The sequence below is a fragment of the Nicotiana tomentosiformis genome, chromosome 12, assembly GCF_000390325.3.
Source record: "Nicotiana tomentosiformis chromosome 12, ASM39032v3, whole genome shotgun sequence".
Taxonomy (NCBI): domain Eukaryota; kingdom Viridiplantae; phylum Streptophyta; class Magnoliopsida; order Solanales; family Solanaceae; genus Nicotiana; species Nicotiana tomentosiformis.
The window spans coordinates 125973884-126111073 of NC_090823.1; the positions used below are offsets into that span (position 1 = coordinate 125973884).

At 38.5% G+C, this 137190-nt stretch overlaps 3 protein-coding genes and 1 pseudogene across 3 annotated transcripts; 1 reads left to right on the forward strand and 3 right to left on the reverse strand.

The window, feature by feature from the left end:
• Positions 1-11103: 11103 nt before the first annotated feature.
• LOC138903365 (uncharacterized) lies at positions 11104-73124 on the reverse strand (annotated as a pseudogene).
• A 6615-nt stretch (positions 73125-79739) lies between these two features.
• On the reverse strand, positions 79740-85368 carry LOC138903659 (NAC domain-containing protein 101-like). Its single transcript, XM_070192099.1, has 3 exons — positions 85161-85368; positions 80509-80777; positions 79740-79998 (listed from the first exon to the last, which is right to left on the reverse strand). Exons 1-3 carry the CDS (start codon positions 85339-85341, stop codon positions 79933-79935), a joined length of 516 nt encoding a protein of 171 aa, XP_070048200.1. The 5' UTR covers positions 85342-85368; the 3' UTR covers positions 79740-79932.
• An 884-nt stretch (positions 85369-86252) lies between these two features.
• LOC104109101 (biotin carboxyl carrier protein of acetyl-CoA carboxylase 2, chloroplastic) lies at positions 86253-89339 on the reverse strand. Its single transcript, XM_009618301.4, has 7 exons — positions 88884-89339; positions 88736-88789; positions 88065-88201; positions 87672-87975; positions 86882-86953; positions 86509-86574; positions 86253-86420 (listed from the first exon to the last, which is right to left on the reverse strand). Exons 1-7 carry the CDS (start codon positions 89028-89030, stop codon positions 86397-86399), a joined length of 804 nt encoding a protein of 267 aa, XP_009616596.1. The 5' UTR covers positions 89031-89339; the 3' UTR covers positions 86253-86396.
• A 34032-nt stretch (positions 89340-123371) lies between these two features.
• On the forward strand, positions 123372-125884 carry LOC104109102 (small ribosomal subunit protein eS19x). Its single transcript, XM_009618302.4, has 4 exons — positions 123372-123573; positions 124708-124798; positions 124880-125063; positions 125540-125884. Exons 1-4 carry the CDS (start codon positions 123490-123492, stop codon positions 125610-125612), a joined length of 432 nt encoding a protein of 143 aa, XP_009616597.1. The 5' UTR covers positions 123372-123489; the 3' UTR covers positions 125613-125884.
• The last annotated feature ends 11306 nt before the right edge of the window (positions 125885-137190 follow it).

Consider the following 137190-nt stretch of genomic DNA (forward strand, 5'->3'; position numbering starts at 1 on the left):
TTTTTGAGTATGTTTGGCACTCTAGCTCAGGAAGGGTTAATTCCACTTGCTCTTGCCATATCTCAGGCCGGGGGAGGAGCACAGACTCCCGCCGCCCGTACTCCAGAACTACGGGCCCAAGTTGACCATGCACCAGAGGTTATACCAGTGCAACCAGTTGTCCCAGTTCAGCCTGAGATTAGGACAACAATTTCAGATTGGGGAGGGGGGGAGGGGGCAGCTCAAGCTCGAGAGGTGCAAGAAGTATCACCCTCCCACTTTCAGCGGTTTAGCTTCAGATGATGCTCATGATTTTCAGGAGGAATATCACCGTATCCTTCGTACTATGGGTATCCTGGATTCCAATGGGGTTTCTTTCACGGCATTCCAGTTTAGAGGAGCAGCCTACCAGTGGTGGCGGGCATATGAGTTGGATAGTCCGGCTAAGGCAACTTCACTCACTTGGACTCAATTTTCAGATATGTTCTTAAGGGAGTATGTTCCTTAGAGTCTTAGAGATGCATGGCACGCAAAGTTTGAGCAGCTGCGCCAGGGTTCTATGACCGTGTCAGAGTATGCAGTCTGATTCAGTGATTTGGTTAGGCATGCACCAGCCTTGGTTGCTACTGTTCGAGAGTGGGTTCACAGATTTATTGAGGGTCTCCACCCTAATATCAGATACAGTATGGCCCGAGAGCTAGAGATGGACATCACATACCAACAGGTGGTGTCAATTTCTAGGAGATTGGAAGGTATGCGGATCCGGGAGAGGGAAGAGAGGGAAGCTAAGAGACCTTAAGATTCTGCTACATATAATAATTCTCGTGCCCCAGTTGTAGCCTGTCATGGTAGAGGCTATGTGAGCCGTCCTATTCATTCAGCACTTCTAGCTTCCAGTGGTATTCCGGCTACTCCCAGACCTCAGGTTCTATATTATGCACCGCCAGTGTCTACTGTACCTCCTGTACGGGGTGCTTTCAGCGGGCAGTCTAGTCGATCAGGCCCGAGCCAGTCCCAGCAGCCACGTCCTCCGAGGGCTTATTTTGAGTGTGGTGAAACTCGTCATATTATGAGAGATTGCCAAGATTTAGGAGGGGTGCACCTCCACAGATTTCTCAGGCCCCACATATTCCACAGGGCCCTCGAGCTTCTCAGGCCATGATTATTAAACCAGTTGCCACTCCACCTGCACAGCTAGCTAGATGTGGAGGTCGGATAGGTAGAGGTCGCTCTAGAGGGGGAGGCCATGCCAGATATTATGCCCTACCTGCTAGGACATAGGCCGTTGCATCCGATTCTGTTATCACAGGTATTATTCCGGTATGTCATAGAGATGCATCAGTCGTGTTTAGTTGTTATCAGTGGTTTTGAGACCAGGGCCAATTTATTATTGCTCAGTATAGTGGATTTCGATATTATTTTGGGCATGGACTGGTTGTCTCCCTATCATGCTATTCTTGATTATTACGCCAAGACGGTGACATTGGCTATGCCAGGTCTACTACAGCTAGAGTGGAGAGGTACCTCAGATCATGTTCCTAGTAGGGTTGTTTCATTTCTTAAAGCTCAACGAATGGTTGAAAAGGGGTGTGATGCATATCTGGCCTATGTGAGAGATGTTAGTGTTGATACTCCTACCATGGAGTCAGTTCCTATAGTAAGGGATTTTCTTGATGTATTTCCAGCGGATCTTCCGGGTATGCCACCCGACATGGATATTGATTTGTTACTAGGCACTCAGCCCATTTCTATTCCACCATACTGTATGGCCCCATCAGAGTTGAAAGAATTAAAAGAACAGTTACAGGAATTGCTTGATAAGGGTTTCATTCAACCTAGTGTATCGGCTTGGGGTGCTCCTGTCTTATTTGTAAAGAAGAAGGATAGTTCTATGCGGATGTGTATTGATTACCGCCAGCTGAACAAGGTTACAGTAAAGAACAGGTATCCGTTTCCACATATTGATGACCTATTTGATCAGCTTCAGGGTGCAGGGTGTTTTCTAAGATCGACTTGCGTTCAGGCTATCATCAGTTGATGATTCGGGAGCCAGATATCCCGAAGACTGCTTTTAGGACTCGGTACGGTCATTACGAGTTCCTTGTGATGTCTTTTGGGCTGACCAACGCCCCAATAACATTTATGCACTTAATGAATAGTGTATTTTAGCCCTATCTTGATTCTTTCATCATTGTATTTATTGACGACATTCTAGAGTATTCCCAGAGTCGGGAAGATCATGAGCAACACCTGACGATTGTGCTTCAGACTTTGAGAGAAAAGAAGTTATATGCAAAATTTTTAAAGTGTGAATTCTGGCTTGATTCAATGGGATTTTTGGGCCATATAATTTCGTGCGAGGGAATCAAGGTAGATCCGAAGAAGATTGAAGCAGTGCAGAGTTGGTCCAGACCATTCTCAGTTACGGTAATCCGGATTTTTCTTGGTTTGGCAGGGTATTATTGCCGATTTGTAAAGGGTTTCTCTTCTATTGTTGCATCTATGACCAAATTGACCCAGAAGGGTGCTCCATTCAGTTGGACCGAGGAATGTGAGGAGAGCTTCCAAAAGCTCAAGACAGCTTTGACTACAAACCCAGTATTGGTATTACTTACAGGTATAGGGTCTTATACTATGTATTGTGACGCATCGCGTATTGGTCTCGGTGCAGTATTGATGCAAGATGGTAGGGTGATTGCCTACGCGTCTAGACAGTTAAAGGTGCATGAGAAGAATTATCCTTTACATGACCTTGAGTTAGTAGCTATTGGTCATGCCTTAAAGATTTGGCGGCATTACTTATACGGTGTTCATTGTGAGGTCTACACCGATCACTGGAGTCTACAATATCTGTTTAAATAGAAGGATCTTAATTTGCGGCAGCGGAGATGGTTGGAGTTGCTTAAGGATTATGATATCACCATTCTCTATCATTCCAGGAAGGCCAATGTAGTGGCCGATGCCTTGAGTCGTAAGGCGGAGAGTTTGGGCAGCTTAGCATATTTACCGGTAGTAGAGAGGCTTTTAGCCTTGGATGTTCAGGCCTTGGCTAACCAGCTTGTCAGGTTGGATATTTCCGAGCCGAGCTGAGTTTTGGCTTGTGTGGTTTCTTAGTCTTCTCTTTATGATTGGATCAGAGAGCGTCAGTATGATGACCCCTATCTGCTTGTCCTTAAGGACACAGTTCAGCACGGTGATGCCAAGGAAGTCATTATTGGAGATGACAGTGTATTACAGACGCAGGGTAGGCTATGTGTGCCTAATGTAGATGGTTTGCGTGAGTTAATTCTCCAGGAGGCTCACAGTCCGCGGTACTCCATTCATCCGGGTGATGCAAAGATGTATCAGGACTTGAAATAGCACTATTGGTGGAGGTAGATGAAGAAAGACATAGTGGAATATGTAGCTCAGTGCCTAAATTGCCAGCAGGTGAAGTATGAGCATTAACGACCGGGTGGATTACTTCAGAAGTTGGAAATTACAGAATGGAAATGGGAAGGAATCACTATGGATTTCGTTTTTGGACTCCCATGGACTCAGAAGAAATTCGATGCAATAAGGGTGATTATGGATAGATTGACCAAGTCAGCTCATTTCATTCCTGTGATTACTACTTACTCTTCAGAGCAGCTGGCTGAGGTATATATTCACGAGATTGTCAGACTTTACGGTGTATCGGTATCTATTATCTCTGAGCAGGGTACACAGTTTACCTCACAGTTTTGGAGGGCTGTATAGTGAGAGTTGGGTACTCGTGTGGAGTTGAGTATCGCATTTCACCCTCAGACGGACGGACAGTCCGAATACACCATTCAGATACTGGAGGATATGCTCCGTGCGTGTGTGATAGATTTTGGGGGTGCTTGGGACCAGTTCTTACCACTTGTTGAGTTTGCTTACAATAACAGTTACTAGTCGAGCATTCATATGGCTCCGTATGAGGCCTTGTATGGTAGGCGGTACCGGTCTCCAGTGGCTTGGTTCAAACCGGATGAGGCTAGACTATTGGGTACAGACTTGGTTCAGGATGCCCTGAAAAAAGTTAAATTAATTAAGGATCGACTTCGTACAGCCCAATCTAGACAGAAGAGTTATGCGGATCGGAAGGTTCGTGATGTTGCATTCATGGTTGGTGAGCGGGTCCTGCTCCAGGTTTCGCCTATGAAGGGGGTGATGAGGTTCAGGAAGAAGGGCAAGCTGAGCCCTAGTTATATTGGACCTTTTGAGATTCTTGAAAAAGTTGGAGAGGTGGCTTACAGACTTGCATTACCACCTAGTTTCTCTGTAGTTCATCCGGTATTCCATGTTTCTATGCTTCGAAAATATCACGGCGATCCGTCTCATGTGTTAGACTTCAATTCGGTTCAGTTGGACAAGGATCTATCTTATGTTGAGGAACCAATGGCTATTTTAGATAGGCAGGTTCAAAATCTGAGGTCAAAGAACATTGCTTCCGTGAAGGTTCGGTGGATGGGTCATCCGGTCGAGGAGGCAACTTAGGAGACCGAGCATGATATGCGTAGCTGTTATCCACACTTATTCACCAGCTCAAGTACTTTTTCTAACTCCGTTCGAGGACGAATGTTTGTTTTAGAGGTGGAGAATGCGATGACCCAAAATATCATCTAAAGTTAATAATTAATTCTATGTTCTAAGATCTCGAAAAGTACTATTTATCATTCCTCGACTTGCGTGCGAAGTCCGTAAAATTTTTCGAAAAGATTTTATGTGAAAAATGTATTAAAATGTGAATTAGAGCTTTAAAACTCAATTGAGTTGAACTTGTTCAACATTTTGAGCAAACAGACTCGGATCAGTATTTTGACAGTTCCGATAGGTGCGTATCGTGATTTGGGACTTGGACATATGCCCGGAATAAAATTCCGAGGTCCCTAGCCCGAGATATGGAATTTTGATAAAAAATTAAAAGTTTAAGTTCAAATAGTGACCGGATGTCAAATTATGTGCAAACGACTCCGGAATAGAATTTTGATGATTCCAACAGCTCCGTATTGCAATTTTGGACTTAGGAGCGTGATCGGAATCCAGTTCTAAAATTTTTTACAGCTCCGTTAAGTCATTTATGACTTGTGTGTAAAATTTGAGGTCAATCGAACTTGATTTAATAGATTTCGACATTGAATGTAGAAGTTGGAAATTCTAAGTTTTATTAAGCTTGAATTGGAGCATGATTCATGATTTTAGCGCTGTTTGATGTGAATTGAGGTTTCAAATAAGTTCGTATAATATTTTAGGACTTGTTGATGTATTTGGTTGAGGTCCCGAGGGCCTCGAGTGAATTTCAGATGGTTAACAGAACAAAATGGGACTTAAACAGCTGCTGCAAAAGCTGCTGCAAATTTTCTTCTGTTGTGCAATCGAGCCCAAAAAATCGAAGGCCAGAAATCGAGCCCAAGAATCGAGCCGAGGATCAAAGGTAGACTCGAGAGCCATGATCGAAGGCAGGCTTGAAAGCCATGATCGAAGGCAAGGCTCGAGGGCCATGATCGATGGCAGGCTCGAAGGCCAGTGATCGAAGGCCACTAATCGAAGACCAAGGATCGAGGCCCAGGATCGAGGGCTATGACCAAGGCCAGTGATCGAAGGCCATAAAGATCGAAGCCATGATCGATAGCCAGGATCGATGGCTGTGATCGAGCCCCAGGTTTGAGGGCCATGATCGAATCCATGATCGAAGGCCATGACCGAGGGCTATGATCGAGCCCCAGGATCGAAGGTCCATGATCGAGGTCCAGCCCAGACAGATCTGTAAGTTTATAAAACTGGGGATTTCGTCCCATTTGCCATTTTTGATGAACTTGAGCTTGAGGAGAAGCGATTTTGACAGATTTTCAAGGAAAACTATTTGGGTAAGTGATTCTAACTCGTATTTGGTCAATATACACGAATATATATCATTGTTTTCACCATTTAATTAGTGTATTGAGATGGAAATTTGAAAAATTCTTGAAATCTCATAGAAACGAATTTTCAAGATTTCGGTATTGATTCGGAGTCAGATTTGAGTGGAACTGGTATGGTTAGACTCGTAATTGAATGGGTTGTCGGATTTTGTGAGTTTTCTCGGATTCCGAAATATGGTCCCCACGGGCGATTTTTGAGCTAGTTTCGGATTTTATTGAAAAATATAGAATTTTCTCATGAAATTAATTCCTATAATTTTTGTTGACCGTATCGAATTAATTATGTCTAGATTCGAGTCGATCGGAGTCGGAAAATCGAGGAAAAGACATACTACTTGATTAAATTGGAGCAAGTCGAGGTTAGTGACTTGTCTAACCTTGTGCCTAGGATTGGTATTAATTGTAATGTGATGAAAGTCGTGTACACGAGGTGACAAGTGTGTACACGGGCTAAATGTGAAGGATTATGTTTTTAAATTGTGAAGATCGTTGTTGCATATTAATTAAATTATTAAATCTTGTTATATTCTCCATCATTGATTTGATTTAAATACTTTAAATTTGCTTGACCTTTTCCTGCTATTTGTTTTACCTGCTTAGTTGAAACTTAGTTTCTTTTATCCTGTGTATTATTTGAAGTTAATTTTCTTTAATTTAAATATTATTAATATGAAGTATTTGACATTTTAAATTTGGTATTGAAGTAACGTATTAAAGATTTTGAAATATTATTTTGCTGAATTATTTATTCCTGAATATTTTTGTAAGATTTTCGTATTCATTGTGATGGAGCTGTGAGCTCTTTATTGTGGAAAAATATTATTGATGATTTATTTTGGCATGAGCCGTGAGCTCTTTATTGTGGAAAACCTTGTTGTTGAATTATTTTGGCAAGTTAAATTATTTGAGTACTTGAGGTGCAAATTGTAATATATTGTGATGTTGATACGCATGCGGTGGTATAAGGTCTGGGTATTGACACGCATGCGGTGAGATAAGGGTGGCTTGATACGCGTGGCTAGTAGGGGAAACTACTAGAAGTCATGCGATGTGATAAGGATGGCTAAAACGCGGGATGCTATTTCGGGAAAAATATTTTCTTTAAAATAAATTGTGAAGGCTCCCGCGGTGAGATAAGGAAATGAGATATTGTGAATTTATTTTAAATTTAGGACTACGAGGCGGTACCTCGGGAGTGCCCTTGATGATATTGATTCATGGCCGTAGTTGCCTTTGATTATTTGTTGTGATTTTCTTAAAGTTGAAAGGAATTCTGTTTTGATTCCACGAGATATTTTGAGTCTTTTGACTGACTATTTTTCTAAATGGGTTGAAGCTCACAGGAGTTCGAGAAAATAAGAGAGAAAGAAGTTATAGACTTTATTTGGGATCATATCGTATGCCGATTCGGGATACCCGCCGAAATAGTATATGACAATGGGACACAATTCGTTGGCAGCAAAGTAACAAAATTCTTCGAAGATCACAAAATAAGAAGGATACTATCAACGCCATACCACCCCAGTGGGAACGGACATGCCGAATCAACGAACAAAACTATCGTTCAAAACCTAAAGAAGAGGTTGAACGACGCTAAAGAAAAATAGTGAGAAATCCTGCCCGAAGTCCTTTGGGAATATCGGATGACGTCCAAATCCAGTACGGGGGCGACCTCATTCTCCTTAGTATATGGGTCCGAAGCATTGATACCAGCCAAAGTTGGTGAACCCAGTATCAGATTTCGATTCACGATGGAAGAATCAAATAATGAGGCTATGAATACCAGCCTCGAATTATCGGATGAAAGACGAGAAGCTGCTCTCGTCCAATCGGCAGCCCAAAAGAAACGAATCGAAAGATATTACAATCGAAGAACCAAGCTCCATCATTTCAAACCCGGGGACTTAGTGTTAAGAAAAGTCACCATCAATACCCGAAATCCAAACGTAGGAAAACTAGGACCAAATTGGGAAGGACTATATCAGGTGCTCGAGAACGTTGGAAAGGGATTGTACAGGCTCGGCATTATAAACGGCAAACAACTATCAAGCAGCTGGAATGTATCACATCTAAAACGGTACTACTACTAAGGTACGACCTTTCCATATTGATTTACATTTCAAAACTGACCCCTGCAGAAGTCCGAACAAGAGCTAAGATGGATCTTTCGCTTGAAAGCATGCGTTGCACTCTTTTTCCCTTAGACCTGTTTTATCTCAAGTGGGTTTTTCGGCAAGGTTTTTAATGAGGCAACCGCTGATCGTGCTGCACTTACAACAATATCCGAGGCCTCTTTATAACCGACCTCGAATACTGAGGGGGCATTAGGCCCTCAAATACATCGAGTTTAGATGCAAGAGAGTTATTCCACAACAACAGTGTTCCAATAGGAAAAATTATTAGAGCCAAATGGTCGAAACGAACCATGCTCATGTAGATTGGCCCGAACCCAGGCGCGAAACATGAACACATGTGTAATGACTTGCGAAGAAAGTTCTCTTCTTTACCGACATCTTATATCCAAGGAAAATTCCTCTATTTTGAGATTTATTATGCCAACGGAATTAAGTTAAATTCAACTATTAAGCCTACAAGCTATATTATTTCGAGTTCGAATAACTTCACTCGACTATTAAGCCTACGGGCTACATTATTTCGAGTTCGAATCACTCCACTAGACTATTAAGCCTACGGGCTACATTATTCCGAGTTTGAATAATTTCACTCGACTATTAAGCCTACGGGCTACATTATTTCGAGTTCGAATCATTTCACTCGACTATTAAGCCTATGGGCTACATTATTTCGAGTTCGAATCATTTCACTCGACTATTAAGCCTACAGACTACATTATTTCGAGTTTGAATCATTTCACTTGACTATTAAGCCTACGTGCTACATTATTTCGAGTTCGAATCATTTTACTCGACTATTAAGCCTACAGGCTACATTACTTCGAGTTCGAATCATTTCACTCGACTAATAAGCCTACAAGCTACTTTCATTTTGAGTTCGAGCAAGCACTCACTCAACCATTACGCCTACAGGCTATATTTCTTCTAGTTCGGATCATCCACTCGACGACTAAGCCTACTGGCTACTTTTATTTCGAGTTCGAGCAAGCACTCACTCAACTATTACTCCTACATGCTATATTTCATCGAGTTCGGATCATCCACTCGACGACTAAGCCTACGGGCTACTTTTATTTAGAGTTCGAGCAAGCACTCACTCAACTGTTATGCCTACGGGCTATATTTCTTCGAGTTCGGATCATCCACTCGACGACTAAGCCCATGGACTACTTTTATTTCGGGTTCGAACTCGACCAATTAAGCCTGCGGTCTACATCACTTCGAGTTCGAATCATTTTCGAATAATAAGTCTACGGGATACTTTCATTTTGATTTCGAGCAAGCACTCACTCAACCATCATGCCTACGGGCTATATTTCTTCGAGTTCGAATCATTGACTCATCTAGTAAGCCTAAAGGCCACATCATAGAGACTACGAAGTCCAAATTTGATTAAAGTTATTTAGACCCTTGTGAAAATATTCATAAAGGCATGAATAAAAGTCTTCACGAAACAGAAGCAAGTCGGCAGAGTTACCAATATACAAAATGGCCCTCGACCCTGTGCTAGATCGTGGCTTCGATCCTGGGCTAGATTTTTGGCTCGATTCTGGGCTCGAATCTGGCAGAAGAAATTTCCAGGAGAAGGAAATTGCAGCAGCTGTTGTAGTTCAATTTTTGATTTGTTAACCATCCGAAACTCACCCGAGGCCCTCGGGACCTCAACCAAATATACCAAAAAGTCCTAAAACATCATACAAACTTAGTCGAATCCTCAAATCACCTCAAACAACGCTAAAACCATGGATTACGCCCCAATTCAAGCCTATTAAACTTTGAAACTTTCCATTTTTACAAACAACGCCGAAACCTATCAAATCACGTCCGATTGACCTCAAATTTTTCACACAAGTCATAAATGATATAACAGACCTATTAAAAGTTTCAGAATCGGATTTCGACCCCGATATCAAAAAGTCAACCCCCCGGTCAAACTTTCCAAAACATCAACTCTCGGTATTTCAATCCTAATTCCTCTACGGACCTCCAAAAAATTTTCCGGACACGCTCCTAAGTCCAAAATAACCATAAGGAGCTATTGGAATCATCAAAATTCAAATCTGAGGTCATTTACACATAGGTCCATATCCGATCCACTTTTCTAGCTTAATTTTTCAATTATGAGATTAAGTGTCTCATTTCACTCCGAATTCCTTCCGGACCCGAACCAACTAACCCGATAAGTCATAAATCAATTGCAAGGCATAAATTGAGTAGTAAATGGGGAAACGGGGTTATAATATTCAAAACGGCCGGCCGGGTCGTTACATTCTCCCCCTCTTAAACAAACGTTCATCCTCGGACGGGTTTAGAATAATACCTGGAGTCTCAAATAAGTGTGGATATTTGCTCTGCATCTCCTGCTCAATCTCCCAAGTAGCTTCTCCAGCTGGCTGGCCTCTCCACTGCACCATCACTGATGTTATGCTCTTTGACCTCAACTTTCGAACCTGCCGGTCTAAAATAGCCACCGACTCTACGTCATAAGTCAAATTACTGCCCAGCTGTACTGTACTGAAATCCGGAATATGAGACGGATCCCCGACATACTTTCAGAGCATGGATACATGGAAGACTGGATGAACACTTGATAGACTAGGTGGAAAAGTAAGTTCATAAGCCACTTCTCTAATTTTCTTAAGTAACTCTAAAGTCTCAATATACCGAGGGCTCAATTTGCCCTTCTTCCCGAACCTCAACACACCCTTCATGGGTGAAATCTTGAGCAGAACCTTCTCCCAAACCATGTAATTAACATCGCGGACCTTTCTGTCGGCATAACTCTTCTGTCTAGACTGTGCCGTACGAAGCCGTTCCTAAATCACCTTGACCTTCTCTAAAGCATCCTGCACCAAGTCAGTACCCAATATTCTAACCTCACCAGGCTCAAACCAACCCACCGGAGACCGACACCGACTCTCATATAAAGCTTCATACGGAGCCATTTGAATGCTTGACTAGTAGCTATTATTGTAAGCAAACTCCACGAGTGGCAGAAATTGATCCCAAGAACCCCCAAAATCAATGACACAAGCACGTAGCATATCCTCCAATATCTGAATAGTGCGCTCGGACTGTCCGTCCGTCTGAGGGTGAAATGTTGTACTCAACTGAACCTGTGTGCCCAATTCTCGCTGCATTGCCCTCCAAAACTGTGAGGTAAACTGCGTACCCCGATATGAAATAATGGGCACCGACACACCGTGTAGGCGAACAATCTCGCGAATATAAATCCCAGCCAACTGCTCCGAAGAATAATTAGTACCGACTGGAATAAAATGCGCAGATTTGGTCAACCGATCTACTATCACTCAAACAGCATCAAACTTTCTCAAAGTCCGTGGGAGTCCAACTACGAAGTCCATGGTAATACGCTCCCACTTCCACTCCGGAATTTCAAGTCTCTGTAGCAATCCGCTCGGTCTCTGATGCTTGTACTTTACCTGTTGGCAATTTCAACACCGAAATACAAACCCAACTATATCTTTCTTCATTCTCCTCCACCAATAATGTTGCCTCAAATCCTGATACATCTTCGCGGTGCCTGGATGAATAGAGTACCGCGAACTATGAGCTTCCTGGAGAATCAGCTCACGCAAACCATCTACATTAGGCACACATAGCCTCCCCTGCATCCTTAATACACCGTCATCTCCAATAGTGACTTCCTTGGCATCACCGTGCTGAACCGTGTCCTTAAGGACAAGCAGATGTGGATCATCATACTGGCGCTCTCTGATGCGATCATATAAAGAAGACCGAGCTACCACATAGACCAAACCTCGATTCGGCTCGGAAACATCCAATCTAACAAACTGATTAGCCAATGCCTGAACCTCCAAGGCTAAAGGCCTCTTTGCTACCAGTAAGTATGCTAAGCTTCACAAACTCTCCGCCTTATGACTCAAGGCATCGGCCACCACATTGGCCTTTCCGGGATGATAGAGAATGGTGATATCATAGTCCTTAAGCAACTCCAACCACCTTCGCTGCCGCAAGTTAAAGATCCTTCTGTTTAAACAAATGTTGTAGACTCCGATGATCGGTATATACCTCGCACTGGACACCGTATAAGTAATGCCGCCAAATTTTCAAGGCATGAACAATAGCTGCTAACTCGAAATCGTGGACTGGATAATTCTTCTTATGTACCTTTAACTGTCTGGATGTATAGGCAATCACTCTACCTTCTTGCATCAGCACTGCGCCGAGACCAATACGCGACGCGTCACAATACACAGTATAAGACTCTGAACCTGTAGGCAACACCAATACTGGAGCTATAGTCAAAGCTATTTTGAGCTTCTGAAAGCTCTCTTCACACTCATCCGACCACCTGAACGGAGCACCTTTCTAGGTCAATTTAGTCATAGGTGATGCAATAGACGAGAATCCCTCCACGAAGCGACGATAATAACCAGCCAAGCCGAGAAAACTTTGAATCTCAGTAACTGAAGATGGTCTGGGCCAATTCTGAACTGCCTCTATTTTCTTCGAATCCACCTTAATTCCTTCACTGGACAATATATGTCCCAAGAATGCCACCGAACTAAGCCAGAACTCACACTTAGAGAATTTGGCATAAAGTTTCTCCTTCCTCAGCCTCTGTAATACAATACCCAAGTGTTGTGCATGCTCCTCCTGGCTACGTGAGTACACCAGAATATCATCAATAAATACCACTACAAATAAATGAAGATATGGCTGGAATACATTATTCATCAAATGCATAAATGCTGCTCGGGCATTGGTTAGCCCAAAAGACATCACAAGAAATCCATAGTGGCCAAAACAAGTTCTGAATGCCGTCTTCAGAATATCCGAATCCCAAATCTTCAACTGGTGATACCCAGATCTCAAATCAATTTTGGAGAACACCCTCGCTCCCTGAAGCTGGTCAAATAAATCATCAATACGTGGCAAGGGATATTTATTTTTGATTATAACTTTGTTCAACTGCTTATAATCGATGCACATCCGCATAGTACCATCTTTCTTTTTCACAAACAAAACCATTACACCCCAAGGTGACACACTAGGCCTAATAAACCCCTTTTCAAGGAGTTCCTAAAGTTGCTCTTTCAATTCTTTTAACTCAGCTGATGCCATACGATACAGAGGAATAAAAATGGGTTGAGTGCCCTGCACCAAGTCAATACCGAAATCAATATCCCTGTCGGGTGGTATACCCGGCAGGTCTGAAGGAAATACATCCGAAAAGTCTCGCACGACCGGTACTAAATCAATAATAGGAGTATCAGCATCAACATCTCTCACAAAGGCCAAATATGACAGACATCCCTTTTTAACCATACGTTGGGCCTTCAAATATGAAATTACCCTGCTAGGAACAAAATCTAGAGAACCTCTCCATTCAACCTTTGGCAACCCCGGCATCGTCAACGTCACGATTTTTGCGTGACAGTCCAAAATAGCATGACATGGAGACAACCAATCCATACGTAGGATTACATCAAAATCAACCATACCAAGTAATAAGAGATCAACTCTAGTCTCCAGTTCCCCAATAGTTACCACACACGACCGATACACACGATCCACAGTAATAATATCGCCCACTGATGTAGATACATAAATAAGTGAAACTAAAGACTCACGGGCATATCCAGATAATGAGCAAAATATGATAATACATATGAATAAGTGGAACCAGGGTCAAATAATATAGAAGCCTCCCTGTGGCACACTGAAACAATACCTGTGATCACTACATCTGAAGCAACAACATCTGGCCTGGCAGGAAAAGCATAGAATCGAGCATGCCCGCCACCTGATCGGCCTCCCCCTCTTGGGTGACCCCTAGCTGCCTGACCCCAACCTCGAGCTGGCTAGGCGGGTGGTGTAACTGTTGGTGCTAGTGCCGATGGTCGATAACTCTGCTGTGGAGCCCTACTCAACAGCCTAGGACAATCTCTCTTGAAATGACCTAATTCTCCGCACTCGAAACAACCCCTCCTCTGATGGAACTGCTGCTCCTGATAACCCGAAGAATTATCTGTAGAAACCTGAGCAGACGAGGCATGATGAGAACTCTACGCTGGTAGTGCACTGAATGAAGACTGGCCTGAGTGACCACTGTAAGAACCGTGGCTAGCTGATGCACCACGATGAGCTGGACGACCCGCCTGAGCGTGTCTGTAAGAACGGCCCATACCGCGGTAAAACTGACCCCCTGAAGGAACACTGCTGAAATCACCGGAACTACGAGGCCTCTTAGCCTCCCTCTCAACCCGCTCCTGGCTGCGAACTATCTCAATCTGACAAGCAATGTCAACAACCTCGTCGAAAGTAGCACCAGACACTCTTTCTCTAGTCATGAGTAATCGCAGCTGAAAAGTGAGGCCATCTATGAATCTCTTGATCCTTTCCCTGTCTGTGGGAATCAACCAGATAGCATGACGGGCCAATTCTGAAAATATCATCTCATACTGTGTCACGGACATATAGCCCTGATGAAGCTACTCGAACTGCCTGCGTAGTTCCTCTCTGCGGGACTGAGGCACGAACTTTTCCAGGAATAGACCGGAGAACTGCTGCCAGGTAAGGGGTGCTGCACCGACCGGCCTACACCTCTCGTAAGACTCCCACCATTTAAAGGTAGCCCCAAAAAACTAAAAAGTAGTGAATGAGACCCCACTGGTCTCTAGAATACCCGTTGTCCGAAGCATCCGTTGACACTTATCCAGAAAACCCTGGGCATCCTCTGACTCAGCACCGCTAAAAGGTGGAGGTTGAAGCCTCTCAAATCTATCAAGTCTCCTCTGCTCATCATCTGCCATAACAGGAATTACCGGGGCTTGAGCGGTTGCAGCCGGCTGGGCTGGTAGTGCTCCCGGTATATGAAGTTCATGTGCTACCTGATCTGGAGTACGGGCAATAGGGGTATGAGTACCTCCCCCGGCCTGAGAAGTGGCAGGTGCGGCCTAAGCCGAAACCACTTGAGCATGGCCAGTGCAGGCTGCCAATATCTGGGCCAAAGTCTCCTGAAGGCCTGGAATCTAAATAGGCACAACTGGTGCCCGAGCTGATCCTGTCGGCTCAACTATATCCGGAATCTGCTCCTGAGCTGGAGCCACTAGTGGTACTACAGGTGCTGGCTCAACTGTGGTATGAGCTACACCTCGACCTCTACCTCGACCCCGGCCTCTACCACGGCACCGGCCTCTCGCGGTCCTAACTGGTGGCACTGGTGGCTGACCGTCTGATCTGGTAGTACGTGTCCTCACTATCTGTGAGAGAATAGAATAGCAAAAATTTAGTTTCCAGAATCAAAAAATTTGCACGACAGAATACAAGAAAGTGAAATTTTTCTAAGGGTTCTGCAGCCTCTCGAAGATAAGTATAGACATCTCCGTACCGATCCGCAAGACTCTACTAAACCTGCTCATGACTCGTGAGACCTATGTAACCTAGGCTCTGATACCAACTTGTCACGATCCAAAATCCCAACCTGTTGTGATGGCGCCTATCTCGATACTAGGCAAGCCGATAATCTTGATAAAACACAATTTTTCTTAAGTTTGAAAATACAATAATTTAATACAATACAAAATCTCACAACTACTGACATGAACACTCCCCAAAATCTAGTGTCACTGAGTACATGAGCATCTAATATGAATACAAGTCTGAAAAATACGGTCTATAATAGGTTGAGACCAAATACAGTAAATAAGGAGATAGAGAAGGAGAGACAAGGTCTGCGGAACAAGGCAGCTACCTCAAAATCTTCTGAAAATCAATTGTGTGAAATGATCAACACCCGCTATGTCCGGGAATACCTGAATCTGCATACGAAGTGCAGGGTATAGTATGAGTACAACCAACTCAGCAAGTAACAATAATAACTAAGGAACTGAAGATAATGACGAGCTACACAGTTATAGTTCACTTTCAGTAATTCCAGCAAAGAATGGGCGTGCTTTCAAATCTGGCAGTTTAAGTCAAATCAATTTTTATACAGTTCAAGTTCATGTAATCCGGATATAAAATCTTTCTGAGATTTCACAACAATGACAGACAGCAACCAAGTGTAACAACAAATGCAAAGCAAGTACAACCTCTCAGACAACAATCACTCAACTCATCACCACAACTCAACCACTCGGCTCTCAGCCCTCAGCACTCACACTCAATGGGTACCCGCGCTCACTGGGGTGTACAGACTCCGGATGAGCTCCTACAGCCCAAGTGCCATAATCTGTACGGACAACTCACGTGCTGCACGGACAACTCATGTTCTATAATATCCTGCACGGACAACTCACGTGCCATAATATCCTTACCTCACCGACAGGCCCTTGACCTTTCTCAGTCCTTAACCTCTCTAGTCTCTCGGCTCTTAGAAATCACAAAGATCAGCCCAAACAAAGATAACATAATGCATCAACAAATATCAAGAAAAACTGAGGTATGATACGCAAGTAAAATCATGACTGAGTATAAGATAAAAATTAGCAAATAATTCAATAAGTATGTGACCTCTGTGGTTCCCAACAGTACTATGACATAGCCTAAGCAGGATTTCTAACATGATTTACAGTCAAATTTATTCAACACATAGAGAGCATATATCTAACAATAAATTATTCAACTATACAGTTTTTACGGAACGGACCAAGTCCCAATCCCCTCAGTGCACACCCACACGCCCGTCACCTAGCATGTGCGTCACCTCCAAAATAATCACATGACACAAAATTCGGGGTTTCATACCCTCAGGACCAGATTTATAATTGTTACTTACCTCAAAATATAAAATTCTTTACTCTACTATGCCTTTGCCTCGTAAATCGGCCTCCGAATGCCTCGAATCTAGTCACAAATAATTTGTTTAAGTCAATAAAATTTATTGAAATTAATTCCATAAGCAAATACTAATTTTTCATAAAAACCCGAAATTTAGCTCAAAAATCGCCCGTGAGGCCCACGTCTCGGAATCGACAAAAGTTACAAAATACAAAAGCCCATCCAACCACGAGTCTACCCATACCAATTTTACCAAAATCCGACCTCAACTTGACCCTCAAATCTACAAATTTTATTTTCAAATTTTTAAGTTCCAATCTCTGATTTATACCTCAAAATCATGTAATCTAGTCGGAGTATTCGATGATAATTCAACATTATGGAGTAGAAATGATCACAAGGGACTTACCTCAAGTTTTTCTTGAAAATCTATCAAAAATCGTCTCTCCTCAAGCTTCAATTTGTCAAAAATGTCGAATGGGACGAAGTCCCTATTTTTATAATTTGGCCTTCGATCTTGGCCTTCGATCGAGGTCCTCGATCCTGGGTCTCGACCCTGGGCCTCGATTCTGACCCTTGATCATGGTCCTCGATCATGGCCCTCGATCATGGCCCTCGACCCTGGTCTTCGATCATGTCTTTGACCCTGGTCTTCGACCCTGCCTTCGATCGTGGCCCTCGACCCTGTGCTCGATCGTGGATTTGATCCTGGTCCTCGACTATGCCTTCGATCGTGGCCCTCGACCCTGTGCTAGATCGTGGCTTCGATCCTGGGCTCGAATCTGGCAGAAGAAATTTCCAGCAGAAGGAAATTGCATCTGCTGTTGTAGTTCAAATTTTGATCCGTTAACCATCCGAAACTCACCCGAGGCCCTCGGGACCTCAACCAAATATACCAACAAGTCCTAAAACATTATAAGAACTTAGTCAAATCCTCAAATCACCTCAAACAACGCTAAAACCATGAATTTCGTCCCAATTCAAGCCTATTGAACTTTGAAACTTTCCATTTCTACGAACAACGCCAAAACCTATCAAATCACGTCTGATTGACCTCAAATTTTGCACACAAGTCATAAATGATATAACAGACCTATTAAAATTTTCAGAATCGGATTTCGACCCCGATATCAAAATGTCAACCCCCCCGGTCAAACTTTTCAAAAATTTAATTTTCGGCATTTCAAGTCTAATTCCTCTACGGACCTCCAAAAAATTTTATGGACACGCTCCTAAGTCCAAAATTACCATACGGTGCTATTGAAAATATCAAAATTCAAATGCAAGATCGTTTACACATAGGTCCATATCCGGTCTACTTTTCTAGCTTAATTTTTTAATTATGAGACTAAGTATCTCATTTCACTCTGAATTCCTTCCGGACCCGAACCAACTAACCCGATAAATCATAAATCAATTGCAATGCATAAATCGAGCAGTAAATGAAGAAACATGGTTATAATATTCAAAACGACCGGTCGGGTCATTACAATTTGTGATATTTTTGCAGGTTGTCCTTTGTTTGATCTCAGAGGAAAATGGAGTTATCTCGAAGTATGAAATCATAAGTAAGATTGAATTTTTGGTTTCTAATATTAGAGCCAGGGGTGTACAAACCAAACTGAAAAATCACATCAAATCAAAAAGTCAAATCAAATCGATTAAAAAACCCGACTAGATTTTTGATTTGGTTTGGTATTGAGTAAAAATAAATCGAACCAAATTGACATATAAATAGTATAATTTTTATATATACTTTTAAGACTTTATATCGAATTTTCTTTATAAAAATTCTAAAAATATTTGAGATTCGCTTATGGGATGTAATATTTAATAGAATATGAAGTACTCCATTTTTATTAACCTTAAGTAATAGGTTATATAGTTACTTTCTTATCAAGTGTAACTGAAATGCGTCAATCTCTTTGTTCTTCCATGTTCATATGTTAGGATTTATTAAATTCTTATATCTTTTTCGAATTTGAAGTGGTATTTCGACAATCTAAAATTAAATTGAACATATAATTAATTAGGTATCATATTGATTTTTATGTTTATTAGTAAATTCGTTTAATCTTAAAAGTATACATCAACGAAAAATTATTGTTAGGCGACTAAAAAAGTAACTATCATGTGTTATTAACAAAATTCTCATATAAAAATTATTTTAATAGATCATATGTTTGTCAATTTTTTTAATTTTTACTAAACATATATTTATTTATAAAAAATCTAATAAAGTAAGATTGAAATAATATTTATGTAACGAAAAATCCGAAAAACCCGACAAAATCGAACCAATCCAAACCGATATAGTTGATTTGGTTTTAATAAAAACCGAACCAACTCCGTCCATGTACATATTTAAAGATGTGTTTATATAACCTTTCGTTGAAAGTGAATTCATGAATCTGGAAAGGTTCATAAACGAACTTAAACGTTGAATATCTCGTGCTTACCTGTTATTTCTTGATTTCTCTACAATGATAATGCATACTATATAATGTGGGAGAACAAAGTCTAATAACTTAGAGGACAACTCAATGTATTCAACATTCTGTAAAGAGTTTAAGTTTTATATACTTAGGGCGAATATCAAACGCTACAAATTCGATCGGATCCGATAATTTCAGGCAGCATGTGTTAAAAAAACTGGTAAATACGTACAAATATTATATTTCAAATCTAGTAACTCAAACGGTCAGCATATCAAACGCATAATATTTAAATTATGAATCCGCCTTTGTGTACACCGATGATATAAATTACAGAATCAATTGACGTATATACATTCCATAATAAGTACTATTAATTGGTTACATGTTAACATGGTAATAATAGCCAAAGTTACATAAGCTTGGGTCAGTCAATTAGATCGGTATTTAGGGTGTGTTTGGTACGAAGGAAAACATTATCAACCTTCCTCACCCCTCACCCACTCACCCCATTCTCTCACACCCATCCACCTAACCCCACCCCCTCTTTCCAAAAAGATTTTTTTTTCAAATTTTAGTTTTTTTTTTCTTTCACCACGCACCCCACTGCCCACCCCGCATAATTTTTTTTTTTTTTATTTTATTTTAAATTTCTATTTTTTCGTTTTTCTGCATCCCCTTGGGGAAAAGAATATTTTTTTTATATATATTTTCAGTTTTAATTTTTTCATCTTTCGGTTTACAGGTTCGAAATTTTACAAGTTCTAAAATTATGAGTTCGGAGGTTTATGTGTTTGGAAGTTTACGGGTTTAGAAATTATAAAGTTTACGGATTCGAAGTTTTACGGTTTCGAAAGTTTAGCGGTTCGGAAATTTATGAAATTTGTGGGTTCGAAAGGTTGTTGGTTCGAAAGTTTATGACTTCATGTTTATTGTATCTAAATTATTTATGAATACTCTTGAGAAGTTATTTTCCTTAATTTGCGTATCAAACACCGAAAAATGAATAAGATTACTACTTATTTTCCAAGAAAACATTTTCTTGAAAAATATTTTTCACGAAAAATATTTTCCATTATACCAAACACACTCTTAATTTGAACTAAAACCACACTCAAAGGTGACTTGGAAGTCCAATTAATCACTGGCAAGGAGTTGTTTAAGTCCAATTCACCATGGCAAGAGGATAATATTATTGTATTTACCTTAACGAACAGAAGAAGAGTCAGCTACAAACTCTTCAAATCAATGTATTGATAAAAATTTTTTGAACAAAGATAATGTTACTGAACCGATACAGTCCCTCAAAAACCAAAAAATAGCAGAATAAATTGCCAACTACTTTCATAACTTCTCATTACAAACATGCAAGATAGTCGGAAATCACTAATTACCTACACCCGGTGTTTATACCAAGTCATGCTAATATCTAGTGACTAGTTTGATATCTAAAAATGGTATAAATTGTGATAGTAGAGAGATACAACATTTGAATTCTATTTACTAGCGTTTTAAGTTCCTTAATTGCTTTTCATATTACTTAATGCGTTATAATTTCTTTACTTTACATAAATCTTTTAACATTTCTCTTTGGCATTAAAATAAAATAATGACTTTTTTTTTTTCAAATAGGTTTTTTCCCCCCATTAAACTAGGATCTTCACTAGTGGTTGTAGGAACTAATTCTTGAGATATAGAGTCCATCTCTTGGCTAATGACAACTTACACAACGTTTAGTCAAAATATACGAATGATGAATTTATATTCGAATATATTAAGCAAAGAGAGTAGCCTAAGAGAGTAGGATCACTAACTTAGTTTGTGTGAGCTTATTTTGCGAATATACAACTTAAGGAAGAACAATAAGTTGGTCTGCATATTAGCCTAAGAGAGTAGGAAGCTAAATTTATTGAGCAAAACCAGAATTACTACTGCAACGCCTCAGCCTTGGATAAGTTAGGATCACTAACTTAGTTTGTGTGAGCTTATTTACATTGCCGTCCCAAATATCGAATAAAGGAGAAGAGCTACAATAGCTTGACAGCCAGCGTAAAATTAGTTTATCTTATGAAATATGGAATCCTCACAATGCAGGATAAGTAAATATATGAGTAATTCTAGGGAAGCAACTACAAGAGAAGAAATTGAAGAAACTACATTTAACACGAGCCATCTAAGCTTCAATATTAGACATTTTATATGGACTGCAATTCTTCAAACGCAGGGTTATTCAATTTCCAGTCAAGGTATCTAAGAGACAATGTAGATTAAGGGTGTGTTTGGTATGACGGAAAACGTTTTCCATGGAAAATGTTTTCCTAGAAAATATTTTCTTTATCACTTATTTTCCCTTGTTTGGTTGGTGAGTGAAAAATATTTTCCGGAAATTATTTTCTAGTGTATGGTTAGAGAGTAGAAATATTTTTTTTAGAAAAGTATTTTCTTATGCTACTCTTCCTCCCCCCTCCCCCCCTCCAAGTTTCTAAAATTCACACAAACCCAAAGGAACTAATGCTTTACTTTTTTACGCAAAAATAACGTTGAAATTTATGTTCAATAACTAAAAAGAAAATACTATTTTTTTGGTTGAAAAGGAAAGTATTCTTTCTACAACATGAAAATAAAGTACTCATTCTATTGAAATAAAACAAAATATTTTTTCTACATCATAAAAAGAAAATACTCAGTTTGTTGAAATGAAAAAAAAATATTTTTTTACATCATGAAAAGAAAATATTTTTTTTGTTGAAATGAAAAAAATACTTTTTCTACATGAAAAAAAAGTATTTTTTTTTTTGTTAAAATGAAAATAATACTTTTTTATATCATGAAAAAAAATACTCATTTGTTGAAATGAAAAACAAAATCTATCTAGAACAAGAAAAGAAAGTACTGTTAATAATATTTTTATTTAGGGTGGGGTGGGTAGGTGGGGGTGAGGCAGGGTTTGGGGTTGGGGTGTGTGGGGTTGGGTGGGGGTGGGGAATAGGTTGAGAAGGAGTTTTGGAAAATGTTTTCCTTATCTCTTAATAGGGAAAATATTTTCCTCCAATTGGAGGAAAAGGAGTTCATGTGGAAAATGTTTTCCAAAACATTAGGCCAACCAAACATGAAAAAATTGAAAAATATTTTTCGAAAAATGTTTTCCTTCATACCAAACACACCCTAAGAATTGTTTTCATCAGCATCATAGATTGTTAGGTTTCGTGAATGGGGGTGAATGCGAAATGAAAGAGGCACCTTTTGAATTGAACTTCTTCCTCTCACACTTTCATTGTCTATAAATTTAGTGGCTTAGCCTCATTTTTTATACATGTAAAATATGAAAACTTGTCCCATCTTTTCTACATTGTTGCATAATTTTTCCAAATAAATAAAGTATCAAGTGTGATTTGCTCCGTTTATTGAGTTCGTTGAAGTTCTATAATTTCGATTGCCAGTATTACAGAATAATTTTTTCGTTCTATCCTGGGAGGAAGTAATCCATAACCTTAGGCAACAGTGAGGGAATTAAATTCTTTAAGTACACACAAGCAACTTGTGGGCTCGGAATTATTTTACGATTGTTTATTGAATTAACGTTGAGAAATAAACCCATGATTTCCATCGTGCAATTTCTGTGGAAAATATTTCACTCAAAGAAGGGAATTCATCCAGGAAAACCAGTTTAAGATAAGTTTCAGATTTTTTAAATCTTGAATTTTATAAAGTTAAATGGCATGTTGTATACCATGTCTTCCTCACAGGTCACTTCTCTGACATTGCTTGGCATGAAACCTATTGTGACTTGTGTGCATAAAGATATACATTTAGTTTGTTTCTTCTCTTTCTTGTGGTGTATAATAGGTGTATCAATGCACCATCCCATTACTGCTTTCGCAAATAATGGCTTCACAAAGAAAATAGATGTAAATTGTGTGGAGTCTTTATGGTGTTGTGGTGTCCATGAAATTGGTTGTCTAGAGATGGAAAGAAACCACTTGCAGTTAACTATGTATTTGTATGACTGCTACCATAAATAAGAAGGGAGTAGTATTAAATCCCGGTTCTACTTTTTCTACTATACTTATTGTTTATTTATTTATGAATTTCTAACCTTTGTGAACTGGTAATATTTCAATTGATGATATTCATTTGAAATAAATGTTAGTAGATGACTAACTTTGTGATGATCTTGAAAGATTATTTAGGCTAACATTGACGCTTGAAAATTATTTTGAGATCATGAAGATGGAAATTTTATATTTATCAATAAAAATATAAATATGTTAGTTTGATAAGAATAATATATGTCACACCTCCTTTTTTTCGAAGGGACAGGGGATAGGGGAGTTTTTCCAATTAAAGTGACAATATTCGAAATGGGATTATTTATTAAAATCAGAGTCGCCACTTGGAATAAGTTATGGTGTCCCAAGTCACCGATTTATTTTAAATCCAAAATCGAGGAAATTTGACTCTATTTAGGGTCTGCGAACACAGAAGACCGGGTAAGGAATTCTGTTAACCAGCGAGAAGGTGTGAGGCACTCCCGAATTCCGTGGTTTTAGCACGGTCGCTCAACTATTAATAATTGGCCTAATTATCTGATTAATACATATTTATAACCTATTGTGCATTTTAGCTTTTTAACTGCTTTTAATTATTTATGAAATTATTTCTGAAACAAGTCACGATGTCGTACACTTGTCGTTTTGGCACACATCGCAAACCGCACCACATGAAATGCACCCGCGATTGACGACATGCTTATTTTTATTATTGTTTGAAGTTGTGGTCGAGTCATGTGAAACGCACACTCGAATTGAGGTTACGTATCATAACTATGCCATGGGAACCGTACCCATAGTCATGATAATTTATTAATCGTACCTAAAGCAAACTACGATGTTTATAAGAATTAATTTATTCTTAAAGTTTGAGATAAAAATGGCCTAATAGTCATAGAAGTCATTCATGGAAGAAACAAATGGTTCTAACTTTATAAGCTGCCAACAAGATCAATAACTAAATGTTCATGACTTAACAGATTATTCATCGTTCAAGGCTTTGGTACTGTTCTAAGATTTAACAAAAAAAAAGACTGATCTCTTTCATTGTCGCTGATAGCATCCCTTTTGATTAGCAAGTCTTAACTATACACCATTTTTTTTTGTAGAAATCCTCAAAAGTGAACTCATTTTTAGTCAACAATTATGATGCCTTTTCCATTAAAGCCAACCTTGAGTTAAAGTGGAAACTACCTATTTTGAAAGAAAGACAGTGCAAAATAGGCACTTGATAAAACAGCCGCCTTCGAGCCAACACAAGAAATCTATTCAAATACTTTTTAACTTAAGCAAACTTACGAGGCTAGGGGGATAACGACCTTTGACCAACAAATATACACATAGGTGTGTAGATACAAAATTAAGGAACTATGGAATATTCTAAATTGAATGGGAAAATAGTATAGAAGGAGACAAAAGCAAATTCATCATATTTATAACACAAAGAAAAATCAGTATTTAAATCATGCTTCTAATCTATGAATTTTAAAACAGAATAAGAAACTAGCGATACAAAATGCTAAAGCATTGATAGAACATAGAAATTTAGAGCCGAACAAGACTAATTTCATTAACTTCACAATCCACATGTATCTTCCATCATAGACATGTTTCCTATCCAATTAGAAATTCAAGGTTCGAAAGAAGTACCTTGAAAGCAGCTAAGCAAACTTTAAACAAGAGCCGAGTACAACCAGAGAATGGTGAACAACAGAATAGGAGCAATGAAACAACATCAAACAACACTTCTTACAGCTCGGATACCAATCGAACCCCCCAGAAATCCAAATTTCAGTGACAAACAAATCCAAACAGCAACTTCAGAGTGGTTGGGGTCCTTTTATCTCTTTTTTTTTTTTTTGTTTTTCCTTTGTTTTTGGTCTTCGGATTTATCAAGTCTGAGATTCAAATGTTTGAATCAGAAATTTGTTTTGAACTTTTGGCCAACTTTCGTGAAGGGGATAAGAGGGAGTATTTGTGTGTGTGTGTGTGTCTATGTCGATGAGTGAGAGGAGAGTGTGAGGGATCAGATGTGATGAGAGAGCGAGGAAGGAGAAGAAAGGGAGGGGTCGCCGCTAGCTAGGGTTCTCTGTTCTCAAATCTATATCCATCCCTTTTCCTCTTTCAGATCCCCCCTTGTGTGTTGAGTGAGTGGAAAATATATAGGTCTAGGTATAGGGATTAATTGGTGGCCAAGAAAAAGAGTGTGTATGGGCATGTGCATTTTTTGAGAGAGCATGTGAGTTTGTTACAAAAGATAAGGAAGAATCTTGCCACATGGAAATGACTCATTGACTCTTGCTTTAATTAATATATATTTTTTAAGAGTGTAAAATAAAGATACTAGCTAAATATTTTAAAATCAAGAACATATAATTTTTGTGATTTTTAATTTTCTTAAATAAAACCTACTAAAAATGAAGTTTAAGGTTTAAATATGTTGATTAAACTTAAAATTATTTACATACTAAAAAGTGTTGAAAAATCACAAGTATGGTAAAAAAATTAGGTGCTCACAGCTACCCCTCTTTGCTTGGGAACATAAAGAGTTTTCAGGCAAAGACAAAAGTGATCCGTGTGACTAATTTTTTACCAAATCTTTATTCAAAAGGAAAAATAAACAAAGGAAAGGGTGCAACCGAGTCCTGGTTCTGGACAGCCTACATATCCCGGGTCATAAGAGAATCAGATTACGTGTAGTTCAAGGAGAGTGATGGAATGATGGGTTGAGGAGTCGAGTGAGGTTCCGTCGAGGCTCCGGTCCGTGGTCCTGTTATTACATAAAAATCAAAATCTAAAGGAACTAAACAACCCTATCAGCTATGAGTTACAAGATTCCTATCTATAAGTCTTCTAAAGCTTGATCTTGAGTCTTGAATGATTCTTCATGCAGACTTTTGATTTGAACCTTGATGCTTGCTAGCTGCAGGTGCTAGTTCATTCTTCTATGGTTTCTTTGGATCAAGACGTGACATGCAAAGCTTGTGACTTCAGCCATGTCTTGAGCAATCCACATCCTTTCATCCACTTCTGCATTTCGGATTCACTTCTTTTCCTTTTCTTTTCTTTATTTTGGATTAAGATTTCTTTTTTGGTCATCTTGAACCCTGTGCCTCGAGGTAAAAACCTTATTCCTCAAGCAACTTGTGCTACTTCTGATTTGAATTGAAAACAAAAACTGGAGATTGCCCTTATTCTTCAGGCGGGATCGTGTCGTCTCTGACATGAACTTGAAAACTGAAACTTGACCTTGTTCTTCAGGCGGGCTCCTGATGCTGACTTTAAACTTGGAATGAAAATGAATTCCTTCGTTCTCCAGGTGGGCGCCTGCTACTAACTTGAAATTTGAAGTAACTCTGAAATGAATTCCCTCGTTCTCCAGATTGGCGCCTGATGCTGACTTAAAACTTGAAATAAATTTCCTCGTTCTCCAGGTGGGTGCCTGCTGACTTAAAAACTTGAAATGAATTCCCTCATTTTTCAGGTGGGTGCCTGATGTTGACTTAACACTTGAAATAAATTTCCTCATTCTCTAGGTGGGCGCCTGCTACTAACTTGAAATTTGAAGTAACTCTGAAATGAATTCCCTCGTTCTCCAGGTGGGCGCCTGATGCTGACTTAAAACTTGAAATAATTTCCCTCGTTCTCCAGGTGGGCGCCTGCTGACTTAAAAACTTGAAATGAATTCCCTCATTTTTCAGGTGGGTGCCTGATGTTGACTTAACACTTGAAATAAATTCCCTCGTTCTCCAGGTGGGCGCCTGTGCTGACTTAAAACAGAAATGAATTCCCTCATTCTCCAGGTGGGAGCCTGATGTTGACTTAAAACTTGAAATGGATTCACTCATTTTCCAGGTGGGCACCTGCTGACTTAAAAGTGAAATAAATTCCCTCGTTCTCCAGGTGGGTGCCTGCGACTTAAAACTGAAATAAATTCCCTCATTTTTCAGGTGGGTGCCTGATGACTTAAAACTGAAATAAATTTCCTCATTCTCCAGGTGGGCGCCTGCTGACTTAAAACTCGAAAAATTCCCTCATTCTCCAGATGGGCGCCTGTGCTGACTTAAAATAGAAATTAATTCCCTCGTTCTCCAGGTGGGTGCCTGATTTTGACTTAAAGCTAAAATGAATTCCCTCGTTCTCCAGGTGGGCGCCTGTGACTGACTTGAACTTAAAATAAATTCCCTCATTCTCCAGATGGGCGCCTGATGACTTACAACTTGAAATGAATTCCCTCGTTTTCCAAGTGAGCGCCTGATAAATAAGTTCCCTCATTCTCCAGGTGGGCGCCTGATGACTTAAAACTTGAAATAAATTCCCTCGTTCTCCAGGTGGGCGCCTGATGACTTAAAACTTGAAATAAATTCTCTCGTTCTCCAGGTGGGCGCCTGATGATTTAAAACTGAAATGAATTCCCTCGTTCTTCAGGTGGGCGCCTGATGACTTAAAACTTGAAATAAATTCCCTCGTTCTCCAGGTGGGCGCCTGATGCTGACTCAAAACTTGAAATAAATTCCCTCGTTTTCCAGGTGGGCGCCTGATGACTTAAAACTTGAAATAAATTCCCTCATTCTCCAGGTGGGCGCCTGATTTTGACTTAAAGCTAAAATGAATTCCTTCGTTCTCCAGGTGGGCTCATGTGACTGACTTGAACTTAAAATAAATTCCCTCGTTCTCCAGGTGGGCGCCTGATGCTGACTCAAAATTTGAAATAAATTCCCTCGTTTTCCAGGTAGGCGCCTGCAATCATGACAGCACAGACAAAATAGAGAAAAGTTTCTGCCCCAATTTGTACCAGGAACATTCATTGATTATTAGTTGCATCCCATTATCCAGGAGGGTCCTGAAAACTTAAAACTAGATCCCATTATCCAGGAGGGTCCTGAAAACTTAAGACTGAACTTATCTGGAACATGTTTTCATCATGGGGGATTCCTAGCAAAGCAAACAAGATTTCTTTCCCCTGCTTAAAACAAAGAAAGTTTTGTCAGTTTGAAAATATGGTGGTTAGTTTGTGGAATCCTTGCTCAAAGTGTCTGCTTCTTCCACTACCCCGCTTCGTTTTGATTAGCTGCTTCGGGCTACAAAGAATTGTTTGACCTTTTGATCGGACCTCGACCACAAAACCTCTGAATGACTTGAATCTCTTACACTCAACTCATCGTATGGCACTTTCATTCTGAGAACTGTTGAACCTTTGCATTTCCTACAAATTCACGAATCACTTGACCACTGAACTTCAGTTACCACCGCATTGCTCATTCTAAATCATGTCACTTGTGATGTGCCTGGCCGAATTTTGCTTGGTGCAAATAAAAAGCTGGTAATGAGCTTTGAAGTCCTTTCTTGCTTGCTTAACAAAGACTGATTTGACAGAGACTTAGAAAAATAGACCCAAAAGAGACGAAGCGAAGTGACTTCGAGAATTAGGAATAAAAGAAAAAAACTGAGATGACTATTTGAAGAAAAATGGAAAAGAGACTTATCTGAATGAATCAACTGGCTCTAATGATCATGACATGCATTTCAGATTGATCAGCCTAATCCATCCAACTAATCACATTTCAGTTCATGTCATCTCTTCATACTTCAAAAATCGGGCTTTCAATGATCCAACTTTTCTGTAAAGTCACCAACCTCTTTCGACTTGTAGTGCCCTGAAGGGTTTTCACCAACAAGCCTCTCTGATTCGTTCATCTCTCAACTCACTGCCACCTTACGGTGCCCGTGAGGGTTTTCACCAATAAGACTCTCTCATGTTAAATTTTCCCTCAGCTCACCATCGCCTTACGGTGCCCGTGAGGGTTTTCACCAATAAGACTCTCTCATTTTATTTATTTTCCTTGTACCCAATGAACAAAGTGTTACCCATGATGGAAATCATACCTCTATCTCACTTGACTTGGCATCCTCAAAGATTGATCGGAAGGTCTTTCTTTGGACTGTAGTATAGGCTTTTGGAAAGGGTTAGAAAGAAAATGTGGTATAAGGCTCAACATGACTTAAGATGAAAGGGTTCAAAATTACAACTTTTGGAATCAGACCTATTGCAAAACTAAAACTTCTACCCCAGTTGTTTTTGAATCTGGGGAATTTTGAATTTTTATTTTAATGGGACCGAACCGTGTAAGGCTGCCTACGTATCCTTAAAAGGAATCAGGTCGAACGTAGTTCAAACATAAGAGTTTTGTTTTTGTTACCTTGCTTTTCTTTTTCTCCTTTCTTTTCTCTTTTCTTTCTTTGCTTTTCTCTTTTCCTTCTCTTTTTTTATTTTTTTTCTTTTTTTTTCTTTTCTTTTATATTTCTAACTCTGCTTCTGATTCCAAAAGAGGGGTATAAAAGAAAATAAATAAGGCTCAAAAAGGGGTAACAAATGATAAAAGTGTTTGGGATAGCAGAATAAAATGCCTTCGTCATTCCAACTTTGAACATGCCTAGTACAAAATGCGATTGAAGATAAGCAAAGAAATCATACATAATATCTTTTGACTGCATCAGAATTGATAGCCATATCCACACATTTACCTTCTATGTCTGTTAAATACAAAGCACCATTGGGCAACACCTTTGTCACAATGAACGGCCCCTTCCAGTTTGGGGCGAACTTGCCTTTAGCTTCAGCATGATGTGGAAGGATGCGTTTCAATACCAGCTGACCCACTTCAAATTTTCGGGGACACACCTTCTTGTTGTATGCTCTTGCCATTCTTTTCTGATACAATTGACCATGACATACTGCTGCCAATATTTTTTCATCAATCAAACTCAATTACTCAATTGCCTCGGTTCCATATACCAGCGAATAGGGAGTTGCACCTATTGAAGTGTGAACAGTAGTGCGATAACCCAGTAAAGCAAAAGGTAACTTTTCATACCATTGCCTGGAACCTTGCACCATCTTACGAAGTATCTTCTTTATGTTCTTGTTAGCAGTCTCAACAGCTCCATTTGCCTTAGGACGATACGGAGTGGAGTTTCGATGCATAATCTTGAATTGTTGGCATACCTCTTTCATCAAATGACTGTAGAGGTTAGCAGCATTATCTGTGATGATTACCTTGGGAATTCCAAACCGGCAAATGATGTTTGAATGAACAAAATCTACCACCGCCTTCTTGGTCACGGACTTGAAAGTTACAGCTTCGACCCACTTGGTAAAGTAATCAATGGCCACCAGAATAAACCTATGCCCATTTGAAGCTGCTAGCTCAATTGGTCCAATGACATCCATGCCCCAAACAACGAAGGGCCAAGGTGCAGACATTGTGTGCAACGCAAATGGCGGGGAATGAATCAAATCACCGTGCACCTGGCATTGATGACATTTGCAAACGAAGCTGATGCAATCTCGTTCCATGGTGAACCAATAATAACCTGCTCGAAGAATCTTCTTCGCCAAGACATACCCACTCATATGTGGCCCGCAAACCCCGGAATGCACTTCGGCCATGATAGTCGAGGCTTGTTTAGCATCTATACACCTTAGTAATCCTAGATCTGGAGTTCTCTTGTACAATATTCCCCCACTTAAGAAAAATCCACTAGCCAGACGTCGAATGGTTCTCTTTTGATCGCCTGTGGCATGTACCGGATATACCTCCGATTTGATATATTCCTTGACATCATGGAACCAAGGCTCACCATCAAGTTCCTCCTCAACCACATTCAATAGGCATGCCGATCACGGATTTGGATATGCAGAGGGTCGACATAAGTCTTATCCGGATGGTGTAACATTGACGCCAGAGTAGCCAAGGCGTCGGCAATCTCATTATAAATCCTGGGAATATGCCTGAATTCTACCGACCTGAATCATTGACAAAGATCATGCAGACATTGTCGATACGGTATGAGCTTCAAATCACGAGTCTCCCATTCTCCCTGAATCTGGTGAACCAACAAATCTGAATCTCCCAAAACCAATATTTCTTGAACTCCCATGTCTATAGCTAGCCTCAAACCCAGAATGCATGCCTCGTATTCAGCTATGTTGTTAGTGCAATAAAATCGAAGCTGAGCTGTTACAGGGTAGTGATGCCTTGTTTTAGAAATGAGTACAGCCCCTATTCCGACACCTTTCATATTAGCAGCTCCATCAAAGAAGAGTTTCCAACCTGGCTTTTCATCATGATCAGCCTCGTCAACATACATCACTTCTTCATCAGGAAAATAAGTCTTCAGTGGCTCATATTCTTCATCTACCGGATTCTCGGCCAAATGATCGGCCAGGGCTTGGGCTTTCATCGCGGTCCGAGTCACATAGATGATGTCAAACTTTGTGAGTAAAATCTACCACTTTACCAATCTTCCTATGGGCATAGGCTTCTGAAAGATATACTTTAGAGGATCCGTGCGAGAAATGTGGTAAGTAGTGTAGGATGACAGATAATGCTTCAACTTTTGTGCCACCCCAAGTCAGGGCGCAACATGTCCTTTCAAGAAGAGTATACTTAACCTCATAAGGAGTGAACTTCTTGCTGAGATAATAAATGGCTCGCTCTTTCTTGCCCGTGATGTCGTGTTGACCCAACACACAACTGAAAGAATTATCCAATACCGTCAAATAGAGAATTAAAGGTCTCCCAGGTTCTGGCGGGACCAGCACAGGTGGGTTTGACAGGTAACTCTTGATCTTATCAAATGCTTCCTGACACTCATCAGTCCACTTAACCGCAGCATTCTTCTTCAGCAACTTAAAGATGGGCTCACAAGTTGTCGTGAGTTGAGCAATAAACCTGCTGATGTAGTTTAACCTTCTGAGAAGGCTCATTACCTCGGTTTTGTTCTTTGGTGGTGGTAATTCTTGGATGGCTTTGATCTTTGATGGATCCCAACTCAATACCGCATCGACTGACTATGAATCCCAACAGTTTCCCGGACGGGACACCAAATGCACATTTTGCCGGATTGAGCTTGAGGTTGTACCTGCAGAGCCTTTGGAAAAACTTTCTTAAGTCTCCAACATGGTCGGACTGCTTCTTTGACTTTATGATCACATCATCTACATATACCTCAATTTCCTGTTGTATCATGTCATGAAATATGGTAGTCATTGCCCTCATGTAAGTTGCCCCAGCATTCTTCAAACCAAATGGCATTACCCGGTAGCAGTATGTCCCCCATGGTGTGATGAATGCAGTCTTTTCTGCATCTTCCTCATCCATCAGGATCTGGTGATATCCTGTGTAGCAATCCACAAAAGACCCAATCTCATGCTTGGCACAATTGTCAATCAAAATATGGATGTTCGGCAATGGAAAGTTATCTTTTGGACTTGCCTTATTGAGATCACGATAATCAACACAGACCCTGGTTTTACCATCCTTCTTTGGTACTGGCACGACATTAGCTAACCAAGTGGGATATCGAGTGACCCGAATGACCTTTGCGTCAAGCTGCTTTGTGATTTCTTCTTTGATCTTCACACTCATGTCAGTCTTAAACTTCCTTAACTTTTGCTTGACTGGAGGGAATGCCGGATCAGTTGGCAATTTATGAACTACCAAATCAGTGCTCAAACCCGGCATGTCGTCATACGACCATGCAAAAACATCTTTATATTCAAACAGTGCTTTGATTATTTCTTCCTTGATTTGTGGTTCCAGATGCACACTTATCTTGGTTTCCCTGATATTATCTTAATCTCCTAAATTGATTGCTTCAGTTTCATTCAAATTAGGCTTGGGTTTTTCTTCAAAGTGATTTAGTTCTCTACTGATTTCATGAAATGCTGCTTCTTCATCATATTCTGTTTCATCATCACACTCTACTTCTTGGATTGTTGTTTCGGAATTAGATTGACTTTTAAGATTTGGCAGAAAATTCCTCATGCATGTCATGTCATTGAAACCAGCATAAAAAGAACTGTACAGAAAAAAAAAAACAAACCAAAAATGAAACGCTATCAGGAATAATGGAAAACGGTAAATTGTATTTCATTGAAAATAAAAGGATAGAAGGGTTTGTACATCAAAACAAGCAAAAAAATTAAAAAATAAAAAATCTGGATTACAACCCTGGAATAACCCAGATAACAGAAAGGAAAACAAAGCAAACTACCAAAACTCCTTCCGGGTGGGGAGAGGAGTAGCTTTCCAATTGCTAAGCTTCACATTTGGCCCAACGAGCTGCACATCGGCATTACTGGAACCTTCCCCGATTTCCACCATGTTAACCTCATCAAACAAACTCTGGAACCTCTTGATCAGCTCTTCATCAAAGTCGACCACAGGTTTTGGGACCGCTGCTATTGGGCGTTTTGCGACCCCTGGATTGACAAAAGACTTGGAGATATATGGAACAGACTTAGGAAGTGACCATGCCTTTCTTTTCAAATTTTTAGCCTTTTTCATGTCCTTCCCTATGAGTGTGAATCCCAAACCAAATGTACCGAAACTTTCACATGGACACACCGGATGTGCAATACCTGCAGAGACGAACCCAGGCCTTTACCCGGCACAAAACCATTCTTCAATATTTCATTTGCTACCATGACGGACACGGATGGTAGCTTCAGACCTGGAATGCATTCTCCTTCAGGAATCTTCTCGACAGACACTGTTTCGAACATTTGGTAAACCTAAGGCCCTTTATCATCTTCAACTTCAATAAATGGAACAATTGTGTCATTGTAAGCAGATAAGTTCTCATCACCGTGCACAACTATTTCCTGCCTGTCCCATTCAAACTTCACCATTTGATGCAGAGAAGACGGGATTGCCTTGGCAGCATGTATCCAGGGCCTGCCCAACAACAAGTTATAGGAGACAACCACATCTATCACTTGGAACTCCATAGTGAACTCAACTGGCCCTATTGACAATTCGAGCATTATATCACCAACATAATCTTTCCATCCTCCGTCAAAGCCTCGAACACATACATTGTTCATGTGGATCCTTTCAGTGCCGATCTTCAACTTTTGCAAAGTGGACAGAGGGCAAATATTTGCACTAGAACCGTTATCGACCAGTACCCTTGAGACAGCAGAATCCTCGAATTTCACTGTGAGATAAAGAGCTCGGTTGTGCTCTGTACCCTCCATAGAAGTTCATCATCTGAGAAAGTGTTCCTGTTTGCTTCGAAAATCTTGTTAGCAATCTTTTCCAAGTGGTTTACCGTGATCTTATCAGGAACATGGGCCTCATTCAAAATCTTCATCAGGGCTTTGCGGTGTTCATCTGAATGTATCAGCAAAGACAAAAGAGAGATCTGAGCTGGTGTTTTCCTTAACTGCTTTACAATGGAATAGTCTTGCATTTTCATCTTTTTCAGGAACTCCTCAGCCTCTTCTTCGGTGACCGGCTTCTTTACTGGGATGTGGACATCCTTGAATGGCTTGGCTTTCCTCAGTTCTTCTGGGGTAAAACATCTCCCAGAACGAGTCAGTCCTCCGGTTTCATTGACTTCTTCCTCTACTTCTTTCCCTTTATATGTTACTATCACCTGTTTGTAATTCCACGGGACGGCCTTTGTGTCAACCATTGGTAACTGGGTCACTGGCTTAATAATAACGGGGGCATTACGAGCTCCTTCCACGATTATGACAGGCTTGCCCGGGACCCCTGGTACAATCACTTTTTTCTTTTCCTGGTTCGCTTCAACATCAATCGAAGGCCCTTTCACAACCAATACAGATGGCTTCACGTCGAGCATGCTTAGCTTCTCCGACACCCCTTCAACTGTCAAGGGCATTGCTTTTGCAAAATATGGAGCTTTAAATGGATTACTTTCGCTAGCCCGGATCATCATGATAGACTTGGAAGAATTCTTGGGCTCCCCATCCTTATGAACTATCTCAATCATATGTGTCTCTGCATGGGCCGGCAAAGGATTTTGGTTGATGTTTGGCGCCTCCGAGCTCTGGACCACAATTTTATTTGTATCAATAAGCTCTTGGATCGCCCTCTTCAAATGCCAACATTTCTCTGTGTCGTGCCCTGGGGCATCAGAACAATATGCGCATCTGAGGGAATAATCAAGGTTCCTTGGAGGTGGATTTGGTGTCTTTGGCTCAATCGGCCTCAAAACGTCCAACTGCCTCAACCTTTGAAACAAACTGGTATACGACTCTCCAAGAGGGGTGAAGGTTTCTTTCCGCTGCTGCCTCTCTTTTCTATAATCCAGCCTCGATCGAAAGCTTGGACCAGTAGGGTTTCGGTATGGTTGTGGAGGTGGATAAGGATTTTGTGGAGTTGGAGCACGCCATTGCGGGTAAGGAGGGGGTTGCGCATATGACTGTGCATGGTATTGGGGTGGTCTGACTGAATATTGAGGGTCTTGTGGTGGGAAATAATGTTGGGATGGATTATATAGAGCTTGGGTGTAGGCTTGAGGTTGGGGTCAAGGTTGGGTGTACTGGTGAGGTGAACCCCTTGGGCCACGCCCTGATCCAGAGACAAACATAGCGACATCATCTTTCTTCTTTTTGCCTAACAGGCTTCCGGTGCCACTTTGAATTGCCTGTGTGGTTGCTTTTATGGCGGAGTAGCTCATGATCTTGCTTGACTTGAGTCCATCTTCCACCATTCCTCCCATCTTTACCACATCGTTGAAGGACTTACCTATGGCTGAGATCAAATGGCCAAAATAAGTAGGTTCTAAGGCTTGAAGAAAGTACTCGACCATCTCATCTTCTTCCATTGGAGGATTGACCCGTGCAGCTTGTTCTCTCCATCTGAAACCATATTCCCTAAAGCTCTCACTGGGCTTCTTCTCTACCTTGGTCAAAGATAGGCGATCCGGGATAGTGTCTATATTGTACTGAAAGTGCCGAGCAAAGGCCCGAGCCAAGTCGTCCCATATGTACCACCTGCTAGCATCTTGGCGGGTGTACCATTCCAAAGCCGCCCCACTCAGACTCTGACTGAAATACGCCATTAATAATTCGTCTTTCCCACCGGCGCCTCTCATCTTGCTGCAAAAGCCTCTCAAATGTGCCACGGGATCTCCATGTCCATCGTACAGGTCAAACTTTGGCATATTGAACCCAGCGGGCAGTTGGACATCAGGTAATAAGCATAAATCCTTGTAAGACGCACTTACTTGGCTTCCTATCCCTTGCATGTTCTTCAAAGATTGTTCTAGACTCTTCACTTTCCTGAATATCTCATCCTGCTCCACGTTCCGGGATGGTTTCTCAGTTTCAACAGGAGGTTCAAAGTGAGGGGTGTAGGAATAAGGATCTGTGACTTTGAAAGTTGGTTCCAGAGCATAATATTGGGTATCTGGAGCTTGGAATGCGGGTTCACTAGAAGATCGGTGGATGGTAGCTCGCGGAGGGGCTACGAAAACAGGAGCAGATGTCGGAGACGGGTATGCGGTTGTTTTGGCTGGTGGAGCATGGAAAGTTTGGGACGAGGTGCCGGGGTAGTGGTGGAAAGGGGTAAAACCCGGTGCATGCTGAGGGAAAAGATCAACAGTAGTGGGATTCTGGGCTTGTGCCAGTGGTGGGATGAAAACAGGATTTTCTGTGTAGTTAGCGGGAAATGAAGGTGGAGGATGCCCCCTGATCCAGGCTTGATACATTTCAGCCATTTGATGCTTCAACCTGTGGACCTCCTCTTTCAATTCAGATTCTGATTCTACAATCTCCCTCGACGGGTCAACAACATCCGTGTCCGACTCTTTGCTAGTCACGACTGCCTTGCGCTTTGATCTGGTATTATAGGGGTGACTTTCCAGGATGCCAACAAACTAACCACCTAAACAGAACCTGTCTAATTATGCCCACACAATAACTTGGTCAGTTTTGAAGCATTTAACAGATAAGGAATCGCATATTAGGGATGCAATGCACCTGAGCAGTTAAACGTTTCTAAATGCTTTGCGACGGCTTATGTACTTCATCCCGGCTCTTTTCCCAAATTTTGAATCCTGATTTTTTCCTCTCTCCTTTTGCTGCGTTTTGCTCTTTTAATTCTCATTCTTTTTTTTTCCTTTTGTTTGGCCCCTCTTTTCTTTCTTCCCTCCTTTTTTATTTTCCTCTCTCTTTTTTTTTTGTTTTCTTTTCTCTATTTTCTTTTAAGACTATGATCGAATCCTATGGGGATTGCCTACGTATCATGACGCCGCATAAATTAGATCATTACGTAGTTCGGGGAAACAAAATGCGAAATGATTTTTTTTTCAATATTTCATTAATAAAAGACATCTATTGGATTTTCTATTACAAGGACTTAAAAGTAGTGATGACTACAAAAGAAAAATCTACAGACTCGAAATAAAGCAATAAGCAACCTTTACAAGGATGAATAAAACTCGAGGAAAGTAGAATACAGACTCAAGAACTAACTAAAAAAAATCAAAAGTACATAAGAGCCTCCACTGGTACTCCGAGGGCTTGCGGGACATCAGCCAGTCTCCGCACGGGCCTACGGGCAATATCTTCTTGAAGGTGGTCTAGGTCAACCATCACCTGTCGAACGAATGTCATTATAGAAGAAAAAAACATAGACTTTGTCATGTCTTCACATTCATGGCATTTCATTATAATATAATCATCTATCTCTTTAATCCTCATTCTGATGACACCCTTTTCTTGAAGAAAACGTCCAATCTGCTGGGCCCGAGCCTCTAACACTTGTGTATCTGTGTTGTTTTGGTCTTGTAACTGTTGCAGGCTTTCTTGTAGTTGGTAAATCAATGCATAGCAATGCTCTCTTTCTGTCTTGAAATCCTTTGTTTGCTTGACCATTTCATTTTCCAGGGCAACCAGCTTTTTCTGTAAAATTGCTACTTCTTTGTCATATTTCTGCTTCAACTGGTGGGCTAATCTAGCATGTTCTTCTGTACTTTTGGCCAACTTTGCTTGAGCATTTAACAAGTCCTTTTCGGCCTTTGTCAAGTCAAAACCATAATCATGCACTTTCCGCCTTAGGTTGGTTATAATTTTCTCATCTCTCTTACTTCTTACCGGTGTCTCGGCGGCTATTTTCATTCTCTGGATTTGGGCTTGAAGGGCTTCATTTTCCCTAGCCAACCTCTTCTTTTCCCCTTCATCTTTAGCTGCCTGCAAACTACTATCAAATTTGATTTTTTCAATTTGTTCTTCTAGTTTGTTTATAGTAGTTCGGTATTCCTTTTCTTTAGCTAACCAAAACCATTGCTCTCGTGCTCCATTAGTGAATTGCTGGACATGGGGCCTTTTGGCGGATTGTTCTGGCTCTTGATCGACCCGACTTCTTTTACCATACCATGTGGCGTAGTTGGATCCTACTTCACCCATGGACAAATCTCGTACTTGAGTCTGTGGTTCCAGGAACCTACATTGGTGCCAAATCTGGTGAACCCTTTCTTCTGGAAATGTGGCTTTTGGGCATAGTTCAATAACCTGTGGACTCAAATCTTCGTCATAGGGGACTGTTTGGTATCTGCCCAATTGGCGTAAGACCCGATGCGGGGCATATGGCTGAATACTCCGAAGACCCATTAATAAAAGAAAGCACACTCCGGCGGACATGTAAATAAATTCATCGACCGGGAGCCAACCGAAAGTCCACTCAATTCGATTTGCGTTTAAAGAACCCAAATATGCGAACCATGCCTCAGTACCTTCTGGCAACTCATGACCGTTTACTCGATTTTCATATTCTTCGATGCAATTGAGTCCGGTCAGACCGTAGTTCATGTAACCTGGGCGATGACAAATATGTTCTGCCAACCACATTTGTAAAAGCAAGTTGCAACCCTCAAAAAACTTTGTCCCGGCTCGACAAGTGGTTAAAGCTCGGTAAATTTCTGCGAGAATCATCGGTATGATAGTGCCATTGGCCTTTTTTATCATAAAGTCGGCCACTCCTGCGAGCCCCAATTCTATATGTCTGTCACTCCTTGGGCATATCAGAGTGCCTAAAAATGCCACCACAAAGGCCAAACCCCTACGTGCTTCCCATTTGTCTTTATTTCCCTGATGATTCAAACCAGTGTCCGGAGCCTCAAATCCGTGGGGGTCCCCATACCGGCTATATAAGAAACGGAATGTGCAGAATCCTCCAGCTAAATTTTCATCTTTAACCTGCCGGCTAATACTCAACAGGTCCAAAACTTATGAGGGGTTACAGTTTTTGGTGCTACTGGATATTGATGCCTTAGCTTCCCTTCAAAACCAGCATAACCTGCTATTTCCTCTAGTGTAGGGGTCAACTCGAAATAAGAGAAGTGGAAAACATTGTGTGTCGGGTCCCAAAACGGTATCAAAGCTTCGATTATATCAACCCTTGGTTTAATTTCCAGAAGACCAGTGAGCCCACCTAAAGCCTTTGTCACCGAACGCTTGCTGACCTCCCCTAGGTCGTTCCACCACATATGGAGTCCTAGTGGAATCTCGTCTACGACTCGAAAAGGTATATTTTCAACAGTGCTCATCCTGCACATTTTATTTAAGGCGACTGGTTAAAAACAAGTGATTTTTGATTTTTTTTTATTGTTGACCCCAAAAGAAAGATTATTTGTGCAAAATAAAACTCAAACAACTCAAGGCCACCTTTGCAAATACGGCCCTTCAGCCCTTCAGAAATGAAGATTTTAAAGTTGTGCTTGCTAAGTGGCCAAAATTAGGAAAAGAGCCATAGGTGGCTATTCTGGTAAAACAAACTTCCCGCGTCCCGTCGGGACGTTTCTGGCTATTTGGACAGAAAGTGACATCCCCTAAATTTATTTATGACAAAATGATGCATTTTCATATTTTCTGGTTATTTTTGCAAAAACGGGGCCGGGCCCGATGAGGGTTGCCTACGTATCTCACATCCGGTGAGAATCAAACCCGCGTAGTTTGGTTAATTTTGATGCACAGAAAAATATGATTTGTTTTGAAATGATTCTCTCTCTTTTTTGAAATTTTGGTAGAGTAACGGGATTTTTGAATATCGGGATTATCAAAATCGGGCATTTTTCTATCCTACCTCACTCTTGGTTTTTCTTTTTCTTTTTTTCTTAATTTTCTTTCCTTACTCTAGAAGCCGGTCAACATACAAGCCAAGCAAATTAATGCACAAGTAGCACGTAAAGAATGCATCAGGATGGTCTTTTGATTTTCGGGTGCACCTATCCTAGACGGACCCAACCCCTGTATTGAGTCCCCTAAGTCAAATACATGTGATGCAAGCAAACGTACCTACTAGGGATCCGGCATGAGGCTGTGTTATTCTAAGTTTTAAATCCTGGGTGTATTGTTCTAGACCTGGCTTACCCGAGCGGAAAACTCTGGCCCGGGGCGAGCCGGGAGGGGGGGGGAGCGTACCGGGAATACAGAAGCTTCACCGGCTTTGCAACTTGTCCGAACCTCGTTCTAAAATTAGGATATGACTCTAACAAAAAAGAAGCCACGCGAAGCGCACGCTCCCCAGAAGATTTAGAAGACTCAGAGAGAAGGAGGGTTTCGTAGCAGTTTATATACAGTTCAAACAATATCAAAGCGGTAAAAAGCGGCATTTAGCACATTTGGCTCAAAAACGTAAAAATCAGATAATAGACAAAAACCAAGTATAACAGTTATTCTAAGCTCGAATTCTGAACCCTGAATTAGAGATTCTGGGATCGGTCCCCAGAAGAGTCGCCAGAGCTGTCACACCTCCTTTTTCCCGAAGGGATAGGGGATAGGGGAGTTTTTTCAATTAAAGTGACAATATTCGAAATTGGATAATTTATTAAAATCAGAGTCGCCACTTGAAATAAGTTATGGTATCCCAAGTCACCGGTTTATTTTAAATCCCAAATCGAGAAAATTTGACTCTATTTAGGGTTTGCGAAGACAGAAGACCGGGTAAGGAATTCTGTTAACCCGGGAGAAGGTGTGAGGCACTCCCAAATTTCGTGGTTTTAGCACGGTCGCTCAACTATTAATAATTGGCCTAATTATCTGATTAATACATATTTATAACCTATTGTGCATTTTAGCTTTTTAACCGCTTTTAATTATTTATGGAATTATTTCTGGAACAAGTCACGATGTCGTACACTTGTCGTTTTGGCACACGTCGCAAACCGTACCACATGAAATGCACCCGCGATTGACGACATGCTTATTTTTATTATTGTTTGAAGTTGTGGTCGAGTCACGTGAAATGCACACTCGAATTGGGGTTACGTATCATAACTATGCCACGGAAACCGTACCCATAGTCACGATAATTTATTAATCACACCTAAAGAAAACTACGATGTTTATAAGAATTAATTTATTCTTAAAGTTTGAGATAAAAATGGCCTAATAGTCATAGAAGTCATTCATGGAAGAAACAAATGGTTCTAACTTTATAAGCTGCCAACGAGATCAATAACTAAATGTTCATGACTTAACAGATTATTCATTGTTCAAGGCTTTGGTATTGTTCTAAGATTTAACAAAAAAAAGACTGATCTCTTTCATTGTCTCTGATAGCATCCCTTTTGATTAGCAAGTCTTAACTATACACCATTTTTTTTTTGTAGAAATCCTCAAAAGTGAACTCATTTTTAGTCAACAATTATGATGCCTTTTCCATTAAAGCCAACATTGAGTTAAAGTGGAAACTACCTATTTTGAAAGAAAGACAGTGCAAAATAGGCACTTGATATAACAGCCGCCTTCGAGCCAACATAGGAAATCTATTCAAATACTTTTTAACTTAAGCAAACTTACGAGGTTAGGGGAATAACGACCTTTGACCAACAAATATACACATAGGTGTGTAGATACAAAATTAAGGAACTATGGAATATTCTAAATTGAATGGGAAAATAATATAGAAGGAGACAAAAGCAAAGTCACCATATTTATAACACAAAGAAAAATCAGTATCTAAATCATGCTTCTAATCTATGAATTTTAAAATAGAATAAGAAACTAGCGATACAAAATGCTAAAGCATTGATAGAACATAGAAATTTAGAGCCGAACAAGACTAATTCCATTAACTTCACAATCCACATGTATCTTCCATCATAGACATGTTTCCTATCCAATTAGAAATCCAAGGTTCGAAAGAAGTACCTTGAAAGCAGCTAAGCAAACTTTAAACAAGAACCAAATACAACCAGAGAATGGTGAACAACAGAACAGGAGCAATGAAACAACATCAAACAACACTTCTTACAGCTCCGATACCAATCGAACCCCCCAGAAATCCAAATTTCAGCGACAAACAAATCCAAACAGCAACTTCAGAGTGATTGGGGTCCTTTTTTCTCTTTTTTTTTGTTTTTCCTTTGTTTTTGGTCTTCGGATTTATCAAGTCTGAGATTCAAATGTTTGAATCAAAAATTTGTTTTGAACTTTTGGCCAACTTTCGTAAAGGGGATGAGAGGGAGTATTTGCATGTGTGTGTCTATGTCGATGAGTGAGAGGAGAGTGTGAGGGATTAGATGTGATGAGAGAGCGAGGAAGGAGAAGAAAGGGAGGGGTCGCCGCTAGCTAGGGTTCTCTGTTCTCAAATCTATATCCGTCCCTTTTCCTCTTTCAGATCCCCCTTTGTGTGTTGGGTGAGTGAAAAATATATAGGTCTAGGTATAGGGATTAATTGGGGGCCAAGAAAAAGAGTGTGTATGGGCATGTGTATTTTTTGTGAGAGCATGTGAGTTTGTTACAAAAGATAAGGAAGAATCTTGCCACATGGAAATGACTCATTGACTCTTGCTTTAATTAATATATATTTTTTAAGAGTATAAAATAAAGATACTAGCTAAATATTTTAAAATCAAGAACATATAATTTTTGTGATTTTTAATTTTCTTAAATAAAACCTACTAAAAATGAAGTTAAGGTTAAAATATGTAGATTATACTTAAAATTATTTACATACTAAAAAGTGTTAAAAAATTACAAGTATGGTAAAAAATTAGGCGCTCACAATATATCAAACTATTGAATTATTTAGGGGTTACAATAGTTTGGTTGGAAATCCATTTAAAAAGAAAATTACAGAACTTGTGATTTTTTACCCCTGTTTTGGAGAAATTAAAATTCTCGTGATTTTCTATTCCCGTTATGGAGATTAAAATCTTGGTGATTTTCTACTCAATCTTTGAGATTAAAATCGTTGTCACGTTTTATTTATTTTCGGAGATTAAAGTTTGAATGACTTTCTACTGACTTTGGAGATTAAAATCTAAGTGATTTTATACTTTGACCTTTTACTCGATTTGAAGAACAAAAACTTCGTCATTTTACTAATTCTAGTCGTGTCAAGTATTATTCGGTTTGAAAATTAAAAACTTCACCGTTTATTAAATCTGATTGTGTTAAATATTACTTGGTTCAAAGGTTAAAAACTACACCGTATATTAATTTTGGCTCTGCCGTGACACAAACAACAATTCCTATGGTTGGCTCTACAAAGTAATAGGGGCGGTGAATATGAATTTCCTTTTGAAAAAATATATTTGGAATATGGTATATCATCAAACGGCAGCCCCTTAGTCACCACAATCTAATGGAATTGCATAAACAAAGAATAGAGCGTTAAATGAGATGATGAATACCTTGTTCTAGTTTACCCCAGAACCTGGGGGGGGGGGGGGAGTTATTCTTACAATTGACCGAATACTCGGTCGAGTTCCCCATAGCAAGACGTAATCCATTCCATATGAAAAATGGAATGTAAGGAAGCTCAACTTAAATATTTTAAAGTGTGCGAGTGCTTAGCTAAAGTGAAAGTTTCTAAACTCAAAAGGGTAAAGATCGGACCGAAAATTATTGATAGCGTTTTCATAGGATATGCAATAAATAATAAGACATATCATTTTCTAGTTCATAAATCAGAAAATTCTGACATTCATATTAATACGATAATCGAATCAGATATTACTGAATTCTTTAAGAATATCTATCCGTATAAAAAGGAATGTGAGTCATCTAGTGAAATATCTAAGCGACCTCGGGAAGAAGCAAAGGAAAGTACACCTAATGAAGTGAATCCAAGATGTAGTAAACGTCAAAGGACAACTACTTCCATTGGATCAGATTTTCTAACATTCTTGTTGAAAAATGAGCTTCAAAGTTCAAACTTTGAAAGAAATTATGTCTTCCTCAGAAAGAAGCGGTCAATAGTAAGATAGAATCCATATTAAATAACCATACTTGAGAGTTAGTTGATCTTACTCTGGGGAATGAACCATTGGGTTCCAAATGGATTTTCAAGAGGAAAATAAAAGATGATGGCATTATTGACATTTATAAGGCAAGACTTATTGTCAAAGGATATAGACAACGAGAAGGCCTTGACTATTTTAACACATACTCGTCAGTTATGAGTATTACGTACATATGAATGTTAGTAGCATTAGCTACAATGTATGGTCTTGAAATCCATTAAATGGATGTGAAGACAACCTTCTTAAATAGAGATTTAGAGGAAGAAATTTATATGGAACAACCTGAAAGGTTCATGGTTCCTGAAAAAATAAAAATAAAAGGTGTGCCGACTTATTAAGTCACTTTACAGACTAAAACAAGCACCCAAACATTGACATGCGAGATTTGTCCAAATGATATTGTCAAATGGTTTCAAAATTAATGAGTATAAACAAATGTGTTTACGTAAAGAATACTTCAAATCATATAGTCATTATTTGATTATATGTGGATGATATGTTGATGAAATATTTAAAATGTGGGGGCTTTTAGATTATGCATGACAAGCCAATGTTAGACGTAATGTATAAATGATATAATATTTTAACCACACCAGTCCTTAGTGGATATTAATATGATAGTCGCTGAACTCATTACTTGTTCAGTCTTAGTGATGACTAATGATGAAATTACAAATTCGAAAGTTGTTTACGTGTCTTTCCAGAAATAATTTATTCTTTCTTGAACATTTATAATGTTTAGATCTCTTATGAAAGGGTGTCACCTGAAAGGCTGTGACTTTTCATGAAAAGTATGTTTGTATGTTTTGTATAAACATGACCGTTCATGAACAAATGTATTAATACATTGGTCTATAATGAGGTGAATCCAACCGATAAACATGACAAAAATCCATTGCAAGTTGGATTTGTTTCATGAATGAAGGTGTAATAATTTCCATATCATATAGACGTATGAATAAATAGCATACAAATGCTTGAAAATGGCGGAGTGACCGCGAAATGTGTTATATATTAAGAGGTTGTGGCCACAATTGATGCCAATCATTCCAGCTATTGTTATAATATACTATTGCTACATTAAGTATAGTCAATAATCTAATATGCAATATAAAGTCGAGACGTATTTGTCACAACCCGAATTTCTACCTTCGGGACCGTGATGTCGCCTAGCATTTCACTTGCTAGGCAAGCCAACGTTAGAAAAAAAATCTTAACCATTTTTAAACAAATCAATTTAAGTGAAAGTCAATTACTGAAATAAAGTGCGGAAGACCACAACAACCGAATCATCAAAATACATCCCTGAATCTGGTGTCACAAGTGCACGAGCTACTAGGATAATACAAATAATGATTTGAATAAAATTCAAGTTGTTTGCAAGATATTATACAGCTAAGATAAGATAGAAGGGGACTTCAGAACTGTGGACGATGTGTAGTTATACCTCAAGTCTCCTCCGGGTAGCTGAATCCGAGCAAGTCAATGGTACGCCGCTGGGACCCACTCCAAAATCTGCACAAGAAGTGCAGAGTGTAGTATGAGTACAACCAACCCCATGTACTCCGTAAGTGTCGAGCCTAACCTCGACAAAGTAGTGACGAGGCTATGACAAGACACGTACGTAAATAACATGTAAAAGTATATACAAATACGAAACAACAATAACACAATATATAACAATTTATAAATTTGGGAGGGAACATGCGAAGGGGAATGATATAGAAATTTCAGCAGGAGAATGTAACGACTCGCTCGGTCGTTTTGAGAATTTAAGTTTCGCTCGGCGACATAAGGCCATGCGCAACTTCGTATTATGTGTATTGACTTGCGTGAGTTGTTGAATTCAGTTACCGGATGATTCGGAGTGATTAGGGATACTTAGTCCCTAAAACGGAAGCTTAAGTCTTAGGATTTTGACCGTAGTCAAAACTGTGTGAAGACGACCTCGGAATGGAGTTCCGTCGGTTCCGTTAGCTCCGTTGGGTGATTTTGGACTTAGGAACGTATCCGAACTGTGAATCTGAGGTATGTAGTTAATTTAGGCTTGAAATGGCGAAAGTCGAATTTTTGGAGATTTGGACCGGAAGTGAACTTTTTGATATCAGGGTCGGAATCCGATTCGGGAAGTTGGAGTAGGTCTGTAATGTCAATTATGACATGTATGCAAAATTTGAGGACAATCGGACGTGATTTGATAGATTTCGGCATCGATTGTAGAAGTTGAAGTTTCAAAGTTCATTAAGTGAATTAGGGTGCGATTCATGATTTCGATGTTGTTTGATGGGATTTGAGGTCTCGAGCAAGTTTGTGTTATGTTATGGGACTGGTTGGTATGATTGGACGGGGTCCCGAGGGCCTCAGGTGTGTTTTGGGGTGGTTTTGGATCATTTCGGGCTGTTTCGGAATTGCTATATCTGGTATCTGATTTCCTTCTTCGCGAACGCGAAGAGCCACGTGAATGCAAAGAAGAAATCTTGGGGGTGCTGGACTTGGCCTTCGCGAACGCGAAGTAGGACTCGCGAACGCGGAGAGATGCCTAAGGAACCTACGCGAATGCGATGGGCTAGTCACGAACGCGTAGAAGGAAATGGAGGAGTTGGGCCTGAGGTCGTTTGTTCTTCGCGAACGCGAAGCGTGGAACGCAAACACGAAGGAGCATGTCAGCTGGTCATCGCGAATGCGAAGAGGAAATGTGGGAGCAGGAACAGTTGGTCTTCGCGAACGCGACACTGGTCACGCGAACGCGAAGAAGAATTTGAGGCAGCTAAGTATTGGCCTTCGCGAATGCGAGACAGAGGTCGCGAACGCGAAGAAGGCCTATCTGGGCAGAATTAAAAGTCTCAAAATGGGGGTTTGAGTTCATAATACAAAATCAAATTGGGAGCTCGGTAGAAGGCGATTTTTGGAGAGATTCTTGCGTGAGTGTTTGGGGTAAGTGATTCTTATCCAGTTTTGATTAAATTCCATGATTATGCCTTTGAATCCATAATTTAATTCGGATTTAAATGGAGAAAAATCAAGATTTTTGTAAAATCTTCCAAAAATGAAAATTTAAGATTTGGAGGTCGAGTTGTTATTGGAATTCGATAAAATTGGTATGGTTGAACTCATATCGGAATGGATGTTCGTATTTCAAGAAAATTATGTCGGGTTCCGAGGGGCGGGTCCCGCGTTGACTTTTTAGAATAAATTTTCAAGTCAACGTTTTATTATCCGAAATTATTTCCGATAAATTTTAATGATGTTATACAATTAATTTGGATAGTTTAAGTTGTTCGGACGTCAATTCAAGCAAGAAGACTATTTTGAAATATCGGCCTAACTTCAAAAAGGTAAGTGTCTTGCTTAACCTCGAGTGGAGAAATTACCCCTTAGGCATCTAGCCTTATGTGCCATTTGTGATAATAATATGATTTATGTTGAAATTGGGAGCTTGTGGCTATTGCCAGGCGAATTATAAAATGAAATATGGGCACGAGGTGCCGTGAGTAGATAATGAGGATATTGACACGGAAATTTATCCGTGCAGTTGTGATATGAAATGAGGGCACGAGGTGTCAGAAAAATATAATGATTTAATTATGAGCACGAAGTACAGTGGAAATATGGAAAATGGGTTGAGACCCGTGTTTATGAAAATGGGCTGAGACCCGTGGTTGCATGATTATGAAATGAAGTGTCACATAGTGACTTTTTAATTGAAAGAATTATATTCAAAATATTTAATTGGAAGGATTTTTATGAAAAAAGATTTATTGGAAAGGATTATATTCGAAAGATATTTATTTAAAGAAATTATATTTGAGAGAGATTTATTCAAAGGAAGTATATTTGAAAAATTTTTATTTGAAGAAATTATATTTGAAAAATAGTTATTTGGAAGAATTTTATGTGAAAGACATTTATTTGAAGGATTTGATTTAATTGGGCGTAATTGTAATTATTAATTATTGAGCGATATTAATGGTGTTATTATTGTCTGATGTGCATATCACTAGTTGTTTTATGTTGCCCTTGTTATTACTTGTTTCCTATTATTTTGTATATTATGTTGCACAAGCTAATAGACTAGTGAGTGTCTTGATTGTACCTCGTCTCTACTCCACTGAGGTTAGTCTTGATATGTAATGACCCAACCGGTTATTTTGACTTTTAGAACTCCGTTTCCTAAAATAAAACTTTCCGTATGTGCTTTTAATGAATGATTTATGACTTGCGGGGATGGTTGGTTCGAGATTTGGAAGTGTTTGGGTTGAAATCGGAACACTTGGTTCCTTAAGTTGGCTTTAAAAGGCTAAGTTTGACTTCGGTCAACAGTTTGAGAAAACGACCCCGGAATAGAATTTTGACGATTCCAACAGCTCTGTATGGTATTTTGGACTTAGGAGCGTGTTCGGAATTTTATTTGGAAGTCCGTAGTTAAATTAGGCTTGAAATGGCTAAAATAGGAATTTAAGTTTAGAAGTTTAACCGGGGAGTTGACTTTTTGATATCGGGGTCGGAATTCAGTTCCAAAAATTTACATAGCTATGTTATGTCATTTATGACTTGTGTGCAAAATTTGAGGTCAATCGGACTTGATTTGATAGGTTTCAGTACCGAATGAAGAAGTTGAAAATTTTAAGTTTCATTAAGCTTGAATTGGAGGATGATTCGTGGTTTTGGCGCTGTTTGATGTGATTTGAGGTTTCGACTAAGTTTATATGATATTTTAGGACTTGTTGGTATAATTGGTTGAGGTCCCGAGGGGCTCGGGTGAGTTTCGGACGGCTAACGGATCACTTTTGGCCTTTGGGAGACTGTTGATAGCTGCTAGTATCTTCTTCTGATTTTCTTATACGAGATCGCGTAGGTTGGTCTGCGATCGCGTAGAGTAATTTGGACAGATGTGGATTTGTTCTACGCGATTGCGTGAATGGGGTTGTGATCGCATAGGCTTAATTTGGGCAGCTGAGAATTTATTCTATGCGATCGCATGGGCAAGTCCGTGATCGCGTAGGTTAGATTCAGTTGTGTTATGCGAACGCGTGGCTAAGGCCGCGTTCGCGAAGAGGAAACGAAGCAGAAGCTGACCACGCGCTTAATGCTTCGCGATCGCGTGAGGAGGCTCGCGATCGCGTAGGCTTGTGGAGATTGTGCTTCGCGATCGCGTGGGATTTTCTGCGATCGCGTAGAGTTAATTTCTGGGCAGAAACATTTGTGCTACGCGATCGCGTGAGGAAGTTCGCGATCGCGTATAAGAAATTACTGGGCAGAGAGTTTAAATTCTGAAATGGTACCATTTTCCATTTTTAACGATTTGGAGCTCGGATTTAGGCAATTTTTGGGAGATTTTCAGGAAAAATAATGGGGTAAGTGTTCTTAACTCAATATTGGTTAAATTACCCGAATCCATCACTGTTTTTAATCATTTAATTGATGAATTAAGTTGGAAAAATTTGAAAACTCTCTTGGATAGATTTGAGGATTTGAGGGCCGAATTGTTATCAGAATTTAGTGATTTTGGTATGGGTAAACTCGTGGTTGAGTGGGCGTTCATATTTCGTAACTTTTGCCGGATTCCGAGACGTGGGCCCCACTGACGAATTTTTAATTAATTTTGGAATTTTTATTGAAAATATAGTATTTTCTTATAGAATTGATTCCTATAATTCTTAGTGATTATATCGAATTATTTTGGCTAGATTTGAGCCAGACAGAGTTGGATAATCGTGGAAAAGGCCTTCTAATGGATTAAATTGGAGCAAATTGAGGTAAGTCTCTTGTCTAATCTTGTGAGGGGGAAATTACCTCATAGGTGCTTAAAATTAAATAATTATTGCTAATTGTGGGGGCTACGTACGCACGAGGTGACGAGAGTCCGTGCGTAGCTACTATTAATACTAAAGTCCGGGTAGTTTAGGACTCAAAGCATGAATTACTTGTGTAAATTGTATTCTTTATTTAATTAATATTATTTGATATATATATATATATATATATTGTGAATTGTTAGATAAAAATATTGTTAAGAGAAATTGTTCTTCCTCCTGAATTTATCTTATAATAAATATACTCTCATTCCGGGGGTACATAAGAAAATGTCCTCATTTCCTGTGGAGCGGGCCGAACGCCTCGGCAGGATAGATGCATCTATGGATCGTGCCGCACGTCCCTCGGCAGTGTACACGAAACTCTGGATCGGGTCGTACGACCTCGGCAGAAATCATGCTTAATAATAATAATTACACGATACTTTGATAGTTTATTGCAGCTTGTGAAGCTAATTGATAAATTGAAAATCTTTGAAATTTAATGAATTATTATTCCAGCTTGTTAAGGGATTATTGTTATTCCTGTAAATGAGACTAATTGATAAATTTGGAAATTTATTGAAATTGAAGGAATTTAATTATTTCTGCTGGTTAAATAAATTATTGTTATATTCTATTAAGCATGTTGATCTAGATATTTTAGTTTTATTTTAATTATTATTATTGACCCATAGTGAGTGTCAAAGTTGTCCATCTCGTCTCTACCACTTCGAGATTAGGCTTGATACTTACTGGGTATACGTTGTTTACGTACTCATACTACACTTGCTGTACTTTTTGTGCAGGACCTGATGCAAGTACTAGTGGGGACCCTATCGTCTTACACCCAAGTCGCCCAGGGGCATAGTGGTGAGCTGCCTTTCTAAGCCGTTCTGCAGCTACCAGTGTCTCTTCTTGTATTTTTTATTCTGTCTATTTTTATTTCAGAAAGTATTAGTGATTTTGTATAATCTACTAGATGCTCATACACTTGTGACACCATGTCTTGGCACACACATTGGTAGAATTTGGTGTCTTATATTTTTTTCTTGGATTCAAATTTTAACGATATATGTCTAATTTATTAGTTGGCTTGCCTAGCTATGGTGTTGGGCGCCATCACGACCTATAGGTGACATTGGGTCGTGACATGATACTTACTGGGTACCGACCGTGGTATACTCATACTACACTTCTGCACATTTTTGTGCAGAGCCAGATATTGTAGATATCAGACTTGAATAGAGCCTAACTGGGATCGTAAGGATTCAAGGTAGAGCTGCTTGGTTGTCGCAGTCCCTTGGAGTCTTTTCTTTTCATTGTACTGTTAAGTTTTGATCAAACAATATTGTATATTTGGTCCTCGTGATCATTCCATGTATTCGGTTAGATTTCGTGACTCAGTACTACCAGTCTTGGGAGGTTGTATATCTATATTTGTTCCGCTGTTAGTTTTGATTACTTATTTAATTTTTTAAAAAATAGGTTCAAAATGTAATTGAAATCGACTTACCTAGTCTTAGAGACTAGGTGCCATCACGATGCCTGTGGTAGGATTTTGGGTCGTGACAAGTTGGTATCAGAGCTCTAGGTTCATAGGTTTTACGAGTCAAGAACGAGTCTAGTAGAATCTTACGGATCAGTACGAAGACGTCTGTACTTATCTTCGAGAGGCTACAGAATTGTTAGGAAATTTCCACTTCTTTCATTCCTGTCATGTGGAATTTGTCGAATTTGGAATTTGAGCCTTTGTATCTCTATTCTCTCGCAGATGGTGAGGACATGTGCTACCGGGTTAGTTGAGCAGGCATTTGCACGTACTGCTAGGGCTGCAAGAGGTCGGGGCCGAGGTAGAGGTCGAGGAAGGGTACGTGCTGCGATTAGAGCGCATGTCAGAACAACAGTTGAGGAGCCACCAGTAGCTCCAATTGGGAGACAGGTACCAGAAACACCTGTTGTTACTCCTGGACTTCAGGAGACTTTAGCACAGTTCCTTAGTATGTATGGTACATTAACTCATGCGGGATTGATCTATGTTACACCAAATATTTCGCAGATCGGGGGAGTAGCTCAGACTCCTGCCACAACTCCAGAGCAGCAGGTTCACGTTGGTCAGATGCCGGGTGTAGTACCGGTACAACCTGTTATTCCGGTTCGGCCTGAGGTCAGGTCCGAGGCATCAGAAGAAGAACAAAAGAACTTGAAAGGTTTAAGAAGTATAGTCCACCTACTTTCAGTGGCACAACTACAGAGGATGCCCAACGATTTTTAGAAAATTGTCACTGTATTTTCCGCACCATGGGTATTGTGGAGGTGAGCGGAGTTACCTTTACTACATTTCAACTGTCAGGCGCATCGTATCGGTGGTGGCAAATCTATAAAGAAGGTAGACCAGCCGATGCAACACCACCAACTTGGGATCAATTTTCGGAAATGTTCTTGAAAGAGTTTGTTCCCCGGACTCTCCGAGATGCGTGGCACACAGAGTTTGAACGGTTACATCAGGGCACTATGACAATGTCAGAATATGCTATCAGGTTCAGTGAGTTAGCTCGTCATGCACCTATCTTAGTTCCTACAATCAGAGAGCGGGTCCGCAGATTCATTGAGGGGCTCGATTATGAAATTAAAATATGCATGGCTCGAGAATTGCAAACTGATACTCTATTTCAACAAGTAGTGGAGATTGCGAGAAAGATTGAGGTTATTTTAGGCGAGGAAAGGGAGTCTAAGGAGGCCAAAAGGTCTCGAAGATCTGGAGGGCTCAACATATTTTACTCTTCAACTAGGACCCATTATAGCGGAGGCTCGCGCAGTCGGCCAGCTCAGTCCACACATCAGATTACTCAGAGTGCTCCAGTAAGTTCTTACGATGCACCACCGGCACGGAATTCCTATAATGGTTATTCCAGTTATCCGGCACAGACTCAGTACGAACAACCGCGACCTCGGAGGGGTTGTTATGAGTATGGTGATACTAGGCATATCATGAGAGATTGTCCCAGACTTGGGAGGGGTGAATTTCATCAGAGCACTCAAGCTATAAGTTTTATTCCAGTTAATACTCCACGTACACAATCAATTAGAGGTGGAGGACAGGGGGTAGATGGCGCCAAAGAGGTGGAGGCCCGACCCGTTGATATGATCGCTATGATTTGGCTGAGGCCGATACACCATATGGTGTCGTTACAGGTACGATCCTGATTCTGTGATAAAAGGATATTTTTTTCCTTTAATTTGATTATGTTCTGAATATTGAGGTGAGTCCTCCTATTATGCTCCACTTATGGGTGAGCTTCGTAATTTTTGTGACCCACTTATATATTTATCCTTGTTGGGAGATTTGAAGATGTGAGCCAGTGTCTGTCATTTTATTTTTATATACCATGGAGGGCTATAAGTCCAAAAGTAATTTTTTTTTATTCATGAACAGTGGATTTAATGTGTTTTGGAATAATTAATTCCATTTTTTTATGAATTATATTCCCTATCGGTACGAGGGTTCATTATGTGTTGTGAAAATTGTTTATGAAATATATTGAAAATAAGAAAGAAAGGAAATTGAAATTTCGGTTGGCACAATGTGCATAATACTCGTAATTCGGAGTTGAGGACGAGATCCTTGCATTTTTATATGATGTAAAATATTTAAACCGGGCTACAAGCCGCGGTGGAAGTTATATAAGGACGAGGTCCTTGTGGTGAAATATTTATGAGTTCAAAATTCTTCCTGTGTGAAATTTAATTTGTACAATAATATTAATAGGGAGTCATGCCTGTTAAGCCTATTTGATAATTCTTGAATATTTTCTGTGCATATTCAGCCATTTTTGTGTTGTAAACATTGAGTTTTAGCCTATGAAGTGAGTGCCAATGTGGCGTTAAATGTGACTGATTAATCCGAGTAAGTAATCATGAGGTCTTCATGCCTCACATTCTGTTGTCAATGTTGTGAAAATTTGAAATGAGGTGTTGGTTAAAATGAGATTAATCGAGGATGCTGGAATTAATTATGAATAACTTTTAAGACCAGAGATGTGGTGATAAACATATATATGATGTGCTTCATGTCCTGATATCATTATGATAATACAGTGTTTGTAATACCGAGATTGGTGTTATTGATATATACTTTGTGGTATTTTACTGGGTTGTGGATGTGTTGTTAGGAGTTATTTTGGTGTTACTCTGGCAGGTGGATAGGCCCAATTACAGGCGAGACTCTGCCGAAATTTTTGAAAAATTTGGGAGTTAGAAAATAAAAAAAAATTGGGAGATTGATATGTGCGAAAGGAGAGATAAATTATGTTATGTGTTTAAGGACGAATGATCCTAAGCGGGGAAGAATGTAACACCCCAGAAAATTTTTGAAGTACTTCAATACTATCAAGAAAGTTGATATGTGCGTAGACACGAGTTGCTATAGCCAGTTGAGACTAATACCGTGCGTTGTTGTGAAAAAATCAGGCCTTTTGAAAATGTTGGAGTGTAAAAAATTGATCTTAAAGTTTACAATTATGGATAAAAGAAATAATCTCAAATGAGATGGTATTGTCGGGCTTATCTCAAATACGGTAACGTGGGATCAACTGTAAGAATATGTGTAAAAGTAAAATCATCAATTTGGTAACCTCAGAATAATTCTTAGCACGTTCGAGGACGAATGTTTGTCTAAGAGGTGGAGAATGTAATGACCCGATCGGTCGTTTTGAGAATTTAAGTCCCGCTCAGTGGCATAAGGCCCTACGTAGCTTCGTATTATGTGTATTGACTTGCGTGCATGGTGGAATTCAGTTACCGGATAATTCGGAGTGATTTGGGACACTTAGTCCCTAAAACGGAAGCTTAAGTCTTAGGATTTTGACCGTAGTCGGAATTGTATGAAGATGATTTCGGAATGGAGTTATGTCAGTTCCGTTAGCTCAGTTGGGTGATTTTGGACTTAGGAGCATGTCCGGACTGTGAATCTGAGGTCTATAGCTGATTTAGGCTTGAAATGGCGAAAGTTAAATTTTTGGAGATTTGGACCGGAAGTGGATTTTTTGATATCGGGGTCGGAATCCACTTCCGGAAGTTGGAGTAAGTCCATAATGTCAATTATAACTTGTGTGCAAAATTTAAGGATAATTGGACATGATTTGATAGATTTCGGCATCGATTGTAGAAGTTGAAGTTTCAAAGTTCATTAAGTGAATTGGGGTGCGATTCATGATTTCGATGTTGTCTGATGGTATTTGAGGTCTCGAGTAAGTTTGTGTTATGTTATGGGACTGGTTGGTATGATTGGATGGGGTCACGAGGTCCTCGGGTGTATTTCAGGGTGGTTTCGGATCATTTCGGGCTATTTCGGAACTGTTGTACCTGGTATCTGATTTCCTTCTTCGCGAACGTGAAGAGAGCCACGCGAACGCGAATAAGAAATCTTGGGGGTGCTGGATTTGGCCTTCGCGAATGCGAAGTAGGAATCGCGAACACAGAGAGATGCCTGAGGAGCCTATGCGAACACGAGGGGCCAGTCGCGAACACATAGAAGGAAATGGAGGAGTTGGGCCTGAGGTCGTTTGGTCTTCGCGAACACGAACGTGAAGGAGCAGGTCATCTGGTCATCGCGAACGCGACGAGGAGGTCGCGAACGCGAAGAGGAAATGTGGGAGCAGGAATATTTGGCCTTCGCGAACACGACACTGGTCACGCGAATGCGAAGAAGAATTTGAGGCAACTGGGTTTTGGCCAACGCGAGACAGAGGTCGCGAACGCGAAGAAGGCCTATCTGGGCAGAATTAAAAGTCCCAAAAACGGGGGTTTGAGTTCATAGCACAAAATCAAATTGGGAGCTCGATAGAAGACGGTTTTTGGAGAGATTCTTGCGTGCGTGTTTGGGGTAAGTGATACTTATCCAATTTTGATTAAATTCCATGATTATGCCTTTGAATTCATCATTTAATTCGGATTTAAATGGAGGAAAATCAAATTTTTTGTAAAATCTTCCAAAAATAAAAATTTAAGATTTGGAGGTCGAATTGTTATTGGAATTTGATAAAATTGGTATGGTTGAACTCGTATCGGAATGGCTGTTCGGATTTCATGAAAATTATGTCGGGTTCCGAGGGGCGGGCCCCACGTTGACTTTTGTTGATTTTTTAAAATAAATTTTTCAGTCGATGTTTTATTATCCGGAAATGTTTCCGATGAATTTTAATGAAGTTATACAATTAATTTGGATAGATTTTAGCTGTCCGGAGGTCAATTTAAGCAAGAAGACTATTTTGGATTACCGGCCTACTTCAAAAAGGTAAGTGTGTCTTGCTTAACCTTGAGTGGGGAAATTACCCTTTAGGCATCAGGTCTTATGTGCCATTTGTGATATGTGAAAAGCCGAGTACGTACTTGGGTTTATATGTGCAAAATTTATTGAGTTTAAGTCTTGGGAATATTGTGTAGTAAATTAGATAATTGTTGGCATATATTTAATTATCTATTTGCCATGCCTCAAATCACATTTATTGAATTTGTTTTTATATGACAATTTGATGTAATTATTACTTGTTCATTTATGTGAATTCCGTGAGTTTGATGGTTGATATTCTTAGAATTTAATTTTCATTATGAATTTTCTCTATGCAAATAATTAATTAAGTAAGCTTAAGAAGATGTGCTAATACAATTACCTAAATTTGGATTAATGAGGGCTTTGCTTTATGCTGAATAATTTCTATCTCTGTTGATTATTTTTGTGGTGTTATACACATTGTGTGGAGTCTTCGGCTATTTGTTGCGAAACTAATTGACTTGGTTGTATCTTTGAAATTTTCGTTGTGGCCATTGGGCAAATTGTGATATGAATTGATTTTGTTACGTTGTCGTGATAATTTTCCGTGTAAATTATCGTGTTGTGTGAGTTATTATTTTGAGGAGATAAGGGGGCATTTCACCGTTGATATTATGTGGGTTTAAGGGTGGCATTTCACTATTGTTGTGTTTGTTGAAATATTGTCTGAGCTGAGCGATAAGGGCAGCTATAGGAGCGATAAGAGTGGCTATTGGTATTGTCAGGGCGGAGGGATAAGGGTGGCTATAGGAGAGATAAGTGTGGCTATAGGAGAGATACGGGTGGCTATTGTTAGGGATGGTATGTGATGATGAGGAGTGGTTGCATTAGTGATTTTTATGTGATGTGATTTTTCCTTGTGTTTATTTTTATAACTTGTGTAATTTGTCTTGTTGTTGGTATATTGATAATAATCTAATTTATGTTGAAATTGGGAGCATGTGGCTTTTGCCAGGTGGAATATAAAATAAAATATGGGCACGAGGTGCCATGAGTAGATAATGAGGATATTGGCACGGGAATTTATCTGTGCAGTTGTGATATGAAATGAGGGCACGAGGTGTCAGAAAAATATAATGATTTAATTATGGGCACGAAGTGTCGTGAAAATATGAAAAATTGGCTGAGACCCATGTTTATGAAAAATATAAAAATGGGCTGAGACCCGTAGTTGAATGATTAAGAAATGAAGTGTCACATAGTGACTTTTTAATTGAAAGAATTATATTCAAAATATTTAATTGAAAGGATTTTTATGCAAAAATATTTATTGGAAAGGATTACATTCGAAAGATATTTATTTAAAGAAATTATATTTGAGAGAGATTTATTCAAAGGAAGTATATTTGAAAAAATTTGATTTGAAGAAATTATATTTGAAAAATAGTTATTTGGAAGAATTTTATGTGAAAGACATTTATTTGAAGGATTTGATTTAATTGGGCGTAATTATAATTATTAATTGTTGAGCGATATTAATGGTGTTATTATTGTCTGTTGTGCATATCACTGGTTGTTTTATGTTGCCCTTATTATTACTTGTTTTCTATTATTTTGTATATTATGTTGCACAGGCTAATAGACTAGTGAGTGTCTTGATTGTACCTCGTCTCTACTCCACTGAGGTTAGTCTTGATACTTACTGGGTACCGACCATGGTGTACTCATGCTACACTTCTGCATATTTTTGTGCAGAGCCAGGTATTGAAGACATCGGACTTGAACAGAGCCTAAGCGGTATCGTAAGGATTCAAGGTAGAGCTGCTTGGTCGTCGCAGTCCCTTAGAGTCTTTTCATTTCATTGTACTATTAATTTTTAATCAAACGGTATTGTATATTCGGTCCTCGTGAGTATTCCATGTATTCAGTTAAAGTCTGTGACTCAGTACTACCAGTCTTGGGAGGTTGTATATCCATATTTGTTCCGCTGTTATTTTTGATTACTTATTTAATTCAAAAAAATGGCTTCAAAATGTAATTGAAACCTGCTTACCTAGTCTTAGAGACTAGGTGCCATCACGATGCCTTTGATGGGATTTTGGGTTGTGACAGAGAAGTGTCACGTAGCAGCCAATTAATTCATCAACAATAAAATGAGCAGTTGATAATATAAAAATAACACGACACCACCCTTCATGTTTTTACTCTCATTCTTTCCATAAATTGATAAATAAATAATAAGATCGACACGGCATCACCCTTCGTGCTTTAACTCTCTTCTGGCACGGCATCACCCTTCGTGCTTTAACTATCTTCTGACACGGTATCACCCTTCATGCTTTAACACTCTTTGAAAATGACACGGCATCACCCTTCGTGCTTTAACTCTCTTCCTCACTTCATAATTCAATAAATAATAATGTGGAATTGGCCCGGCATCACCCTTCATGCTTTTACACTCTTCCTTACCATGAAAATAATAATATAAATTCGGAAGAGTAATAAAATGCGGGGATATATACTTATCAATCAATTCACTACCAGAATACCGACCTCACCTTTCAAAATATTCAACAATAATTCCATGAAAATAATCAAATAAATAAGGAGTAGTAACTTAAGCAGGAATATCTTAATTAAATAGGCAATTCTTCACAATAAACAAATTCCACCTGCATGCTTTGACTCAACCATAACACATAAGTACTGGTCACCTCACATATACATTGTACCCGCACATTAAATCATGTAGCAAATAGACAAATAAGTCTTACTCCCTCAAGTCAAGGTTAACCACGACACTTACCTTGATTTGCAACCAAATTCAAGATTCCAATAAACCTTTACCTCGCGAATTCGTGTCCGAAATCCTCAAATCTAGTCATAAACAATTCAATATACTTAATATAAAAAGTAGGAATTGATTCCATATGAATTTACTAATTTTCCGGATTAAAATCCTAAATTCATTTTCAAAATCGACAGTGGGATCCACATCTCGAATCCCAAAAAAATTTACGAAAACCGAATACCCGTGCCGATACGAGTTAAACCATATAAAAATTATCAAATTCCGACATCGGATTTGCTTTCAAATCTTCATTTTACATTTTTGGAAGATTTTATAAAAATCCCAATTTCTTCCATCTAAATCCGAAATAAACGATGAATATTGACATGAATTTATGAAATATAATCACTTTTGGATATAGAATACTTACCCAAGTCGAAATCGTGAAATATCCCTTTTGAATCGCCTAAATCCGAGACTCAAAACTCAAAAATGAGTAAAAATGGCTAACTTCCGATTTTATGGGTTCTGTCCAGCATTTTTGCACCTACAGACTATATTTTTGCACCTGCAGACTCGCATTTGCGAGACAAAGCTCGCATTTGCGGAATAGGGCTACCCAGCAGAGGACCGCATCTGCGGTCCTTCATGTTGTAGAAGCGAGTCCTCCGCATTTGCGGTCTCTCAGCCGCAGAAGCGGCATCGCTCCTGCGTGAAATGCACCGTAGAAGCGGTCAGGAGGTGACCAGTACCCATGTCACATAAGCGACCAAAATTCTGCAGAAGTGGCCTCGCACCTAAGGCCAATATTGCGCAGGTGCGACGCACCGGAACCAGACTTGTGTTCTTGAACAAAAATGTCCGAAATTCATCCGAAACTCATCCGAGCACCTTGGTACCTCGTCTGAATATTCCAACAAGTCCCGTAACATAATGCGGACTTACTCGAGGCTTCAAATCACGTCAAAGAATATCGAAATTACAATTCACACCTCGATTCAGTCTTTTGATTTTTCAAACTTTTCACTTTGCAAAACTCGTGCCAAAACATATTAAACGAACCCGGAATGACTTTAAATTTGCCACACAAGTCATAAATGACATAACAGAGCTATTCAAATTTTTGGAATCTCAATGCGAGTCCGATATCAATAAAGTCAAATCTGTGGTCAAACTTTGGAAACCTTTAGCCTTTAGATTTCTAATTTTTGTTAAATGGCGATAATTTGAGCTAGGGACCTCCAAATTCAATTCCGGGCATACGGTTAAGTCCCAAATCACAATACGAACCTACTGGAACTGTCAAAATATAGATCCCGATCCGTTTGGTCAAAATGTTGACCGAAGTCAACTCGATTGAGTTTTAAAGCTCTATTCCACATTTTTATTAATTTTTCACATAAAAACTTTCCGAAAAATTATACGGACTGTGCACGCAAGTCGAGGAATAATAACTAGTGTTTTTTGAGGTCTTAGAACACAGAAATAAATGTTTAAATTAAAGATGACATTTTGGGTCATCACATTCTCCACCTCTAAAACAAACGTCCGTCCTCGAACGTAATTAGAAAAGTACATGAGCTGGTGAAAAGATGTAGATATTTACTCTGCATGTCCGACTCGGACTCCCAGGTAGCTGCCTCAATTGGTTGACCTCTCCATTGCACCCGAACTGAAGGATAACTCTTAGATATCAACTTCGGACCTGCCGGGCTAGAATAGCCACCAGCTCCTCCTCATAAGTCAAATTTTTGTCCAATTGGACTGAGCTGAAATCTAGTACATGGGACGGATCACCATGGTATTTCCGGAGCATGGATACATGAAACACCGGATGAACTAGTGATAAACTAGGTGGTAGTGCAAACCTGTAGTCTACTTCACCCACCCTTTCAAGAATTTCAAAGGGTCTGATATACCTAGGGCTTAACTTGCCCTTCTTTCTGAATCTCATTACACATTTCATAGGTGAAACTTGGAGCAATACTCTTTCTCCAGCCATGAATGCAACATCACGAACTTTACGGTCGGCATAACTCTTTTGTCTAGACTGAGTTGTGCGAAGTCGATCCTGAATAATCTTGACCTTATCCAAGGCATCATATACCAAATCGGTACCCAACAACCAAGCCTCTCCCAGTTCAAACCAGCCAACGAGCGAACGACATCGCCTCCCGTATAATGCTTCATATGGAGCCATCTGAATGCTCGACTGGTAGTGTCACGACCCAAATTAACCCTCCGTAAGGTGTCGTGATGGCACCTAGTCTTTACGACTAGGTAAGTCTAACATTTGCGGAAAATATAAAGAAAACACAATATTTTAAAGATAAACAGTATATTTTAAATAGCCAAGAGTAGTACCACTCGGCATACACAAAATAATTTTCCAAGATCTGGAATATCACTAAGTCACAAGCTGCTATAATTTATATGGCTCTATACAAAAGTCTGAAGATAATAAAGAAAATCTCTAGACGAGGGAGTAGAAGGTGACTCCAAAGATCTGCGGACGCAAGCAGAAATACCTTGAAGTCTCCTAGAATCAGCAGCACACGCTAATCCCAAGGTTGATAGCTCGTACCTGGATCTGCACACGAAAAACATGTGCAGGAAAGGGCATGAGTACACCACAATGGTACCCAGTAAGTGCCAAGTCTAACCTCGGTCAAGTAGTGACGAGGTCAAGTTAAGGCCCTATCGGAGTAAATATAGTAATTTAAACAGTAAAAGATATAAGTAAAATTTACCATAACACAGTTAAAAAGGGAGCCCTCGGCTCAGAACAAGGTAAACACAGTGGGAAATCTCTCGGGATATCATCCCATAGTATCAAATGAATATGCAGTACATGGGGGATCTCCCGGAATACGTCCGTAGTCCCAAAGTAAATATGTAGTGCTGGGGGATCTCCCAGAATACGTCTGTAGTCCCAATTTAAATATGCAGTACATGGGGATCTCCCGGAATACGTCCGTAGTCCCAATTTAAATATGAAGTATCGGGGGATCTCCCAGAATACGTCCGTAGTCCCAATTTAAATATGCAGTACATGGGATCTCCCAGAATACATCCGTAGTCCCAATTAAAATATGCAATGCAAGATGAAATGGCAGGTATGGCATCGAGTTATACAGTTTATACTGGACACAGATAAGGAAAATAAGGACTTAACTAAACAAGACGCACAGAATGTCAATTAGGCAGTTAAAACATGTAAGCATGCTTCTCTAGTCTAAGTTTCACAATTAAACGTATTAGTGCAATTTAATAAGGAAAAAAACAATTTATGATTTAGAAAGGAAAACGGGATTTTTGCAATAATAGCCTGTGTACGTACTCGTCACCTCACGTACACAGCGCCCACACACCAAATAATATTAAGATATCCTAAGGGGGAAGTCCCCAACACAGGGTTAGGCAAGTCACTTACCTCGAACCGCTCAAATCAACTTGATATCACGTTCTTGCCACGAGTATCCGACTCCAAATGGCCCGAATCTATTCAAAATAGTACAATAACATCAATACGCGCTAATGGAATGTATGCCACAAGAAATCTACAAAAATTAGGCCAAAAACCTGAAATTGGCTCAAACCCAGCAAGTCATAATAGCAAAAAAATATTTGGGGAAAGCAGTTAATAGGGGATCGGGGCTATTACTCTCAAAACGACCGGCCGGGTCGTTACATCCTTCCCCTCTTAAAACAATCGTTCGTCCTCGAACGAGTATAAAGACATACCTAAAACTGTGAAAAGATGAGGGTACTGGCTGCGCATATCCTGCTCGGTCTCCCAAGTCATCTCCTCGACCGGCTGACCCCTCCACTGGACCTTTACTGAAGCAATATTCTTTGACCTGAGCTTTCTGACCTGCCTGTCCAAAATGGCTACTGGCTCCTCAAAATAAGATAGATCTTTGTCCAACTGGACATAGCTGAAATCCAATACATGAGTCGGATCACCGTGATACTTCCGAAGCATAGACATGCGGAACACCGGGTAAACTTCTGCTAGGCTGGGAGGCAAGGCAAGCTCATAAGCAACCTCCCCAACTCGCCGCAATATCTCAAAAGGACCAATGAACCTCGGGCTCAGCTTGCCCTTCTTCCCAAACCTCACGACACCCTTCATAGGCGGTACTCAAATCAAGACCCGCTCACCAACCATAAATGCCAAATCACAAACCTTACAGTCTGCATAACTCTTCTGCCTGGACTGGGCCGTGCAAAGTATCTCCTGAATCACCTTCACCTTAACCAGGGCATCTTGGACCAAATCTGTACCCAACAATCGGGCCTCGCCCGGCTCAAACCATCCCACTGGGGACCGGCACCGCCTACTATACAAATCCTCATACGGTGCCATCTGTATGCTGGACTGATAACTATTGTTGTAAGCGAACTCTACAAGTGGCAAGTATCGGTCCCATGACCCTCCAAACTCTATCACAGAGGTACGGAGCATATCCTCAAGAATCTGAATTGTGCGCTCGGACTGCCCGTCCGTCTGAGGGTGAAAGGCTGTGCTCAACTCCACCCTAGTACCCAACTCCTGCTGTACGGCTCTCCAAAATCGTGATGTGAACTGTGTACCTCTGTCTGAAATGATGGATACTGGAATACCATGAAGGCGGACAATCTCTCTGATATAAATCTCAGCCAACCTCTCGGAAGACTATGTAGTCAACACTGGAATGAAATGGGCTGACTTGGTCAGCCGATCCACGATCACCCAAATAGCATCAAACTTTCTCAAAGTCCGAGGAAGTCCAACCACAAAGTCCATGGTGATTCGCTTCCACTTCCACTTTGGGATCTCTAACCTCTGAAGTAATCCACCCGGTCTCTGATGCTCATATTTCACCTGCTGACAGTTGAGACACTTGGCCACAAACCCAACTATATCCTTTTTCATTCTTCTGAACCAATAGTGCTGCCTCAAGTCTTGGTACATCTTCGCGGCACCCGGATGAATGGATTACCGCGAGCTATGGGCCTCCTCAAGAATCAACTCCCGAAGCCCATCTACATTGGGCACACAGATCCGGACCTGCATCCTCATCACACTGTCATTACCAATAGTCACATCTCTGGCATCACCTCGCCGAACCCTGTACTAAAGAAATAGAAGATGAGGATCATCATACTGGCGTTCCCTGATACGGTCATAAAGAGAAGACCGAGCAACCACACAAGCTAATACCCAGCTAGGCTCTGAAATATCCAATATCACGAACTGGTTGGCTAAGGCCTGAAAATCCAAGGCTAAGGGCCTCTCATCTGCTGGAAGATATGCCAAACTCTCTGCCCGGCGACTCAGGGCGTCGGCTACTACATTGGCCTTCCCCGGGTGGTATAATATAGTGATGTCATAGTCTTTAAGTAGCTCCAACAACCTCCGCTGACGCAAATTAAGATCCTTCTGCCTGGACAAGCACTGCAAACTCCAACTGGATAATTCTTCTCATGCACCTTCAACTGTCTAGACGCGTAGGCAATCACCCTACCGTCCTGCATTAATACCGCTCCAAGGCCAATCCTCGAGGCATCACAATAGACAGGCATCACAATAGACAGTGTATGACCCTGAACTTGTAGGCAATACTAATACTAGGGCTGTAGTCAAAGTAGTCTTGAGCTTCTGAAAGCTCTGCTCACACTCTTCGATCCACCTGAACGAAGCACCCTTCTGGGTCAGCCTGGTCATAGGTGCTGTAATGGATGAAAATCCCTCCACAAAGAGACAGTAATACCCCGCCAAACCAAGGAAACTGCGGATCTCTGTAGCTGATGACGGTCTAGGCCAACTCTGCACTGCCTCCACCTTCTTCGGATCTACCTTGATCCCATCACAAGACACTATGTGGCCCAAGAATGCCACTGAATCAAGCCAGAATTCACACTTAGAAAATTTTGCATACAACCTCTTCTCCCTCAAAGTCTAAAGCAAGGTCCTCAGGTGCTGCTCATGATCTTCTTGAGACCGGGAATATACCAGGATGTTGTCAATAAACACAATGATGAAGGAATAAAGATAAGGCCGGAATACACTGTGCATCAAATGCATAAAGGCTGTTGGGGCATTGGTCAGCCCAAATGACATGCCAAGAAACTCATAGTGACCATATTTGGTCCTGAAAGCAGTCTTCGGGATATCCAGCTCCCGAATCTTCAACTGATGATAGCCAGAACGCAAGTCAATCTTGGAAAACACCCTGGCACCCTATAACTGATCAAATAAATCATCAATGCGAGGCAAAGAATACATGTTCTTCAGTGTAACCTTGTTCAATTGCCGATAATCAATACACATATGCATAGAACCATCCTTCTTCTTTACAAATAAGACCGGAGCACCCCAAGATGACACACTAAGCCGAATGAAGCCCTTATCAAGAAACTCCTGCAACTGCTCCTTCAACTCCTTTAATTCAGGAGGAGCCATACGATATGGAGGAATAGAGATGGGCTGAGTGCCGGGCAACAAATCAATGCCAAAATCAATATCTCTGTCGGGCGGCATGCCTGGAAGATCAGCTGGAAACACATCTGGGAAGTCCCTCACTACTGGAACTAAGTCAACTGTAGGGGTATCAATACTGACATCTCTCACATAGGCCAAATACGCATTACACCCCTTCTCAACCATTCGCTGAGCCTTAAGAAATGAAATGGCCTTGCGGGGAGTATACTCTAAGGTACCTCTCCACTCTAATCTCGGCAAACCTAGCATAGCCAGCGTCACAGTCTTAGCATGATAATCAAGAATAGCATAATGGGGCGACAACCAGTCCATGCCCAAGATAACATCAAAATCTACCATACTGGGAAATAACAAATCGACTCTGGTCTCAAAACCACTAAGAGCAATCAAACACGACTGATATACGTGGTCTACAACGAGAGAATCTCCCACAGTAGTAGATACATAAACAGGGGAACTCAGAGAATCCCAAGATATCCCCAAATATGGAGCAAAATAAGAAGACACATATGAATACGTAGAGCCTGGGTCAAATAATACTGATGCATCCCTATGACAGACGGGGACAATACCTGTGATAACTGAATCTGAAGGAACGGCCTCTGAACGGGCTGGAAGGGCATAGTATCTGGCCCGGCCTCCCCCTCTAGGGCGACCTCGACCTCCCCGACCTCCACCTCGAGCTAGCTGAGAAGGTGGGGTAGCAGCCGGTGCTAGAAGAATGGCCGGAGGACCCAGTGGAGACTGTGGAGGCTGATAAGTCTGTGGAGGTGCACCCCTCCTGGCTCTGGGCAATCTCTAACTAGGTGACGAGTGTCACCACACTCAAAACAATCTCTCGGAGGACGCGGCGGCTGAGTCTGACTCGGACCTGGCCGCTGGACTGGCCGGTAATAGCACCTCGAGTATGAGGCATACTGGATACTAGCAGTGCATAATAGGGCTCCTGAGGTCTAGGAGGAGCTGGGACACCGCTAGCTGCTGGAAGAGCTGAATGAACAGGGCGACTCACAAAACCCCTACCATATCGTGCTACTGGTGCACAAGCTCCTGAATAATGACCAGTCTCTCGAGACCTCTTGGCCTCTCTCTCCTCTCGGTCACGGGCGAACATGCCCTCCACTCTCCTAGCAATGCTCACTGCCTGCTGATAAGTGATGTCCATCTCCAACTCCCTGGCCATACCGGTCCGAATACTAGGGTGGAGTCCCTCAATGAAGCGACGAACCCTCTCTCTGACTGTAGCAACCAGAGCTGGTGCATAACGAGCTAATCTACTGAAACAGACTGCATACTCAGACACAGTCATAGAACCCTGACGCAACTGCTCGAACTCTGCGCGCCAAGCATCCCTGAGGCTCTGAGGAACATACTCACGCAAGAACATCTTTGAAAAGTGAGTCCAAGTGAGTGAGGCTGCCTCGTCCAGACTACTCAGCTCATAGGCACGCCACCACTGATATGCTGCTCCCCTCAGCTGGAAAGTGGTGAAAGAAACACCACTCATCTCCACACTGCCCATAGTGCGGAGAATACAATGACACTCCTCAAAAAAACCCAGAGCATCATCTGAATCTAGTCTGCTGAAAGTAGGTGGGTGGTACTTCTTATACCTCTCAAGTCTGAGCTGCTCTGCCTCAGAAGCAGCTACCCTGATCTCATGATGAACTGGAGAAACTGGGGGCATAGGAATATACTCTAGGGCCTGATCAACCTGGACCCTCTGCTCAGGGGTGCGGGCTGCGGGAGTCTGTGCCTCTCCCCCGGCCTGAGATGTAGCGGGAGCTATCAGAAATAGTCCAGCCTGAGCCAGAGTGCTGAACATGATCAAGAACTGAGCTAAAGTCTCCTGGAGGGCTGGAGTAGCAATAGGGATCTCCGGAGCTGGCCCTCCAGCTGGAGCTGCTGGGGGCTCCTCTGACGCAGCTCTTGCAGGTGCTCGGGCTGCACTGCATAATCGTCCTCTACCCCGACCCCGGCCTCTGGTGGCTCTAGCAGCGGGCTCGGGTGCCTGATCATCGGTCCTCCCATTGTGGGTCCTCACCATCTGTGAGAAAGAATAGGATAGAATCTTAGAATTTTTGGTGTCAATAACTCGCACGACAAGGAAATTAAAGAAATATGATTGTTCCTAACAGTTACATAGCCTCCCGAAGATAAGTACGGACGTCTCCGCACCAATTCGCGAGACTCTAATAAACCGGCTTGTGACTCGCGACTCCTACGAACCTAGTGCTCTGATACTAACTTGTCACAACACAAATTAACCATCCGTAAGGTGTCGTGATGGCACCTAGTCTTTACGACTAGGTAAGCCTAATATTTGCGGAAAATATAAAGAAAACACAATATTTTTAAGATAAACAGTATATTTTAAATAGCCAAGAGTAGTACCACTCGGCATACACAAAATAATTTCTCAAGACCCGGAATATCGCTAAATCACAAGCTGCTATAATCTATGTGGCTCTATACAAAAGTCTGAAGATAATAAAGAAAATCTCTAGACGAGGGAGTAGAAGGGGACTTCGAAGATCTGCGGACGCAAGCAGAAATACCTTGAAGTCTCCTAGAATCAGCAGCACGCGCTAATCCCAAAGCTGATAGCTCGTACCTGGATCTGCACATGAAAAACATGTGCAGGAAAGGGCATGAGTACACCACAATGTTACCCAGTAAGTGCCAAGCCTAACCTCGGTCAAGTAGTGACGAGGTCAGGTTAAGGCCCTACCGGAGTAAATACAGTAATTTAAACAGTAAAAGATATAAGTAAAATTTACGATAACATAGTTAAAAAGGGAGCCCTCGGCTCAAAACAAGGTAAACACAGTGGGAAATCTCTCGGAATATCATCCCGTAGTATCAAATAAATATATACAGTATATGGGGGATCTCCCGAAATACGTTCGTAGTCCCAAAGTAAATATGTAGTGCTGGGGGATCTCTCGTAATACGTCCGTAGTCCCAATTTAAATATACAGTATAGGGGGATCTCCCGGAATACGTCCGTAGTCCCAATTTAAATTTGCAGTACAGGGGGATCTCCCGGAATACGTCCATAGTCCTAATTAAAATATGCAGTACAGAGGGATCACCCGGAATACGTCTGTAGTCCCAATTTAAATATGCAGTACAGGGGCATCTCCCAGAATACGTCCGCAGTCCCAATTTAAATATGCAATGCAAGATCAAATGGTAGGTATGGCATCGAGTTATACAGTTTATACTGGACACAGATAAGATAAATAAGGACTTAACTAAACATGACGCACAGAATGTCAATTAGGCAGTTAAAACACGCAAGCATGCTTCTCTAGTATAAGTTTCACAATTAAACGTATTAGTGCAATTTAATAAGGAAAAAAAATAATTTATGATTTAGAAAGGAAAAAACGGGATTTTTGCAATAATAGCCCATGTACGTACTTGTCACCTCACGTACACGGCACCCACACACCAAATAATATCAAGATATCCTAGGGGGGAAGTCCCTAACACAGGGTTAGGCAAGCCACTTACCTCGAACCGCTCAAATCAACTTGATATCACGTTCTTGCCACGAGTATCCGACTCCAAATGGCCCGAATCTATTCAAAACAGTACAATAACATCAATACGCGCTAATGGAATGTATCCCACAAGAAAACTACAAAGATTAGGCCAAAAACCCGAAATTGGCTCAAACTCGGCAAGTCACAATAGCAAAATAACATTTGGGGAAAGCAGTTAATAGGGGATCGGGGCTATTACTCTCAAAATGACTGGCCGGGTCGTTACAGGTAGATGTTATTATAGGCAAACTCTGCAAGTGGAAAAAACTGATCCCAAGAACCTCCAAAGTCTATAACATAAGTGCGAAGCATATCTTCCGATATCTGAATAGTGCGCTCTGACTGTCCGTCTATTTGTGGATGAAATAATGTACTCAACTCAACCCGTGTACCTAACTCATGTTGTACAGCCCTCCAGAAGTGCAAGGTGAACTACGTACCTCGATCAGAAATCATAGACACGGGCACACCGTGAAGGCGTACAATCTCGCGGATGTAAATCTCTGCTAACCCTTCTGAAGAATAGGTAACTTCTACTGAAATGAAATGTGCTGACTTGGTCAACCTGTCCACAATGACCCATACTGTGTCGAACTATCTGTGAGTTCGTGGAAGCCCAATAACAAAATCCATAGTGATACGCTCCCACTTCCACTAAGGAATTTCTAACTTCTAAAGCAAACCACCAGGTCTTTGATGCTCGTACTTGACTTGCTGACAATTTAAACACTGAGATACATACGCTACTATATCCTTCTTCATTCTCCTCCACCAATAAAGTTGCCGCAAATCTTGATACATTTTGGCGGCACCTGGATGAATAGAATACCTGGAACTGTGGGCCTCTTCCAGAATTAATTCACGAAGCTCATCCACATTAGGCACACAAATACGACCCTGCATCCGCAGAACTCTATCTTCCCCCACAACAACCTGTTTGGCACCACAGTATCATACTGTGTCCTTAAGGAGAAGCAAATGAGGATCATCATATTGTCGCTCTCTGTTACGCTCATATAAAGAAGACTAAGTGATTATGCAAGCTAGAACCCGACTAGGTTCTGAAACATCTAACCTCACGAATTGATTAGCCAAAGTATAAACATATGCAGCTAACAGTCTCTCACCAATCGGATTATACGCAAGACTGCCCATACTCACAGCCTTTCTACTCAAAGCATCGTCCACTACATTGGACTTTTCGGGGTGATATAAAATGGTGATATCATAGTCTTTCAACAACTCCAACCATCTGCTCTGCCTCAAATTGAGATTTTTTTAACTTGAACAGATATTGTAGGCTACGATGATCAGTGAATACCTCACACGAGACATCGTAAAGGTAATGCCTCCAAATCTTCAGAGCATGGACAATGGCTTCCAATTCTAAATCATGAACATGATAATTCTTCTCGTGAACTTTCAACTGTCGCGATGCATATGCAATCACCCTGACATCTTGCATCAATACTGCACCAAGCCCAACGGGAGATACATCACAATATGCCGTATAAGATCCTGAACCTGTGGGTAATACCAACAATGGCGCCATAGTCAATGCAGTCTTAAGCTTCTGAAAGCTCAACTCACACTCGTCTGACCATCCGAATGGAACACCTTTCTGGGTTAGTCTGGTCAATGGGCTTGCTATAGATGAAAACCCTTCCACGAACCGGCGATAATAACCCGCCAAACCCAAAAAACTCTGTATCTCCGTAACTGAAGTATGCTTAGGCCAGTTTTGAACTGCCTCAACCTTCTTAGGATCCACCTTTATGCCTTATGCCGATACAACATGCCCCAAAAATTCAACTGAGTTTAACTAAAATTCGCATTTTGAAAATTTGGCATATAACTGATTATTATTCAGAATCTGAAGCACAATCCGAAGATGTTGCTAATGCTCCTCTCGACTACTGGAGTAAATCAAGATGTCATCAGTGAATACAACCACACATGAATCCATATGGGGATTGAACACCCGATTCATCAAATCCATAAATGTTGATGGGGTATTTGTCAGCCCAAATGACATCACTAGGAATTCGTAATGCCCATACCGAGTCCGAAAAGCTGTCTTAGGGACATCAGATGCCCTAATTTTCAAATGATGGTAACCAGACCTCAAGTCAATCTTTGAAAATACCTTGGCACCCTGAAGCTGATCGAATAAGTCATCAATTTTTGGCAGTGGATACTTGTTCTTGATAGTAGCCATGTTCAGCTACCGATAATCTATACACATTCGCATTGAACCATCTTTCTTCTTTACAAATAATACTGGTGCACCCCAGGGCGAGACACTAGGTCTAATAAATCCCTGATCAAGCAAGTCTGGTAACTGCTCCTTCAGTTCTTTTAATTCCTGCGGGGCCATACGGTATAGTAGAATAGAAATGGGCTGAGTGCCCGGAGCCAAATCAATACAGAAGTTTATATCTCTGTCGGGTGGCATACCCGGCAAATCTGCAGGAAATACTTCTGGAAATTCACGAACAACTAGTATTGAGTCCATAGAAAGAACATCCGCACTGGGATCGCGAATATAAGCTAAATAGGCTAGACACCCCTTCTCGACCATACGTCGAGCCTTCATATAAGAAATAACCCTGCTGGTAGAATGACCAGGAGTTCCTTTTCACTTTAATCGAGGTAACCCGGCATGGCTAGGGTCACCATCTTGGCATGACAATCCAATATAGCATGATAAGGTGACAGCCAATCCATACCCAAGATGACATCAAAATCTACCATATCAAGAAGTAAAAGATCTACACTAGTCTCAAGACTCCCAATATTAACCACACACGAATGATAGACATGATCTACCATAATAGAATTTCCCATCGGAGTGGACACAAACACAGGAGCACTCAGAGAATCACGAGGAATCACCAGATATGAAGCATAATAAGAGGACACATAGGAATAAGTAGATCCTCGATCAAATAGAACTGAAGCATCTCTATGGAAAACTAGAAAAATACCTGTAATCACAGCATTGGATGATTCAGCTTGAGGCCTTGCTGGAAAAGCATAAAATCGGGGCTGGGCCCCACCACTCTAAACTGTTCCCTGGGATGACCTCTGACTGGCTGGCCTTTACCTCTAATGGCCTGACCTCCACCTCTAATGCCATGACCTCCACCTCTAGCTGCCTGACCCCTACCTTTAGCTGGTTGGGCAGGCGGTGAAGCAACCAGTGCTGGAATCATAGCACGAGAACCCTACTATTGTATGCTACCTTGAGGCCTGGGGCAGAATCTAGCAATGTACCTCAGATTACCACAAGTATAACAAGACCTCAGCTACTATGATTGTTGACCCTGAAACTGTCCCTGTCATCCTGAGTAACCACCTTAAAAGCTCTGGATCGGAGGTGTACTGATAGGAGTTGGTGGTACACTGTAGGATGCCTGGAGCATTGAATGAAATGGCCTGGGAGGATGACCCCTACCAAACTTACCCCTGCATCCAGACGAGGCACCACTTAACCCACCGAACTGATGAGGCCTCTTATCAGACCCTCGCCCTCTCTCATATGCAAGAACCATCTCGATCCTCCTAGCAACATTAGCAGTTGCCTGAAAGGGAATCTCACTTCCGGTCTCCTTGGCCATCTGAATCCTGATAAGGTGAGTGAGTCCATAAATAAACCACCTCACTCTCTCTCCCTCAGTAGTAAGTAAAAGGAGAGCATGATGGGCTAGATCCACAAAATGGGTCTCGTACTGAGTAACAGCCATACTGCCCTGCTGTAGATGCTCAAATTGCCTGAGGTAATATTCTCTCATAGGTAGGAACTTCTCTAGAAATAGCTGTGAGAACTGCTCCCAAGTCAATGCAGGTGACCCAGCTGGTCTGGTCAACATATAATCTCTCCACCACCTCTTGGCAGAACCCGTCATCTAAAATACAACAAAATCGACCCCATTGTTCTCAACTATACCCATGTTCTTTAACACCTCATGGTAGCGGTCAAGATAATCCTGTGGGTCCTCAGAAGGTGTAACACTGAAGTGAACTGGAAAGAGCTTAGTAAACTTGTCCAACCTCAATAAAGACTCAGAAGATATGGTGGGCCTATCACCGGCCTATGCCGCAATAACTGGCTGAACTACCCCAACTGGCAGGGCTGCTGGAGCCTGATACTGGGGAGCCATCTACTCTAGAGTGGGAGTAGTGGGAGTCTGTGCTCCTTCTCCAGCCTGTGAGACGGCTAGTGCCACTGAAAATGTGCCATTTTGGGCCATACCCTCCATAAGGATCACCAAACGGACTAGAGCGTCCTGAAGTACTGGAGTAGCTATGAATCCTTCCGGGATCTGGACTGGTACAACAAGTACAGTCTGAGCTGGAACCTCTGCTTCCAAATCTACCTGAGGTTCTACAACAGGTGATGCTGCTCAAGCTCTAGACTGAGCTCTACCCCTGCCTCTATCTCGGCCCCTGGCACGACCTCAGCCTCGACCTCTACCCCTAGTCAAAGTTGCCACCGGGGGATCTGGTCCCTGTCTGTCGGTAGATGTATTACGTGTTCTCGCCATCTGCAAGAGAATAATAATAGAATGATTCAATCATCAATGATAGAATAAAATCGCACGACAGAATAAGAAATAAGTGATATTGTTCCTAAACTTCATATCCTCTAAGAGATAAGTACAGACGTCTCCGTACCGATCCTTCGGACTCTACTAAGCTTGCTCGTGACTCGTGAGACCTAGGTAACCTAGTGCTATGATACCAACTTGTCACGACCCGAATTCCCACCTTCGGGACTGTGATGGCTCTTAACATTTCACTTGCTAGGCAAGCCAACGTTAGAAAAAAAATCTTAACCATTTTTAAACAAATCAATTTAAACGGAAGTCAATTACTGAAATAAAGTGTGAAAGACCACGACAAACGAATCATCAAAATATATCCCCGAATCTGGTGTCACAAGTGTACGAGCTACTAGGATAATATAAATAATGGTCTGAATAAAATTCAAATTGTTTGCAAGATATTACACAGCTAAGATAAGATAGAAGGGGACTTCATAATTGTGGACGTTGTGTAGTTATACCTCAAGTCTCCTCTGGGTAGCTGAATCCGAGCAAGTCTATGGTATGCTGCTGGGAGCAACTCCAAAATCTGCACAAGAAGTGTAGAGTGTAGTATGAGAACAACCGACCCCATGTACTCCGTAAGTATCGAGCCTAACCTCTATAAAGTAGTGACGAGGCTATGACAAGACACGTACGTAAATAACATGTACAAATATATACAAATATGAAACAACAATAACACAATAGATAACAATTTATAAATTTGGGAGGGAACATACGAAGGGGAATGATATAGGCATTTCAGCAGGAGAAGTGTCACGTAGCAGCCAATTAATTCATCAACAATAAAATGAGCAGCTGATAATATAAAAATGGAATGGCACCACCCTTCGTGCTTTTACTCTCATTCTTTCCATAAATTGATAAATAAATAATAAGATTGACATGACATTACCCTTCGTGCTTTAACTCTCTTCTGGCACGGCATCACCCTTCGTGCTTTAACTCTCTTCTGGCACGGCATCACCCTTCGTGCTTTAACTCTCTTCTGGCACGGAATCACCCTTCATGATTTTACACTCTTTGAAAATGATACGGCATCACACTTCGTGCTTTAACTCTCTTCCTCACTTCATAATTCAATAAATAATAATGTGAAATTGGTACGGCATCACCCTTCGTGCTTTTACACTCTTTCTTACCATGGAAATAATAATATAAATTCGGAAGAGCATTAAAATATGGGGATATATACTTATCAATCAATTCACTGCCAGAATACCGATCTCACCTTCCAAAATATTCAACAATAATTTCATAAAAAATGATCAAATAAATAATAATGACTTGAGCAGGAATATCTTAATTAAATAGGCAATTATTCACAATAAACAAATTCCACCCGCATGCTTTGACTCAACCACAATGCATAATTAATCGTCACCTCACATATACGTTGTACCCGCATATTAAATCACGTAGCAAATAGACAAATAAGTCCTACTCCCTCAAGTCAAGGTTAACCACGACACTTACCTCGATTTGCAGTCAAATTCAAGATACCAATAAACATTTTCCTCGCGAATTCGTGTATGAAATCCTCAAATCTAGTCATAAACAATTCAATATACTCAATACAAATCGTAGGAATTGATTCTATATGAATTTACTAATTTTTCAGATTAAAATCCAAAATTCATTTTAAAAATCGACAATGGGACTCACATCTCGAATCCTAAAAAAACTCACGAAAACCGAACACTCGTTCCGATACGAGTTCAACCATATAAAAATTATCGAATTTCGACATCGGATTGGCTTACAAATCTTCATTTTATATTTTTGGAAGATTTTACAAAAATCTCAATTTCTTCCATCTAAATCTGAAATAAACCATGAATATTGACATGGATTTATGAAATATAAACACTTTCGGATATAAAATACTTACCCAAGTCGAAATCGTGAAAATCCCTTTTGAATCGCCTAAATTCGAGACTCAAAACTCAAAAATGAGTAAAAATGGCTAACTTCGAATTTTATGGGTTCTGTCCAGCATTTTTGCACCTGCGGACTATATTTTCGCACCTGTGGACTCATATTTGCAAGACAAAGCTCGCATTTATGGAACAGGGCTGCCCAGCAAAGGACCGCAATCTGCGGTCCTTCACGTCGCAGAAGCGACTGCGCAGAAGTGCGAAGGAAGCCGCAGAAGCGAGACCTCCGCATTTGCGGTCTCTCAGCCACAGAAGCGGCATCACTCCTGCGCGAAATGCACCGCAGAAGATGTCAGGAGGTGACCAGTACCCATGTCGCAGAAGCGACCAATTTTTTTGCAGAAGCGGCCTCGCACCTGCGGCCAAAATTGCACAGGTGCTACGTACCAGAACCAGACCTGTATTCTTGAACAAAAATGGTCCGAAATTCATCTGAAACTCATCCGAGCACCTCGGTACCTCATCTGAATATTCCAGAAAGTCCCGTAATATAATGCGAACTTACTCGGGGTTTTAAATCACGTCAAACAATATCGAAATTACAATTCACACCTCGATTCGGACTTTTGATTTTTCAAACTTTTCACTTTGCAAAACTCGTGCCAAAACATATTAAACGAATCCAGAATGACTTTAAATTTTCCACACAAATCATAAATAACATAACGGAGCTATTCAAATTTTCAGAATCTCAATCTAAGTCTGATATCAATAAAGTCAAATCTGTGGTCAAACTTTGGAAACCTTTAGCCTTTAGATTTTCTATTTTTCGTTAAATGGCGATAATTTGAGCTAGGGACCTCCGAATTCAATTTCGGGCATACGGTCAAGTCCCAAATCACAATACGAACCTACTGGAACTGTCAAAATATTGATCCGAATCCGTTTGGTTAAAATATTGACCGAAGTCAACTCAATTGAGTTTTAAAGCTCTATTCCACATTTTTATCAATTTTTCACATAAAAACTTTCTGAAAAATTATACGGACTGCGCACACAAGTCGAGAAATAATAACTAGTACTTTTTAAGGTCTTAGAACACATAAATGAATGTTTAAATTAAATATGATATTTTGGTCTTCACAGTATTAGTCTACGGCATAAGGAAGTTCGCATTGAACTGTCATGACAATATACTCATGACTATGCATTGCACTATAATAAGTATCATGCGGTTATTAAGGGGTATAGTGATGCAAATGGGATCACCAGATCAACCTAAATTAAATCCACAAGTAGATATATTTTTACAATTAGTGAAGGAGCAGTGTCTTGGAAATCGTCCAAACAAACGTGCATTGCCGCTCTACAATGGAGCCTGAGTTTATAGCCGTAGACAAGGCCGGTGAAGAAGTTGAATAGCTCTGAAATTTCTTGAAGAAATTCCATCTTAGCCCAAAATATTGGCACCTATATGCATACATTGCGATGGTCAAGCAGCAATAGGAAGGGTCGGGAGCATTATGTATAAATAGAAATCATGTCATATACAACGAAGGCATAAAATCGTTAGGCAACTACTCTCTAGGGGAATTACCATAATTGACTATGTGAAATCAAGCGATAATGTGTCGGTTCCATTTACAAAAAGGCCTAACTAGAGAGGTAGTTGAAAGATCATTGAGGGGAATGGGACTATGGCCGAGGACAAGTCATTGTGGCAGTAACTCTACCTAGAAGACTGGAGATCCCAAGATCTAGGTTCAAGGAGCTCAAACAAAGTCATTAATGACGGTTCAACATTATCAAATAAAATTTGTTTTTGGTCAATTCTCGTGATGAGACAATGTTCAGTACCAAGGATAAAGCGTTAAGACTTTTTAATGATTTCTAAGTTTGATACGGGGTATATCAAATAGTTTATCTACGGGATAATACGTTTAGGAATCACCTATGTAAGTGTGAAGTGTTAGCCGCTTCAAGGAGAGTTCTGTACGGCCAATTCTCTATGCACTTATGAAATTAGGCGGTGTTCATGGCTAAAATGGACACAATAATGAGAACCAAAGATGGTTAAGGGTTGATTGTGTGACTTATGGATGTCTAGGTATACATCAAAGCTCGACGGTTCAAAGATATCAAATCTTCTGATTGACTGAGTATATCCGACATATGTTCACTACAGAAAGTTCAAAGGGAAAACAGCTTATCCAGATGCGATTAATCCTTACTTGCAAATCACACAAGTTCTTTTTCATGTTTTTTAAAATATATTGTCATTTTTCATTCATGTGGGGGATTGTTAGGTTTCGTGAATGGGTGTGAATGGGAAATAGAAGAGGCACATTTTGAATTGCACCTCTTCATCTCACACTATCATTGTCTATAAATTTAGAGGCTTAGCCTCTTTTTTGATACATGTAAAATCTAAAAACTTCTCCCCTCTTTTCTACATTGTTGCATTATTTTTCCAAATAAATAAAGTGTCAAGTGTGATTTGCTCCGTTTGTTGAGTTCGTTGAAGTTCTGTAATTTCGATTGTCAGTATTACATAATAGTTTTCCGCTCTATCCTGGGAGGAAGTAATCCATAACCTTGGGCAACAGTGAGGGGATTAAATTTCTTAAGGACACATAAATAACTTGTGGGTTCGAAATTATTTTACGATTGTTTATTGAATTAACGTTTCTTTTTCCTCTGATTTTCTGGTTTCGAACGCACTGATACTAACATAGATATCACACGCGTAAATGTTATCCAAGTTAAAGGCTAAAATAATTGAAAGCGAATTCGAATGCGGAAAAAACCCATATTGAACTAAATAACCTGATGTAGCCAAATCAAAATTATGAGAAACTAATTAATATCTTTTAGGACTCGACTCAAATGGAAGGATGGTATTTTTTCCTTCAGACTATTTTCTATTAGTCTTAGATAAGTACGTTGCGTGTGAACCCTGTCTGAACAATATAAAATTTTAATGTAAGCTTCCGAAAATGATGAATATTGATCCTACTTAGCTTACTCAATAAAGTAGGAAACTTTGCCCCACAAAAAGTCCTTGACTTATATTGGTCAATATATTCAACTTAAAATTTATCCTAGTTTTATAACTTCATTACTTAAACTTCACAAATTATCACGCTTCCTTTTTTATTTTAGCTAGAACATATAACCTTTAATATTTAAGAGCTTTTTCTAAAAGAATTCTTGAAAGGCTATATATTTATATGTGTTCTTAAGTTTATTCTAGAAGACACAACGGGTTAACTAACTGAAAAGACGTCTTTTTTTCTTCTTGCGAGCAAATGCAACTTGTTCTATTTCTTTTACCATTAAGAAATACTATATGAATTATTTTCAATAAATTATAACAGAATAATCACTACTGCAAAAGTAGAATCTAGCCGCTACATTTTGATTATTCCACTTTTTCTTCATTTTAGAGAGAGCTTTCTTTCTCTATCCAATCAAATAACTATACCTCCAAATTCTACATATATTTAGGTTCATCTGAATGTTATCTTTTTATGAAAGCAAGAGTCTATGATTATAATGAAATTCTTGTTGTTGAAGAATTTTGAAAGTACTACAATAATATATATTACCCTATGTTAGATTTAGAACTTATTCTTTGAAGCAATTTCCACGAATTTGGTGTTTTAGTTTTCTTGTGTGTCTAGAATCGGTTCATAATGTAAATTCTAATTTCAATAAGAAGCCTTCCAACAAACAAATCAAGTTTACCTTTCAAGTCTAAGTTTCATTAAATACCTAACTTCTTGTAACATATGAAATTTAGATATTTATTTCTCGATTCTCGGGTGTTTCTTCATAGTGTAGAATAAAAGTAATCTAGTTTGAATGTGTAAGTAATCGTTGTAAGTAATTTATTACAAATTATAGAGAAATAAGTATAATAAGTTTAATTAAAGGAAAAGAAAAAACCCACATAGAAGCAAGTATGTAGACATGTAATTGCAATAAATCGTGAATTTTATTGATAACATCATTTTGTGAAAAAATTGAAAACAATCATTTAGTATCATTTCTATTCTAGCCAAGTTATTCATACAAGAAAAAAAGAAACAAGAACTTGACTTGACGACATTATTATGAAGAATCAATAAAGAATGATGTAAAATAAAGAATGACGCGATTTCCATATTCTCTGACTGAAAAAACAAGAATCGCTAGTAATAGTTGGTGTAATCTTTCTTTTGCCCTCTTATGATTCTTCCAAGAACCCATTCTTCTATCTGTACCAAAACAAAAGAAGAGAGATTATTTCATAAACGAAATAATTTGATAATGTAATAAAGAGACTAAAGCAAAATATTTTCATAATATTGCAGTCACTTTGTCTTTAACTTAACAAAAAAAATAGTTTTTTTCCAAAATTAAACCAAAACCAAATGCAAAACCAACCTACTTTATTCTATTAAACTTCCCAATATTTTATTTTTTTAAATTGTGTGAGTGTACATATGCACAAACGTTTAATAACTTCCAAAAATATTTGATAAAATGATAAATTACATGAATTGTATTTGAAAAGGGTAAAAATAATTTATGAAAAAAGCCGGAGTAAATCCACTTTCTGGAAACTATAAGATTGAAAGATATTTATTGTTCGATTTATTCTGAAAATGAATATAATTTTTAATTTTCATTTAAAGAAGGTAGAAACCTGTTAGAGGAAAAAATGAAAATTCAAGAAAATGCAAGGGAAAATTTATATACTACTATTTTCAAATTTGTATAGTTACCTCTTCGTCATCAGTACTGGCACATTCAAAATTTAGACGGTACTTTTCCATTATCCAAGTATTTGTTTTAGCTGATCTGGAACAGTACTTCAAATTAATCTTGAAGCCCACCACATCTCCTTCTGAATTATAAATTGGAAATTCTTTTCCCAAGCACTGCCAAAAACCTATTTCATTTCCAACAATCTGAAATTTTTCAATTTTTCCTCGAAAATACTCATCTTGATGGATGAAGAAGAACCATTCTCCTTCGCCGCACATGTTTTCCACTATAAAAAAAGGAAAAATAAATAGTCAAATGACAAGTTTCTTTTTCAATACACAAACTTGTACTAAAATATATTAAGCCCAATTTAATTATCTTTGTCTTTTTATTTTGATCTGAAATACTTTTTCAGCTATATGACTTATTTTTTCCTTGAAATATCGTGTTTAATGATTAAACTAAATATTACGACATTTAATAACTATAGAATTTGATTATAAGCAATAGGTATACAAGCTCACCATCTACATAGGTTACAATTTGTAATAGATTTCGACGAAGAAAGATGAATTTATCTATATAGTATATACTAAAGGAATTAAGTTATCATATATAATTGGCATTATGATTAAGCCAAGTGGCAAACTAATAAATGTCAATAGTATATGGTAACTTTATTCTATATTTGACTATGTTAGTCAAATACAAATATATATATATATATATATATATATATATATATATATATATATATATATATATATATATATATACACACACACACACACTATACTATATATACATAGTAGATAATTTTGAATTTATAGATAGTTTTAAAATTCGAATTTAAATTAAAATTCTATATATTATATATTATTATATATATATATTAAAATAATAAAGTTATCATATATAAATGGCATTATGGTTAAGACAAGCGGCAAGCTAATAAATGTCAATAGTATATGGTAACTTTATTCTATATTTGACTATTTTAGTTAAATACAAATAATATATATATATATATATAAACTGAATTTGAATTAAAAGATAATTTTGAATTTATAGATAAAGTTTTAAAATTCAAATTTAAATTAAAAATAAAGTTTATCTTTTTTTTATCATATTATAATACTTAATTCGGTTAATGATCAAATGCAATCATGTTAGAAACCTTTGTTATCTTTTCTAATTATTTAAATACTACCTCGCCTCTAGCAAAAAAAAAAATTACTCCATATAACTATAAAGCTCTTTCACTTTTAAAACCTTATAATTATAGTTCTTTAAAACACTGTAGCTAGATTTGAATAAAGCGACTTTATTTTAAAATAAATGTAATATATAGGGTACACGTCTATGTTTATCCAAATAACAAAAAGAGTTTAAAAATTGAATAAAACTTTACTTACATATATAATGAAGTAAACATACATGTTGGAGAAAGAAACATCACAAAAATCAGTCAATATTTTAAAAAAAATATTTTTTTCTTTTCTTTTTGAAGAATATTTGTTTGAAGAGTCAATTTGTATAAATGGATATCAAATAAATAACAAAACTTTGGCTATACAATTGCTATCATTAATTTCAATTTAGCACATTCTAGGAATTGAAGAGTATAAGCTGAAACCTCTTCATTTAGCTACAGGCAAGCCAATATTGCAAGGGTATAATATTTTTTTCGTTGAAGAATATTAGTTTTGAATCATTAGATTATGTGAAAGATTTTTTTTCTTCTCGAACTCAACAAGAGAGATATTGATTTCTAATTGATAGTTTCTATAGCGATTTTCAAGTATAACAAAGAGTATATTTTTATAATAAAAAAAAAGGTATGACATGAAATATTTTTTTTTAAATGTAAATAAATTATTTCAAAAAACACTCTTTACTTTTTTCTACTTCAAAGATAATAAAAAGATAAGATATTTTTTGAACATTAGTAGAGAGTTTTAAAAATTATTATAAGAGAAGTCATATCATGGATAAACTCAAAAAATTGAAATCTTATGAAATATTTACATAAATATCCAGCCAGATTTATTGTTTACTTTTCATAGCTAATATAAATAAATATTATACCGACAACACATGATAATACACATATTATATATGGATTATATATAAATTACACATCCTTCAATTTTTAAATTTAAGTGGTCGGGTGAGCACCTATTTAGGCTGATTAGATAAAGCCAAAAGAAAAATATGAAAGAATTTCAGCCAAAGACTAAAAATATAAATAAAGATCTTATGTAGATAATTTCTATTAAAACTCATCCTTTTATAGTGAAATAAATTATTTTTTTGTAACAAAAGAAAGAATGACATAAAAATAAGATAAAAGAAAATAAATATATAAAAAAATGTATGAAAGATCTAAAAACCAGAAATAAGAGATGACAACGAATTTCTTCTTATGTTTCATCTTTGTTGAGTATAAAAAATTTGGAAGTTAATCTCATCGATTTTAAATATTTTTTTCAACTCAAATACATAGATTATAAGATAAGGATATCTTAGAATATATTTTTTTTATTTACATTGTGTGTTGTTTTTGAAAATTCACTATTTCTAACAAACAGATATGATATTCGAATTTCAATTTAAATGCAATTTGAGTAGTTTGTATGAGGTTAAGCCAAGTATGGTGCCGAAAAATAAATTATTTGGCAATTTTAAGACAATATATGCAATGTTATATAATAACAATCAGCTAATTTAATATTTAATGATTCAAAGAATAATTTTTTGTATATATAGGGTATTAAAATTCAAAAGTTGTGGCTAGAGATATCGATAAACTTAAAATGGAGTGATACTGAAATAAAGTTTTTTCGGCCAAAGAATCATTTAAATTTTTAGATATCTGATTAAAGTGAATTTTAAATTAAGGATAATATCTTCACCTGCATCATTATAAAGATAATCATTATTGAAATATATATAAAGCTTTAGAAATTGAAATTTCAAAAAAGAAATATTTTTTTAAAGATAATATTATACCAAATATGAGTTCGAGTCGTAGTATAAGAGTCACGTCGTAATCAAAGAATCGTTTATATTGTGTCAACATTTGTGCTTTGCCATAAATGTGAGTTATTATTTCGCTTTGTGGCTATTTTTAGGTTCCAATGACACCAATGAGAATAGTGCAAAAATAAAATTATCACTACGAGATTTGAAAAAAATATTAGTCTTTTTTCATGTAGTGTTTCTTAATTAATATCTAACGATTATATATAATTATTTAGAAGGTTTAAATTTTAAGGTTATTTACATATAATTCAAATAACTCAGATATTTAACATGGTTAATGTTAAATATCAAAATAGAGTCATACTGGGAGAATAAATTCACTGGCTAAAAAATTTTTAAAATTTTTAGATAGCCAACTAAAATGAGTTTTGAATTAAGGATAATATTTTCACTTACATTATTATAAAAATAATTATTATTAAAAAATAAAGTTTTAGAAACTAAAATTTTAAAATATATATATTTTTTAAGAGATATCAACACACCAAATAAGAGTTCAAGTGTAATAGTAAAAGAGTCAAGTCGTATCCAAAGAGTCATTCTTAGTCTCAACGTTTTATTGTTTTGCCATAAATATGAGTTATTATTATTTTGCTTCCTGACTATTTTTAGGATTCAATTAAATTAATATCCAATGAAAAAACACTACTAGAATGTGTTTTTTATTAATATCCAATGATTATCTATATTTACCGAGAAAGTTTAAATTTTAAGATTATTTACATATAATCCAAATAACTTATTTATTTGACATGATTATTATCCGCGCATCCGCACGGGTGCTAATACTAGTTACTGAATAAATAAAAGAAGAGAGGAACAAGAACAAGGAAGGAAATATGAGTAAACAGAATAAATTTGAAACTTTTAGCACTATATCTTAAGCTATCAGGGATATCTAGCATATCAGCGGATTCATGATTAGAATTGTATCCACTCGGGATGCCGCTTATTTAAATTTATGGATTCAATTTAATATCTGTACATATCATATACATGATTTAAGCTAAAATCTACTAACTTCAGTTAATTTTGAAGCTTATAATAAATCCGTTCTTGCTTGTTACAATGACTACAAGGCAATTAGGACTTGCCTTTCCTATTTGGAAGGACAATTCGGACTCAAAGGCGTATTAGTGAAATTGGACGTATAAAGCTAAATTTTAATAAAATACCTTAAACATTTTTAATAGAATTTATATACACAGGTGCAAAAAATGAGTGTCTTATAGTGTAGGGTTTTTTTTGGTGTAGTATTCTTACAAAACATAAGCATTTAACTTCACATAGTAATATTATTATTTATATTAATAACGGCTAATTTAAATTAATAAGACGTTAGTCATGTGTTTGTTATACATTAGCTTCGATCTTGTAGTAAAAAGCTTCATTTATTAGTATAAAAATTTTAAAAATTTAATTCAAAGTTGAAAATATTTCTAATGTTATAAGCTAGTAAGCATATAATACGATTCACTATTAAAAACGTTTGGGGCTTAATATTTTGGGGCAGAAAAGCTTTTCTAGCCTCCCATTGAGCCGCCCCTGTTCGGACTTTGGTATTTTGAGTAATATGTTGTTCAAAGACAGAAATGATAAAGAAAGAAATAATGAATATAATTACCAAGAGCTTCAGGAGATTCGTTGTAAAATTCCTTAGCATGGATGTCTTCAATGAATAGAGCTGGAAAAGGTTGATAATGGACCTTATTTTCAAGGTAATATTTAACCAATTCCTCATCAGTAGGCACAAATCTGTAGCCAGGGGGAAATTCTGTGATCAGATCATTATGTTCAGTTGCCATTACAATTTACAAAATGAAAATTTATTTTGTTCAGATCTCCTATGAATTGTCCACTTTTATATAGTTAACAAAAAGAAAGGGAAGGAGCATTTGGAGTTCTATGACTACTTGAGTTCTACTAACGTCATTCACTGGGGGAAAAAAAACATGAATTGACCTTTTCAAATTCTAGTTAGAGAATGTGTGCTTATCTAGGATGAAAGGAAAACACTAGTAGGAGAACTTTTTTATTATTATTATTTTGTTTAGAGTTTGGTAAAAACTTAGCCATATTAGGTGTTTACTTGCATTATGGTCTTATTTATGGGTGGAGTCATTTTCACTGCAGCTAGTTTAACTTTTAACTTCATATTACTTGCATCAACTAACACTTAGACATAATTATTAATCTTTAGTACTCAAAGAGTTTTATCAAAACAATTGGAATTCCAATTTGTTTATATTATTATTACTCTTTAATATATATATATATATATATATATATATATATATATATATATATATATATATATATATATATATATATATTTCATTCACCAATCAAACATCAAAAATATTTTCCATGGAAGATAACTTCCGTTGTTCCAAACACACCCTTAAAAAAAGTAATGGGCATAATGATAGAAACGTGCATTAAAAACCCAAAGGTGTCGTAAAACATTAATTAGGGGAAAATAAATCTATGCAAATGCTGCAAATTCAGACAGATGAAACTCTCTGTTGTGCATTGCCATCTAAAATCTTAAGCAAAAACAAAGTCCACATTATACTTAAAGCTGACTTCCTTTTTACTTCTTAATAAAGTATGCTTTACAGAGTTATATCAAGAAGTGTTCCCTTAAAGTTTTAAGCAACCGCGGTAAGAACTGTGAAAAATTTGAGTGGGAACTATATGCTTTAAACAACTGTACTGGAGAAAAGAAACCACAACTTTATAAAGATATTTGCATTGTTTCAAAAGAGTTTATAAGCAAAACTCCAAATACAATCTATAAATATCTCAATATTCGACTCCACCTATGTTAACAGCAGATTACAAGGCTGCACCCTCTTCCTCATAGTTCAATGATGAACAATGGCTGCAAGAAGAGATTGAAAATCAGATACAGCAGAATATGCCAAAACTTTAAGCTAAATTTATCCAAACCAAGAGAGAGAGATACATACCGTGTCCACACTAACAGGCTTACCATCCTCTGCTACTACCTCCACTACAGTTCCAGATTGATCAGCCTAATAAAAGGATTCAAAAAATACGATAAGAGGAAAGGGTGGAAAAGGAGTTTGAAAATCTCATATGTATTGCGATAGTCTTAGTTAAAATACAGCGACCCATGCAACTTCACCACACATAGCTCAAGAACTTCACAAGATAATTCAATATTACTTTCAATTCTAGACATTAAAATTCAACAACTTATAATTATGGGTCTTTTGCAGGTAAACGTCAAAATGTAAAATACTGATATATTTTAAGGGCACCTTTAAAAAACAATATTACATGGAAAGTGTAAATGTTGGATATTGAGCCTGAACTTACCTCGATCTCATTCATCAATTTCATAGCCTCAATGATGCAAATTACTTGTCCTTTCTGGACCTTGTCTCCTACCTGGGGAATTATCAGTTTAGTCATGTTTATGAGACAACTGCATGACCAAGATGGCAAGAACATAGAAAGTAAAAAGGTAAATGAGCAGGCTACCACAAAAGTATGAGAGATATTAGCATGAATTTCCCCTTAATTGGTTGGTTGCCTGGTTTCATGACGTATTCAAACAAGTAAAATTGTAATTCAAGGAAAACAATCGTTAAGGCAAAACAAATAGACTTTTCTTCTAATTTCCTCACTTCATTTGTCTTTCATGACAATTTCAAGGAGGTCCCGTTGCCTATTGATAATGGAACACTAGCCATGTACCAGGAACCAATCGCCACCTCTCCCCCTTCCCCCGCTGCCGAAATTGTAATAAGAGACAGAAAAGGGGGTAATATTGTACGGAATGTAGACCATTTACATTCAATTTAGTAAACCTGAAAAGAAAAAAGACACCGAGTAACAGTCAATCAGTAGGATCCATTTAAGTGTCCATTTTCTCCCAGTTTCCGAGCGCCAAAATGTGCAACATCTATCCACACAAAGAAGGTAGAAGGATCCTGCTTTGACAAATCTACTATGACCCAAACTTTAAGAAGATAATGCAAGTTTACTAGCTTTAGAGTTGTTAGTCCTTTATCTACTTGCTAATTCATTAAACACGCCAGGAAGATACCTATAGCACACTTCAACATGACCATTAAAGATAGGTGAAAGCATTGTGTGTATTTACCTTAACAAAAGGTGGGGCCCCTGGGGCTGGAGAACGATAAAACGTCCCAGCCATGGGACATTTGAGTGGAGGATGTGATGACTTAGGCTTTGAAAGTGCAGGTGCGGAAGATGCTGGAGCTGCAGCGGCAGGGGCAGGGGCACTCGCCGGAGGCAATTGTGGTGCCTGTGAAAAAGAAGGAGGCGCCATAACAACAGGAGCCGCCACAATGTGTGGTTGGTGCATTGCTTCCTTCTTCCTTATGACTATTTCACAGTCATTTTGCTTTAGCTGCAGCTCCACGATGTCCCTCGAATCCACAAGCCTAAACACAAGAATACAAATAAATGGAAAAAATGAATCCTACCCCCCAAAAAAAAATTGAACAATATTCATGACAAGAGTTCAACGCACTTAACGAGATGGGCAGCTTGAGACATGAATTCTTGAATGGATGAAGCATCTGCAGTTGTGTGCTCAGGTTTTGGAACTTCCTCTTCATTTTTCTCAGAAACTAGTTTGGAATTGGTAGACTTCTCGAGGATAACAACCTTAAAATTGCATAACAAAATAAACATATTCAGACCAACATTTCCTCTATGTTGAAGTTCAAGATTTTAACATGCAAACGTGAATTACCATTTATGGCGAGCCTTAGCGGAATAATAGAGCAAGGGGTTAATTTCATGATGGTTACTCAACTTTCACTTTATTGCACTAAAGTCATTAAATTATTTTTTTGTAACGAAAAAATCACTCAACTTTACCAAAGTATCACGAAAATCACTATAACTATTTTTCGATAACCAAAAAATCACTCAATTTTGCTTAAGTATCACAGAAACAAAGTTTAATAACCTTTTTGTTATAAAACAAATTTGCTTACTGACTTTTGCTATTCTTATGCAAAATTGAGTGAGTTTTTTGTTACAAAAAAAAACTTAGAGACTTTTTGTAATACTTAGGCAAAATGGAGTACTTTTTTTTTGTTACGAAAAATAGATTAGTGACTTTGGTGCAATATAATAAAAATTGAGTGAATTTACCCCCTACACTGCATTTAAAAGAAGAGAGAAGTAAATTACCTCATTCAGCTGGGCACACACCTTAAACGCCTCAGATTGGAGTCGAGTAGACCCCTGAAACAAAACCCATATTCAAAATCAAATTGCATTCAACAAAAATCATTTAAAAATTCAATCTTTGAGCAGTAAAAATGGAAGAAAAAAAAACCTGGAGTCGAGGGAACAATGTAGAGGTGGATCTCAAATCAGATCGAAAGGAAACAGAAGCTTGTGGCTGATTGTGGGTGGTGTTGGACTGTAACGAAGCATTCAATATAGCAGAAATCTTGGGACATTGAACAGTGAAAGAAGCCATTGCCAATCAACAAATGAATCAAAAAAAAAAAAAATGTGATTTGTATGAATTAGGAGAGTGAAAAGAATGGATTTAAGGGGGTTTTGTAGGTAAAAATGAGCGGTGAAATTGATGAGATTTAACAAGGAAATCAGAAAACACCTAGCAAGAGACGATATACACGAGGGAAAGGGACGAGGAGTTTTTGTTTTAAGATGCAGTGATGAGTGAGAGTGGAGGTATAATCGACTAAAAAAGGAAGGATTTTGTCTTGATGTGTGAAAATTGGTTTATTTCCACTTTTCCCTCCATGTTTACGGCTGGTAGTTTAACTAATGTACACCCACCAAATTATTTGAGCTATGATTTTTGGGAGGGTGGAAATTAGTGGGTGCTTTGACATAAGAATTGTAAAATTTCGAAAAAAAAGTGAAGAAAAAAAAATTAACTAAAAATAGTATTTAAAAATTGGAGCTGTGTTCGGACATGAATATAATTTTGGATTATTTTTAAATTTTTATGAGTAATCTAAAGTGAAAATTGGGAAAAATAGCTGTTTGGAGTTTTTAAAATTTTCGAAAAATTCTTAAATTCATCTTCAAGAGGAAATCGAAAATCTCATGGACAAACACTGATTTCGAAAAAAAGTGAAAAAAAAATTATTAAAAAAAAATAAAAATATGGCCAAACAAGCCCTAAATTCTTTTTCATTTTTAGTATTTGTTATCCTTACTTGCACATTTTAGGCCCCCGTCTGGCCATATAAAAAATTATTTTTTTCGAATCATTGTTTAGCCATGAAAATTTCAAATTTCACTTGAAGTTAAATTTCAAAATTTTTCAGAAATTTGAAAGACTCAAAAAAATTATTTTTCAAAATTCACTTCAAATCACTCACAAAAATTCAAAAACAACTCCAAATTGTATTCACGTCCAAACATAAATCTAATTTTCAAATATTATTTTCACATAAATTTTTTTTACATTTTTCAGAAATTTTACATTTCTTATGTCCAAACGCCCACTGAGTTTTAATCGAATTCGGAGGTCTTCAATTCTCTTTTTTCTTTGCTTAAAGAAAACTATTTCATTTCGCCTTCCAAAGCGAACACGCTTCTCCCTCGTAAAATGCTATCAATATCAGCCATTTACTCATAAAATACTATTAATATTAATTCAATTGGCTATTTATATATGTCACGACTATAATTTTCCTCTGCAGGATGTCGTGATTGCACTTAATTTCTAATATATGTAAGCCTATCAATCATGCGGAATACAAAACTAAAACTCAAATCTACATATAAAATAAATCAAACCGCGATTCAAATAGTTACAACTCCCCAAACCCAGTAGAAATAAGTCACAAGCTTTTAAGAATTTATTCTAAGTGTCTCTATACATCAGAGTCTAAAGAGAATAAGGAAAAAATAACATAATAAGGATAGAAAGGGACTCCGAGGTCTGCGGACGCTGGCAGATATACCTTGAAGTCTCCGCATACGGGTAGTTCACTAATGTCTGGTCTTATAGGAAGTACCTGAATCTGCACAAAAAGATGTGCAAAAGCATAGTATGAGTACACCACAACGGTACCCAGTAAGTGTCGAGCTTAACCTCGGTAGAGTAGTGATGAGGTTAGGTGAGGCCCTACTGGTAATAATAAAATACATGGTGAAAAGTTTGACAATATAATAATAATAATAATAATAATAATAATAATAATAATAATAATAATAATAATAATAATAATAATAATAATAATAATAATAATAATAATAATGGGAATCAATTTAGTAAGGAGTATGTCACAATTTAACTGCATAGAATAAAGGCAAATAATATCTCACAGAAGAAAAACAGGAATTTACATGTTCAATAAAAATACAAAACAACCAAAGGCAAGTGCAGCCATAGAGAAATATCAACAAGGACATTCCCGAGGTACCACCCTGTAGTCCCAAATCATAAATAAATCCACAATATCTCATTTTCTTATATCACCGCGGGAGCCTTCACATTTAATTTTAAAGAAAAATATTTTTCTCGAAATAGCATCCCGCGTTTTAGCCACCCTTATCACACCGCATAACTTCTAGTAGTTCCCCTACTAGCCACGCGTATCAAGCCACCCTTATCTCACCGTATGTGTTTCAACACCCAGAACTTATACCACCGCATGCGTATCAATATCACAATATATCACAATTTGCACCTCAAGTGCCCAAATATTTCAACTTGCCAAAATAAATCAACAACAATATTATTTCCACAATAAGGAGCTCACGGCTCAATCACAATGAATACAAAAATCTCACAAAATATTCGGAAGTGAATAACTCAATAAAAATAATATTTCACAAATTTAATACCTTGCCTCAATACTAATTTTTTAATATCAAATACTTCATATTAATAATAATTCAATTAGCAAATTAAACTTTCAATTAATGAGCACATAATAAAAGAAACAAAGTTTCAACTAAACAAGTAAAACAATTTGCAAGAAAATGTCAAACAAATTTAAAATATAAAAATAGATCAATGATAATGAATATAACTGGATAAAATAATTTAATTAATGTGTAACAAAAATCTACACAAATTTAATACAGAGTTTTTCACATTTAGCCCGTGTACACGCACGTCACCTCGCGTACACGACTTTCAACACATCACAATTTTCATATCAATATCAATCCTAAGGGAAATTTTCTCATACAAGGTTAGACAAGACACTTACCTTGAACCGTAAAATTCTTTACTCTACTATGCATTTGCCTCGTGAATTGGCATCCGAAAGTCTCGTATCTAGTCATAATAATTTTGATTCACTCAATACAAATTATTGGAATTAATTCCATACGAAAATACTAATTTTTCAACAAATTAAAAAATTTAACTAAAAAATCGCACGTCTCGGAACCCGACAAAAGTTAAAAATATGAACGCACGTTCAACCACGAGTCCAACCATACCAAAATCACTAAATTCCAACATCAACTGGACCCTCAAATCTTCAATCTAAACTTAGGGATTTTCATAATTTTTTCAACTTAATCCACCAATTAAATGTTACAAACTATCATAGATTCGGGTATTTTAACAAAAAACTGAGTTAAGAATACTTACCTCGATGTTTTCCTTGAAAATCTCCCGAAAATCGCCTCTCCCCGAGCTCCAAATCAATAAAAATGGAAAATAGGACGAAGTCCCATTTTTAGAACTTAAACTCTTTGTCCAGACATTCCTTCTTTACGAACGCGGCAGATCCCTCGAGTTCGCGAAGCACAAAATTATGCTACCCAAAATTACTTCGCTAAAGCAAAGTCAACCTCGCGAACGTGATGCCTTTCCAAACTTGGCATTCGCGAACGCGAAGCTTTAATGCCCATTACCCCAGTCTGGCATCTCCCTTCTACGTGAATGTGAATGCCTTCACACGTTCACGATGAACACTACCATCACCCTTAGCGAACGCGGTCCTTTCTTCGCGAACGCGAAGAACAAATTCCTTCTTGTCCCAGTTCCCCTTCGCGAACGCGAGACCTCTCTCGCGAACCCGAATAAGCAAACCAGAGCTGGATACCAGAAATTCTTCAGTTGTTTTTTCAAGTCCAAAATCGATCCGTTAACCTTCCGAAACCCACCCGAGACCTCAACCAAATACTCCAACAAGTCCTAAAATATCATAAAAACGTAGTCGAAACCTCAAATCACATCAAACAACGCTAAAACCACGAATCATACCCCAATTTATGCTTAATGAAACTTAAGAATTTCCAACTTCTACATTCGATGCCGAAATTTATCAAATCAAGTCCGATTGACCTCAAATTTTGCACACAAGTCATAAATGATATAACAGACCCATTCAAATTTCCAGAATCGGATTCTAAACCCGATATCAAAAGGTCATCTCCACGGTCAAACTTCCAAACTTAAACCTTTATTTTAGCCATTTAAAGCCTAATTTAACTACAGACTTCCAAATAAAATTCCGGACACGCTCCTAAGTCCAAAATTATCATACGAAGCTATTGGAATCATAAAAACTTTATTCCGGGATTGTTTATACATAAATCAATAACCTGCCAACCTTTTCAACTTAAGCTTTCAACCTTGAGACTACGTGTCTCAATTCATTCTGAAATCTCTCCGGACTCGAACTGACTATCCCAGCAAGTCACAATACAGCTATAAAGTACATAATGAGCAGTAAATGGGGGAATGGGGCTACAACTCTCAAAACGACCGGTCGGGTCATTACAATATAATTCTTCATTCTCTTTAGTCTATAGGATAAGAGGATCACCTCCAATCAAGAAATTGTAATTGTGCCCAAGTTGGATCAAGAATGGTTTTTAGCACTTTTCCATGATCAGTTTTGAATCTTGGATGTCAATGACCAAATTCCAGTAGAATAATTATTCTTATCTGAAAATTGCGTTCCCTCCAACATTATTTTTTATAATAGAAATTTTCAGAAACCACTATTGTTTAGTAGCTATTAACTTTCTATAGCTATCATATATATAATTACTCCATATATCTATTATTTAGTTGTTACGTGATTGTATTCACTGTATTCACACTATTATATTCATGAATACAGTAGTATAAGATGTAACGACCTGGAGGTCGTTTTGAGAATTGTAGACCCATTCCCCCATTTACTATTCTTTTGTATTGTATAGTTGTTATATAACTTATCGGGGTAGTTAATTCCCGGGTCTGGTGAGGTTTCGGAATAAATTGAGACACTTAGTCTCAAGGAGGAAAAACTTAAGTTGAAAAGGTTTATCGGATATTGACTTATATGTAAACAACTCCGGAATAGATTTTTGATGATTCCAATAGCTCCGTATGGTGATTTTGGACTTAGGAGCGTGTCCGAAAAATTATTTGAAAGTCTGTAGTTAAATTAGGCTTGAAATGGCTAAAATATAGAATTTAAGTTTGGAAGTTTGACCGGGGAGTTGACTTTTTGATATCGGGGTTGGAATCTGATTCTAGAAATTTGAATAGGTCTGTTATATTGTTTATGACTTGTGTGCAAAAGTTTAGGTCAATCGGACTTGATTTGATAGGTTTCGGCTTCGAATGTAGAAGTTGGAATTTCTTAGTTTCATTATGCTTGAATTAGGATATGATTCATGATTTTAGCGTTGTTTGATGTGATTTGAGGTTTATACTAAGTTCGTATGATTTTTTGGTACTCCTCAGTGTATTTGGTCGAAGTCCCAGGGGCCTCTGGTGAGTTTGGATGGTTAACGGATCAATCTTGGACTTTGAACTCTACTGGAATTTTTGTGATGCATTGTCTGGTTTCCTTCTACGTGATCACGTGAGAAGGTTTGCAATCGTGTAGGCTTAGCTGGCCAGAGGAAAAAAATTATTCTACGCGATCACGAGAATGGGGTTGCGATCGCGTAGCTTTGGACGCTAGTGCACCGCGAACGCGTGAGGCATGTCGCGTAAAGGAAAAATAAGGCAGTCAGTGCCACGCGCTTAATGCTTTGCGATCGCGTGAATGAGTCCGTGATCATGTAGGCCTGTAGAACTGTGCTTCTTGATCGCGTGAGATTTTCGCGATCACGTAGGGTTATTTTTGGGCAGTGTAAATTTGTGCTTCGCGATCGTGTGAGTTGGTCCACGATCGCGTAGAAGAAATGCCTGGACATAGAGTTTAAGTTCTTCGTCCCATTTTCCATTTTGACGAATTGGAGCTCGATAAGAGGCGATTTTTAAGAAAACATCGATGTAAGTGTTCTTAACTCAATTTTGGTTAAAGTACCCAAATCTATGGTAGTTTTTTAACATTTAATTGGTGATTTAAGTTGGAAGATTTAGAAAACCCTCTTAGTTTAAATTGAAGATTTGAGGGTCGAAATGTTATAGAAATTTAGTAATTTTGGTATGGTTGGACTCGTGGTTAAATGGGCGCTCATATTCTGTAATTTTTGTCGGGTTTCGAGACATGGGGCCCACAGGCGATTTTTGAGTTAAATTTAGGATTTTGTTGGAAAATTAGTATTTTCATATGGAATTAATTTCAATAATTTGTATTGATTAAATCGAATTAATTGTGACTAGATACGAGGCTTTCGGAGGCCAATTCGGGAGGCAAAGGCATAGCGGAGTAAAGCATTTCACGGTTCAAGATAAGTGACTTGTCTAACCTTGTGTGGGGAAATTCTCCCTTAGGATTGGTATTGATATGATAATTGTAATCTGTTGAAAGTCGTGTACGCGAGGTGACGAGTGTGTACGCGGGCTAAACATGGAAAACTCTGGTTTTAAATTGTGTAGATCTCTGATACACATTAATTAAATTATTTTATCATGTTATATTCATCATCATTGATCTATTTTTATATTCTAAATTTGCCTGACATTTTTCCTGCTAATTGCTTTACCTGGTTAGTTGAGACTTTGTTTCTTTTATTTTGTGCTCAACGAATGATTGAGAAGGGGTGTGATGCGTATTTGGCCTATATGAGAGATGCTAGTGTTGATACTCCTACCGTGGAGTCAGTTTCGATAGTAAGGGATTTTTAGATGTATTTCCAGCAGATCTTCCAGGTATGCCACCCGACAGAGATATTGACTTTGGCATTGATTTGTTACCGGTCACTCAATCCATTTCTATTCCACCATATCGTATGGCCACAGCAGAATTGAAAAAATTAAAATAGCAGTTACAGGAGCTGCTTGATAAGGGTTTTGTTCGGCCAAGTGTATCCTTTTGGGGTGCTCATGTCTTATTTGTGAAGAAGAAAGATGGTTCTATGTGGATGTGTATTGATTACCACTAGTTAAACAAGGTTATAGTGAAGAACCGATATCCATTGCCACATATTGATGACCTATTTGATCAACTTCGGGGTGCCAGGGTGTTCTCTAAGATTGACTTGCGTTCAAGCTATCACCAGCTGAAAACTCGGGAGCCAAATATCCCGAAGACTGCTTTCAGGACTCGGCATGGTCATTACGAGTTCCTTGTGATGTCTTTTGGGTTGACCAATGCCCCAACAGCATTTATGCATTTGATGAACAATATATTTCAACCCTATCTTGACACATTCATCATTGTGTTTATTAACAACATTCTGGTGTACTCCCAGAACTGGGAGGATCATGAGCAGTACCTGAGGACTGTGATTCAGACTTTGAGAGAAAAGAAGTTATATGCAAATTTTTCAAAGTGTGAATTCTGGCTTGAGTTAGTGAGATTTTGGGGTCATATAGTTTCGTGCGAGGGGATCAAGGTAGATCCGAAGAAGATTGAGGCAGTGCAGAGTTGGTTCAGACCGTCCTCAGCTACGGAGATCCGAAGTTTCCTTAGTTTGGCCGGGTATTATTACCGATTTGTATAGGGTTTCTCTTTTATTGCTGCACCTATCACCAAATTGACCCAGAAGGGTGCTCCGTTCAGGTGGACAGAGGAATGCGAGGAGAGCTTTCAAAAGCTCAAGACAACTTTGACTACAACCCCAATATTGGTATTGCCTATAGGTTCAGGGCCTTATACTGTGTATTGTGATGCATCGCGTATTGGTCTCGGCGCAATTTTGATGCAAGACGGTAGGGTGATTACATATGCGTCCAGACAGTTAAAGGTACATGTAAAGAACTATCATGTTCACAACCTTGAGTTAGCAGCTATTGTTCATGCCTTGAAGATTTGGTGGCATTATTTGTACGGTGTCCATTGTGAGGTCTACACCGATCACCGAAGTGTGCAGCATATGTTTAAACAGAAGGATCTTAACTTGCGACAACGGAGATGGTTGGAGTTGCTTAAGGATTATGACACCACCATTCTCTATCATCCCAGGAAAGCCAATGTAGTGGTTGATGCCTTGAGTCGTAAGGAATAGAGTTTGGGCAACTTAGAATATCTATCGGTAGTAGAGAGGCATTTAGCCTTATATGTTAAGGCCTTGGCCAAACAGTTTGTTATATTGGATATTTCCAAGGCGAGTCGAGTTTTGGCTTATGTGGTTTCTCAGTCTTCTCTATATGACTGTATCAGGGAGCGTCAGTATGATGACCCTTATCTGTTTGTCCTTAAGGACATGGTTGAATACGGTGATGCCAAGGAATTCACTATTTGGAGATGAAGGTGTATTATGGATGCAAGGCAGGTTATGTGTGCCCAATGTGGATGGTTTGCGTGAGTTGATTCTCCAGGAGGTTCATAGTTCGCGGTACTCCATTCATCCAGATGCCGCAAAGATGTATCAAGACTTGAGATGGCATTATTGGTGGAGGAGGATGAAGAAAGACATAGTGGAGTATGTCTCTCGGTGCCTAAATTGTCAGCAGGTGAAGTATAAGCATCAGCGACCGGGTGGATTGCTTCAGAAGATAGAGATTCCAGAGTGGAAATGGGAGCGGATCACTATGGATTTTGTTGTTGGACTCCCACAGACTCAGAGGAAGTTCGATGCAGTTTGGGTGATTGTGTATAGATGGACCAAGTTAGCTCATTTCATTCACGTGGTTACTACTTACCCTACAGAGTAGCTAGCTCAGGTTTACATCCACGATATTGTTAGGCTTTGTAGCGCCCTCTTTCTCGTGAAAGCAAGATTTCGACGTCGTGACAACTCTTTTGGATGGGAGATAGAGTGTTAAAGAAGAGAAGAGTCGCCACCTAACGATTTTTAAGATATGTTAGGGCACCTATCATGCAAATGACTCTATTTGACTAGTAAACGCCACCAAAGATCGGGTAAGGGCTCAAATTACCTTAAAGAGAAGATGTTAGGCACTCTTCGAGGTCCACAACTGTGGGTCCCGGCATAACCTAAGACTGTATGAATTATAATTAGGCAAGATAAATAAAGAGAGTACGGGTCAAATAAATTTATTAACACAATAAGAAGTAAGGATTACAAGGATATAACTATTAAATCTGTATTAGATGTTAAACGAATAAAGAAGAAAAAAGGGGTCCTAAGTGTTTTAGCCTAAAGGATCACCCAGTGCAACATAAATAATACTTCGCAACTCCTTTCAGGTAGGGAGTTACTCATATTATTCAGTGGGCACAAACTATCATCTTCTGCTACCCGATTACTATGTTAAAGTTGTTTACCTAAGCTCTCTAATTTAATTCTAAGTCGTGCCTTATGCGTGCACTACCCATCCCATACCTATGGTCCAGGAGGCATTGGACCTCTATTTAGGGATGTTCTAGACTTAACTTAGGCTGCTCAAAATGATAAAACTAGGCGACATACAAAACAAATTGGACTTCAAATGAGATCAATTAAAGGCTCAAATTAACCTCTACACTTAGACAACAAATGCACGCGAAACAGGTTTTCATGTTTTGCCATTTCAGAATTAAGAACCTTAAACCCTATAGACATGATTTCTATATGACTATGCATTAAAACATACAAGCAGTTTCAGAGGCTAGGCCATGCTTATCTTCAAATAATTAAACGATTGTTGCATGTTGCGTCTAGGTGATTTACGCACTAAGTGACAATGAAATTTATTGGAGGAAAGCCCGGAATTATTCATGTTTTTTGAGAAGCAAACAACGTTTAGAAAATTAACACTTTTTGGCGAGTAGTAATACCCTATAGGCACGATCTCTAACAATTGGCGATTGGAACCAATTCTATTGTTATACTTTAACCTTATAGGCATGTTTTCTAGGTGAACAGTGCGATACAGTAGCAAATGAAATGATTAAAATCCTATATGCATGATTTCTAGTGGATATGTTGCAGCGGTGCAAATTGAAAGAAAATTCAATGATATTTATTTCCTATGGGCAGGTTTTCTAATAACATGTAGTAGCAGGGATAATCGAAGCATTTGAACTCATGCTTTGCTAGTAGACAAGTAGTGTGAGTGTGTGCTTCTCTTAATGCCATGATTTCTACAGTGCACATAGAGATTGAATGACATATATAGCAGATGAATCATTTAATCCTATAGGCATGGTTTCTACCCTTGCATGCAAACATCAGAATTTACTCACCCCCTGTTTTTACTAACACCCCAATTGTTTATTACAAAGTTATTACAGACCCAATGATAAATGTAATTACAAAATATTATACAAGCAATGACAGTAAGCCACATCGGGCCCAAAAGGAAATACCCAGCATTGCCTGGGCTTTCAACAACTCTCACATAGCATATCCAGATTCCCAACAGGGAACTATATTCATCAACACAACCCAGAAGCCATAGGAGAACTCGGGCCAAACCAAACAACCATATATTGACCAATATTACCTAGACATTGAATCACTTAAACTAACCAGTTTACATATTCAGCAGACAGTAGGAAGAAAGAGCTGAGTGTCAGAGACATCATAGGTCTCAGTTGTAAAGAGAATGGCTAAAAGACCCTAAATCCTAGAGTGTCAAAGTTCACAAGGGTCTCAAATGGACCCCGAGCAGTGCTCACACTATGGAGGTCAGTAGTAAGAGTCTTGGTGGACTTGGCTTTCAGCCGGCCAAGAATGATAGGTTCAGAATAACACATGTAACAAATGAGTGGGAGTGGATAGTGGCGAAGGGACAAAAGTTGAGGAAATACACTTATAGTTTAGAAAGCAAACATAACAAAGTTGAGAACACAGAATAATTAATCAATAGGTCAACAAGATTTAGAAGGAGGTTCAACACTTAGCAAAAATAACACATTGGTAGAAAGCACATTGGGAGTTGGAGTAGAGTCAAGTTCCCTGAAATTACAAGATCAACCAGATTATCATACTAAGGTGCATATTATCAAACAAATCTAAGTGGGGTACTAACTTAAAAGGTTTAAAACTTAAAGGTCCAAATTATGCTAAGGATTCATCACAATATCATAAGACAACCATGTTAACTTATATCATGAAGCAAAAAGGTATCAAACATGGTATGGAAACACAAACTAAGATAACCATTCTAAAGGTTTCAAACAGTTACTAAGGATATAGGATTAATCAAAAACAGAGACATGATGTGAGATACATTAACATGGGAGCAGATCATAGTTGATAGAAAAAGGTCTTAACATGGACTACAACACATTACATGTGCAATTCTCTCATTACAGAGATTCAGAACAGAGTGAGAAAGCAAACTCATGTCAAATAGCAAAATAGGCATTCAGGTATTGACATAGTAGACTAATGAACTTAAGAGGGTTCAAATTATTCAAATTAGGCATAAACATATCCCATAACTTGCAGCATTAGCTAAAATTAAATACTAAAGAGGTTAAAAACAAATGCAAAACTAATCAAAGTTGCACAAAAAAGTAGTCCAAAAACACATTAAGCCATAAATTTCAGAGGTAAGAATATGCGAATCATAAACACATAAGAACGAAATTGCAAATCTAATTGACTTGCTAGTTAAACGGACAATAAGAAAGAACAAATTCCACACTGTTTTTGAGTATCAACAACGAACAAGAACCCAGAATCTCAATGCGTCAAAGTTCCCAAGGGCTTCAAAGGAACCCCGGGCAATGTTCACACCAAGAAAAAGTTGAAAAGTTGAATCTCGGTGGCCTTGGCTTTCAGTCGACCAAGAATCAAGGTATAGAATAAGAGAACGAGATAACAAAAGCACAATAACTTCAATTTTTTAGTGAAATCTAACGATTAAAGGTCTGTCTTAAAGGGGAATAGGGAGGGGTTTATATAGTAGTAGAAATTGAAAGAATAAATATGGAAAACAATTAATTAAGCACAAATAAGGAAAGACAATATCACATGCAAATCGAAATCAGTAAAGGAGATGGAGAGACTCAAACCCTAATTGGGTTCAATCGTCTGAAACTCGAACCAAGAGTGGAAATCTCTCTTTGTTGAGTGTATATAGACGGAATAACACCCAGGATCAAAAATTCGAGTCATTTTAGTCTGATCTCGGAAGTGATACTTTCCAAACTTAGGCAAGCACCTAAGTAACACATAAATGGACGACCAATAGTGAGAGAAGATTTATAAGGTAAGTATATCATAGGTAGATTCCATCTCCAGGTTGGAATCAGAGAGGAACTAGGGTATGACGGCTAGGGTTCGTGAAAGAGAAGGGAGTGGAGAGTGTTTTAGGGTAGCTGGGCAGAGTGAATGTGAGGATTAGGGTTGGTGGATAATTTAAAGAGAGGGTTAATCGTGGGTCATTGATCTCTTAAGATCAACAACCATGATTTTAAAGGGACTGGGGCGGGTTATTTCAAACGGGTCGCGCCCGGATTTTAAAAGGGCTACTTGGATTGGGCTGGAAGGTTGGGCTAAAGATTTGGGCCAAAACTGGTCCGAAAATTGGTTTAAAGCTAGGCTACTATTTAAATACACAAAATTTATCAAAACTAATTTCTAAAAATATTTAATAAATAAAATATAAATATTATTTATGCACTAAAATTATTAAAAATAATTATTTGGCATTACCAAAATATAAAATTCTATTTTGGTATAAATAAAAAGCAATTATGCATGAGTATAGGCTATTACTGCAAAATTGTGCAAATAGCTTTAAAAAATACTAATATAATTATATAAAATGAAGTAAAAATATATGAAACATTTATTATGGATGCAAATAATAATTTAGGTAATTAAGTCATCACAAAATAATTTAAATGAGTAACTAATAAATTATTCAAGTAATTTAAATGCAGAAAAAACAAATTTAAAGCTCTAAAAATTATAAACATATTGTAGAAAAATGCTTGTATAGATTTATAAACTAAATAATGATGAAAAATGATGCTTTGAAATATTCATATTAATTGAAAAAATATGAGGGCAAAATTGGGTATCAACAGCTGCCCATCTTTACCCGGGAATGATGAAAAAGTTGTCGGGTAAAGAAAATGATGACCAATTTTTGCCGAATAGAATGAGGAATGATGTGATTTGAAAAAAATGGAGATCGAACCTTGGTTCTTGAGTTGCCTACATATACTTGGTGTTACGGGAATCAGGTTGTGTGTAGTTCTGGATCCAACGGTGAACGAAACCGATGGAGTTATTATAAGAATGGTCGTATGTTTCGGAAAGGGTTCTTTTGGGTAGGATAGTATCGGATGAATTTATGCGAAGTCATGAATGTGAATTTGAAACGTTATGGATGTATCACAGAGCAGATATCTGAACGGTCATAGAGTAAAATGTAGGCAATTATTGGTGGTCGGTTACGTTTGAAACAATTAAAGGATGTGAACGTTGTGAACGGAAACCGGAGCGAAGATTGCTCCCGTTTTGTAGAACGGTTACCTCCTGAATTACCTGCAAAACTTAAAACATGGTGCATGCGAATATATATATGGATTATTGCAAAAATTTAAAACATGATGCAAATTCCCTTTGAACCATGAAGGTTGTCTTTGGACGGTGAGGATGATATCCTTAGACCATGACGTCCTGGGCCATGAAGCGCATGACAAGGATTCGCAGGCCATGAAATATTGTCCTCGGGATATGATGATGATGCCTCTGGACGATGACACCTTTGAATAATGATGTGCAATATTGAGAGACCCTCAGGCCATGGCATGATGTCTCCCAGCTATGAGGATGATGCCTTCAGACTATGACGCCTTTGGACAAAATGGCGATGTTTCAGCCCATGAAATGTAAAAAAATGATGCTTGGTCACATGCGAAGGTGAGACAAAATAAGGCTTAGTCTTGTGTAAGATGAGGGCAGTGCTTAGCCCTAGGCAAACATATGGATAGTGTTAGGTCTTAGGTAGCGTAGTGGAGATAGTATTTAATCTTATGCAAGGAAAAGGCGATGCTTAGCCTTATTCCAAAAGGGGGACCAATGCTTAGTCTCGTGCGGGGAAAGGAAATACTTGGCCTTATGAAATTAGTGAGGCAATGCTTAGCCTTATGCAAGAAGAGGAGACAATGCTTAGTCTCATGTAGGGAAAAGCAGTGCTTAGCCTTATGCAATTAGGGAGGCAATGCTTAGCCTCATGTAATAAGAGGAGACAACGCTTAGTCTCATGCAGGGAAAGGCAGTGCTTAGCCTTATGCAATTAGGAAGTAAATGCTTAGCCTCATGCAAGAAGAGGAAACAACGCTTAGTCTCATGCAGGAAAGGCAATGCTTAGCCTTATGCGATTAGGGAGGCAATGCTTAGCCTCATGCGAGAAGAGGAGACAAAGCTTAGTATCATGTAGGAAAGAGGAGACAATGATTAGTCTCATGCAGGAAAGGTAGTGCTTAGCATTATGCAATTAGGGAGGCAATGCTCAGCCTTATGCAATAAAGGCATTGCTTAGCCTTATGCAAGAAGAGGACACAATGCTTAGTCTCATGGAGATAGTATTTAGTCTCATGCGATTAGGAGAGATAATGCTTAGTCTCTTGGAATTAGGAATGCAATGCTTAGCCTCATGAAAGAAGAGGAGATACTGCTTAGTCTCATATAGAAAAGCCAGTGCTTAGCCTCATGCAATTAGGGAGGCAATGCTTAGCCTCATGAAAGAAGAAGATATAATGCTTAGTCTCATGCAGGGAAAGGCAGTGCTTAGCCTTATGCAATTAGGGATACAATGCTTAGCCTCATGCAAGAAGGAGAGACAATGCTTAGTCTCATGTGGGGAAAGACAGTGCTTAGCCTTAGGCAATTGGGGAGGCAATGCTTAGCCTCATGCAAGAAGAAGAGACAATGCTTAGTCTTATGCGAAGAAAGGTAATGCTTAGCCTTATGCAATTAAGGAGGAAATGCGTAGCCTCATGCAAGAAGAGGAGGTAGAGCTTAACCTCATGCAAATGATGAGAAGACAATGAGAAAGTAAAGTACTTCTTAGCTGGAGGTGTCTGCGCTAGGTAATTTGTCGCCATGAATGTAGTGACTTGATGTATCTGCAGATGTTATTTTATCATGCCTGCATCCAAAGAAAAATCGTGAATTTTATGTGGGGTGGGGGAGGAGGTTCGTGCTTTTGTATTCTTACTCGTCCTTTGCTCCTGTTTTGGGATCCTGTTTAAGTTACCCTGAGCAACATTTGGATGTCATAGAAATAGAATTTTCGAAAGATATGTAATGTATTTGATAAATATAGTTATTTGAAATGTGGTACTATGCGACATCAAATAATTTAGATGAACTGATGACTATGACACATTTTATAGACATTGCGACCTCCTTGCCTTAAATTCTACCCTGGTTTAAATGCATACTTATGACAATACTTTTGGTTGTTCCGCATATGACGAAGTTGGTTGAACTTGCGATCTTGCCCCAGTTTCTGATCGTGGGGAAAATGAAGATTTTAGTAATAAATGACTGAACCCACATGGCTGCCTACATATCCTCTCATAAACGGGAATCAGGTCAAGCATAGTTTAATTGCATCAAGTGAAGACATGTAAACAATCCTAAACATAGTATCTCTTGACTGCATCCGAGTTGATAAGTTTTGGCCAAATCTCTCCATCCATTTCTGCAAGTATGAGTGCTCATCCTGTTAGTACTCGATGAACCATGTAGGGACCTTGCTAGTTGGGTGAGAACTTTCCCTTGGCTTAGTCCTGATGTGGGAAGATCCGCTTTAGCACTAACTGCCCCGGTGTGAATTGTCTTGGTTTAACCTTTTTGTTGAAAGCTCTTGCCATTCTATTCTGGTAGATTTGACTGTGACATACCGCATTCATTCTTTTTTCCCTCGATGAAAGCTAGTTATTCATATCGGCTCTGAACCCATTCTGCGTCGCTGAGCTCAACTTCTTGTATGATACGGCTCGATGACTCGAGCAATTATTTCAAAACAAAATACTGAAAATGTCTTAGATGCTCAAAAGATTGCTTTAAAATAATTGATGTTAATTGCCAGGCTACCCAGGAACTCGACGGGCCTAGGATGGTGCAGCGGTCCAATTCTTAAGAGCATCTCCTTTTTCAACGGTCTGAATGGTAAGGTCTTCATCTTCCTCCTCCTCCTCAACTATCGCACCGCAATCCATGTCTTCGTCATCTAGAAACAGCTTCCCTATGCCAGCTAAGGCTTCATCTTCCTCAGACTCCCATATCATGTCAGCTTGATGAAATATCTGGTGCAAATGTGGTACCGGTTGTTTCAGCAAATAATAAGGATCGCGCCATGGTGGCGACCAATCATGTCACTCAGGACAAGTATATTCGTACCCAAGTCTGAAAGTTGTTCCATGATGCTTTGGTTATATCGGTTTGGTGATCCCTTTGAGGTTCTTGCCGAGACCTTGCTAGGTTCATACCCTGTCCATAGAAGTATACTTTCTATCTTGTTGCTCCACCATTTATCCTTTTCAATTGTGTTGATGCGCTCAATGCGATGGTATGTTTCTCCACCTAACTTCTTCTTATTCTTGATAACTGGTACAGTATGATTGGTATAAATCAGATTACTTCCGTCTCTGTGGATGATCACCTCCTGGTGGTTCCACTCAAACTTCACATCCTGATGCAGAGTAGAAGATACGGCCCCAGCGGCATGTATCCAGGGTCGTCCCAACAATAGATTGTAGGTAGCATATATATCCAGCACTTGAAACTCAACATCAAACCAGGTTGGGCCCATCTGTAAGCTGAGATTGACTTCCCCGATTGTGGCCATCTGAGATCCATCAAATGCCTTCATATTCATGCTTCCTTCTCGTATCTCGTGCAGGCCTTTACCTACTCTCTTCAGAGTAGTCAGTGGACATATGTTGAGACTTGAACCCCTGTCTATCAGGACCCTGACGATGAATTTGTCCTCAAATTGCACTGTGATATGTAGTGCCCTATTGCGACTTAGTCCTTCGATGGCAGCTCGTCTTCATGAAAAGTGATTTTGTGGTTTTCCAATACCTACCCGACCATGTTGGCCATTTCCCCACTAGTGATGTTGGTTGGAACATAAGCTTCACACAGTACCTTCACCACGGTATTCCTGTGTGTCTCGAAGTTTTGCAGCAGTGATAAAATGGATATCTCAGCAGGAGTTTTGTTTAGACGGTCAACCACAAAGTATTCTCTCGCTTGCACTTTTCTCCAAAGGTCGTCAGGGCCAGTCTCAATGACAGGCGGCTTAGATGCAGCTTCTTTGCTTGTTCCTCCCAAGTGCTCGGGTGTATAAACCCTACCAGTTCTAGTCATGCCTTGTGTTGCACATGTTTCTTCCATTTTTGCTTTTCCTTTCCTTCTTGCTTCCGCAACATAATCTCATGGTATAATATCAGACTTATAAGATGGTGTAGGTGCTACCATCATGGTAAAGGATGTGGTCACCTCGACTTCAAACGGCGCTAGTACGGCTACCTCAACTTCAACTGGTGCCTGGGTTTGTACCACGATAGGCGTGAGAGTGATTGTGGATGTTTTAGGATCATCCCCCTCCCGAATGAGTCCAATTGACCCTTCTGGATCCCATTCTTCATCGGTCTCTATCACATTTACTCCCTCACCTCTATGATCCGGAAGAGGATTGTTACGAACATTGTGTGCAACCTCCTTTGCATGTATGACTTTAGTGTCAATTAATATTTGAATCTTGTCCTTCAGAGTTTGACACTCATCAATGGTATGACCCTTCATGCCTAAGTGATAGGGCACATGTCTTGTTTGGGTTAATCCACTGAGAAGAGCTTTCCATAGTAATAACGGGAATAGGAGTGACATAACCAACAACCTTTTAGTCTCTCATACAGTTGGTCTATGGGTTCAGCGATGGGCGTGTATTATATGGGTAGTCTGCGGTCGAAGTTTGATCTTGGTTTTTGGTAATTTTGGCGGGTGGATGGTGGTGAGTGATAATATGCGGGTTGGGTGTTATAGGTGTGGTAGGTGGTGGCAAGTTATTGGTATCTGAGGGGTAAAGGCTGGTATGTGGGTGAAGGTAATTGGTATGTGAGAAAAGACTTAGGACCCTGGGCCACCATTACAACACCCACTTCTTTCTTCTTAGAGATACCTCATGACTACAAAGCTTTATTTGTGGCATGTAGTGCTTCGAAATTTATCACCATTCCACTCTTAATTCCTTCTTCTACTCTTTCTCCCAGCTTGATGATGTCAGAGAATTTATGGTTTTCAATAACCATCAGCCTTTCATAGTACTGCGGGTCTTGAGCTCTAACGAAGAACTTATTCATTTGTTCTTCTTCAAGCACTGGCCTTACCTTTGCAGCTTCAGATCTCCACCGAGTAGCATACTCACGGAAAGTTTGTGTTGGTTTCTTCTTGAAATTTTGAATGTAGAAAACATGTGGTGCATTTTCTGTGTTGACCCTGAATCTATCCATGAAATCTGACGCTATGCTCACCCAATTAACCCACTTCTTCGGGTTTTGACTGATGTACCAAGACAAAGCATCTCCTGTGAGGCTTCTCATGAACAGCTTTATACGGATTCGTTCATCTTTGCCCACTCCTACAAATTTGTCACAATATGTGCTTAGATGTACCTTCGGATCACCAGTTCCATCGAACATTTCGAACTTGGGAGGTTTGTAACCCTCCGATAGCTCCATATCTGGTTGAATGCACAAATCCTCATAATTCAAACCTTCAATTCCCTTACCACCTTCGACGCTCTGAACTCTACCAGTGAGCTTCTTGAGTTCTTCTGCCATATTCTTGATGAGCAGGTCCTTCTCGGTTGATTCCGGTATATATAGGGTTTGTTGTGGGGTGTAGGGTAAAGTTTCCACATATATGAGATTGCTTTGGTGAACTCCGAGAATCTGGGCATAAGGGTGGTCATTGGTTGAGTTTTGGGTATCTAGAGTAGGTTGTGGTGCATTATGGGGAGCGTGATAAGTGGTGGTTTGCGGGTATTGAGGTGGATAATGGTGGTGGTGTTGAGGAGTAGGAACTAGGGGGTTGTGGTTCTGAGGAGCTGTTGTGTATTGATGTGGTGCATGAGGATTCGACGGTGGATTTTGGGGAAGTGTCGGGTTTTGAGCGTTTGGGTTTTGTTGGTTGACATCAGGGACATTTAAGGTGAGGGAAAGGTTTGCTATGTTCCGTACCTGCTCAAGTTCTCCTTGTAGCTCCAGTATTTTCTGTTCCAGGCGTAAGACCAATTCGTTCTGTGCTGGAGTACTCCGACCATCCAAAGTTTCAACATTTTCTATTGTCCTTCCTGACACCACTTAAATCGTCCATCTTTCCTTTCCCTTTTCTACTGCCTTTAGAATCACTTGGTGGAGGATGAGGTGGAGGACCTTTGGATCTAGTGTGATATGCGGATGATGCCAGTATGCACGAACCAACCTTGGGGAATGGGAATAATCAAAAGAAAGAAAAATAAAAGGTAACCAAGTTAGTAAGGATATTGGAAGAATGCTCGCAATATTAAATATGTTTTGCAAAATCACATAATGAATCGCGTCCTAATTTGGGGGACCTCATTGTGCCCGAGGTAGGCCTAAGCGACACATAGACTTGGAGAAAATTGATGCCAATAATTGTATCATTTCATTAATGCGAAAATGAATCAAATCCTTACTAAAATGACAATAATGAGAAAGTTACTAATGACATTTGCCTTATTACAGTTGAAATCTAAACTAAGCTAAAAAGAAGTAAAGGACATCATTTCCTGATCTACTTGGTCCCAGAAGGACCTTCTCCATGATTGGCTCTCTTGACTCTGTCAATCAGGTTCCCCAGGTCGTGCATATCCAACAATAGGTAAGCCTTTGCTAGATACCCTCCTTCATTGCCATATGTGTTCTAACAATCTGAAAGCCTCTTCCTCATCTTTCCCTCAAACTCCATCAACCCTTGTCCAAATATTCCAATCTCTCGGTGGACTTAGTGGCGATTTCCTTCCATTCATTAATTGCCTCATGTCCACTTTATGTTATTCCAGATGTCTAGCTTCAGACTCAAAAACCCTTTTGCAAAGCCTTCTATACTTGACTTGTGCCTCGACATCATCATCAATAATACTATTTTCCAAATTGACCCCTGGCTTGACGTCTCCCGCTATATAATCTACCAACCATGATGGATAGAAATACACATGACCGGCATGGTACATGTCTGGCTCGATAGTCTTTCTTTCCACAATGACATTCTGGTTTCACATATATTGTGCCTCGAACTTGAAAGGAATGATATCCCTTTTGAAATCTGCCTTGTACTCGACCATATTGGAAACCCGAGGTATGACCTGTTTTCTTCATGGTTGTCTCATTACCCTTATAGGAGCATAAGGATAAATGCCTCGCAACCCGATCAATACCAAATGAGTAGTATCCCTCGACTTGATGATGAAATCATTGTTGGGAAACCACTCAAACATCCAATGTACCTTCTCGTCTGTCAGATTGCTGAGGAAACGTACCCAACTTACAACACCTCCGGTGTGTGCAAACCTTTATGGGATGAATGTCATTTTCTTTGGGTGATGGTAAGCTATGTAGTCATTCAACGGTCATCGCAGAATCTCTTGGCGGTATTCTCCCATCTGAAAGTGTTCTAATAACCAGACTTGCAAAAATAGATTACAACCTTCAAAATGTCCGAACCCCTGCTTGCACCGATCTAGAGCGCGGTACAGTTCAGCTAGGATCATAGGGATGATGGTGTAGGTTTGCCCCTCGATGCCTTCCATTAAAGTTCTTGCGACCATAGCTAAACGAGTGTGAATCCTTCCCCATTTCATTGGAAATATCAACAAATCCAAGAAGCAAATGATGAATACATAAAATCGGCAGTGCATCCAACCTAAGGAGGTAATGACAAGTTCCCCATGATGAAGACGATATGACTTACTGTGCCTGTAACGCTCATAAAGGAATTCAAATGGGATGTATGACTTCTTCAAACAAATCAACTCATCATTTTTTTTGAAACCTAATATTTTTAGAAAATCGCGAGGGGTGCGATTCTCTGGCACTAATAACCCCGGACTATCACATGGCAGCTTAGCGAAGTCTCCCATTTCTTCTAGGAGAGGAGTCATTTCTATGTCACCAAAGCGGAAGACGACCCTTTTCTCATCCCAGAACATGGTAGCGGCCTCAATCAATGCCCTATTTGGTCGGATGTCTAGCAAGGACGACAAATTACCAAAGACCCTATTTGGTCGGATGTCGCAAGGCGCAAGATTTTTCCACCAATCAAGTAGCATAGGTGAGATGTTTTGGACCATTCCGAACCTGGGGACTTCGTGCTTCATTTTCTGCAAGCAAATAGAGTTAGCCCTCTCCCCCTCCAAATTCGACCATTTACATAATAATGATCAACATATTGGCATATTTTCTCCAAGTAATGCACATAACATGGTAATGTCCATTGGGATTGTGGAAATCCCGTCGGACTTTGGACAAGGCTTATGTTAGCGGGCTATTACGATAACAACGTCATAACCCGTACTAGGTTTAACATGATGCATGTATATTTAATGATGGAGTAAGGTTTCTAGAATGGTCTAGACTAGTACTCTCAAGTAGAAAACTTGAGAGGAAAAGACATGGGACCATCGACTGCACCGTTGATCGACTAGTCTACCACAAATAAGCCTTTCCAATTTAAAAAGGGTAATTCTGAAAGAGCGCGGACACTCATCAAGTGACGCTATGTTGATAATTGGCACGAGTGGAGTATGATGTGGAGCATGCTTTATGCAGAGATAATAACACATTGCCAAGTATTTGTATGATAAATATGTAAAAGCAGCAAATACGGTAATAAGTTAAAACATGAAAAGCATAAGAAAGAAAGACAAAAGAAGAAGTTAGTTCGTGGAATAAATGATAATGTAATAAAGCAAGCAAGGGAGTAGGGATGGGAGAGGCATGATATAGCAGTATTTAAGCAAATGAAGAGCAGTTAAAGCAAATAAGGTCGAATAGGGAAAGGGATGTGCATGTTATAACAAATTTAAGCAAATAAATGTGGAGACGGGAAGAGATGTGCATGTTATAACGAGTTTAAACAAGTAAAGGTGAACGGGAAAGGGATGTGCATGTAATAGCAAAATTTAAAAAATAAAAATGGAAAAGGAATGTGCGTTTTATAACAAAGAAAACTAATCCACATAAGCCAAGTTCATTATGGTAAGAGCCTAAGTATCCCCAGCAGAGTCGACATTCTGTCGCGCCCTATTTTCTCGCGAAAGCGGGCTTTTGACGTCGTGACAACTCTTTTGGATGGGAGATAGAGTGTTAAAGAAGAGAAGAATCGCCACCTAATGATTTTTAAGTTGCGTTAGGGCACCTATCATGCAAATGACTTTGTTTGACTAGTCAACGCCACTAAAGATTGGGTAAGGGCTCAAATTACCTCAAAGAGAAGGTGTTAGGCGCTCTTCGAGGTCCACAACTGTGGGTTCCGGCCGAACTTAAGACTGTGTGGATTATAATTAGGCAAGATAAACAAATAGAGTACATGTCAAATGAATTTATTAACGCAATGAGAAGTAAGGATTACAAGGATATAACTATTAAACCTATATTAGATGTTAAACGAATAAAGAAGAAAAAATGGGGGTCCTAAGTTTTTTAGCCTAAAGGATCACCCCGTGCAACATAAATAATACTTCGCAACTCCCTTGAGGTAGGGAGTTACTCATATTATTCAGCGGGCACACACTATCATCTCCTGCTACCCGATTACTATGTTAAAGTTGTTTACCTAAGCGCTCTAATTCAATTCTAAGTCGTGCACTACCTGTCCCATACCAATGGTCCAAGAGGCATTGGACCTCTATTTAGGGTGGTTCTAGACTTAACTTAGGCTACTCAAAATGATAAAACTAGGTGACATACAAAATAAATTGGACTTCAAATGAGAGGAATTAAAGGCTTAAGTTAGCCTCTACACTTAGACAACAAATGCACGTGAAACAGGTTTTCATCTTAGGCCGTTTCAGAATTAAGAACCTTAAGCCCTATAGACATGATTTCTATGTGACTATGCATTAAACCATACATGCAGTTTCAGAGGTTAGGGGTTGCTTATCTTCAAATAATTAAACGATTATTACATGCTGATTTGAGATTGCAGATTTCCAGTTATTTAACCTATAGATGCTGCATCTAGGTGATTTACGTACTAAGTGACAATGAAATATATTGGAAGAAAGCCCATAATTATTCATGCTTTTCGAGCAGCAAACAACGTTTAGAAAATTAACACTTTTTGACGAGTAGTAATACCCTATAGGCAGGATCTCTAACAATTGGCGATTGGAACCAATTCTATTGTTATACTTTAACCTTATAGGCATATTTTCTAGGTGAACGGTGCGATACAGTAGCGAATGAAATGATTAAAATCCTATAGGCATGATTTCTAGTGGATATGCTGCAGCGGTGCAAATTGAAGGAAAATTCAATGACATTTATTTCATATGGGCAGGTTTTATAATAACATGTAGTAACAGGGATAATAGAAGCATTTGAACTCATGCTTTGCTAGTAAACAAGTAGTGTGGGTGTGTGCTTCTCTTATTGTCATGATTTCTATAGTGCACATAGAGATTGAATGACATATATAACATATGAATCATTGAATCCTATAAGCATGTTTTCTACCATTGCATGCAAACATAAGAATTTACCCATCCTCCGTTTTTACTAACACCCCAATTGTTTATTAGAAAGTTATTACAGACCCAATGACAAACATAATTACAAAATATTATACAAGCAATAACAGTTGGCCACAACGGGCCCAAAAGGAAATACCCAGCATTGCCTGGGCCTTCAACAACTCTCACATAGCATATCCAGATTCCCAACATGGAACTATATTCATCAACATAACCCAGAAGCCATAGGAGAACTCGGGCCAAACCAAACAACCATATATTGACCAATATTACCTAGACATTGAATCACTTAAACCAACCAGTTTACATATTCAGCAGACAGTAGGAAGAAAGAGCTGAGTGTCAGAGATATCTTAGGTCTCAGTTGTAAAGAGAATGGCTAAAAGACCTTAAATCCTAGTGTGTCAGAGTTCACAAGGGTCTCAAATGGACCCCGAGCAGTGCTCACACTATGGAGGTCAGTAGTAAGAGTCTTGGTGGACTTGGCTTTCAGCCGGCCAAGAATGATAGGTTCAGAATAGCACATGTAACAAATGAGTGGGAGTGGACAGTGGCGAAGGGACAGAAGTTGAGGAAATACACTTATAGTTTAGAAAGCAAACATAACAAAGTTGAGAACACAGAACAATTAATCAATAGGTCAACAAGATTTAGAAGGAGGTTCAACACTTAGCAAAAATAACACATTGGCAGAAAGCACATTGGGAGTTGGAGTAGAGTCAAGTTCCCTGAGATTACAAGATCAACCAGATTATCATACTAAGGGGCATATTATCAAACAAATCTAAGTGGGGTACTAACTTAAAAGGTTTTAAACTCAAAGGTCCAAATTATGCTGAGGATTCATCACAATATCATAAGACAACCATGTTAACTTATATCATGAAGCAGAAAAGTATCAAACATGGTATGGAAACACAAACTAAGATAACCATTCTAAAGGTTTCAAACAGTTACTAAGGATATATGATTAAGAAACAACAGAGGCATGATGTGAGTCACATTAACATGGGAGCAGATCATAGTTGATAGAAAAAGGTCTTAACACGGATTAGAACACATTACATGTGCAAGTCTGTCATTACAGAGATTAAGAATAGAGTGAGAAAGCAAACTCATGTCAAATAGCAAAACGTAGGCATTCAGGTATTGACATAGTAGACTAATGAACTTAAGAGGGTTCAAATTATTCAAATTAGGCATAAACATGTCTCAGAACTTACAGCATTAGGTAAAATTAAATACTAAAGAGATTCAAAACAAATGCAAAACTAATCAAAGTTGCACACAAAAGTAGCCCCAAAACACATTAAGCCATGAATTTTAGAGGAAAGAATGTGTGAATCATAAACACATTAGAACAAAATTGCAAAGCCAAGTGACTTACCAGATAAACAGACAATAGGAAAGAACAAATTCCACAATGTTTCTGAGTATCAACAAAGAACAAGAACCCAGAATCTCAATGTGTCAAAGTTCCCAAGGGCTTCAAAGGAACCCCGGGCACTGCTCACACCAAGAAAAGGTTCAAAAGTCGAATCTTGGTGGCCTTGGCTTTCAGCCGGCCAAGAATCAAGGTATAGAACAAGAGAACGAGAGAACAATAGCACAATAACTTCAATATTTTTGTGAAAACTAACGATTAAAAGGTCTGTCTTAAAGGGGAATGGGGAGGGGTTTATATAGTAGTAGAAATTGAAACAATAAATATGAAAAACAATAAATTAAGCAAAAATAAGGAAAGAGAATATCACCTGCAAATCGAATTCAGAGATGGAGAGCCTCAAACCCTAATTGGGTTCAATCGTTTGAAACTCGACCCAAGAGTGTAAATCGCTTTTTGCTGAGCGTATATAGACGGAATAACGCCCAAGATAAAAAATTCGAGCCATTTTAGTCCGATCTCGGAAGTGATACTTGCCAAACTTAGGCAAGCACCTAAGTAACACCATAAATGGACGACCAATAGTGAGAGAAGATTAATAAGGTAAGTATTTCATAGGTAGATTCCATCTCCAGGTTGCAATCAAAGAGGAACATGGGTGTGACAGCTAGGGTTCGTGAAAGAGAAGGGAGTGGAGAGTGTTTTAGGGCGGCTGAGCAGAGTGAATGTGAGGATTAGGGTTGGGTGGATAATTAAAATAGGGGGTTAATCGTGGGTTGTTGATCTCTTAAGATCAATGGCCAGGATTTTAAAGGGACTGAGGCGGGTTATTTCAAACGGGTCGCGCCCGAATTTTAAAAGGGCTACTTGGATTGGGCTGGAAGGTTGGGCTAAAGATTTGGGCCAAAATTTATCCGAAAATTAGTTTAAAATTAGGCTACTATTTAAATACACAAAATCTATCAAAAATAATTTCTAAAAATACTTAATAAAAAAATAAAAAAATTATTTATGTACTAAAATGATTAAAAATAATAATTTGGCATTATAAAATATAAAATGCTATTTTGGTAAAAGCAATTATGTATGAGTATAGGCTATTACTGCAAAATTGTGCTAATGGCTTTAAACAATACTAAAGTAATTATATAAAATGAAGTAAAAATATATGAAACATGTGTTATGGATGTAAATGATAATTTAGGTAATTAAGTCATCACAAAATAATTGAAATTAGTAACTAATAAATTATTTAAGTAATTTAAATGCAGAAAAATCAAATTTAAAGCTCTAAAAATTATAAATAATTATAGAAAAATGCTTGTTTAGATTTGTAAACTAAATAATGATACAAAATGATGTTTTGAAAGATTTATATTATTTGAAAAAATATGAGGGCAAAATTGGGTATCAATAAGCTTTATGGCATACCGGTATCTATCATCTCTGATTGGGGTACACAATTTACATCACGTTTCTAGAGAGTCGTACATCGTGAGTTAGGTACTCGGGTAGAGTTGAGTACAACATTTCACCCTCAGACGGGCGGACAGTCCGAGCTCACTATTCAGATATTGGAAGATATACATCGTGCGTGTGTGATGGATTTTGGGGGTGCTTGAGATTAGTTTTTGCCACTTGCGGAATTTGCTTACAACAACAACTACCAGTCGAGCATTCAGATGGCTCTGTATGAGGCCTTATATGGGAGGCGGTGCCGGTCTTTGGTGGGTTGGTTCGAGTCGGGCGAGGCTAGACTATTGGGTATGGATTTGGTTAAGGATGCTTTGGAAAAGGTTAAATTGATTCAGGATCGACTTTGTACAACCCAATCTAGACAGAAGAGTTATGCGAATCAGAAAGTTTCGTGATGTTACATTCATGGTTGGTGAGCAGGTCTTACTCCGGGTTTCGCCTATGAAGGGTGTTATGAGGTTCGGAAAGAAGGGCAAGTTGAGCCCGGGGTATATCGGACCTTTTGAGATTCCCATGAGAGTTGGAGAGGTGGCTTACAGACTTGCACTACCACCTAGTCTCACTGCAGATCATCCAATGTTCCATGTTTCCATGCTCTGGAAGTATCACGACGATCCGTCTTATGTGTTATACTTCATCTCAGTCCAGTTGGACAAGGATCTATCTTATGTTGAGGATCTAGTGGCCATTTTGGACAGACGGGTTAGAAAGTTGAGATCGAAAAGCATTGTTTCAGTGAAAGTACAATGGAGGGGTCATCCGATCGAGGAGAAGACTTGGGAGACCGAGCATGATATGTGCAGCCGTTATTCTCATCTTTTCACCACTCCAGGTATAATTCTAAACCCGTTCGAGGATGAACGTTTATTTAAGAGGGGGATATAACGACCTGGCCGGTCGTTTTGAGAATTGTAGCCCTGTTCCTCCCCCTCCCCCCCTCACTTACTACTTATTTTGTACTTTATAGTTGTTATATGACTTGTCGGGGTAGTCAGTTTGGGTCTGGTGAGGTTTCAGAATTAATTGAGACACTTGTCTCAAGAAGGAAAAACTTAAGTTAAAAAGGTTGATGGGATATTGACTTATGTGTAAATGACTCCCGAATAGAGTTTTGATGATTCCAATAGCTCCGTATGGTGATTTTGGACTTAGGAGCATGTCCGAAAAATTATTTGGAAGTTTGTAGTTAAATTAGACTTGAAATGGCTAAAATAGAAATTTAAGTTTGGAAGTTTGACCGGGAGTTGACTTTTTGATATCAGGGTCGGAATCTGATTCTGGAAATCTGAATACGTCCGTTATGTCATTTATGACTTGTGTGCAACATTTTAGGTCAATCATACTTGATTTGATAGGTTTCGACATCGAATGTAGAAGTTGGAATTTTTTAGTTTTATTAGGCTTGAATTGGGATATGATTCATAATTTTAGCTTTGTTTGATGTGATTTGAGGTTTCAACTAAGTTTGTATGCTATTTTAGTACTTGTTGGTGTATTTGGTCGAGGTCCCAGGGGCCTCGGGTGAGTTTCGGATGGTTAACGGATCAATTTTGGACTTTGAACTCTACTGGATTTTTTGTGATGCAATGTTTGGTTTCCTTCTTCGTGATCGCGTGAGAATGTTCGTGATCGCGTAGGGTGGACGCCAGTGCATCGCGAACGCGTGTCGCATTCGCGTAGATGAAAATAAGGTAGTCGGGGCCACGCGCTTAATACTTCGTGATCGCGTGAATGAGTTCGCGATCACGTAGGCATGTGGAACTGTGTTTCGCGATCACGTGGGATTTTTCGCGATCGCGTATGGTTATTTTTGGGCAGTGTAAATTTGTGCTTAGCGATCGCGTGAGTTGGCCCACAATCGCGTAGAAGAAATGCATGGACGAAGAGTTTAAGTTCTGAATCAATTTTTGATGAATTGGAGCTCGGTAAGAGGCGATTTTCGGGATTTTCAAGGAAAACATCACGGTAAGTGTTCTTAACTCAATTTTGGTTAAAGTACCCGAATCTATGGTAGTTTTTAACATTTAAGTTGGAAGATTTAGAAAATCCTCTTTGTTTAAATTGAAGATTTGAGGGTTGAATTGTTATCGGAATTTAGTAATTTTCGTATGGTTGGACTCATAGTTGAATGAGAGTTCATATTCTGTAACTTTTGTCGGGTTCCAAGATGTGGGCTTCACAGGCAATTTTTGAGTTAAATTTCGGATTTTATTAAAAAATTAGTATTTTCATATGGAATTAATTCGAATAATTTGTATTGATTAAATCTAATTAATTGTGACTAGATACGAGGATTTCGGAGGCCAATTCGCGAGTCAAAGGCATAGCGGAGTAAAGAATTTCACGATTCAAGTTAAGTGACTTGTCTAACTTTGTGTGGGAAAATTTTTCTTAGGATTGGTATTGATATGATAATTGTGATGTATTAAAAGTCGTGTACGCGAGGTGACGAGTGTGTACACGGGCTAAATGTAGAAAACTCTAGTTTTAAATTGTGTAGATCTCTGTTACACGTTAACTAAATTATTTTATCGAGTTATATTCATCATTATTGATCTATTTTTATATTCTAAATTTGTCTGACATTTTTCCTGCTAGTTGCTTTACCTGGTTAGTTGAGATTTTGTTTCTTTTATTATGTGCTCATTATTTGAAAGTTGAATTTCTTAATTGAATTATTATTAATATGAAGTATTTGACATTAAAATTTTGGTATTGAGGCAATGTGTTAAATTTGTGAAATATTATTTTGTTGAGTTATTCACTCCCGAATATTTTGTGAGATTTTGTATTCATTGTGATTGAGTCGTGAGCTCCTTATCATGGAAAATAATGTTGTTGTTTATTTATTTTGGTAAGTTGAAATATTTGGGTACTTGAGGTGCAAATTGTGATATATTGTGATATTGATTTGCATGCGGTGGTATACGGTCTGGGTGTTGAAACACATGTGGTGAGATAAGGGTGGCTTGATACGCGTGGCTAGTAGGGGAACTACTAGAAGTCATGCAGTGTGATAAGGGTGGCTAAAATGCGGGATTCTATTTCGGGGGAAAAATAATTTCTTTAAAATTAAATGTGAAGGCTCCCGCAGTGATATAAGGAAATGAGATATTGTGAATTTATTTATGATTTGGGACTACAAGGTGGTATCTTGGGAGTGCCCTTGTTGATATTTCTCTATGGTTGCACTTGCATTTGGTTATTTTGTATTTTCATTGAACATGTAAATTCCTATTTTCCTTTCTTGAGGTATTATTTGCCTTTATTCTATGCAGTTAAATTGTGGCATACTCCTTACTAAATTTATTCCCATTTATTATTATTATTATTATTATTATTATTATTATTATTATTATTATTATTATTATTATTATTATTATTATATTGTTAAACTTTTCACCCTGTCTTTTATTATTACCAGTAGGGCCTCACCTGACTTCATCACTACTCTACCGAGGTTAGGCTTGGCACTTATTGGGCACCGCTGTGGTGTACTCATACTACGCTTATGCACATATTTTTGTGCAGATCCAGGTACTACCTACGAGACCGGGTATCAGTGAGCTAGACTGTACGCGGAGCCTTCAAGGTATATCTGCCATCGTCTGCAGACCTCAAAGTCCCCTTCTATCCCTATTATGTTATTTTTTCTTATTCTCTTTAGACTCCGATGTATAGAGATACTTAGAATAAATTCTTAAAAGCTTGTGACTTATTTTTACCAGGTTTTAAGAGTTGTAACTATTTGAACCGCGATTTGATTTATTTTATATGTTGAGATTTGAGTTACAGTTTTGTATTCCGCATAATTGATAGGCTTGCCTAGTCTTAGAGACTAGGTGCCATCACGGCATTCTACGGAGAAAAATTGGGATCGTGATAATAATTCGTCTAAAAATAGGGGAGTCCATTTGTGGGACTATATTCGTTGTATTCGCGCTACTGTATTCATGAATACAGAAGCGAAATTCGCCTTAAAATAGGAAAATCCATCTGTTTAATAACGGAAAGATGATCAATTAGCGTGTATCACACCTAATATAACTCAACAAAATCAATTGTACATAAAATTTGCTGCTACTATGTTGTATTCTATGTATTTGCGCGACTGTATTTATAAATACAGTGAGGTAATCAAAAAATATGGTGTATACCATTCTATTCAATTCGATTGTATACATTGTATTCAATCCATAAATATTCATTATTCACTATTATACATTATATTCAATTCACCGTATTCAATTTGACTGTATTCAAACAAAAAAAATCACAAAACACAGTGATATTCGATTGTATTAAAAAAAATACAAACCTTCATAATAGATAAATATATGAGAAAAAATAATATATTTTTACAAAAATACAATGTATTTGAGTGTATTTGTACATAATACAATGTATTTGTATCATTGTATGTGGCTAAAATAATAAAGAAGAGAAGAAAGTTCGTCGGAGATAACTTTTTCCGGCCAAGAAAAAGACTGTATGCATTGTATTAAAACTAAAAATTGAGACGAACAAAAATTCAGCCCTCAAATCTTCTCCGGCGTAGCCATTGCCAGATCCGTTTGCCTAAGAGGATGAGCCAATAGTGGATGATGACGCCAACAATTCTAACACCAACGATCAAAATTGAGTGCTTTAGTGGGTATATCTCGTGTAACCCTCTTCGGAGTTGTTGAATCAGCCATCGAAGACGAAATTTGAAGTTTCATCCTCAAAACCTAACAATGGCGAAAACAAAAAAAAATGAGTGAAGAGAAAAAGAAGAATGGCAGAGTAATTTGGCGTGAACCGACCAAAAGCTTTACCAATTACCACGAACTTTTGGAGCAAAAACGTTAAGGATTAATTCCGAAAAATTTGTTCCTACAATCTTGTTGTGAGGTAGAAAGATCGTGGAAAGAGAAAGAAGAAAAATCTTGTTGTGATTTGAGAGATAACGCGTGTTAACTGAAGAAAGAGAGAGAAAAAACATAAATAACGTATTTCACGCATATATGGTAGTGTATACAATAAATACCTATGTTGATATAAAATATAAATGGTAGCTATAGATAATAATATTTTAAAACGGTTTTGGTTTATAATAAATAAGATGTAATAGTTTGCTGTAGTAGGTAAAGTTTTTTTTTAATAACTTGGTATTTGAGCGAGTTTGTACGCATCTCGACTACTTTTATAGGTTACGTGCTACTTCCCGCTATTAAGAGTATCCGCTAACTCTGTCCACCAAAGCTTGGACATATAAAAAAGTCGCTTAGTATTGTTTTATCTATGTTGTGATTTAAACTTGAAACCTCATCATTTTCAACCCACTTTGTTGACTACTAGGTCACCCCTTCGGATTCTCCTCCAGTAGTTTTTACAAGTAGTTGCGAAATATACAAGATTACATCAAGCAATAGGGTAGTAGTTTCATGAAACTTAAAATATTTGCAAACGTTATACATAAAGCATAATTTAGAGATACTCTAATTGGTAAAAAATTGCATCTTGATTCTAGTAATAATTTCTTTTATAAAACTTCACTGAATGTCAAAGCTCACTCGAATTTGAATTGAAAATTTAGGTTTTCCAAAATAGAATTTGTTTCGAGCAGACGTTGTTGAGGGTACGTCTAAACGAGCTGAATTTCAATTTTGGAACGATTTGGCGAAGATTTGAATGAAAAATTCAAAGTAGAAGATAAACATTGAAGAAGATAAGATCTATGTATCACTTATGTATCCTATATTATGTATCCTATATGTATTATTTGTATATCTATGTAAACGTGTGTGTGAAATACATGTGACACATATATTTTTAAACTCTATATCAACTACGAACTTTGACTCCAAATTAGTCCAATTCTTTTCCAATCTTTCTCAAAATTTATTTATTGGCTCATTTATGTGTTTTCAATAAATTTTAACCATACCTATTAAGAAAAATATTTTTTTGCCTAAATTTTTTAAATATTGTATATCACTGATAATGAATTTTGGTTGCAAACCGGTCCAAATTTGCTCCAATCTTTCTCAATTTTTGAATATTGCCTCAATTCAACTAATTTTAACCATGTCCATTAAAAAAAGCTTTTTTTTCCTAGTTTTTTTTTTTACATTATATATCATTGGCAAGTTTCTCTAGCTATTTATGGTAGCATAACTTAATGATTAATTATTGGTAAATAGCATATATTATTTATTTATTTATGTAGTTCTCTCGTTTCTCTAAAATATTATACTTCAATTGCTTTAAATTCGAAATACAATGTCCTTATAGCAATTACTTCCAAAATCTTTGACAATTTCAAGTGAACCGAGAAATATATATTCTATTTGTTTCATTTTATGTTGTATTTGGCTTAATACAATGTTATTTGACTTTTAACTTACATTAATAAAAGCAAGACAATATTGAACTAATAATTGAAAAGTTAGTTTGATAAAAGGACGATGCATCAAATTTTAAATTTTAAATAGTTTAATGAATTTTAATTCTTGAAAGTTATGAAATTGTACGGAAATTAAATTGTGTCAATTCATAGAATATTTAGAAATAGAAAGAGTATCACACAAATTAGTGTGAAATAAATAAATAAATAATTCATGACATTTCACCAATGGATAAGTTATGTAAAGGAGCACCCAAGAGTGTGAACTAATAGTCAATTGATTGAGAATTATGAGTTATTAGGTTCAAACTCCAGCGAAGTCAAAAAGCACAAAATAATTTATTCTTATGTTGTTGTTCATGGGAATTAACAAGTACGCGTAAAACTAATTTATTCTTAATTTAATTTACTTAGGCAAAATACTAAATTGACTGGTCGACTGAAACTAATTATAATCGCAAGCCAAAAGTACATAACATATGTATATAATACATACATATATAAATAATATATATTTTATCGGCTATTATTTTTGGGAACGGCTAAAAATATATACATTTCATAACCACAAGAAACTATTATTTTCTGCTGCATACACTAATTTTCAAGTAAACATTGCTAGGGGTGTCCTATTTGTTCGCCCCCATTTAACCTGTAGCCGCTTTTTTTTTATATTTTAAACTAGTACCCAAAGTTTAAACAACTTAAGGCTTTTTTCTCCTCCTCCTCCTTCTTCTTATGGTGGGAATGGTTTTATATGGTGTTTGTGAACATATTTTAAGATAGTTTATGATATTTTATTGTGGTGAGTTGTTGTGTCGCTTTATTTTTTACTACTCCTTAGGGTTTTCTCTTCTTCTCCTTCTTCTTAATTGCAAGATGGATTTGTTAGATTTATCATTGTTTTGATAAATTGGTGATTGAAGTTAATTTTTGATGATATTTGAAGGTTATGTTTCAAATTTGAGTTCATTTGGAGTAGATTTAGGTGTTAAATCGTATATTGAATTGTTAAAATTTGAAGAACAAATTCGTGTTTTTGGGCAATTTGCACTTCAGACCTATTTGGCCTTAAGTGCATATGAATTGCAATTTTTTCACTTCAGACCTTTTTGCGTTAATTGCATGAAATCATTGGCTGCACTTCAGACTGTTTTGGCATTAAGTGCATGAAAGTATGAAACCACCAGTTGCACTTCAAATCTATTTGGCCTTAGGTGCATTTGAAATATAATTTTTTCATTTCATACCCCTCTGACCTTAAGTGCATGAAAATATTTGTGCTACTTTAGACCTATTTGACCTTCAGTGCATCTTAAGTGCAATTTTTGCACTTTAGACTTAATTGACCTTTAAGTGCATTACACTTCAGACAATTTTTTTTTAACTTCAGACCCGATAAGTCTGAAGTTGAACGTAAATTGGGTAGGTTTATAATATTTTTTTATAAAGTGGGTATAACTTCATTTGTGACCCCAAAACCGGGTATAAATGCAAAAGCCCCAATTTTCAAAGATGGAGGACACTGGACTTTTGTCGAATAAAGCCCAAGTTCTATGGGCTTATATAGGCCCATTCACAGACCGGGATTCAACAAATTACAGCAGCTATAAACCCTAGCATCCCCTCTTACTTCTCTTCTCTTACAAAAATCCCTCGCTGGAGCAACGTGAAGAGAGATCTGCATCGGCGCCGCAACAGCAGCAGAAGTGAAGATGGAGGCAGCGAGAACTGTGAAAGATGTTTCCCCTCACGAGTTTGTGAAGGCTTATGCCGCTCACCTCAAGCGCTCCGGCAAGGTATATGCGTTGAATGTATATATGTATTTGCGTATATAGATTCATTCGTTTATGTTTACAGTGATTGATAATGGCTCTTGTAATGTACAATGCTCGCTTAATGCATTCATGAATATGTAGAATTTGTTTATAAGCAGGAAATTTCTATGCGTCTTATTTATTTCTTATTAGCTTCGATTTTGGTGTATAAAATTTTCTGTAGACTGCTATAGGTTTCATATTAAAAGTAATTCGTCGTTGAGCATTTGGTAGACTCTAATTAAATTGCTAAATACGAAAGAACCAACTTACTTTTGACAGTCTTCTTCAAATGATATGCAGAATTATGGAAAAATTTTCTGTAGCTATCTGTTGGTATTAGGAAAAAGGCATTTTTCATTAGATAAAGACGTTTTTGATTTTTTGATTTAAACTTGCATTTGGTGTAGTGCTGTTTGTAGCACACAGCTGCTTAATTTAGTCCATCTTGTTTAGATAGTTACTGAAAGATTGAGGTAGAAAAAACTAGTTCTTGGAGAGTATAAGTAGATATTGAAATGAAATTTGTTGAGTGCACTTCGGATTGAGTGAAACGTCAACACCAAGTAAAATTGTTAGAAACGGGACACTTTTGTTTACTTATTTAGGCTTGCAGCACTGACTTGAATCTTTTCTTGAATCAAGTACATGGTAATATTTGATTCGTTGGTGTTGACTAAACTTGTTTGAGGTGTAGCAGTTGTTGTATTGGTGTCTGTGAGACTTGAATCCTAGACTGCTTGCTTACTCTGATATTACATGGATTGAGTGAGTCTGCTTCATCTAGATGCTTAAGTCTGCAGAGAGGGATACCTAAGAGGACAATTTTTGTTCTAGGTTTGCATATTCTAAACTGTTACAATGATTGTTTATCTTGAATGAGTTCATTGTTTGCTATATTTAAGAGCTAAATTCTGAACTATTTTACTGCAAATTATTTCTTGTGTGAAGTAGACATTTTGCTTTAACTGGCTCTATAGACCTAGCATGAAGGGTATGTCATACTCTTTATAGTTAATTTCTGGGCTTCCAGCCAATGTTACCGTTGCAATTTCTTCGAACGTTGAGTTTAAAATTGTGGTGATTGTGCTTGTATGTTCTTTTTGCTTTATGCAGATGGAGCTTCCTGAGTGGACTGATCTCGTCAAGACTGGTAAACTAAAAGAGCTTGCTCCATATGACCCTGATTGGTACTATATTAGAGCTGGTATGTTTCATTTCCACTCAGAAGCAGGAACTTATCTAATAGTAGTTTCCCTTCTTTCTAACATATTTTGATGTATGGCAGCCTCTATGGCAAGGAAGATCTATTTGAGGGGTGGTATTGGTGTTGGTGGATTCCGAAGAATCTATGGTGGTAACCAGAGGAATGGCAGCCGCCCTCGTCATTTCTGTAAGAGCAGTGGTTCAGTTGCACGCAACATACTTCAGCAATTGCAGAACATGAACATCGTTGACTTTGATCCTAAGGGGTAAGTAGCCCTTTTATAAAATCTAATTGCAGCTGAATTTTATTTGTTTCTTTATATTATGGTGGTTGTAGGAATTATATCCATTGATTAGTTAGAAACCTGTTTGGTATCTCAACTTTGGCAAGTTATTTTAGGTAGTAAAGATAAATATAGTTCGGGAGAATAGCTATAGTTCTTTCTCCCATTTTCTGATATTTATTGTCCCACATATTGAGTGTCACCACTTAGTAATATTTATGATTAATCGTTATATGGGTGCCAGCAAATTTTTGGCTTCCTTGAAAATAAGAACATGGCTCGAGTGAAAATTAAGATAAAGTGCTTCACTTTGCTCTTAAGGAGACATCCTCATTGCTAGTGGATGCTCACAACTCAACTTATCAGCTGCATTAAGAATGCAAATCCTTGATATGAATTTTTTTCAGATGCTGCTGCTTATTATTGTCTGTCTGATTATATTTTCGTTCTCTATCTAGTGGAAGGAGAATCACATCCAATGGCCAGCGTGATCTTGACCAAGTTGCTGGAAGAATTGCTGCTGCTCTTTAAGAGATGAATTCAGGCAATTTTATGAATACATGAGTTAGCTCAAACTTATTGTTTCAGTTTGGACCTATATAAATTTAGGGTACTTTTCAATCAATTTTGTGGATGTTTTGCCTTTCGGACTTTCGGCGTCTTTCTCAGTATGTCAGTTTTGCCCTTTCAGTACCTAGAGATGTATTGTGGCATATCTCTAGTCCATATTTTACATTGAGTTGGTCCCTTCAAATTGGCAGCTATTACCTAATTGATAAAATTCAAAAGCCTTGTTGGAATTATATTCTTTTTGTTCACATGAAGAAATTGCCGGTTAATGTACTTCTCTTATGGACAAGAAGGGTCACGTATCTTCTTTTGAATTGAGCAATAAGAAGACTGAAATTAATATAATGACCAAACTCTGTTTTTGGTCGAAGTTGGATTGCTGGAGGTGTCTTAGAATTTCATCGTTGATTGATTGCAAACGTTAAACAGTCTTGACACAAATTTTTTACATACCATCTTTCAACAGGTTGTCGTAATTATATTTCGTGTTTTAGCAAACTCCATCCTTACAAAGATTAATATGAATGAAAGTTTATTGTTAAAATTTTTGTATTTAAAAAAGACTTTACTCTTTGTTCAATTTTACCTTCTTTATATCTTCGACCATAAACCATAATTGTGATCTGATTATATTAATTTTCAAGGTTGATTGTTTGTTTCTACTATCTTTAAGACTCGCTCAGGACTCGTTTTCTCTATTATTTTGTACACATTGAAGCGTATACTTAGCTTCTTTGCAAGAACTTCATCGGGCTAATTTGAAGGTTTAAATTGCATCACTAAATCCTCTTTTATCGATAAAAGTAAAAATTAAATAATAATTAAGGCAATATATTTGAATGAACATTAACTATTGATATTAATCAAGTATGCCACATTTTGACGATATCCTACATCATGCCACAAAATGATATCATTACTATTAAATAATTAAATTTTAAAAATAAAGCATCTGCAAAAGAAATATTATATATACTGAAATTTACAATTCAACACAACAAATAGTTCTCCTGTATGTTATAGTAATATTATATGATATAATAAGAGTAATAAATAATTAAAAATATCAACACAAGGCTTAGTTTTTGTATTTCTATAATATCTTTGCATTACCCTTCATTTTCATTCTTTTTCTCTACTTCTGTATTTGGAATATTATTGAATTTCCAAAATACGATATTTAAGGAAAAAGAGAGAAAATATAACAACTCTTAAAACACTTAAGAAAATTGAGAAAATATTGCTTCTAGAATATTTAATCAAAGTTCAACTCAACGTTTAGTTTTAATTGTATTGCTATAATTTTATTACTTTATGATATTATATAAATACAAAGAATGCGAAATGTGTTCGATACCAAACAATCAAGGTAAAAATACACATAAACACATTATTTCTAAAAAATAAAAGACAAAGAAGAAGATGGAAAAGGAGAAGAAGCAGAAAGAGGAGGAGGGGGAGAAGAAGAAGTTATTAATTCCCACTCTGCTCTATTTAAACCATTTTATTTCTATCTTTAATCAAACCTATTCATTTTAGGGAAATTAAAAACAAATAATAGCAATATTACACAGAAAGAACAAAAAATAAAATTTTCAAACACGTCATGTAACGACATACAGAGGCGTATCCATATTTATGGATATGGTTCACGTGAACCCATACTCCTCTTCCAAAATCATTTATAACAATGTTATATTTCTTTAAAATTACTTAAATATATGTGTGTGAACTCATGCTCAAAGACTCCTATGGTTTAATTATTGTTGGGTGCACCTCTACAAATAAAATTGACAGTTCAAATTCTACTCTGAACGGTCTTGATTTCGGCACGAAGTATAGATACATATGTAAAAATTACTAAAATTTCAAAAAGAATATAATTTTGAACATGTAATTTCAAAAGTTTAGTGGATTCATGGTAAGAGGCTAAAGTTATACCCGTCAAATATAAATTCTAGATACACTTCTTTACAATAGTGCACCCATCCTCTTGAAATCCTAGATCCGCATCTAACGACATACACTCAAATCTGATAATATATTTTTCAGATTTTAGGGGAGAAACAATAAGAGGTACAATACATTTTCATTCATAAACAAAACATCCTGGCACTTAACACACCAAGAGGAACACATTGACTCAATACATACACATAATATTTTCGTAAATCTAGATGTCATACATATATGTAAGTTATATGTTGTAACAGAAAAATGGTCTCATATATATGCACAAAACAGAATCTATGAGCACAACTTTATATTAAGAAAGCGAGAGAATATAATAGATTCCTATTGATTTTCGATTAACGTCTTTGCAGTAACATTCTTAGAATCCTCATATCAGATATAAATAAGTTCCAACCATTTGTTACTTAAAAAAATTAATTTACTTAACACAAAAAATTAATAGTTTTTTAAAAGAAACACACTCCCTTCCACGGTATGTCCAAGTATTATTCTCAAAAGAAACGTCGGTAAAATGAGCCAAATTTAAGCTTTGAAGGACGGTAAGCAGCAAAGAATAATCTAGTACTAAAGTAAGAATTAATTGGAACGGTTAAGAGGGTGCATAATTAAGTTATCTAGAATGCTTGAAAAATTAAAATACAAGAACCTTGTCACTTTTTTTGTTCTCTGATATTTATTCTTTTTTATATACCTTTGAGAATAAGATGTACTATATAATGAGAACACAAAAGTTCTAAGTGATTGATTGTATAACAACAATTACAACTTTTTATTACCCTCTCTTATTTCACAATAAATAAATAAAAACGGAAAAGATGAAACAATCAAATAATTGGTAGATAAAGGAAAACACACCGTTTATATTCCAATAAACAAAGTCATTTTGCATAAACATACACTTAGCTTGAATATGATCCACCAAGAAATATCACAAAAAGATAGGCCTCCAACCATTTGACAAATAAAATTATGCCACGAACGTTAAAATTCACAACCCATATATCTAAAAACCTTTTTGCAGTGTAAAGATATACTTGCCGAGCTCTCCTCTTCTTGAAATTTAAGGTCGTGACCACCATCATGTAGACAAAGTAGAAAAGATTATCTCCACATATCATTTAAAAGGGAATATGTAACAAAGAAAAGAAAATTAGTAAGAATATTGTAGTTAGTGTTAACCCGAAAAATGGATAGCAATTAAATTTATACGTAATTCTAAGGATACGTAGTATAACTTGGTACAAATTGAAAAAATAAGTAAATAAATATCGAAACTAGCTATAAAAGAAAATGAATGCAAACCGAATGAATTAGTTGGCCTAAGCCTTCAGGTTTTATCACTCTCAAATTGAATGGAGGGTGATTGGTACAAGAACAATATGAGACAATATCAAAGCCCAAAAAAGGATAGCATTTGCTTGATGTTCTATAATTCTCACTAAATTTGTCCCTCTTCTACAAATGATAACAACCCTTAATATAGTGGAAAAAATTCTATTTTAGATATAATTAAAAATTCATAGTGGAGATCCCATGATAGATTAATTAATTAGTTTCTCCTTGATTTGCGCTGTGATTTACGCCGAGATTCTCCCCCAATTGCGGCTATAACGGGTTTTTTGTTTTACGGCTTGATCTCGATCTTGGCCGGTCTATATTTGTCCGATCTCGATCATGATCGGTCTCTCGGTCTCGAGCTCAGTTTTGGCCGATATCGATCTTGATCGGTCTATGGGGCTCGAGCTCAACATCCTAACTTCGCATCATGGCTCGATATTATAATGATGAACCTCGGACCACCACGTTCCAATCTCGATTAATCATACGAAGAAAAAATTTGATTTTGACCGTATACAGATAGTCCCCTCGTTTCTCGGAAAGAAGATGATGGGAAACGATATGAATTACACAAGTGTGACTTGGTGGATGATGATGTCAGCGACGAGCCCGATTATGACGTATGTAACAAACGTCCTGTCGGTCCAGTTACCAGGGCATTAAATACTTGTTAGTCGTTGGTCGGTCACTATCGGTTCTGAACCGTCATCACCAGGCTATAAATATTCAAACTTTCATCCTCATCTAAACTTTTCACTCAAAAAGCTTCTTCTCTACTCTTGCATATTTTTCAGAAAATCCCTTTGTTTCATACATTTTACATCGCATACAACCCTAATTCTCTTTTCTTTTGTTCTTCAATGGCGAAAACCTCCAAAATGGTACCGCAAAAAGAAGCCGTTTCTTCATCACGACCCACTGGCGGGGAGGATGCTGCGGAACCTCGCCCCGAGAGATTCGTTTCGGTAGGGTGCTCAACTGTCATCGATTTTAAGGTTGAAAAACCTTCTTCGGTACCGGGCCGATGTGAGCCGATCTTGAGGTACCAATGTACAATCACCGAGAAAATTCTTGAAAAAGTAAAACAGGAATACAACCGGGGCGACAAGCATGTGGTAGTCCCATCGTGTGAAGAATCAATTACTACTCACGTGGAAGGGTTCTTAAGTATTTATACTTATCCTTTCACGTTGGGTCCTTTAGACCCTGTCATCATCGCCTTCTGCAAGAGATACTACGTGACCCTTGGCCAAATCCACCCTTCTTTTTGGAGAATAGTGATTCTTCTCCGATTTTTCTCGAGCAAAATCGAGGAGTGTCTTTTCACCCTCGATCACCTTATATGCCTTTATAGTCTCCGACTCTATCAAGGAGGGTTAATCAAGCTTGCTCACCGAGCCACCAAAGCGTCGTTCTCGAGTATTGACGAGACTCGTGATCGAGGTTGGATGGGTCGATTTGTTCGAGTCAAAACCTTGGACCTGATCCCTGCCGATGACTGCCATTTCCTGAGAAATGGAATATGAATCGTGAGTAATTATTTCCCTTCGAGCGTTTTAATTTGTGATTGCCTTTCATTTTCTTGATCTACTTTTTCTTTCTTGTTACAGTTGTGGCTCGGATGCCGGAACCGATTCCGGGTCTTAAACAATGAGTTGAAGGTCTGGTGCTGCAGAGACCGTACTCCGAGCGCGCTTGGGTGGAACTATCAAAGGGTCGATGGGAGGCCCGTAGTCATGGTAAGTCTCTTTCTTAGTTTGCTTGTCATTTGTTCTTCTTCACTTACTTACCCCCCTTTTCCCCTTTGTAGGACTTGGGAAGGATGTTTCCATGCAGCCCCCATCTGGTGATGAAGAGGTCCCTGCCCCGAAGTAGGTTAAAGATAAGAAGAGAAAAGATGCACCAAGTTCCTCGGTCTCGGAAAAGAAAAAAAAGGCGAAGAAATCTCACAAGCCCAAGGGGGCTCCGGTATCATGCCTTTGTAATCGATCCGCCGATTAAGGGATAAGCCCGAAGAAGGAGAAGAGGAATTAGCCTGTGTACGGACTAATGTTATGATACAACAATCCTCCGAATCGGCGGAGGTAGATAAGAGAACCCTGGCCATAATTCCTAAACAAGGAAAAACCGAGACTATCCTGTCTCGAGCTGAGATGGTTGAAGGGGAGACCGAAGGCAAGACTTCTAGGGAAATAGAAGATATCTCGAGGGACGAGCTCGGGGTAATCGACATTAGCGGATCCCCTTAGATTTCGGATGCTATGATCCGTGAGGCCAACATATTGGAAGGTCGATCTTACGAGGGTATTCAGGAGTCAACTGATATCCACGACTTTCTCGATGGGCTCGAGTCAGCTTTCTCGGAGGAGATTATCGGGTGCGGTGGATTACCGATACCGAAGAAAGTATCATGGTCGGGCTCTACCGGGTCTTCATCGGTTCCAAAACTAGTGGACCGATTCCCGGTCCCGAGTGTTAATCCCGATCGTAAGCGGAAGATAGTGCTCTCCATCCCGGAGGACCCGCTTGCCTTTTCAATGAGGCTCAACATGCTCTGAATTGGGTAAATTTGATGGTATCTCTGATGTTTCTTTTACACTTAGAGTTGTAGATAATTCTAACATATTTTCCCATGTTTGTAGGCTTTAGTGTTGTATCATAAGGCTTTCCTCCGAATTCGGGAGGAGCATGAGGCCGAAGTTCAGAACCTCACTGAGAAAAGTGACTCCTACAAACTTCTTATTGAGAAGCTTCGGGCAGATTTGGCAATGACTCGAGATGATCACGAGGAAATGGCTGAACATGTATTCCGAATTCTTCACGATAGTGAAGATGAATTGGAGATAACCACTAGCGATCTGATTCTGTAGGTTCGACAGAGGCTCGAACAGATTGGACGGCTCAATTCGCAGGTAGATGAGCTACTGGCCGGGGCCGGAAAATTTCAAAGAGAATATGGACGTCCTTGCCTCGAAAAAGGAGGCCGTCCAAGCGCAATTGGAGTTGGTTGAGACCCAGCTTTGGGCTGCAAAAGAAAATGCCTTAGTGCAGATCGAGAAGATTAAGGAGCTTCAACATCGATTGGATTTGTCCACTTCTGATAGGGCAAGCTTGGCCGATGAACTCGAAGTGGCCAGATCCGAGGTGGCAGAGGCTAATAAAAGAGCTGATGCTAAAGTGGCCCAGTTCAGGATCGATGTTGAGGTCAACCAGGCCAAGGCCAAGAGCATGGTTGCCCATGCTAAATGGCAGGCTCAGAGGGAAGCTCTCAAGGAGGTCAGTACTCAGGGCTTCGATGTTGCGGCAGAAATTGAAAATGCCAAGGCGGAGGAAACCATAGCCCAAAGGCTGACCTTCCCTGAGAAAGACTCCAAGAGCTCGAGCGAATCTGAGGACGGAGAAAATCCTGACGACGCAGCCTCCGATGAAGACCAAGTCACTTAGGATATTAGGTTTTTTGTATTTCTTTTGTATCTTTTCTGGGGCCGATTAGGCCTTTTGTAAAAACCTTTTGAATATATATATATATATATATATATATATAAGGCTTTTCTTGCTCTTTTGATTCTTGTGTTTTTCCTTTGCTTTTCTATATTTTACGAAGGTCGAAAATGCCTTAGCATAAAATTATTTCCGAGGTTTAGACAATTTGATTGGAACCCAACTAATATAGCCCTTAGGTTTTTCGGTCGAGCGAGTGCTTGCTTGAACTCGAAGTAATGTAGCCCTTAGGCTTTTGTAACAAAGGTTGTTTATGTCTTTCTCCCCTTTTTGGTTTGAAAAAGTTTTTTATCATTTGTATTTGCAAAAAACTCGCAATGCCTTAGCTCGAAATAAGGAATCGTTCAAGAGTTCGAACAATTTTGTACTCATTAGAGTTTTCGAGACTTAATATTATCGAAGCCTTTTATGATTTTGTCGGGGGTAGCCTTTTTAACCGGTTTATGAAAGAATTCGAAGGCGTGTTTTGTTACGGAAATCGGACGTCTCCGACTCGTGTTAATTCGGTCGTAGCCTCTTTAGTTCGGGATTTTTCTCTTGGGCTTATTTTCCCGTTTTACTTCGAGCTTTCTCAAAGAGTCAGTCCCCGGGTGGGGTGGTCGTGGCCTATAAAAACTGAGGGTTGCCTAAAAGGTCTTATGATCTCAGAGTTTTTGGTTTCGTTTATTTTTCGGACGGCAGTCCCCGAGCGTGAGAGTAATTATCCTCTGGCCTTTAAGCCTGTTTACATAATAGATCGAGATGTCGGCAAGGAAAAATATTTCTCTTTATAGATGATTATACATGCGTACATGTTCTGTGCCAGGGCTAGAGCAAACTATATGGGCATGGTTCGTTTGATCTTTTGGCCCTTACAATTTTTTTCTATCGAGACATGTTACGCCTCGCATTATTACGTCGATGTTACGCTTCGCAGTAATTTATTATGATGATGTTACGCTCTGCAGTAATTTATTACGATGATGTTACGCTCCGCAGTAATTTCTTACGATGATGTTACGCTTTGCAGTAATTTGTTACGACGATGTTACACCTTGTAGTATTGTACGTTGAATTTGTTGTAAGATAATTGACATCAGTTCATGGACAAGATTATTTGGAGATTATAAGTATTATACAATTTCAAACAAATGATGAGTAAATTCGTGAAGGTGAAAGGGTAAACGAATCAAAGAAAACGAGTTTCGTCAAAATTTGATAATTTGGGATAAAATATGGTCCGAGTTATAATACCCGGTATTTATGGACTAGTGCCATACAAGGTACCACATGACCATGATAGTATGGTGTATAAGGTATGTTAAAAGCGGGTAGTATTTTAAGTAATTTGAGATAATTCTTAATTATGTGGATAATTGATTAATTATTGGATAATGGAATATTACCTAATTAATTAGGGAATTGTTGGATAAGGATTTATTTCCACTACGTGGCAGCCCCCCTCCTTCAAATTAAGTGACTCATACACCTAGATTGAAAGGTGGCCAACTAAGGTGTTATACACAAGACACTTACGTGTAAAGTCATACATAGAAGTTTGGCATTTTTGGCTTCATTTGGCCTTAAGATATGCAAGTAAGTGATCTTATAGTGTTCTTCCTATTACAAAGATTGCAAAACAGATGTGAGAATATATGAAGGGAATTCATAACGTCTTCAATAATTCCTACAAAGATTCCAACGTTAGCAACCTCAATCCAACGAGATCTCCACAAGATTTCTTGAAACAAAAATTCCAACGAGATTTCTTAGCATCTTAAGTAACGTGAGATTTTGCGATTCTAAGGAAGTACGGTGCAACCTTTCTTAGGAATATCGTACAGATTTTTTCCTACTCCAGGTATGTTAAGGCTATCCCTTCTTTCTTTTTGGTATGATCTATACGACACAAACGAAACGAGTAAATGCACAAATTCCATAAATAACTCTATTCATAGAAGTATTAGAGATGCGTGTGTTCTTGAATTCCCATATGTCTTATTATTCTATCGTCTGTTCATGGGTCTCAAAAATACGTAAGTTGATAAAGTTTGTTTCATGATATTAATCACAGGTATAATGGTGTTATGACATTCCGAGTGATTTTATTGGCGTACTTCTCATGCATTGCATTTATTTATACATGTACATTGACCCATGACCAGACGATGTTATATACGCGTATATATGTATATATATGTATATGGTATATGGAAAAAGGTTACGGCATTATATACGCACCACCACCTGATCAGCTGGTATACGTTGATGATTTGTCCACAGTAGCCGAAATGATATGATGGGATGCCCTCAGAGGCTTGATGATGTTATGAACGCATATACCTATGCATGGTATGATATTTATATGCATATGCATGAGATTATAAAAATGAAATGATTCACAGAGCTATGCAGACGTACAAGTCAAGTCTTTTACTCCATGTTTCTCTCATGTCTATTATTTACTAATTTTCATTCCTTACATACTCGATACATTATTTGTACTGACGTCCCTTTGCCTGGGGACGCTGCGTTTCATGCCCGCAGGTCTCGATAGACAGGTTGAGAGTCCTCCAAGTAGGCTACCAGCTCAGCGGAAGGTGTTGGTGCGCTTTTCTTTTCCCGCAGTTGCTTGTTTGGTCAGTATGCTTTAGATGTGTATTGTTTGGTATGGCGGGGATCTGTCCCGACCCTTATGACAATTATATATTTTTAGAGGCTTGTGGACAGATGTCATGTACGTAAAATATTGTATGGCCTTGTCGGCCTATGTTCAGTGTACGGGTGATCGTTTTGGGTCTTATAGGCTAGTATGTCATATGTATAAGTTTATTCCCTCATGATTTTCTCCGGTTCATTTACCTATGATGAAATGATACGAAATATACGTTATATTGGTACTCGATTGTGTAAGGTACTGGGTGTCTGTCGCGGCCCATCGATTTGGGTCGTGACAAGACCCTGCTTCCATGAAGTAACTTCCTTGCATCAAAGTTGATATTCGAGGGCAATGCCCCCAATATTTGAGGTTGATTGTAAAGAAACCTCGGATATTGCTAAATTGTTATAAGTTAGCACGATTATCGGTTGCCTCAATAAAAACATCATCAGAAAACCAATTTGGGACAAAACCGGTCTAAGGGAAAAAGAAGTCAACACGTGCTTTCAGACCTAAAGGCTTCGTGTTTATTTTTCGGACGGCAGTCCCCGAGCGTGAGGGTAATTATCTGAACTCTGGCCCTTAAGCCTGTTCACATAATAGATCGAGATGTCGGCAAGGAAAAATACTTCTCTTTATAGATAATTATACATGCGTACATGTTCTGTGCCATGGCTAGAGCAAACTACATGGGCATGGTTCGTTTGATCTTTTGGCCCTTACAAATTTTTTCTATCGGGACTCTGCTGCCATGAAGTAACTTCCTTGCATCAAAGTTGATATTCAATGGTAATGCCCGCCAGTATTCGAGGTTGATTGTAAAGAAGCCTCGGATACTGCTGAATTGTTATAAGTTAGCATGATCATCAGTTGTCTCATTAAAAACCTCGTCGGAAAACCCATTTGGGACAAAACCGGTCTAAAGGAAAAAAAGTGCAACGCGTGCTTTCAGACCTAAAGGCTTTGTGTTGAAGAATCCATCATTGTTTCTGATCGAACACCTGCAAGGGTTAGTTTAGAAATATAAATGAAAATGGGAGGAGTCGTACCTTATCAGTAGTATCATTTTAGGTGCGATACGTTCCAATTGCTCGGTAGTTGTTTGCCGCTTACCATGCCGAGCTTGTAGGATCATTTTTCGATGATTTTGAGAACCTGATACGGTCCTTCCTAGTTCGGACCCAGTTTCCCTTCATTCGAATTTCGGGTGTTGATGGTGACTTTTCTTAGCACCAAGTCCTCGATGTTAAAATGTCGAAGATTGATTCTTCGATTGTATTACCTTTCGATTCGCTATTTTTGGGCGGTCAATCGGATGAGAGCAGCTTCGCGTTTTTCGTCCAACAATTCTAGACTCATATTCATGGTCTCATTTTTCGACTCCTCTGTTGCATATCAAAACTTGATGCTAGGTTCTCCGACCTCGACCGGGATCAGAGCTTCGATGCCATATACCAACGAGAACAGTGTTGCTCCGGTACTGAATTTCGATGTTGTGCGGTATGCCCATAGAACCTCGGGTAGTATTTCCTTCCATTTTCCTTTGGCGTCTGTCAATCTCTTCTTAAGATTTTGGATGATAGTTTTGTTGGTCGATTCGTCTTGTCCGTTCCCGCTGGGATGATAAGGTGTTGATAGGATCCTTTTGATCTTGTGATCCTCGAAAAATTTAGTTACTTTGCTGTCGATGAATTATTTTCCATTATCACATACAATCTCGGATGGCATCCCAAATCGACATATGATGTGGTCCCAAATGAAGTCTATGACTTACTTTTCTCTGACTTTCTCAAAAACCTGTGCTTCAACCCATTTAGAGAAATAATCAGTCATAAACAAAATAAACTGAACCTTACTTGAGGCCAATGAGAGAGGGCCAAGGATGCCCATTCCCCATTTCATGAAGGGCCATAGGAATAGGACCGAGTGGAGTAGTTCCCCTGGTTGATGAATCATGAGCGTATGCCTTTGGCATTTGTTGCATTTTCAAATGAACTCCCTGGCATCCTTGCCCATATCGGTCCAGTAATACCCTGCTTTGATTACTTTGTGGACCAGCGAATCGACACCAGAATGATTTTCACAAGT

Bases quoted from the DNA above. Each gene is read 5' to 3' on its own strand.
- LOC138903659 (XM_070192099.1), bottom strand. From the start codon at position 85,341: ATGGCAACTGAACATAATGATCTGATCACAGAATTTCCCCCTGGCTAC. The intron at 80,778-85,160 runs GTAATTATATTC...CTTTTTTTATAG, and splicing joins CGAATCTCCTGAAGCTCTTG to TGGAAAACATGTGCGGCGAA. The intron at 79,999-80,508 runs GTAACTATACAA...GTTTTGGTACAG, and splicing joins CCAGTACTGATGACGAAGAG to ATAGAAGAATGGGTTCTTGG.
- LOC104109101 (XM_009618301.4), bottom strand. From the start codon at position 89,030: ATGGCTTCTTTCACTGTTCAATGTCCCAAGATTTCTGCTATATTGAAT. The intron at 88,790-88,883 runs GTTTTTTTTTCT...GTTTTGTTTCAG, and splicing joins CATTGTTCCCTCGACTCCAG to GGGTCTACTCGACTCCAATC. The intron at 87,976-88,064 runs GTGCGTTGAACT...TCTTGTGTTTAG, and splicing joins CAAGCTGCCCATCTCGTTAA to GCTTGTGGATTCGAGGGACA.
- LOC104109102 (XM_009618302.4), top strand. From the start codon at position 123,490: ATGGAGGCAGCGAGAACTGTGAAAGATGTTTCCCCTCACGAGTTTGTG. The intron at 123,574-124,707 runs GTATATGCGTTG...TGCTTTATGCAG, and splicing joins ACCTCAAGCGCTCCGGCAAG to ATGGAGCTTCCTGAGTGGAC. The intron at 124,799-124,879 runs GTATGTTTCATT...GATGTATGGCAG, and splicing joins TTGGTACTATATTAGAGCTG to CCTCTATGGCAAGGAAGATC.